Source organism: Mercurialis annua, linkage group LG7 (assembly GCF_937616625.2).
Source record: "Mercurialis annua linkage group LG7, ddMerAnnu1.2, whole genome shotgun sequence".
NCBI classification, from domain to species: Eukaryota; Viridiplantae; Streptophyta; class Magnoliopsida; order Malpighiales; family Euphorbiaceae; genus Mercurialis; species Mercurialis annua.
Window position 1 is genome coordinate 1092217 of NC_065576.1, and position 103496 is coordinate 1195712.

At 32.8% G+C, this 103496-nt stretch overlaps 13 protein-coding genes across 17 annotated transcripts; 5 read left to right on the forward strand and 8 right to left on the reverse strand.

Moving 5' to 3' along the window:
• The first annotated feature begins 17368 nt into the window (after positions 1-17368).
• LOC126655531 (protein trichome birefringence-like 39) lies at positions 17369-22456 on the forward strand. The gene is made up of 5 exons (XM_050349754.2): positions 17369-17784; positions 17974-18145; positions 20681-20856; positions 21031-21189; positions 21839-22456. The coding sequence occupies exons 1-5, from the start codon at positions 17507-17509 to the stop codon at positions 22125-22127; spliced, it is 1074 nt and encodes a 357-aa protein (XP_050205711.1). The 5' UTR covers positions 17369-17506; the 3' UTR covers positions 22128-22456.
• Positions 22457-23118: 662 nt separating this feature from the next.
• Positions 23119-26223, forward strand: LOC126655527 (seed biotin-containing protein SBP65). Of its 2 annotated transcripts, none has more exons than XM_050349750.2 (2): positions 23119-25142; positions 25526-25944. In XM_050349750.2, the coding sequence occupies exons 1-2, from the start codon at positions 23685-23687 to the stop codon at positions 25559-25561; spliced, it is 1494 nt and encodes a 497-aa protein (XP_050205707.1). In that variant the 5' UTR covers positions 23119-23684; the 3' UTR covers positions 25562-25944. The 2 variants fall into 2 exon arrangements, with proteins under 2 accessions (XP_050205707.1, XP_050205705.1); XM_050349748.2 differs by having other exon boundaries at positions 23121-25142; positions 25824-26223.
• Positions 26224-26865: 642 nt separating this feature from the next.
• LOC126655528 (phospholipase A1-IIgamma-like) lies at positions 26866-28500 on the forward strand. Its single transcript, XM_050349751.2, has 2 exons — positions 26866-27494; positions 27664-28500. Exons 1-2 carry the CDS (start codon positions 26904-26906, stop codon positions 28270-28272), a joined length of 1200 nt encoding a protein of 399 aa, XP_050205708.1. The 5' UTR covers positions 26866-26903; the 3' UTR covers positions 28273-28500.
• Positions 28501-29192: 692 nt separating this feature from the next.
• Positions 29193-30711, forward strand: LOC126655529 (phospholipase A1-IIgamma-like). The gene is made up of 2 exons (XM_050349752.1): positions 29193-29831; positions 29953-30711. Exons 1-2 carry the CDS (start codon positions 29244-29246, stop codon positions 30556-30558), a joined length of 1194 nt encoding a protein of 397 aa, XP_050205709.1. The 5' UTR covers positions 29193-29243; the 3' UTR covers positions 30559-30711.
• LOC126655532 (signaling peptide TAXIMIN 1) lies at positions 30662-31573 on the reverse strand. Its single transcript, XM_050349755.2, has 2 exons — positions 31255-31573; positions 30662-30997 (listed from the first exon to the last, which is right to left on the reverse strand). Exons 1-2 carry the CDS (start codon positions 31359-31361, stop codon positions 30874-30876), a joined length of 231 nt encoding a protein of 76 aa, XP_050205712.1. The 5' UTR covers positions 31362-31573; the 3' UTR covers positions 30662-30873.
• Positions 31574-33744: 2171 nt separating this feature from the next.
• On the reverse strand, positions 33745-36665 carry LOC126655530 (uncharacterized). 3 transcript variants are annotated; one of them, XR_007633044.2, is made up of 9 exons: positions 36213-36665; positions 35560-35801; positions 35380-35476; positions 34941-35124; positions 34738-34819; positions 34554-34623; positions 34348-34470; positions 34152-34245; positions 33745-34025 (listed from the first exon to the last, which is right to left on the reverse strand). XR_007633044.2 is itself a non-coding variant. In XM_050349753.2 (8 exons), the coding sequence occupies exons 1-7, from the start codon at positions 36654-36656 to the stop codon at positions 34399-34401; spliced, it is 1191 nt and encodes a 396-aa protein (XP_050205710.1). In that variant the 5' UTR covers positions 36657-36665; the 3' UTR covers positions 33745-34245; positions 34353-34398. The 3 variants fall into 3 exon arrangements, 1 of the variants encoding a protein (XP_050205710.1); XR_007633043.2 differs by having other exon boundaries at positions 33745-34245; XM_050349753.2 differs by having other exon boundaries at positions 33745-34245; positions 34353-34470.
• A 1628-nt stretch (positions 36666-38293) lies between these two features.
• LOC126655526 (transcription factor GTE4) lies at positions 38294-43571 on the reverse strand. Of its 2 annotated transcripts, none has more exons than XM_050349746.2 (5): positions 41158-43571; positions 41022-41064; positions 40817-40933; positions 40630-40700; positions 38294-38718 (listed from the first exon to the last, which is right to left on the reverse strand). In XM_050349746.2, the coding sequence occupies exons 1-4, from the start codon at positions 43117-43119 to the stop codon at positions 40651-40653; spliced, it is 2172 nt and encodes a 723-aa protein (XP_050205703.1). In that variant the 5' UTR covers positions 43120-43571; the 3' UTR covers positions 38294-38718; positions 40630-40650. The 2 variants fall into 2 exon arrangements, with proteins under 2 accessions (XP_050205703.1, XP_050205704.1); XM_050349747.2 differs by having other exon boundaries at positions 40817-40930; positions 41158-43570.
• A 13309-nt stretch (positions 43572-56880) lies between these two features.
• LOC126655512 (F-box/kelch-repeat protein At3g23880-like) lies at positions 56881-58137 on the reverse strand. Its single transcript, XM_050349727.1, has 2 exons — positions 57095-58137; positions 56881-56965 (listed from the first exon to the last, which is right to left on the reverse strand). Exons 1-2 carry the CDS (start codon positions 58135-58137, stop codon positions 56881-56883), a joined length of 1128 nt encoding a protein of 375 aa, XP_050205684.1.
• A 524-nt stretch (positions 58138-58661) lies between these two features.
• Positions 58662-61051, reverse strand: LOC126655513 (F-box/kelch-repeat protein At3g06240-like). Its single transcript, XM_050349728.2, has 2 exons — positions 59903-61051; positions 58662-58679 (listed from the first exon to the last, which is right to left on the reverse strand). The coding sequence occupies exons 1-2, from the start codon at positions 61034-61036 to the stop codon at positions 58662-58664; spliced, it is 1152 nt and encodes a 383-aa protein (XP_050205685.1). The 5' UTR covers positions 61037-61051.
• An 8639-nt stretch (positions 61052-69690) lies between these two features.
• On the reverse strand, positions 69691-74259 carry LOC126654718 (pentatricopeptide repeat-containing protein At3g58590). The gene is made up of 2 exons (XM_050348670.2): positions 71616-74259; positions 69691-69984 (listed from the first exon to the last, which is right to left on the reverse strand). Exon 1 carries the CDS (start codon positions 74216-74218, stop codon positions 72005-72007), a length of 2214 nt encoding a protein of 737 aa, XP_050204627.1. The 5' UTR covers positions 74219-74259; the 3' UTR covers positions 69691-69984; positions 71616-72004.
• A 3660-nt stretch (positions 74260-77919) lies between these two features.
• On the reverse strand, positions 77920-78414 carry LOC126654677 (CLAVATA3/ESR (CLE)-related protein 4-like). Its single transcript, XM_050348615.1, has one exon. The coding sequence runs from the start codon at positions 78350-78352 to the stop codon at positions 78113-78115; it is 240 nt and encodes a 79-aa protein (XP_050204572.1). The 5' UTR covers positions 78353-78414; the 3' UTR covers positions 77920-78112.
• Positions 78415-85155: 6741 nt separating this feature from the next.
• Positions 85156-86384, reverse strand: LOC126655516 (uncharacterized). Its single transcript, XM_050349732.1, has 2 exons — positions 85220-86384; positions 85156-85160 (listed from the first exon to the last, which is right to left on the reverse strand). The coding sequence occupies exons 1-2, from the start codon at positions 86382-86384 to the stop codon at positions 85156-85158; spliced, it is 1170 nt and encodes a 389-aa protein (XP_050205689.1).
• A 2775-nt stretch (positions 86385-89159) lies between these two features.
• On the forward strand, positions 89160-92194 carry LOC126655520 (uncharacterized). Its single transcript, XM_050349740.1, has 3 exons — positions 89160-91008; positions 91096-91640; positions 91718-92194. Exons 1-3 carry the CDS (start codon positions 90114-90116, stop codon positions 92192-92194), a joined length of 1917 nt encoding a protein of 638 aa, XP_050205697.1. The 5' UTR covers positions 89160-90113.
• Positions 92195-103496: the final 11302 nt, after the last annotated feature.

The following is a 103496-nucleotide window of genomic DNA, read 5'->3' on the forward strand; positions in this document are numbered from 1 at the left end:
ATCAAATTTAAAACCTTCGAAAATGCGTGATGAAAGTCTACACATCCAAGCAAGGCCTCTCTTGCACTTGATTTATTAGAGTCAATTCTTAATATATACTCCCACCATTAATTGTTTAGTTGTAGTTTTAAGGTAAATTATAGTAATATTGAAAAACTTAATTCTTCAAAAAAAAATCAAATATTAAATATTGTTATAACATTATTTATTAAAGCTCATTAGTTAAGAATTTATTTTTATAAATTCACTTAGCTATTTAATAAAATATTTAAATACAAGGATAAATTTAAAATTTTATTGATAAAAGTCATTTAAATATCCTAAATATCATCTAATTGTAGATAAATGTAATTTTCTAAAACAACTACTGAAAAAACAGTGGAGGGAGTCTATATTAACATTTTTCGGCAAACATTTTTCGGCAAACATTGTGGAGGGAATCTATATTAACATTTCTAAGTTTTTCAAAAATTATTGTGTCAAACTCTCAAAAATTTATGTCAATTAAGTATTTCAAGAGACTTTTCCGTCACTAGTGTACTAAAAAGACAAAAATAGATTATACATTTATTCAAATTTCATTGTCATAAAAGTTTAGATTCCAAAATTGTATATTCATAAAAGTTCAGACGTAATTAGTAGTATAAATTTTTCTTTCCCAAATGTTGTTTCCATTTTCTAAATAATTGAGAAAAATATTCCTTAAATTTATCAGAGAAATGAATAACGATGGTGATGTTGACTAGAAAATTAAATTATGTTATTTATTTGTCATATTATCTGGAATTAAACTATTAAGTATTAACCACGTACTTTGATCCGATCGCCCTTATATCAGTCTCCATGTGCAAATAAAATCAATAGCAAAACTAAAATTAAAAGCTTAAATCTCAATACTAACATAAATTATAAACACTTGCTTTTTTTTTTTTTCCAAAGGTAAATCATTGATGAAGATTAAAATTACAAAACAAGGATGAAAGTCATATCACAAGAATTTTTTATATGATCTTTCAAGGTTTGAATAAACCAAATAAAGGCAAACAATCCATGATACAAGCAAAGATAAAAAGAGATCTAGCCATGGATCCCGTAAACTTAACACAACGATGAACAAATCCGTTGAGCGGGGACTTCGATCTCCTTCTTCCGATCAATGAGACGGAAGAAACGCTTGATCCGTTGAATCCTATTATCTCCAATCAACATCTTCATCTAGATCTACAAAATTAGAAGCCACAAACCTTCCGATCTTTAGATCTACAAGAACTTGAATATGAAGAATGAACAAACACTAAGGATTCTTAATAGATCTAAACATTTAATCAAAAGAGGAGTAAAAACTTTACAAGCTTTATTAGACTTAAAAAAAGACCAAAACAACATAAACAACATAAAAAAACTTTATTCAAATCAAACTAAAGATTCTAATCTTATTAATTAATATGGGCGGAGAGAAGATGATTTTCCGGCTATAGCCGGAAAATCACCTTCTCCCACCCTTAAAATGTTGAAGATGAAGAAATTTTTTGTAGAGAGAAGGGAGAGCAATTTTTAGAGAGAATTTTTTTTTTTTTTTTTATTCTAGCTAAATGCATAAACACTTGCTTTCACAATCCAATATTAGGCAGGTTACTTGAACAAGACCTAACACCATTAGATTTAAATAAAAAAACTAGTTTCAATAAGAACCAACAGATGCAAATCAGAATCTAGACTCGATCAAAAATTGAAAGTTACTACTAGTACAAATAAAGTTCAAATTCACCGATGGGCTAGTTTTTGCAACGTCTTTAATAGATCGTTGATAAGCGACGGATATATCCACCGGGAATCCATCGTTAAATAGTATTGTTATATTCAAGGCTGGAACCAGAACTCTAATTTAAAAGGATCAAATTTTTTACGTCCGGCTGTTTTGAAAAATAAAACGACATTAAACACGGTATGAGTGCAGTAATTTGCACTTACGTAATATAGGTATACATACAGGGGCGGAACCACGTTCAGGCTCGGGTAGGCTCGAGCCCGGGCTGCCGTCAGAATTTCAAAGGTCCGAGGTGTGAGCAATGACGGTCGGTATGGAGTTACAGCAGTTCAGCCATGGCTGCTGGCTGAACAGAGCCTGTCTTTGAAGAAGATGGAGAAGGAAGACGAATTTTTTTTTGTTTTTTTAGTTAAAAAGGGCAAATTTGGCCCTTCTCTTTCTACTTAAAGTGTATTTGGTCCCTAGCTATTAGTACTATTAGGAGCAGATCAAACGGTTACGATTAAAAATTTCAAAATAAAGCTGCATGTTGTCAGACCTCATTTTTTACACTCCAAAATTATTGAACTGACTAATATACCCCTCACTATTATTGATACTAATTGAATTTTAAATCAAAATATAAACTAATTATGTAGAAACAATTTCCAGTTTAATTATATATAGATAAACTATCTTATATTCCTAGAATTTTAGCAGTGTTTTTATCACGACCCAAATTATTGAGCCGAGACCGGCGCTAGGGAATGGGAGTGGTAGCTCCGAAACCCGTAGCAAGCCTAAAACCACTCTAACTTTTTCGCGGAAACGCAAACACACCTATCCTATAAACATGTAATAAGAAAGACACGTTTACAATCACAACGTACATCATATATAGACACATCATCGATACAATCACAGTGGGCCTTTCACTTCCGTAACTTGTACGTACTAGCCCATCTATCGATCAATACAAAGACTGACAACCAAAAGATGTCACATCAAACAAACATTAAATATGTACACAACCTATAAGACCTGACTATTCTATGCTAAGACTCGTCATACGTATACTACTGCAGCACCAAGGGGACTCGTACTCAGCACACCAAAGACGGTCTGTCTGATCCGACTCTAAACACCTGAAAACATCAATGTGAGGGGTCAGTATTTGGGGAAATACTGAGTGAGAAAACACATTACTAGGGTATTGTAGAAAATAACATCGCATTTAAAACAAAACACATATATACAAACATATTATACTTCAAGCATTTGATCCGATCGAAACCCTAATATCTTAGTATGCATATTGAACATTATCACAACATCTAACGATCGATCGATATGAGTCCGGGATAGTTCAACCAGCCGACTCGCAGATACAGGCCCCGGGATAGTTCAACCAGATAGGCTCTGTATCGCATGTACAAACAAGTATGATAGACGACCCATGAAATCTCTATCTATGACTTACCCGGACGCTGGTGATCACACAGCCTATTGACACCCAATAGGTAGCTTGTTTCCCCCGGATCATATACTAGTTTTCACAATCTATATATATTCGATAATACGATGCACAAATTCATTTCTATCGATAAAATACTATAGCATGCGATGTAGTTTAATATTATATTTATAATATAAAAACTATCTATTGCGTAATAATACTCAAAGTAAAGTTTAACTCACAACGATCGCTATTCCTTATATCCAAACGTAAGCTCTAGGAGACTGGTCCGTCAATCCTCGTCGAGCTTCTTGGTTCGTCATACTCGTAGATCGATAGTCCGTCACATCTATCACAGGATTCTATCGTTAAAATATATACTTAGAGAATCTTGTTCTTAAAAACTGCACTAGGTACCTAACACGACAAAAGCACGAAATATAATCGTCGTGTTCTAAACGTATCTTTCTCTATAGATCTCTATTCATATCTCTATTACTCATCATGTTAATGTTCATTGCTATAATGTCTTATTAATATTCATTTTAAGACATTTGTCAGAGTTCTACGCCCATATCATGCCATCAGAGGCCAATTTTCGCTCCCGGAAGTCCCCCGGAGGTCACGATCGAAGTAGGGCACGTCGTGCTAGCTTGGCACCTCGTGCCCTTCATTTTTCATGAAGGGCACGACGTGCCCTTCACTGGTGCACGTCGTGCACCCTTGTGGTGCACGTCGTGCACCCTTCTGGTGCACGTCGCGCACCAGCACGACGTGCTGAAGTGCAGCACGTCGTGCGCACTTTGGGGGCAGCGTTTTTTGATGCTTCTGGACCATTTCCGAAGCTCCAAATACCCCAAAACTTATACCAATTCATATCCAATTCATTTAAACATGTTATAAACACTTTAATCACTCCGGAATCAACCATAAACGCCTCAAAACGTCGAATTCCATATAATTACGATATACACGGAAAAACAGCCCCATATTCTTCATTTTTCGTGGTAAAAACGTGTAACTAACCTTGTTTTGATGCTTGGGATAGGTAGAGGCTTGAATTCCGAAGAGATCGACGCGAAAATCGTCCGAAACGGACGCCGGACGGAGAAACGGCGGAGTGACGATGTTTTGATCGGTAAGAACGAATGATTTCTGGATCCTTCTTCTGATCCTTAATCATAATCATTTTCTTATATATATATAACATGGCTAAAGGTTAGCTTTGATCTTTCTTTTCTTCCTTTATTACAATTTATCCTTTGAACTTTTCTTTTGTTCAATTTAGTCCTTCGCTTAATCAATTTACCTTTTAACCAATTTGTATACGTATTATTTATATCTAATAAACAATACTACTCCAAATATAATTATTCTCGTCGATAATCTTCCAATTACTATTCTCGAGGCTAAATTGGCTAATTTGTACTTTGATCCTTGAATTCTTCAAAATTGACAATTTAGCCCAAAATGAATCCGCGTCCAAATTTTAAAAGGTCTCCGATTGACCTGAAACTTTTACCACCAATACTATAAAACATTTCGCGGACCTTGGCGAAATAATTCCAATTTCGGACTTAACTGGTTAAATTACCACTTTAGTCCCTGAACTCTAGTTTGTAACTTTTCTTGATATTTTTCCTTATTTTCTTATTCTAATCCTCAAACATATACGTCTTACTCCATATTATCCTTTTCTTTAATATCCCATATCTTTATCTTTGCAACTCCGGTCCTTCTCTGCCGGACACGTTGCACTAAACGGCACCTGAACTTACGGGGTATTACATTCTTCCCCCCTTATAAAAATTCGTCCTCGAATTTTCATACAACCTTTTAATTTATCTTAAATCGTTAACATCTTTAGCTCCAAAATGTATAATCGTATCGTCATTCCATCATTGACGATTTTCTAATATCACGCAATATTCACATCATCTTATCATAAGGGTAATCTTCTATCTTCAAAGCATAACTATAAGTTGATTCCTATACTCGACTATCCCATTTTCATACTTATATCATACAGTATGAACGTCCTAGTTCACCGTTCAATCATTTTCATTCCGTTATTCACGCACATCTATTATTCACTTCTCGTATATAAACTTCATCTTTCATATCCACTTCTTCTCTTATATCCTTGTTTAAGATCTTTGACATCCCGTCAAAGAGATACTTACTTTCTAACTTACCACTAATCGGATACATATCACTGTCCAACGTATTCACGGTCTTAGCTATATTCTAGCACGTTGTTTCGAAACTAAGTTCATATCCTAGAAGCATAACGTCTATGTTTTCGCAACTATACGTATTCATTCGCTTCTTGGTCTTGATCGCAGCTTGCTCGCGAGCACTTCACTTCCGTTACAGAGTTCTGGTCTAGGTATACTTACATGAAAACAAAACTCTTTCAAAACTCTTTCGATAAAACGATTCATCTTGAACTTTAAATCAAATTTCATTTTCATTTTAACAAAATTGTGCACTAGGGTGATGACGTCTCTCATCCCCAAAGAGTTGCCACATCTCACCTTTTCGTCCGAACATAATGCATATGATGCATGTCCTATCGATGTATGTACAGATATATGTAGTGATGCACTTCTATCAATGTCGTGGCACTTATCGATGACTGTCGCGGGTCTAGGCACAATTATGTTTTCCAAATTGTTTAAACAAACAACTTTCAAAAAGTTTTAAACTTCGAGTTTTGTAAGTTCTCTAGACATTTAAACTCTGTACACGGTAGGTTCTTCCACTTCTGTAACTTCATACTCCTTCCTCTTGCACATCTCGACATTTCGATAATTCGATTTCGATACCATCTATACATCGTATACGTATTTCGCAAAGAAACAAACAAAGGTTTCACAATCCATCGATCATACTTGTCATAATGAAACAAACAAGAATTTCACAATCCATCGATCATACTTATCATAATGAAACCTACAAAAATTCTCAATCAATCAAAATGTACGATCAATCAATTCGATCCTAAAACAAATAATACAAACGACTTAGATCAGACATGGCTCAATTCTATAGCTGCAGTAGTTCCTAGCTTAGTCTAATGACCTAATACCTAGGAACAAACAAACATCAATCACAGACTCGCAGTGGTATCATGGACTAACTGCACTCAAATCATATATTAGCAGAGGTAACTGGACCAACTGCTCTGATACCAACTTTATCACGACCCAAATTATTGAGCCGAGACCGGCGCTAGGGAATGGGAGTGGTAGCTCCGAAACCCGTAGCAAGCCTAAAACCACTCTAACTTTTTCGCGGAAACGCAAACACACCTATCCTATAAACATGTAATAAGAAAGACACGTTTACAATCACAACGTACATCATATATAGACACATCATCGATACAATCACAGTGGGCCTTTCACTTCCGTAACTTGTACGTACTAGCCCATCTATCGATCAATACAAAGACTGACAACCAAAAGATGTCACATCAAACAAACATTAAATATGTACACAACCTATAAGACCTGACTATTCTATGCTAAGACTCGTCATACGTATACTACTGCAGCACCAAGGGGACTCGTACTCAGCACACCAAAGACGGTCTGTCTGATCCGACTCTAAACACCTGAAAACATCAATGTGAGGGGTCAGTATTTGGGGAAATACTGAGTGAGAAAACACATTACTAGGGTATTGTAGAAAATAACATCGCATTTAAAACAAAACACATATATACAAACATATTATACTTCAAGCATTTGATCCGATCGAAACCCTAATATCTTAGTATGCATATTGAACATTATCACAACATCTAACGATCGATCGATATGAGTCCGGGATAGTTCAACCAGCCGACTCGCAGATACAGGCCCCGGGATAGTTCAACCAGATAGGCTCTGTATCGCATGTACAAACAAGTATGATAGACGACCCATGAAATCTCTATCTATGACTTACCCGGACGCTGGTGATCACACAGCCTATTGACACCCAATAGGTAGCTTGTTTCCCCCGGATCATATACTAGTTTTCACAATCTATATATATTCGATAATACGATGCACAAATTCATTTCTATCGATAAAATACTATAGCATGCGATGTAGTTTAATATTATATTTATAATATAAAAACTATCTATTGCGTAATAATACTCAAAGTAAAGTTTAACTCACAACGATCGCTATTCCTTATATCCAAACGTAAGCTCTAGGAGACTGGTCCGTCAATCCTCGTCGAGCTTCTTGGTTCGTCATACTCGTAGATCGATAGTCCGTCACATCTATCACAGGATTCTATCGTTAAAATATATACTTAGAGAATCTTGTTCTTAAAAACTGCACTAGGTACCTAACACGACAAAAGCACGAAATATAATCGTCGTGTTCTAAACGTATCTTTCTCTATAGATCTCTATTCATATCTCTATTACTCATCATGTTAATGTTCATTGCTATAATGTCTTATTAATATTCATTTTAAGACATTTGTCAGAGTTCTACGCCCATATCATGCCATCAGAGGCCAATTTTCGCTCCCGGAAGTCCCCCGGAGGTCACGATCGAAGTAGGGCACGTCGTGCTAGCTTGGCACCTCGTGCCCTTCATTTTTCATGAAGGGCACGACGTGCCCTTCACTGGTGCACGTCGTGCACCCTTGTGGTGCACGTCGTGCACCCTTCTGGTGCACGTCGCGCACCAGCACGACGTGCTGAAGTGCAGCACGTCGTGCGCACTTTGGGGGCAGCGTTTTTTGATGCTTCTGGACCATTTCCGAAGCTCCAAATACCCCAAAACTTATACCAATTCATATCCAATTCATTTAAACATGTTATAAACACTTTAATCACTCCGGAATCAACCATAAACGCCTCAAAACGTCGAATTCCATATAATTACGATATACACGGAAAAACAGCCCCATATTCTTCATTTTTCGTGGTAAAAACGTGTAACTAACCTTGTTTTGATGCTTGGGATAGGTAGAGGCTTGAATTCCGAAGAGATCGACGCGAAAATCGTCCGAAACGGACGCCGGACGGAGAAACGGCGGAGTGACGATGTTTTGATCGGTAAGAACGAATGATTTCTGGATCCTTCTTCTGATCCTTAATCATAATCATTTTCTTATATATATATAACATGGCTAAAGGTTAGCTTTGATCTTTCTTTTCTTCCTTTATTACAATTTATCCTTTGAACTTTTCTTTTGTTCAATTTAGTCCTTCGCTTAATCAATTTACCTTTTAACCAATTTGTATACGTATTATTTATATCTAATAAACAATACTACTCCAAATATAATTATTCTCGTCGATAATCTTCCAATTACTATTCTCGAGGCTAAATTGGCTAATTTGTACTTTGATCCTTGAATTCTTCAAAATTGACAATTTAGCCCAAAATGAATCCGCGTCCAAATTTTAAAAGGTCTCCGATTGACCTGAAACTTTTACCACCAATACTATAAAACATTTCGCGGACCTTGGCGAAATAATTCCAATTTCGGACTTAACTGGTTAAATTACCACTTTAGTCCCTGAACTCTAGTTTGTAACTTTTCTTGATATTTTTCCTTATTTTCTTATTCTAATCCTCAAACATATACGTCTTACTCCATATTATCCTTTTCTTTAATATCCCATATCTTTATCTTTGCAACTCCGGTCCTTCTCTGCCGGACACGTTGCACTAAACGGCACCTGAACTTACGGGGTATTACAGTTTTTTATGGATTCAAATTTTCAAATCCAGTATTCAAATACCCGGCCAACAATTCTCAAATTTAATTATTAATTCTCTATGAATTTTTTGTCTATTTTTTTTTTTAAAATTCTGGATTATGAATAAATTTATTATAATAATACTAAAAAATGTCAACTCTAATTAGATAATTCGGGCAAATTTCGCAATCAAATTAATTAGGTGTCATTTAGCCCGGGCTAAAAATATTTTCTGGTTCCGCCACTGTATATATAGATAAAATAATTGTAAAACGTATACAATTAGGCATGATTTGTGGGAAATGAGTGCATGAAAGCTTTCAAAAGTTATATATTTGTGTAGCTGTTTAATTATGTTTATTTCCCAACCTTTTTGACTAATTATAGATTTAAAATGTTTGCCAGCCATATAAATCTACCTAAGATCTTATAATAATAAAACTCGGGTAATTGATCCTGAAGATCACTGAACTTTCGAATTTTTTCATTTCAATCATTAAACTATTTTTTTTTTTCATTTCAATCACTGAACTTTCATTTTTTTTTATTTTGGCATTTCAGGCCAAAAATGCTTAGGTGGCAGTCGGAAGTTGACATGTGACATCTGGATTTTACAAGTTTTACTTTGACAATTTATCACACATACATAATTTCACTTTGAAAATGACTTTTTGGATCAAATAATGCATATATGGAAACTTTTCAGGTTAAAAAAAATTAATTCCGGCTGCCACCTAAGCATTTTTGGCCGGAAAATACCAAAATGAAAAAAAATGAAAGTTCAGTGATCAAAATGAAAAAAAAAATAGTTTAGTGACTGAAATGAAAAAATTCGAAAGTTCAGTGATCTTCAGGATTAATTACCCGAAAAACCCACATGCCTAATCTTATCTTAAAAATAGCATAATGTTTTTTTAGACAAGTTAATGGTTAGTATTAAAATTCATTTTTTTTTAAATAGACCTATTTTACTTGTTAGCGGGAATTAACGGGACTTATTTGTGGTTAATACTGTTGCGGAAGCTTAATCGATTACGCTAGCGAATCACGTATTGTGCTAAATAATTATACCGGAAAATTCCCAGGAAAGAATGGTGGGTCACGGGCGGACCACTTAAGTACCAAACTCCTTAGACAGAATTTCACACGATATAAATAACTTCACAATATATAACTCCAACTAGTCTGAGCGTTAGCTAATAAATAAACAATAAAGAGAACACCAACCTTTTAACGAGGTTCAGCCAGAAATGACCGGCTTACATCCTCGGGCACTGCCCAAAATACTCCACTAATTGTTTGTAACAGAATACAAACTAGAGAGAGAACCAACTAAGCCTTAGGAGTTAATAAGGCTTGTTGTGGGATAAGTTTCAATGGGTAGAGAAGACTCTCTTTTATAGGCTAAGGAAGTCCTCACCCTTCCACTCCTAAGCAATGTGGGATTTCTACATATGTATATAGCTCAACAATCATAAGTCCCTTTTCTAAACAATGTGGGACAAGTTTTAAATGAGCCATATCCAACAAATACAATCCTTTTTTAAATCAGTCCACTGGCTGCTGAGGCCAGTGTCGAACTCAAGAACTTAGAAAGATGTCTTAGGAACTTTGCCAACCACGCCAAAGCTCCCAGACTATTTAAAATGCATTTGAAAAACTTTAGTCCTTGGAAATACATGTCACTGACGCATAATTTATTTTGATCTGTCACAATATATATACTTTGGGTTGGAATTTTCTCAAGTTTATTTTGAACTTGAGGGGGTCATGTTCACGATTTATACCGTTCATTGTAAAATAAACGGTGTACATTAATTTGATTAAAATTTTACTTTTTTGATCTACACTGTTAAACTTCAATTTACAATAAACGGTATAAATCGTGAATATAATCCCTTCAAGTTCATTTGGACTTGATCACAATCCATATACTTTTACTTATTGTATATAAAAAAGAATAATAGCTATGCGTAAAACGTCTTTTTAGATTAAATAAGGTCATAAGTTTAAACCGTACACACAGCTGTTTAAAATTGCGAATTAAATTTTTATCTTTTGCAAGAGACCTATCCGGCTCGAATAAAAATCAATTTTAGATGTAAAAAGTTTTAAAATGTCATTTTATTATTAAAACTCTTTCAGAACATCGCATGTCCTATATTTAAAAAGAAATAATAAATATTCATTACAATAATATCAATAATTATTCTACATATTTATTATGTCACATCACATACGAGTACAATAAACTAATAAAATATATAAATTCGGATTAAAACAGATAAAACCCATAAGAGTGATAAATAAAACCAATTCATTTTCTCATAAAAAAAATTGGGTGAATTTATGAATGTTTCTATTCCATATAACAGTTACGCCATATTATTATTATAATAAGACAATGAATGTTTGATATAGAAAAAGTTTTAAATTCATTAGTTTATTATACAAATTGACATGGGTTTTACAATTATTAATCTAATTGGATGAATTTTCGTATTAACTATTTGATGGAGACAAATGGTAAGCGATGGATGACAGATGAAAGCATTGAAAATTGAATGTAGATATCCAAAACTTGTGGGACTTATTGTTCAGATTGAACTGCATGGTATATATTAAGACGACACAACTGGGTCACCCATCCATTTTCAACTTCCTTCACCCTTCTTTACACGTGTATCCCCAAATATTCACTAATCTATTACTATGTATTTTTCTCCACCCTATTGAAATAAAATATTATTCAGTAGGTCTTCGATTTGATTTATATTAAAATTTAATTATACTTTCTATTTTAAATTCAATGTAATTCAATTTTTAATAGTGTCACAAATTAAATTTACTAATTTTAGTTAATTATTCAGTTTTGTTCAATTTTTATAAATTCTTATTCTTGTATTATTTGAAAGTAATATAGAGATTTTTGTATTAATTCAGAATAAAAATAGTTATAACGTAAGATGAAGGATAAATCTGTAGATCTGACGAAAAATGGTCTATACTATAAACATAAGCGACTTAATTATTGATCTGCCTTACATCTATAAAAAGGTGAATCACATAACTGCGCTTGAATTGAATACAAAACTTGATTCTTTAAGAAATCTACATTCGGTAAACTTGAATCGTCGCAAAAATTGCTAATGCCAATATAAATCTACAACAACAAAGTTGAAACTATAAGAAGAAGCTTGAATAAAAAAATGCATAAAATAAGATTTATCAAAAATCAGAACAGGTGATCGCTCAGAATAATAAGATCCTGATCGAATTTGAAAAAATATCAACAAAGCAAAATTATTGTCATATAGACAATAAAACATCATCAAACATATCAAAAACAAACATAAACTCCATAACGTAATGTTTTATTGAAAGCAAAAGGATAAATGGAAATATTAACTAATTAAAACGGCAATTTTCGATTGAAAGCCAAAGATCGTTGTTCTCATCTTCAAGATATATGTGAAAAAAGAAACAAAGAATACTGAAATATGAGAGATCACAGCTTGCAGCATCCATCTATTGTCATTTTTAAATAGAGCAAATTATTCTAAGACCTCTCACGTTTATCACAATTCACAATTTGATACCTTTTATTTGAAAATCAAACGATTTGTTACTTCAGTTTTCTGTTAGTTTCGTTAATAATTTGAAATTTACTTTCAAACGATTTGGTACATCAGTTTCAATTATATAAACGATTTGGTACCTTTACTTCAATTATATAAACAAGTTGGTACATCAGTTATGTTTTTTCATAAATCGAACTTCTCTGTTAACAAAAATGAAAAACAAAAAGTGAAAACTGATAAATTAGCAAAAAGATAAAATACCAAATTATCAAAAAATGGAGAAATATGGTAGATAACAAAAATTGCAGAGATAAGTTATAGATAGAATAACAAAATAGCAAAAGGACAAAATAGCACAACAATATCATATTAAATCCTTTTAAAAGAAACCAACACTTTGAAAAGGTGTAGATTAATTAATATGATTGTCCGCACTGGATTTTGCTCCCTTCTCCCTCAATATGTCACGTGTAGTCTTTAGGTAAGACATGGTGCTGATGAAAAGTAATAAAAAAAGTTGGTAAGAATGTAAACATAATTGTAAACATTTTTTTCATATTTACAATTTTTTTTAGTTTTGTTACATAATTCATATATATATATTTGATACACCTCCGATAATAACATTTAAAGATGGTAAAATTTAGTTAAAAATTAATATTTTTGTTGGAAATAACCCTTGATTTGCTAGTTAATATGAATTTAAATTTTTAATGAATTGAGTTCAATTTTTTTTTATCTTTTAATGTTTAGATAGTGCATTTTCGGATATGTTATTGTTGGTAATGTTATTTTATAGTGCTTATTGAATTCTAACCGACTATATTTAATGGTAATTCGAATATATTTTTAATATATCTCTGATACACAATTTATACATGATAAATACATATTTAATACATTAATTACATTAACTGACAAATTCGATTGGTTTGTTTTTATATTGGAAAAAGCTTATAAACATATATAATAACACTAATTAAAATGAATTTTTTAGTGTTTATTGAATTATAATCGACTATATTTAATTATAATTCAAATATATTTTTAATACATATCTGATACACAATTTATACATGATAGATACATATTTGATACATTAATTGAATTAACTGACTAATCGATTGGTTCGTTTTTATATTTAAAAAAGCTTATAAACATATATGTAATAATACTAATTAAAATGAACCAATTAGTTCATTTTAATTAGTATTATTATATTTATTGTTTATATATATTTGGTCGGTTTGTTTTCATGATTTGACCAAGTAGAAGTGCAAAATATTCGATAAATATTTGATACATCTCTCATATATATTTGATGCATCTCAGATATATGTGTGATACATTTTCGATACATAAATTATACGTGATATTTATAAAAAAAGATATTAAACTTGATAGATATATTTTTTAATGTACTTGATAGATATATTTTTTAATGTACTTAATAGATACATCGTTGATACATAATTTATACACGATAGATATATTTGTTAATGTATTTAAATAGATACATGATAGATATATTTTTACTAAATTTATAAATGGTATTTTTTAAATGTACTTATAGATATATCGCTGATACATATTTTATGCACGATAAATATATTTTTAAAATATATTAACTAGATACATTGTTAATACAAATTTTAATTATATTATTTTATATTTTTAAAATTTTAAAATTTAGTTAATTTTTTAAATATATTTATATATATTTTTAAATATATTTACATTTTTAATATTAAAATTAGTATCAATATTTATATATAATAAATAAATTTTAGTATAATTTAATACAAAGTTTTAATATTCAAATAAATATTTATTAGAATAAGAAGAATACTTTTTAAAGTAAAGAATCATGCATCAATCAAGAAATCATGCATCAGTTACTAATTCTAATGCATGAGTAAGCAGGGCTGACCCATGCGTCAGCCCTGCATGGTCTGACGCGCGTCAGGTCAGTCACACATCAGACCTGACGCGCGTCAGTTTATAAAAATAATATTTTTTATAAAAAAATTAAATATATACGTGTCATTAATGGGTAGGCTATTTATTAATTGTAGAGAAAAAGGAGGAAATTTCCACTAGTACACGTGTCTCTATTCTAATGGAATGGTGCTAATGAAAACTATTTGTGTTTATTGGTAAAAATGAAAAATAGGTGATATAAGTGGTAATGTATGTAAATGCATGTCAATTTTATGGTATTTTTGTGATTTACTCAAGTTAAAGGGCTAAAAAAAAATTAATTTAAGGACCCAATAATTAAAAATTGTATAGTTTGGAAAATTAGAAATGCGTTGTTTCTAATTTATATGGTCAATTCTAATACGCATAAAAAATATATATCTTGCATGTGAATATATATATATTTTTTTTGCTATATGGTCAATTCTACATGTTTTCTTTAAATTGGAAATTATGTAATTACTAAAAAGTTAATATTTCTTGTATCTATATTTGGCAGAATGTGCAAATGGAAAGAGAGAGAGATAATTTGTATGTCAAAAATACTTGGCTGGATTTATTAACTTTAACATATATTGGAAATTTTAGAACACTATTGATCTATTTCCTCTTTCTATATTATCCCTTCAAATAAAATTTTATCATATTTTTATTTTGCAACTCCAGTTTATCATAAAAAGAACAAAAAAAATAAATTTATAATTTTAAATTAAAGAAATTTATAATCCTATCATTTTTGAATCAGTTTAAACTTTAATATGACGTTAGTCTTAATGGTCAAACATATAAAATTAATAAGTTGTGAGTGTTTTTTTTTTCAAAATTACGAATTTAAATTCTTTTAATCTTGTAGCCAATCAAAAAGGATTAAATGAATTTTAATTGAACAAAATCTTAAACCTAACAAAAAAAAGAATAATAAGAAATTGAAATATTGAGTTGGACATGATGAACTATGAGAGATGTACATTATTAGCAATATATTGCATAGGTGCCAAAAATGAGCATGGGCAGAAGATTCTTGAGCCATACAGTTTAATGGAACTTGAAGAATTTCTAACAAGAATTTAATTTCTTCTTATTTTTGTATTTTTGCCCAATAATAGCACTTTAAATAGTATGTTATTTAACAACTGGTTTGCCTACCAATGGTCCAATACATAAACTATAGCTACCTAATAAAAGAACCCATGAAGGGTGTTCAAAATGGGGTAAAAATAAGACAGTTCTGCCATTATTTTGAAGCTATTACAACCGTTTATAACAACTCCATTTATCCTGCTTGTTAGGAGTGTAAAAAACCAATTGTTTAACATTAATTGATCAATATATTTCATTGAATTTAATTTAAAAATATTTAATTAGTTTGATTAGTTCGGGTATGATTAAGCATTCTGAAAATTTAGTAAATCAAATTACCGGAAATAATTGAATATTTTCCATATTTTTATCGGCCAATATTAACCGAATTAACTGATTTAATTATTCTTCTTAGAATTATGGTTAGTTTGGTTTGATTAAAATTACTAATTAATTTGGTTAATTAAATATATAGAGTAATTCAATTAGGGCTGATTCGATTATTTTTAATCGAACCGATTATTCGTTCACCCCTATTATCCGCATAATTTAGTGGTAAACATTATATTTTCATATAAAAATTTAAATTTTTAGTTCTTCCTCTTTTATTTTAATAAAAAGAACACATACCAATAAAGGAGTAGTGAATCAGTAACTCTTTTTTAAGGCCACCAAAAGGCACATAATTCGATTTTCTTCAAAGGAGGAGGGTCTTTTATTATGCAGTTCATGCAGACTTAGACATTCGTCTCCTTTTTTTTATAACAAAAAAAAAATACTAACATATAAAGCAATTTTGAATATAATACAAATTAAGACTTTCCATTTCGTCTCAAATTTACACAAGTATTACAAAAATTTAGTTATTTAAATAAAATAAATTTTACTTAGAAAATAAATATCAAATTTACTCTAATTTAATGGAGTTATAATTTTATACATTTTTTTAGTATTGTGTTTTCTTTTTAATATATTTCATTATAATTAATAAAGATATACTACATAATAATTAATCATATAAATAATAATTGAATTCATATTTTAGAACAATTATCAATCAATTTGGGAAGGAAGGTATTCATCAACAAGGAAATAAAAGTGATAAAATAAAATTAAAGATAAAAAGTTTTTTCTTTTTCTTTTAAAATGGAAAGATAGAAAGTTACCGATCAATTATACCAAACATAAAGCTTGAAAGCATAGTAAAACTGTAAAAGTGTAAAACTTTATTATTAATGTCGAAAATATTTGATTTATTTATGGTGGGGAAAATGTTTCCATATAATTTCAGAATCATGCACAAACTCATCATGATTCCTTAATTTTCAAAGAAGTGAATTGAGATTAGGAATCATCACCACATGCCACAATTAAAGGACACAAAATATATATTACTATAATAAAGGGAAAAGGATTATTTATACCACTAACTTTTGATTTCATAATCAAATAAACCTTTAACATCCGAAAAAGTTTAAGTATGCTCCTAACATCCAAAAAAATTTAAATATTCCCCCTAATTTCTTAAAAAGTCGCTCTTCAACTTTGACAACTAAGCTCCCAATTTAGACAACTAAACCCCCAACATCTCATTTATGCGTCAAAATCGGAGTCTGATAGTTCACTTTTTAAAACATGAAGGATGTAACTGAACCTTTCCGAACATCTGAAAGCTTGCTTGATCCTGCTGTCTAATTTTAGGAGCATAAAAATATTTTTTTTCCCTATAATAAATAAAAATGATTTCCTTTTGTCTTAAATCCAAATTCAAAAGATCTCTCATTTTCATGTCAGAAAAATAAATAAATTAGCACACTACTCTGTTTCCACATTCCATGTGAAGCCCCTCATCTTCTCTCCCTAACATTATTATATAAACACTAATTGCAGACAAAACTTTCTGATTCAAAAAATAAAAAAACTCTAGTTGGAAACCCAAGATCATGGGTTTCTACTATTTCTTGTTTCTTCTCTCCATATTTTTTTCATCTTCTTCTTCTTATGCTACAATTGATCATAATAATAGTTCACGAAAATTATTACTAGGAGTTAGTAAATGTAATTTATTTAGAGGCAAATGGATTTTTGATTCTTCTTACCCTCTATATGATTCTTCAACTTGTCCTTTCATAGACAAACAATTCAACTGCCAAGCTAACGGCCGTCCGGATCGCTACTATCTTAAGTATCGATGGCAGCCGTTTTCTTGCAACTTACCGAGGTACGTACATTTTCTTATTACGTAAGTTTGAGTTCACTACCATGCTTGATAACAAACTGTCAAGATTGTGAGTTCACATCCTCCCATAAGCGCTCTCCCTTTCCTAATTATAAAAAAATAATTAAGTTCACTTCTGACAAAACGCCGCGTTTTCAGCACGACTTAACCATAATTTACGAATGTCATTAGGTTTAATGGATTATATTTCTTGGAGAAATGGAGAGGGAAGAAGATTATGTTCGTAGGTGACTCACTGAGTTTAAATCAGTGGACTTCTTTGACATGTTTGCTTCATTCTTGGGTGCCTAATTCAAGATATTCACTCGTGAGAAATAATGGGTTATCTTCGGTCACTTTTGAGGTAAATTTTCTTGGTTGAAATTTTAATTTTCTAGCGTACCAAACAGTATTTAATCATTGCTTGGTTGTGGTGCATGCACGTCTTGTCCTTTTCTTTTAATTTTTGGTTTGGTAAAATGGGGGATGGTAAAGTTTTTATTGAGGGAATTAAATTGTGGTCTGTTTTTTTGAATTTTGTATGGGAAGTTGTTGATCTAATTTTTTTGTACCGTTTTGTGAGCTTCAAAGTTTGAAGTTTTTTATGAGCATTTAAAAAGTAGAGCGTGATTGGTGGTGGGTTGGCTTTTTGGTGTTTGCCGGAGACTTTTTCTAGTTTTTTGTAAAAATATTATTTTTTGTGGTAATTGTGTTGATTTTAATACAAAGTCGGGAATTTTTATCTAGACCGGATTTATGATGAACCGCTATCGCATAAATGAAATTCAAAAATATTGATAGGCGAAAATTTATGAGAGAAGTTCATAACGACCGTCAATGCACAATATAATTTTTTTTTGGCTTAATTGTTAAAAGTCACGAATTTTAGCATGTCTAGTAATTTTAATACGAACTTTTAATTTTTACAATTTTAAATATGAACTATCATTTTCTTTTTTTTGTAATTTAAAGTACTGAATATTTTTTTATTAAAAAAAGGTTGATGTGGACATCGGAATGTTCCGGCGTCCACATCAACTTTTTAACGAAAAATTGATTGGTTTAAATTTTAAATATTGAAAAGTTGGTGTCTAACTTGCTAAAATTAAAAGTTCGGAGTAAAATTGTGAATCACATTAAAGCGTATGATTTTTTAAAGCAATTAAATCTAAATTTATTATGTTAGTAGTGTTGATTTTTTCGAAATATATTTATATATATTAATTATTTTATTTTTGTATTCCACACTAAATTATAAAATTGGCTCCATTTAAAAATAGTTTTAGACTCTTCCCAAAATTTAGTTGTATCTACTGATTCTTTTCTTTACAGGAACAGATTTCTTGAAATTTTGCCTTTAATCATGATTCTGTTAGATCACACCGAAAGTAGCAAAGGTTTTTTTAACATTAAAATTTGTAGCATTTTTCTAAGAAATACAGTACTTTTCTGGAGTTTTGACAGTGTCCTTTTTTATTTAAAATTAAACAAAAATTCAATCATTAATCAATTCTTTTTCAGTTAGATGTGTAAATTGTAATGATTTTGTTTGTTAGAGTTCATGATTTGTTCATAAAATTGTTGGTATCATACACAGGGGTGTGCATGAGTTCCTTCTATCACTTAACCTAATTAAATAAATTAGTTTTTTTTAAATTTAATTGTTACTAAAAAAAATAATACTAACCGGATGTAATCGAACCAAAATAATTGTTTGGCTGTGTCGATTGTTATAATTAATTAATAGCCAAAACTCAAAAGTATTTTGTGTTAATTGTTCATTACGTACAAATTTATGGAGCAATTGATATTGAAATCGAACTGAAATAAATTAACAAATTGTTTCGAATTTATTAATCATTAACCGAATCAAATCAAATATCTTTTTCTAAAAAAAAGCATCAACCATATCCAAATTAAATTAATCAAAATCTGTGAATTTTTACACTATACACGCTTAATCATATTTTATCAAATCCAATAATTGTAATAAATTATTTTAATAATTAATGGAGAGTATTCTCTCACATATTTGTCAAACATCCCACGAGTCATATACCAAAGTAATTATCATATGTTTTGTTTATTTTAGGACGCACTTAGAGAACGGACCACATTATCGAGAAATATATAGTTCTTTGCTTCTACGGCAAATTTTCTTTAGAGTAAAAATTCAACTTAGCATATATTAAACTTATTATATTGGACCACCTATTAAATGTTGATAATAAATGAGTGACTATACGATTTGTTAATAAATGGTGATAATTAAATTAAACTATAGATCTCTAATGTCATTTTCCTAACTTTTGGGAACAGAATGCATATATAGCAGCTAGCTAGCTAAAATTTAATTATGATCACTTTCTTTTGTCAATGTCATAACAACATTATTTTTGACATATTAGGTCTATTGCTAAAAATGTTACAACTCATTCTAGTTTCATAGATGAAGATTTTAATTGAAAGATCATTTAAATAAATATATTTTGATAGAAAATTATGGTTTGGTTTCGATCGGTATGTGACATTCAAAATTCTTATACTTAAGGCGACTATTTTTTTTGTTAAAACAATGATATTGGGAGATAATGCAGAAAAAATACAATTATTTTATTTTTTCTGCGGACTCGAATGACATGTAGTTTGCTTTTTTAATTTGATTTTTTTAAAAAAATCAAAATAAACGACAAAATAGATAACTCTTAACCACCCTAGAATATATAGAACAATTCAAACAACTATGTCATATCTAAAAAGTTTTGGCCGGTGGAGGGGGCGGCCATCCCACCCGTGCCCCTCCATCTGCTCCTGATCTCGGCACATAATTTAATTTGTAGCTATATTATCATTTTATATAGGTTTTGTATTCGAATTTTACCGATTTATACATTTGCAGGACTATGGAGTATCAATTCTATTGTATAGAACACCATTTCTAGTAGATGTTATTAATGGAAAAAATGGAAGAATTTTGAAGCTGGATTCAATCTATAGCGGCAGAACTTGGGTAGGGATGGACATGCTGATCTTTAACTCGTGGCATTGGTGGACTCACACCGGGAGAACCCAACCGTACGATCATCCATCTCTCTTATTTCGGAATTTTTATTTAGACCCGGTTTATAGTCCGATTGAATTCATAAAAGATTCGGTCTAAATAAGTATTTTTATTCTTATACCTATTAAATAAAATAAAATTGAGTGGTAAATTTGATGAGGGTATTGATGTGTAATTTTCCAATGCAGATGGGATTATATGCAAGAAGGGAATAAATCTTACAAAGATATGAACCGTCTGGTTGCATATTATAAAGGGTTAACCACTTGGGCTAGATGGGTCAACCGTAATGTTGATCCTTCCAAAACTAAAGTCTTCTTCCAAGGCATTTCTCCCACTCATTATGAGTAAGCAAATCTTTTTATTTCTCCCACTTCTCTATTTAATTTTTATTTTATAATAGGTGTGCAAAAATCAAACTAAACAATTTAATTCGATTAGGTTTAGTATTTTGAAAATATAAATTGTAAAACAAATTATAAAATTTAGCGTGTTTTGCAATTACATTATTACATACAACAGTCTCGAATACAAACTATTGATTTTAACAATTTAAAAAACTAAACAATTTTATAATAAATAATGTTTTGTGGACGTACACCGAAATATATACTGTTACGGTGTACACATTAATTATTTTTTATCAAAAATTTACTCGGTGTTTCAAACTTTTAAAAAATAAATAGTTCGTGTTTGACATGACTAAAATTTAACTTCTTGGAATTATAAAACAAGTTAAATCTCACAATTTAACTTGTATTTAACCTAAACTGCAATTATTTTTAGTTTGGTTTAATTTTAGACATAAAACTATCTCAGTTCAATTAGCGCAAACCGAATCCAAAAATTAATCAAATAAACCAAATCGACTGGTTCAATTTGAAAAGTTATACATTCTATAAATTCAATTTTGGTGTGATTTAAAACCAAATACACACTCCTAATTTTATATCTAGAACATAGTTTTTATATTATTTTTTGTTGTAAAATATTTAGGGGCAAGGATTGGAACGAGCCAACAAGGTCATGCAGTGTAGAGACAGAACCATTCTTTGGACTAAGGTACCCAGCAGGAACCCCAATGGCTTGGGTCGTGGTTAACAAAGTAGTGAGCCGAATCAAAAAACCGGTTTATTTACTAGACATAACCACACTGTCTCAGTATAGAAAAGATGCTCACCCATCAGGGTATGGTAAGGATCGTACCACAGATTGTAGCCATTGGTGTCTTCCTGGGTTACCTGATACTTGGAACCAGCTTTTATATGCAACTCTCTTTAATTAGTTGAAAATTATGTAGCACGGAAACGGAAATGGTGGAATAGAAAATACGGAGTAGGAAACGGGGAAATGGCATTTTTTTTAAATTATGTTACAAGTATTGGATTTTTAGAATTTTAGAAGTGTCTTTCGAATCGGAAATAAAATGTCGAAATATAGGATTTGAGTTATTTTAATGTAATACAGGTCGATGATAATCTTGTCAAGCTAGGTGATTGTTTTTTAGAAATGTCATTGTTTTGATGATATATAAGGAGTGTGGATGATGTTGATTTTAATGTAAATTTTCAAATTATTTGATGGTATGAAAATTACCGTCTAAATTGAAGCTCACTCAATTTGTAGATTGTTAATTTATGCAAATAACAGTACATGAAATTTGTGAAAGTTCTATAATTGTTGAGTTAATGTCTTTTTTTTTTTATATAACATATTTCTCCAAATTTGATCTAATGAATTAGTATCAACATTGAATTAAGGTAAAAAAAAGATTCTATATTATAAAAATTATTGTTTCTTCTAACATTTAATTATTAGATAAACCTCTTTATAAGGGTTTGTTACATAAAATTAAAACACAAGAAAAATAACAATATTTTAAAATGTACTAGAAAAACAGAAATTTTGACCAAATCAAGGGTGACAATTAATTTTTGATAATTATAGAATTATTGGATTTTTTTCTTTTGGTACGGAGGTTTGCTGAACGATTCTCAATTATGAGTCGACATTTTTAAACTTCACATTTAAATTAATTCCACTAGAGTAGTATAGATTTTTTACAAAAGGCAGATTCAGTTTCTAAATTTTAAATGGCTGTATATATAAATACGGTATAAACCTGCCATCTTTCTTAAATTAACATAGTGCCTTATCAACCCACTTTCTTCTTGTTGTTAGAATTATTTAAAGTTTACAAATTTGATGCTTTGTAGTATTACAATCACTAGGTATAGAAGGCACCAAAGCAGACCATATGCTAGATTGTAAATCCAAAACATCTACACTGGATATGTTCATGAGCCTGACCCAAACCATATAATCTTGGGCCCGGGCGATGAGTTTGTTTCTTGACCCAACCATACGACCCGAATCCGAATTCCAGAGGATTAATGTCTAAGTTATCCAAAGGTCCAAACCGACCCGACCCGATAACTTTCCTACTTATTTCTATCCAATAGTTATCTTCTCATTTTACATCTATCCATTAAAGCATTACTTCACACGTGGCTGGACCTCCTTTATCCACATGTACACGTAATAAACAAGTCTCCACCAATTGCCTAATCTCAACCGTCGGATGTAGTATGAAAATAGATCAATGAGGCTTAATAGCTGACTCACTTCTCTAGTTTTCCAAACTACAACACGTGGCATAAAGCAGCTAAACATGTCCGCTCCACTGCATGCACACACGTCGATTTTCCATGCTTGAACCGCCATTGGCCTCCTCCTTTAAACCTTGCAGAACAAGCAACAAGAAAAATCAAGAAACTCACAAATCTTGAAACATTTCATCAAAGCAAAAACACCAAGAAAATCAAGAAATCAGAGTCTCGAAATGTCGTCCGATCAAGCGAGAAGAGAGAGCACAAAAAATGAGAGAGAGATTCATTTAGAGGGAGATACAGTGCCGAAAATAACTCTTCATTTTGAGTCTTTAGCGACTGAAAAACCAACAGGAACCGCTCAGGGAAGTGATCGGAGTACTACTGCGGCTGCGGCTGATCGGCCGGAGGAGTTCGAGTCGCTTGCTGATAAGGTGAAAGGCAGCAAAGGAGGTGCTACAATGGAGGAGAAGGGGTCTGATAATCAGCTCTCTTTGGAGGAGATTTCGAAGCTTAGAGGAACAGCACAGCAGAATTCAATGGAGGCTATACAAGGTGCACGAGAGAGATATGACCAAGCTAAGGAAAAGGCAAGCCAAGGTTTAGGTTCTGCAGCTGAAACTGTGAAAGAAAAAGGTCAGCAAGCTAAGGATACTGCTATGGAAAAAGGTGCACGAGCCAAGGATAGTGTAGCTGAAGGAGCTCAAAGAACAACCCAACAGATTGCAGAAAAAGGATCTCAGGCTAAAGATACTGTGATGGAAAAAGGTGCACGAGCCAAGGATACTGTAGCCGCGGGAGCTCAAAGAACAACCCAACAGATAGCTGAAAAAGGATCCCAGGCTAAAGATACCCTTATGGATAAGGGTGCACGAGCCAAGGATACTGTAGCCGAAGGTGCTCAAAGAACAACCCAACAGATTGCTGAAAAAGGATCTCAGGCTAGAGATACCCTTATGGATAAGGGTGCACAAGCTAAAGACACTGTTCTTGAAGGTGCTCAGAAGACTATGCGATACGCTGCGGATAAGGGTTCTGAGGCTAAAGAATCTGTAGCTGAAGGAGCTGGAAGAACATATCAGACAGTTTCTGATAAGGGATCACAAGCAAAGGACACTGTTCTTGAAGGCTCTCGTAATGCTACACAATTACTTGCAGAGAAAGGAACAATGGCAAAAGATTCTGTTCTAGAAAAAGGCGCACAGGCCAAAGATTCTGTTCTTGAAGGAGCTCAAAAAACTAAACAATATGTTGCAGACAAGAGCCGAGAGGCTAAAGATACCGCGGTTGAAAAGGGTCAGCAAACAAAGGATACTGTGGTGGATTCAACCAAGAGTGCTAAAGATTATGTGGTGGAGAAGGCGGTGGCAGCTAAAGATGTGACGGTGGAAAAAACTAAGGGGGCTGCGCATTATGCTGGGGAAGTGGCGGTTGATGTGAAGGATAAAACCACTGTTGCTGGTTGGACTGCCGCGCATTATACGACTGAGAAGGCCCTCGAAGGGACTAAGGCCGCTGCTGGGGCGGTTCAGGTGGTGACAGAGAAAGCTGCAGAGCTTGCTGTAAAGCCTTTCAGTGCTGCTAAGCAGGTTGCTGTGTCTACTGGTGAGGGTGTGAAGGATTATACTGCAAGGAAGAAAGAGGAAGCTGAGAGAGGAATTGAAGCCAGGAGATCTGCTACTGAGAAAGAGGTATATATCTACTTTTATTGATGTTTTGAATTACAAGTTCAGTGCCTAATTGCATTTTGGATTAGATAACAATGTCATTATGTGCTACTAAGTACTGACCTATTTATAGCGTTTCGAGTTATAAATATAGAGCTTCCGAAAGTAACGAGCCGACACAGGCCTTGAGAAGTTTGCCTGCAGTATGGTAACAGAATAATCTGTTTTTGATAATTGCACAACTAGATACCAACTTGGACTGAAAATCAAATTACCGTTTTTGTTGTTTCACGCTATTACATTAATTGTTCGGATGATTAAGCTAGATAGGAGTAGAATATAAGGTGGATATTGGGGGTTTTAAAGGTGATAAAATTTTGCATTGACTAGATGGTAGTATCATGCAGGTCCTTCAATCTACAAGGAATACTGATGAACAATGATGGAGAAATTGATAGCTCCAACTCTCAATGGCTAGCTTCCATTAAGATTCTAAGTTTTAAGTTCTTGAACTTACAATTTGATCTTTTCTAATTAGACATGTAAAATAAAAGCTGTGCTGTTATCTAAATGTTGAACCCTTGTCAATGAACATTTTGATACTATCATACATGGATCATATTGCAATGTTTAGTTTTATGTGCACTTGAAAACTTGATATGAAATTAGTACTTCATAATTTGAGGATAATGAGAGGGTTTCCAGGGTGGAGATTTCAAAGAAGAATCACAGATTCATGCAACAGGAGAAGAACGAGAATGGATCGAAACAGCAGTCAAATCCGAAAAGATCTTTCCCGAATCCACAGAAGAACAAGATGAAGAACACCAGCAACTGCAGCAACAAAAGGGAGGCAGGGGCAGCCTGTTTGGTGCCATCGGCGAAACTATAGCCGAGATTGCGCAGACAACTAAAGATCTTGTTATGGGGCAGCAGGAGGAAGCTAAAGAACATGAATTCAGCAAGCAAGAAGAACATGAAAGCAGCAAATAAAAGAAAATAGCATAGTTTAAGATTATAATAAGTTAAATAAAGATTTTGGTTTGTGTTATGGCTGTGTGTAGTGAGCTTGATGTGAATATAGATCATGACATTTATGTTGCTGGTTTTGCTTGGTAAATCATTTCTAAGTCTTAATAAATATGAACTTTAGTGTATCTTTGAGTGTTTTTCATACTATGCACGGAAATTCGACGAGTTCTATGTTCATTTCGTCCAAGTATTCATTCAGTTTTACGTGTATTTCGTTTCAGCGTTTTATTTTCGTTTGTATAGCTTGTACACTTCATTCAATTTCTGCTTTGGAAGTTCAACATTTCGAACACACAACTTTAAAATAACATTGTCTCGCCGTGTGTCCGTCTTCAATCCGTGTTGTGTTCGTGCTGCACAGATTATTAATATTGTTTATTCGTCGTGTGTCTGTCTTCGAGTGTTCCGTTTATCCTTATTGTGTTTGTGCTACACAAATTTTCATTTTCAAACTGTTTTTTGTTGAAATTTTGTGCTCTTGGTAAGCATATTTAAGAGACTGCTTTCAGATTATCAGTAGTTTCCGAATGAAAAGCAGTAATGAGTGAAGAGGTTCCATTTTGAAACAGCCTAACTCGGACATTTCTTTTTCATTGTCTAATATATGGCTCCAACTGCCACGGATAATATGGGAGGCTCAAAATGCATGATGACCTAACAAGGCAGAATAACTCTACTAACTGAATGATTCTATTTAAGCAAATTAACAAGCGTTAATCAAACACAAAAAAGGATTAGGATTTACCTGAAGAAATGAGTACGGGAAACATAGCTCGGAGATGGAGGGAACTGAGCGGCCAAAACCACTGGAACGGTCTGCTCGGCCCTCTGGACATGGATCTCCGCCGATACCTCCTTCACTACGGACAAATGGCACAAGCAACATATGACAGTTTCATTGCTGAGAAAATGTCGCAATTTGCCGGAAACAGCAGATACTCGATGAAGAATCTGTTTTCCAGCGTAGGACTTACCATCAACAACATTTTTAAGTATAAACCTGTCAAGTACTTGTATGCAACTTCCAGTGCAGAAGTTCCTCAAAGTTTCATTATGAATCCATCAACATCGCAGCAGGGCGCGACTAAGGAATCGAATTGGATCGGGTACATAGCTGTAGCTGAAGACGAGGCAAAGAAGGAACTGGGGAGGAGAGACATCGTGGTTGCATGGCGAGGTACGATACAGCCACTTGAATGGATTGAAGATTTTAATGCTCCTTTGATTCCTGCTACTGATATTCTTGGAAGAAACAAGAATGCTCGAGTTCATCGAGGATTTCATTCGGTTTATACTTCTACCAATCCTGCTTCTGCAAACAGTAAGACAAGTGCCAGGGAGCAGGTAATGCAGGCTCAACCACTAGTAAATGTGCAAAAACTGAAAAATCGAACTGAATTAAGACAATAAATTTGATTTTAAAAAAATTGGCTCTAATTGTCACGGATATTAAGGGAGGCTCAAAATGCAAATATATGAGAGATTAACCTGATTTTTTTTTTCATGGTATCAGGTATTTGAAGCAGTGAAGCAGCTGGTGAATCAATACCAGAATGAAGAAATCAGCATAACCGTAATCGGCCACAGCTTAGGTGCAGCACTTGCAACTATGAGTTCTGCTGACATTGTCACCAATGGACTGAACCGAAGCGATAGCAACGCCACCAAAAGTTGTCCTGTCACAGCCTTCGCCTATGCCTGCCCACGCACGGGGGATCAAGGCTTCCGACATGCCTTAGATGATATGCAAGATCTTCGTATTCTTCGTATCAAAAATGCTCCTGATATAGTACCGCAAGTTCCACCCGTAACAGTAGGTTACCGAGATATCGGGGAGGAACTACTCATCGACACTCGAATGTCTCCGTACTTGCAGCCACCGGGAGGGTTCCTAAGTTGGCATATGTTAGAGACATATCTGCATGGAATTGCTGGAACACAAGGGAACAATCCTTTTAATTTAGCTGTTAATCGCGACATTTCATTGGTGAACAAGAGCTCGAATCTGTTGAAGCCCGAACACAATGTGCCCGGATATTGGTGGAGTACTGCAAACCACGGTATGTCTCAACAGCCCGATGGTGCATGGAAGCTTGATCCCAGTCAGGATAGTGAAGACTAAGACGCATATTATATGTGCTAGAAAAAGCTGCAAATTGAGTATAGACTTTAATTACTAAATGTATTAGAAAAATAAAATACAGTAACGTGAGATTCAATCTCATGTATAATCTACAAGTTCTGCATTAATACAAGTTATGTTATCTGATGTAAGTCAAAAAGAAATCCGTTTGAAGTTGTAATTGCATTTGATTTCAGACAGAAAAAGAAGTTGAAATTGCATTTTTGAGCTTGCTTCTTTTTCTAATTAAAATATACAATATTTTGAAGTAGTAGGGTTATTTTTTTTTTTTTGCCAAAGGAAAAGTAGTAGGGTTATAAATACAAATAAAATTACAAATTCATAGCGTGTTTTGCAATTTCAACGGAAGTTTTCCAAAAACTGATTAAAAAATTGATCAATTACCGCTAATATGACGCCAGAATTCATCTTGCGTACCTTCAATTTTTTTGGATATAACGTTCTGTACTAAAACCGACCAATCGAATTTTCAATCGGTGATCCAAATTGAAGTTACAAAAGGTAAGAATCGGTTTTAAATTATAAAACATGCTATAACTTCAATTTTTTTGGATATAACGTTCTGTACTAAAACCGACCGATCGAATTTTCAATCGGTGATCCAAATTGAAGTTACAAAAGGTAAGAATCGGTTTTAAATTATAAAACATGCTATAGTTTATGATTTTATTTCATTTAAGCCCTTCTAATATAATGCAAGAAATAGACATTTGCAACATTTTGACTACTCGCATATAAAATTGAGTTGCAATTTTTTAATTTAGTAATTGCAAGACTCTTGGGATGAACGCAAAGAAGATGGCTATAAAAGCAGTATTTCAATCATACCAACTCAATTTCCACGAATAGTAACAGAGGCTTAAAATGCATGCACCAATTTATTCTATTTAAACTAACAAGAAATTATATGTAATCTCAACATAAACACCAAACACATGCTTACCTGAGAAATGAGTGCAGGAAACATAGCTAAAAGATGGAAGGAGCTAAGCGGCCAACAAAAGTGGAAGGGCCTCCTCGACCCTCTAGACATCGATCTCCGTCGATATCTCATTCACTACGGTGAAATGGCTCAAGCTACCTACGACACTTTCAATTCGGAGAGGAAGTCGAAATTTGCAGGGGACAGTAGATATTCAATGAAGCATCTATTTTCTAAGGTTGGTCTAATCTCCAATAACCCGTTTCAGTATCAACCAGTCAAGTACTTGTATGCCACCTCTAAAATCGGTGTCCCGGAAAGCTTCATCTTGAAGCCATTATCAAAGGAAGCCTGGAATGGGGAATCAAATTGGATCGGATACATAGCAGTGGCTACCGATAGCGGAAAAGCGGTATTGGGTAGGAGGGATATAGTGCTCGCGTGGCGAGGAACAGTCCAGCCTATTGAATGGGTTAAAGATTTTGATTTTCCTTTGAAATCAGCTTCTGAAATTCTAGGAGAAGATAGGAATGCTCATGTTCATGAAGGATTTCTATCGATTTACACATCAGATAACCCTCATTCACAATATAACAAAACTAGTGTAAGAGAGCAGGTAAATTCCGTCACATATGCGTCACAAAACTTTATGACGGAGTTCCATCTTAAATTTTAACAGTCACAAATTGACAGTCTTTTATAGTGTAAACTAAACCTGATTCTTTCTTTGCTATCAGATGCATGATGGGCTGAAACAGGTGCTAGATCAATACAAGAATGAGGATGTCAGCTTGACCATAACCGGGCACAGTTTAGGTGCAGCACTAACCACTCTCAGTGCAGCTGATATAGTAGCTAATGGACTCAACAGGAGTAAGACCAGAGCCACCAAGGTTTGTCCTGTCACAGCCTTCGCCTTTGCCTGCCCACGTACCGGGGATTGGGGCTTCAGGCAAACGTGTAACTCCTTGGACAATCTTAGCATTCTACGTGTACAAAATACGCCTGATATAGTACCCAATGTTCCTCCACTAACAGCAGGCTATGTAGACGTTGGAGAATTGCTTGAATTTGACACCATAAGATCTATGTACTTGAAGCCTACAGGAGAGTTCATAAGGTGGCATAATTTAGAGACATATTTGCACGGAGTTGCCGGAACACAAGGCATTAACCCTTTTCATTTAGATGTTAAACGAGACATCGCACTGGTGAACAAAGAATTAGATTTCGTGAAGACAGAGTATTTGGTGCCTGCGAGGTGGTGGCTGGAGAAAAACAAAGGGATGGTTCAACAAAAAGACGGTACTTGGATACTTGATGACCATGAGGACGATCCTTAAGAGAGCTATTATGCTAAACAGAAGCAGTAACTTAATTATACGTATGTAAACTACGATTCCAAAAATCGCTAAACTAATAAAAGTTTATGCATGTAGCATACTATGCACAAAACAAACTATGATCTTTTCATAACAAAAAAAATTAGAAGCAAATCATCTTTGTACAATAACATTTCTAGAACTCAAGATTCAGACAAAACCTATATCTAAAACCAATCATATCATTATCACAAAAAGAAAAAACAATCAGAAATCTGTAATCAGAAATACCAATTTACACATGAAAATCAGTAGGTTTGTTTAGCATGATTGTGATCAACAAGGTATCTGAGCAGTGAACCACTCCATTACATGAATAGGTGCCTTGATCAACTCTAAAGCCAGTTCCACTAATATTGTCACACACAGACAACAAGGACAGATACACGTCAGCGTCAACCTGCAAAATTCCAAATGTTTTATTACAGTATTAGAGTTAACCCAGATCAAAAACATAAACTTTTATAAAAAAACTAGAGTCAACCCAGATCACAAATTGTGTCAACATTTATAAAGAACAAACACCCAGAAACTAAAATTCACTAAAAATTCAAAAAGATTTGATAAAGATTCAGTCTTTACACTACCCAGAAGCTAAAATGTGAAGAAATTAAAGAACTTTCGAATACCCAGAAGTTGAAAAGTAAAGAAAATTACCCGACGATCCAAACAACGACGCCGACAATGGAGATAATTAGGGCAAGAAAGGCAAATGGAAGGCCTAAAAGAAACCCTAAAGGCCTGCAATCACCGTCACAGCACATGATTCTTGTCTCGCAAAGTACTGGTTTCGAATATTTTCAGTGTATTTGATGGAAAAGATTTGAAAATGAAGAATAATTGATTTCTTTAAGTTATAATTTGATGGGGAAAATGGACGCGTAATGTATTAATGAGTTGGTTTTGGTTTGTTGCGTTAAAGTAAAGACCAGACACATAAGAAATTAGATAAATTTTGCTGTGTTGAAAATATGGAAGTTTCTAAGACAGATAACATGATTCACTACGTTTACTTTTTGCTCTTGATCATAATGATTGGTGGTTAAAGGTGCTGATAAGTCCTTAAAACGTTTTTGCTAGGTATTAAACCACATGAACTTCAATACAAATGATCTATTCATACCAATTATTTTAAGGCCTAATTACTTAAAAACCACCCACCTTATAACTTTTTTTCATTTATACCATGACCTAGGAAAATTTTCAATTGTACCCTATTTTTGATTTTTATATTTCATCTCTACCTAATGAGTTAAATTGACCTATTTTGTTTTGAAAAAGAGTTTAAATTAGTCCTTCATTTTTAACTTATGTTCTAATAAAACGTTAATGTTAATCATTTATGTATCTTGTTTTTAATATTTTAATCCTTAAATTAATTAAATTATCAAATTTTTTAATTTTGGGGTACAAATAAAACATAATAATCGAAAATAGGGTACAATTAAAAATTTTCCTAAGTCATGGTATAAATTAAAAAAATTACAAGGTGGATGGTTTTTAAGTAATTAAGCTTTATTTTAATGATCTTACGACAATAATATTTGGCACTTGTACATTAATATTTTACATTATTAATTTTTTTAGTAGTAATAAATTATTTGCTTTATTTATAATTGTAATTAAATCTTTTATAATTTTTTAATTGTTCACATTGATATTGATAATAATAATTATATGTTGAAATTTAACTAGAGTTTTAACTCATCTTTAACTAGCTCAAATAAAGTGGTTATATGTACTTTTTTTCTAATTTAAAGACTGATTTAGACCGTATTGCACTTGAAGAGCTTAAATTTTCTTTTTAGAGAAGTTCAAGACATTGTCGACAATCTTGCTATAATTGTATGTATTTTAGCATATTTTATACTCCCCGTCTCATTTTATTTGTTATTTTTTATACTTTCACATGTATTAAGAACACATTATATACGTCACTCTTACCTTAAAAATATAATATTATCAACTACATCGTTAATTTTATCCATTAACTTAATATTTCAGTGTCGACATATGTTTTCAACGGAAAAAATTCAATGTTTAGAAGTGCAAAAAATTGATGGTTTCTGTTTTTTATTGCTAAAATTAAAAATTCATATTAAAATTAGAAAATATATTATAATTTATAATTTATTTTGCAATTATCCAATAATAATAGAGGTGCCAAAGAAAATAATTCTTTACAGATTAGATGAAATTATTATGTGCGTCACTGAAAAGAAAAGAAGAAAAGGAAGTTTTGGTATCTGTAGTTTTCAGATTTACTTAACAAGGCAAAAGAATGGCAAGCAAGTAACATCTGGATACACGCAAAATCATTTTCAATTTGACAAATCAATCTCTAAAATGAAAACATATTATTATTATCTAAAAAATGTTATGTTACCAATTACATAACAATTTTCTTTTGAGCTGAGATTAAAGGGTCAACTTGATCCTTAAATTTAAGACTCGAGATCAAATATAACTCACTTTTAGTCATCTGATTAATTCATGACAATATTTTTTATTTTTAAATTAATTAAGCAATAAATTATGCAATATGAACAAATTTAGGGACCGGAATGATTCATTTTTATGCTTAATTGATGTATAAATAGAGAGTATTATCCTTAATTGGTATAAAAACAGAATGTTGTTCGTAATTGCCCAAAATAATTCAGAGTGAGTTGTTTAATCCGAGTCACAAATTCAGGGATAAAAATGACCCTTTACTCTATTATAATTTGGGAAAGCAAAACCTTTTAAATTAAGATTACGTTCCACATGCTAATAGGTAAGGCCAAGGATAGAGACTTGCACTTTGTACAAGTAATTATGTTGTATTACAAGAAAATCATGTGAAAGTCACTCATTGATATCATTAGGCAAAAAGCATATTTAGATTCCTTCACTTGTCCACTTTCTTACACTAAATCCTTGTATTATTTATTTATCGACATTAAATTCATACACTTAAATTCTTATAGATATTTGATCCTTCCATCACGGAAATGAAGTACGTACACTTCACGCACTATTAGTGCAACCGGAGTAAATTTTATTTGTCTTCATACTTTAATTGTATTAAAACTTAGTCCCTACATTAAGTCTCTAAACTGACTTTTTTAGTACCATTAACCCTTTTTGTCATGGAAAGAGCCAATATTTACAATACTAAAAGTATAAAAACTCAATATTGACAAGTAGAAGTGTAGGGATCCGATATCAAAAGTAGGACAAATGCAAGGACCTAATATGCCTCATCATTCTTCATCAAAAGAAAACAGGAAGTCTACTCATTCACCTCACATACAAAAATAGAGTGGTTGCTACACATCTCCTTTGAGTCCAAGAGTCAGCTGCTCGAATCCATTTAACTCCAACTCATGAACTTGGCGGTTTAAAACTATGCGATAGCACTCCATTTACTGATTCAGCAGCTCTATCTAGGATTTTTCATTTTATCGTGTTCACGGAAGTTGATTGAAAGTTAAAGAGATGCATGTACAAGAAGTCACCAGATATCGTCAATCCTCAAGATAAAGTGATGAAGCAATGTTGCAGTTTCATACCTCTTATTATGCCAACTGTTCGTTGAGATGTATACGAAACCAAGTTTTCCAGGTCACCTGTTCCGCCCCCAATATCAGCACAGATTCATATTTACTGATCAAAAGAAAAAGAAAATGGTTAAGAACTACAGTCTCGGATGTAACTCAGACAAAATCACAAATTTGACAAATGGAAATTGAATGGCAACTTTTGTACCAGACCATCTGCTTATCTGTCGAGTTTAAGCTGTCAGATTTTAAGTAAGCATCAACCCGGGGGCTTAATCAAACTTGCATTTTCACACTCCATGGCGATGATAGAAGCAAGTCGATCATAAACCTGTAGGAAAAATACATCATCTACTAAACAATTTGCATATACTTTAAGTTCGTGTGTGTATGACATAGTTCTCAATCACATACCACAGAGAGCTGCTCATTTGTGCCTTGTTTTTCATTCTCGACTTTATTATTTGTAAATGAGGTGTCGTACCTACTCAGCAAATGGTAAAATAAACTCATAAGAAAATTTATTCTCGCTACATGCGACTTATTCTGTTTAAGTCAAGAGGAACAAAGTTGAGAATATGAAGATCATGGCACAAACCAGTCACGGGGAATCCCTGCTTCTTCTCTTGCTGAATGATTGAAAGGCCCTTTCACCTCCACATTGTACTCTCTCAATATGTCTACAAATATATGCCAAGGAAGTTTTAAAATTTGCGAAATAGATATTCTGACCCTCTATGAGACTAAAACTATGTGTCACGCAGGTGGATATATAATCAAACCTGAGAAGGGCTGATATACCTTTAAAAGTGGAACAAGGAGGACGGCCCAATTTCTGGCAGACAGATACGAACCAATAGACACCAACAGCTACATGTGCAACTTCTTCGTCAGCAATTCGAGCCACAATTTTAGATGTCCTGGAGTCTCCAAAACCAATCAATTTTTGCACAAGCCTTGGCCCAGCATCTAGTCCTCTAGCCTCCTATAGAGATACAGATTAAAAGACTGCTCAAAATTTCCTCAACAACTGTCCAACGGGAAATAAATCCCAAAAAAGAAAGTTGCTCTTATTATTTCCTCATTAAGACTCTATTATCAAATTCAAATATAAATCCAGTGACTGTAGTATAACCCGATTTGAAAATCTCAAACATGTGTTCCATAGTCTCTCTACAAGCATATTTCAAGCACTTAAACACCAATAGTTAAGAGAACAAACATCTCTACCTATATATACCTGGACTAGCGGAATAACTGCCAATCGTGCAGCAACATTGTCAGACGATTTTTCACATTCCCTCCATAGCAAATTATGAGCAGGCATATCTCCGTACCTAATAGGCATGGAAAATTTAATCAAGATATATAGACACCATTGATCCGCTATTCTGATACCCAAAGCAATAATTCTCCTTACTTGAAACCTAGCTCAGCAAGTCTTTGAGAGCACCAAGCAAAATGGCGGCTCTCATCATCAGCAACATGAGCAAAGTCAGCAAAGAATCCTTCTCCCAAAATCCCACAAAAAGGCGAAAACCGAACAATTGTGTCCCATGCCAAATCAATTGCATTAAGCTCCACATGAGCAAGATTGTGGAGCATATAAGCATTGAGAGGTAAACCAGAATCTTTGGGATTCGGAATTTCCTTTGGAGACACCTAAAATGTCACCATTACAGCCAACATATAAAGGCATGAATATCTAATCACCACATAAATTACCAAGATAATCTCTAACATATCATTCGAATAACCTAACGCGACACACTAAAAAACCATAACTCAAACCAACGTTTTCCATTTCAGAAATGCGTCGCATACAACTTCATTTTAACATAAGAAACTTTAAAATGAATTCGTTTCGCCGTGTCAGTGTCCCAGTGTTCTATTTCTCCGTATCTGTGTCCGTACTACCTAGTTTGCAAGCACTGCAATTCTAAATGCAATCAAATAGAAATGTATAGAACTAAACATGGCATCTTTAACTAACACAACTCACTAAAAACTTAAAACTCAGACAAAAAACCGAATTTTCGAAATACCCATGAAACCAACAACAAAATGACTAACCAATTGGGGTTTAGGGGGACGAGCGGGTCTAGAAGGAGGAACACAAGACCCAATGGGAAGCTTGTGGTTGCGCCATGTGGAGAAAGCAAGATGAGAAAGCTTGGATTTTTGCAGGGGATCACTAGTAGAGAGAACAAGAGCGCCGAGTTCAGCAAGAGAGGAAGCGGAACCCAGTTCTAGTTCATTGTCGCCGCTGTGAATTGGTGGCGGCGGTGGTGGTTGTGGGCCATTAGGTCCCCAGAAACGGTTTTTATTGAGTGGACCGTCTCGCCAGAATTGCAGACCGGACCATGGTGTAATCGGAGACGAAGAAGGAGCTGAAGAAGAGAAGTGCTTAGCTTTGAGGGGAAAACGTGGTATAGATTGAAAAAGCATGGATTTTAGTTTGATAGCATACATTTGCTTTCGGTTTGGTTTACTATTACAATTTATATCTTCGCGCATTTTTTTCGATTTAAGTAAATCTATATCTATACTATATATAAAAGCACGGATGGGGGGGACAGACAAATTTACCGAATAATCCTTTTCAGTTTAGTATTAAATAAAGGTTTTATAGTCATTACCTAATTAGTTATTTAATTAATCACTATTGTAATTAAAGTCCTAATTAGAATAGGTAGCTAACTTATCTCCAATTTAGTTTTAATATGTAAAAAATAACTAAATTGTCTCCAAATTAGTAGGAATACCTATCTTTTAGTTTGATTAAACTACAAAATTAAAATATTGTATTTGGTCAGTATATTATTATTTAAATTTCTATCTTATTATTATTTTTAAAGATATTATTAATAAAATAAAATTAATTATTTAATTATGGTTATTATAAAACCAAAAGAAGAATAAATTCAGTATGGAACAAATTTGATAACCGAATATATTATATTTACTTTTACAAAAATTCTTAATTAATTTAATATTAATTATAAATAAAAAATTAATATAATTATAATAAATTTACTATTATGTTCATTGACGAGTTACGTTACGAGCCACGTGCATAGCACGTAATGCGAAACTAGTCTAAAAAAACATCTCATCTTACATCTTAATTTTTTTAAAACTTTTTATCTGTTTTCTTATCCGAAACTCAATTATAAAATCTCCTTTCTCCCACTTCACGTCTCGAAATGCACCGTTCTTATAAAAAGAGAGATACTTTTGCATTTTCTTAACCCACAACAAAATGAATGGAAAGAGGAAAGCTTCCTTTTAAAGTTTTACTACAATTATTTAAAATGCATTTGGATAATATTCTTTTTCGATTGGATATGGCGTTAACTATTTCCTTAGCCCGCCAATTAGTTAATAATAGGCATATTTTAATTAACGGTTGTATAGTATACCAAGTTATCGCTGCAAACCGCACGATTTTATTGCAGTTAGAGATGAGATTTATGTTTTATGCATAGTATTCTTTATAGCGTGAATGACTAAAATAATATCGTATAAATCACTGAGCAATATAATATGCCACAAAATAAAAAGGTTAGATATATAGTGCCACGTTTTTAAATAGTGTTTATCTCATGCAACAGTTTGATAAAAAAGTTTCATCTCTTACGAGAAATCTTAAGAGTTCCGGATAGTAAAGCACCAGTCCTTAGAGGACGAAGATAGTAGGGGGCATTCCCATTCTAAGAAAGATTACCTAGGGGCAGGAGCGGTTCAAGCCTATGTGACCGAGCCCGGGCATTCACCCAATGCTTACTTTTAGGCATAGCATTCGCCTCTTTCAGCGAGTCAGAATCGCTGATCCTTCAATAGTAAGACAAGATCGCAAGGGAATCACTAGTTCCACGCATTCTACTTAGGCAACCCGAATCCGCGTATACCTACTCTAGCAAGAGAGCAAACTACCAACGGATTCTTCCCCTTCTATAGAGCTTACACAAACAATTTACGAACTTCAACATTGAGTTAAACTCTAATCAGCCTCGATGTTATGATTACGAATTGAAGTACAAAAACTATAGTGACAGAAACAAAAGATGAGGAATCGAATTACCGATGAAAATTACCCAACAATGCTACTAAATCAGCTCAAAGGGGGCACAATTGGAGCAAAATATTTGAGATGAAGCAAGATGTTACGTATCACTTGATTGAAGGACTTGAATTACAGATTAATCTGTAGTGAATAAATTCTGAATCTGCAAGGAGAAGAGCAACAACAAAGTTATCATCAGAGAAACTAACTAAGCTGAGAGTAGCAGTAGTTAGCCATGTACACGTGCTACACAAAACAAACCATCTGCTCTGTTTCTAATCACATTCCTACCCAAATATTATACAAATTTCTGACTAAACAATTTTGTAGATTCAAGTAACTGTTCCCGAATTTTGTGGAGATACACAACCCCACTCTACAATCGCATGCTAATAGTTGACATCATTGTAGCCGTCATAGTCTCCACTGTACACCAAAAGCCAATTCCTTGGGAAAATCATCAGGACTTGATATCCATCAGATGACCATCTTCTACTCTAATTTTGCTGGGAACTGAAACACAACAATGGTAATGGCGTTAGGAGCAAGTTCTAGTACAAACAAATTTCAGATCAGTAAATTATCGGCTTGTAGAGCAGATATATTAGCATAATTTGAAAATATTATGCAGACAGGTAAAAGCTGTACAAAGTAATTAAATTTCATACTTTTCCCTAGCGTCAGCTAATTATCACAAGGCATACCGAGAAAGAAGAAGGCAAGCGGGCACAAATTCCAAAAAATTAATCAAAATACAGATCGCAGAAAACATAAATTTGACGCATCCTTACTCCAATTTAACAGATTTTATAAATTCAACACCCCCATCACCAATCAAACCCCAAAACACCATGAAAAAATTAATGGGGAAACCACTTTTTCCCATACTCAATGTACCCGCCACGAATTCTAACCAAATCCAATAGTTTTAATATTTAGCAGATTTTATAAATTCAATACCCCCACCACCAATCAACCTCAAAACACCATGAAAAAATTAATGGGGATCATTTTCCCCATACTCAATGTACCCGCCACGAATTCTAACCAAATCCAATAGTTTTAATACTAGCATATGAATTTGGCATCCATTCCACAGATTCTGAGGACTGTTACATGTTCTACCTGAACTATCAACTATACTCTCTTCACCTGGGCCATCTCGTACCATTTATTATTACTTACTGAGGTTCCTTCAGAAAAGAGGACAAATAAATTCTTATATGCACCTACTAAGGAATAGCATACTGACAAACTTATAATTTTTTTTTTTGTCAAAGATGGTAATCGACTCTTCGAGTCTCAATTGTTAGTTGTTAGTTACCGAGGTGTGGTTCGAACCCACAACCTCTCGATGCACTTAGAGATGCCTTTAACATTCAAGCTAGGCCAACGTTGGCACAAACTTATAAATTGAAAGTTGCCATTAAGGGCTTTAACATACATCCAGTACTCATCCTAGCACACAACCACTAACAGTAATGATATCAATCAGAAACTGGAGACCACAAGTAAGAAGTTACCTACCCAGCCCAGAAACCTCAAAAACTTCTAGAAATGAACAAATAACCAAGAACAAGCTTCAGATGTATTCAGAAACATTTCATTCAAGAAAAACAAAAGAACTGCTAAGTAAGAACACTAAAAGTACCCGCCACGTTCTTGTCTAATATTACCAATTGCAGAATAAACCCATAAAATCAATAATGAATTTACAAACAATGCTAAGGATGCATATAATCTATCTATTTTATAGGAAAAAATATCAAGCAACGCAACATGAAAAATAATATACTGAAACATATTCAAGAGCATTTTCCAAAATGACATTAGGAAATGAAAATGACAAGACCGGTTCAAGGCAATTTAAAAAAAAAGGCCCCGTAAAAATAGACAACAGTTAACCACAATCAAAATGAGAACATAATCACTATAATCCCATTTTATTAAATTTTTCATTAAGCAGGCTGATTGTTTTCTCCCCTCATCATTCAGAAAATAGGTATCCCATGCCCAATTGTAGTTACATCAAAGTTGATAGCCATGTTGCAGCAAACTCAAACATGGTTGCTAGAGAACCAAAGACCATACTTCTATTCACATAATCATGTGATTGCTTACGGAAGAAATCCTATTATGAATAACTACATAAAATAAACTTGAGTTGTGCTATACCCTATATGAATGAAAAATTCAAAAAAATGCATTTTCAACCAATTGAACATTTTTCAACTCCGTGATAGATGATAAGAAAAATTATTATATTGCAGATATTCAAGTACGGGTGCTGAATAATTATTTACACCAGAGTCTTTACCAAAAAAAGGATTTAATTTTTTTAAGACATATTGCTAACAAGAAAAGAAGGGACTGCCACAGAATTGAATACTCTAAAATATTGAGAAATTCCAGAAGAGGGCCTACCATAACTAATCATCTCCTTGGTTAATGCCCTACATCAGATTCAGATGCCGAGGAGCTGTCACTATCAGAATCTGCAGTAAAAATACAAAAAGATAAAAGGCTAGACTTTAGTAAAGAGTTGATACATTACAGCACAAATTATACTTGCATTCAAACATAACAAATTTTATAAAAAATATTGCCATACCACTTGAAGAAGATCCAGAATCACTGCTAGAGCTGCTTGAACTAGATGACCTAGTTCCATTATCTCCATGGTTCTCCACTTGGACAGGAGATGAAGTGGACACATTCCTTTCAACTACTAGGATAGTAGAAAATGATAATCAAGTAATCAGTAAAGATCAAACATGCAAAGGTCAAAATTCCATCAATTATCCAACTATTTATACCTGTTTTAGTTTCTTGTGGCGCCACAACTGCTGCAGCTGGTGCCTGCCAAATAGAAATCAACGATTCATTGTTCTGTCAGTTAAGCAATGATCAAAGAGAACAATCAAACAGTAGAAAAATGATTGAAGTACTTACATTCTTCTCAACTTCTGATCTGACTTGATTGGCAAGTTCAGCTTTTCTCTTGTGCTTGCTTAAACTCTTCTTAAAATTGGTTACAAATCGATCCAGTTCCCAAAGAGTCTCTACATCCACACTGTCAATATCCACTTCAATCTCATCACCTTGTTGGTTGAGCGATGAATTCCTCTTGTTTATAATTTGGACAATATTATCCATCTTCTCTGCAGGTAAGCTCTGGAGGTTTGTGCTAAGCTTCTGTTTCTCCTCATAAGTCATCTCCCTCTTGTGTAAATCTTTTGCCTTGGGCTTTTTTGGAGCAGGGGTCCTCCCTGAAGGAGTTGTACTAATAGGTTTTGGTCTAGGATCCATAGGCGGCCGCGGCATTGACTCAGTTCTTTCCAAAATCCTCCTCACATCAAGAGGAGGGGGTGGCAGCGTATGAGCCTTCCTTGATGTTGGAGTATGCATACCCAGATCATAACTAATACCAAACCTCCTCTCACGATCATAATCTGATTTTATAACACACCATCTTTCTTCGAATGTTGTTAGTAGAATCTCTGCCATAACATGAGCATCTTGCCCCTTTGGATTATACCTCATTGCGTTATTAAATGTTAGTCTTACATCCTCAGCAAATTCTTCAGGAGATTTGTACCAGTTCTTGCTCAGCTTCGTCTTCACAGTACCCAAATCCATAGGATACTTAATAATGAGATGGTAGTCATGCAAACCAAGTCCCTTCGTATCAACAGGACTATTAAAAATCCAACCGTGCTTATGCTTCATCAATTTGTCAAGCAAAGCACTACAATTCTTGAAAACCTTTCCAAGACCGAATCCCACATGCGCTCCCCCTTGCTTTTTTCCATTTGATTTAGACTTCTTGTTACTCTCAGCTGGTGGAAACTTGTCTTTTGCCAACAAAAACTCTGAATTTCTGTAAAACTGATTTGCCTTTGGTGTCCTTTTCTCTTTCTCTACATTCTCAACAGCACCATGGCTATTCTCCAAAACTGATATACTAAGCTGATTCAAAGGCCTCGACTGCCTAGGAGTAGGCGTAACAATGGGAGTAGTAACCTCCCTAGGAACCCCCATTGAACTAACCCTCTTTAATCCATTATACAGCCCATCATTCACAGAAACTCGTGAATTACTTAACCCACCAGCAACACCAAGCTGCACTTGTTTAGCCTCGATCCTCTTCACCAAACCCCTCACCATATCCAGTTCACTCTCCAATTTCCTCCTTAGCTCTCTCATCTCCTGCTTAGACTTCGATGCCAAATTTATCTTCAATCTATCATCTTGCCCTTGATTCTTCGCCCTACTTTCTAATCCTCGTTCCACCTCCCCATTCCCAGGAGCACTTGCCTCCCGGCCATTAGGAGCAACATCTGCTGCACTTGACTCCCTATTAAGACTTGAAGAATCGTCCGAAATAACTTCCACTCGCAAAACAGGCCGCTGCTTTGCCAAATTTGTCTCTTCCAAAGCAGAAGTTTGCAACTTCGGAACTTCAATCGAGTCGCCCCCATTGTTCCCCTCGTCTTTATTTATCTCATCCTTCTCAGCCTCCCCGTTATTCTTGTTATTGTCCTCCGTGACAGCTGCATTTTCGACGGTAGTAATTGTCGTATTGGCGATACTTACATTCGCAGTGTCGTTGTTGTTATCAGTGTCTGTGGCAGCAGTAGCCGTAGAAGTGGCAAGAATTCCGACAGTCTTAGTAGTAGCAGCAGCAGGAATTGTGGCAGTACTCGTCGTGGCGGTGGTAGTGCTATTCGTGGCAGCTGTAGCCGAGCCGAAGTTGTTAATTTTACGGCCTCTAAAAGCTTTTCTTGTATAAACTTTATGCTCTGTATATCTCTGTTTCTCTCTAACAACAGCAACACCAGCGCCAGCGCCACCTCCATCACCGTTATTATTAACATCACCACCTCCTTCACCATCTATAGTCGCCGAAGCCATACATGTAAAAACTCCCAAACCCCTAATTTTTCTTCAATATCGGAGAAATAACCCTAACCAAAAAAAACTAGGGTTTTTCACCTCCAACACAAACAAACCCCCAATTCTCCTCCGATTTCACGATTCAACCATAGAAAACCCACAAAAACACATAATAAAAAAAAACCTAACCCTAACCCTAATCAAAAAAACTCGTAAGTTTTCTGCATCTACCGCTCTAAATCTATACAAACAACAAATGAAAAAAAAAACAACTATCTATCTTACTTGAGAACAAAATCAGTGAATTTTAGGGTTAGGGTTTCGAATTTTTTTGTTTTGGTTTAATTTTCTCTGTCGAATCGAATCGATGAGATCTCCTTTTTCGCGCTTTCTCTCTCTAAAAAAAACTTTCTCTCTCCAGATTTTTTACTTTCTCTCTCTAAACTAGCCTCACCTCCAACTATACCCCCCTTATCTTACAGGTGTACGGTTGCCATGCATTCGTGTATAAAGGGAGTCGTGTTTGCGAAGTATCATCACTAATATCAGCAGCCTTGGACTCACGCTCGAATATGCGCGTGTATAGGACTGACCAATTGATGAGGGGTTTGTTTGGAGCGTGGTGGTCACGGGTGAGAGAGGACGGGATGGGATTTAGTGGCGCGGAGTTTTGATTGTGGGATTTTGAAAAGTTTACCAAAATGGATGAGAGGCGCGTGGAGAGTACTCTCCGGTTGATGGGTCGTGTTCCTGGCTGTTTGTCGCCGGAGAGGGTTAATACGCGCCGATATTGTGGTTGATAATTAGGAGGGGTTTAGACCTTTTGAGCTGTTCGAAAATATTGGTGATGTGGTAAGTTCAGGCCCATAAGGCCGTGCCAACAAGTCAACCTTACTCATCACAAATCAATTCACCCCCTCAACTTGACATGAATATCAAAACAATTATTTTAAAAAATTTAAAGTTAAATAGATTCACATCTATATCAAAATACATCAAATCAGCCTCTTTTTTATTTTTACCCATTTTCAACCTACATTTGAGACACATTCTTCTTATAAAAAATCTGAAATAATTCTTACTATTTTAAAAAATTATAAATTAATAGGTAAATTTTAAAAAGAAAAATTGGAGGAGGAGCAACTACAGATGTTTCTAATACAAAAATATGAGTTGCGGATTAATTTAATCCAAAATTTTTTAAAATGACCTTTTTGATGTTTCGTGCCAAATTGAAGGGGTGAATTAACCATTTGTTCAATTCATCACCATTCAAAAAAAAAAAAAACTTTCATTTTATGCCATTTAGATATTATTTTTTTTTTGAAATATGCCATTTAGATATTTTAAATTTACAATTTAATTCTTAAAATTATAAGTAGACTCCAATTTAAAAGAAAGGTTAGCAATTAAGTGTGTAAAATTAAGATTTTACCTCTAAATTTTCTTATAAAATCAAGATTAACTTTTAAAGTTATTAATTGAGTACTAAATTTCATAGCTTAAATAACTTAAATAACTCTAATTGATATAATCTCAAGACAATATCATACAATTTTATAAAATAAAACAAATTAACAAAATACAAAAAACTTAAATTGAGATGGAAATCACTAAATCTTTAAGCATTAGTAAGAAATAGAATTGGTTGTATAATTTTAATAGGAATACATTAAATTTAATGAGTAATTAAGTTTTCAATTTTATAATTTAGTTGGTTTTATGGTAGATGAAGAATATAATATAAATAAAATTGAAATGGAGGATTCTAAAATGACATCGTTTTGTTTGTAAAGAGTAAAAAAACTAATTCTAAACTTTCTTCTCCTTATTCGTTGTTCTACTACTTTCTCCTTTGGCTTTAATGGCAGTCGACTACAACAATTGAAAGGTCAGTGGTTGGGAGAATCATTCCTAGAGAACATTCTTAGGTCAAGTAAGGCGATTGCCGCGGCTCGCCCCAGTGTACCTCCGCCACTAGAGAGCCTCAATAAATTTACATTAGTACTAGGCAAGCATAATAATGACAACAACAATCTTAATGAGTACCACCGATAAACTTTGTATCAGCATTAATGAGTACCACCGGTTACTTGGAGGCATTAAAACATGCGCCGCCAAAAATTAAAATACTATTAAAAACAAATAAAAAAATGGCATTCATTGAGCACAGAAAAACAAAAAAGAACTAGAAAAATAGAGTAATTGATTTATCTCTAGTAAAAATTATAAAGCGCAATTTACAAATTGATCGGAGACCTTAACTGTTCAAGAAACTAATTCTTCAAGAAATTAAGCTAACACCTAACCTAAGCATTTGCATAAAAGAGATGAAAAAGAGCGTCAATTAACTGACAGAAATAACTGACAAGCATAACTATTGCGACGGCGAGCTTAACCCAGTTCTCAAATTTGGAAGTAAATCTGTAAATAGCAGGGATCACTCCTCATTTATCTTCAATCTTGGAGGACAACATTTCCGCAATTACTTTTTTCATCTCACTCCTGGTTAGCGGTTTCTCGGTGGTTTCTCTCTCCAACTGCTCTGTCAAATATGTACCAGCATTATCTAATACTGACGATCTGATATATGTTTTTGAAAATCGTACTACTACGACACATTAAAAATATATATAAATACACAAAAATTATATATATTTCGTGCCATAGTATATTGAAAATATATTTATTGTATATGTATCAACTCTAATTTACTTTAAAATATTGGAATTGTATAATTGTACATCGGCTTAATACATAATTTGACCCCTAAACTATACCATTTTATTCTCTGCGACCTCTAAACTAATTTCGTTTTCTTTTGGACCTCTTAACTCTTTTTTTTGTTCTATTTAACCCCTCACACGGAATGTGCAAACCACGCGCGATGACGTGGATAAAATTGCTGACATGGCTTTTCTGACATGGGGTTAAATAGAATAAAAAAAATAGTTAAAAGGTTCAATGGAACACTAAAATAGTTTAGAGGTTATAGGGAATAAAAGGGTAAGGTTTATGGGTCAAAAAATATATTAAGCCTAAATATATTTTTTAATTTAAAATAAAAAGTGATATACTTTACATATTATTTGAAAAAATCATCTAAGGCTTTAAAAGTCATGAAATTTAGCGTGTTTTCCAATTTTAACACAAATTTTAAAAATTCAGAATTGATTTGAAAGTTTGAAATTGCAAAAAAATTAAAAGTTGGCGTATTAAAATTGGAAATTCGTGAAACACACTAAAAATTATAATATTTTAAAAAATTTAGTCTTTTTTTAATATTATCACAGTATAGTAAATTTATATATTTTATAATATCGTTAAAAACAGACAAACTTCATTTATCATTATTGAAATGTAAACAAATATTTACATGTCCAAGAAGTTATATTATGTAATTATTTGACTAAACTTCAATATTATTTTATTTTTCTAGAAGATTAAATGGATAAAAATTAAATAATTATATTTTGGAGAAGGTTAAATGGGTAAAAATTAAAAGTTTGAAGGTGTAATAGAAAAATAAAATAAATTCAGGGGTCAAATAGAACAAAATAGTGTAGTTCGTGTGTTCAATAGAACAATTTATGCTTTTTAATTATCCTTCACGCGCTTCAAAGCGTTTGAAAACACGCGCTTTTGCCACGTTGGAGGAAAAAAGTCAGATCGGCAAAAAAGTTGCAGTTGAAGGGTTAAATAGAACAAAAAATAAAGTTAACAGGTCCAATAGAATATCAAATTAGTTTAAGAGTTTCAGAGAATAAAAGTGTATAGTTTAGGGATCAAATGATGTATTAAGCCATTGTACATCTATGTATGCTTTTTATTGGAAAATTTATCTTTAAAATTATATCACACGATACTATATACTGAACCTATAAACATATATTTTGATGAATAAACATATTATATCAAAAATATATATAGTTTGTTGTTGCATATCAAAACTATATTCATTGTACATAATCAATTTATTTATAAATTATATTAGAAATGTATTACAGTATATTTATACTATATATAAAAGTATAGATGGGGGAAAAGGGGGGAGACACGCACATTTATGTTAATATCCTTTTTCACTTATAAAATTTAATTATTAATTCAAAAATATTAAGATAATCATTAAAATTAGCTAGAGTACTACCTAAAATAACTATTATGTTAAAATAAATTAGAATACTAACCAAAATAAACTAATATATTGAGATAATTGTATAGAGTACTGATTAAAATAGAATACTTTGACTATTTAATGATTACTATTTTAATTATTTTTTAATTGTATAAAATTTTAAATAAGATAAACTATTTCAATGAACTACTAATTTAATTTTTACTTTATATTTTCTTTTAAAATTATCTATAATTATAAAAATTTGAGTACCAATTAATTCTTTTTAAACAATTCAAATAGTCATCCAAAGTATTTAATAAGATAAACTATTACAAATTAACTATTATTTTAAATTTTATTTGATAATTTGACGAGTCACACTTCGAGTCACGTGTGAAATATGCTAAGCGACACTAGTCTATGTAAACTAGGAAATGTTCATCCGACAAAAATAAACTCCACATTCTTGCACGAAGATACTATTAATTCACTACCACCAAAATACCGTTTTCCCGGCAAATTAATAGAGATGGTTTTAGAATAGTGCCATTGACTTATAAAACGCATGAGTTAACGATGTTATTTCAAGACGGTTTTAAATTTCGTAGGTACATTGAGACGGTTTAAACGTCTCTATGTATATTAAGGGTGAAAAAGGAAATTTTCAATTCTCTTTCACGATGCTCTCACTTTTATCGCATTTTATCATTTTCTCAACGATTGAAATGCTTCGTCTTCGATCCTCTTTGCTCTTTTTCAGCCATACTGTAATACCCAAAAGATTTAAGTATTTAATTGGGCCACGTGTCCCGCTTTGAGTCGCCGGAGTGGCGATACCGGAAAGTTTTCCGAGAAAATTAAGATAAATAGATTTTATTAGGTCGGTTTCGAGAAGTTAACAACGAGGTAGTTGGAATTGGAATTAAAAGGAGAAAGGTCGAGAAAAGTCACGAAACAAAGTTCAGGGACTAAAGTTGTAATTTAGCCACTACGTCTCGAAAATGGAAAATTGTAGGTTTTGACGGAAAAATATTAATATCGGGATTCATATTATTTATTGGATATAAATAATACGTATAAGGTATGATTAAAGTATTAATTGATTCGGTTATGAACTAAATTGAACAGAAGAAAAGTTTAAAGGATACTTTGTAACAAAAAAAGAAAGGAGGGATCAAAGTAGAACTTTTACCAACATATGTATACAAACCACATTTGAAAGAAAGAAGAATCAGGAAAGAAGAAGAGAGCTCCAGAAGCTTCATTTCGTCGATTACGATCGTTTCGCCGCCGTTTCTCCATTCGACGTCTAATTCAAGCAATTCTCTCGGCAATCTCTTCAGAATTGAAAACTCTATCAATCTCAAGCTTCGTTTTAAGGTAAGATTTTGGATTTTGGTGTTGAGTTAAGTGAATAAGGGTTGTTTTAGTATAAGTATTATATATATATTGAATTTGTCGATATTAGCCTGAATTCAACGTTTTTGGGGAAATGAAATTATGGGTTTTGCGTAGAAAGGGGTCGTTAGCATGTCGGGATGGGTGGAAACCCCGGAAATCAAATTTTCGGGGTTGTGCACGTGGTGCACGTATGAGCGAGCACTGAAGGCACTAGATGTGGGCTAGTACGAGCATACCACCACATCGACCTTATTATAGAGTGGATAGCGGTCACTGTGAGTTGCACTTTACTTTCGTGTATTATATATATATTTAATATTATATTTTATTTATACATGTATTGTTTGTACGCATCACATTATATATGATTTGAGTAAATATTATATGTTTCTATCAAGTTTATATACGAGGAACTAGTATGCGATCCCAAGAAACTAGCTACTTATGAGTGTCAATGGGCTGTGTGATCACCAGTATCGAGTCAGTCTAGTATGTTTGCATATGAGAGATGATTTGATATGAATTTGATATGAATATGATATGAACATTATGAATATGAATTTCTAAGTTGGACAATGAACTCGATACGAGTGAGCACTTAGTTGTAGTGTAACCTGGAGTCCCTGTATCTAGTGGGTTGGACCCACAACTTTGGGATTAAAAGATTAATAAATTCGATACAAGTGAGCACTCGGTTACGGTATAGCCTGGAATCCCTGTATCTAGTGAGTTGGACTCACACTTTGGGATTATACAGTTGTTCGCGAGTATGAATTGAGCATTCGTAAGTTGTGTCGCATGCTAGGATATTAGTTTCGAACGGATCAAATACTTGTTTAATATGTATTATTTTATATTATTGTTTTCTTGAAATGCAATGCTATTTTTTATAATAATACTGTTAGGAAACTGCAATCTCACTCAGTATTTTTCCAAATACTGACTGCCACGACCCAAAATATTGAGCCGCAGTCGGCGCTAGGGAACGGGAGTGGTAGTTCCGGAACCCGTAACACGCCTTATACCACTAATAATTTTCGCAAATAATAAATAAATAACATTAAACAACGGAAGCAAATATACATATATAACACATAAACAAATATTTACACTAACTGTTCAAAAACCTCGCGGGCTCTAGTTACCATACCTTATACGAACTGGCCTCGTGTCATTATATACATCAGTTAGTGAAACTTATCACCGGCATCTGGGGCCGTGAATAAAACATAAAACACATAGCATGTCAAAACGTATAAACAAGACAACAAATAATATGTACAATCAAAATGTACTGCTGTCTAGGCTACGACTCTGTCAACTCTGGACCACTACTGCAGCACTCACAGAAGTCAAAAACTATACATACACAGCTGACTTCTGGACTTCAAAATTGGCTTCTAGCTAAGTCCACACGCTAAGCACCTGAAGACATCAAAGGTGAGGGGTCAATATTTTGGGAAAATACTGAGTGAGTTTGCATTTACTAACGGTATTATTATAAAAACATATCATCGCATTTCAATGAAACAATAATATAAAAGTAAAACATATAAACATGTATTTGATCCGTACGAAACTAAGATCCTAGCATACGACACAATTTTCGAATAATCAATCATACTGATCCAGATAGTCCGACCCGGGAGTGCTCACACTCTACCTCGTCGATCGCGACCTATCTCTCAGTCCCAAAGCGTGAGTCCAACCCACTAGATACGGGGCTCAGGTTACACCATAGCCGAGTTCTCACTCATATCGAATTTATTATCCAACTTCAAAATTCGTATTCGTATTCATAATCATGTCATATCATGTCATGCATGTATCAATCATGTATTATATGCAAACACACTAGACTGACTCGATACTGGTGATCACACAGCCTATTGACACCCAATAGGTAGCTAGTTTCTTCGGATAGCATACTAGTTCTCGTATATAAACTTGATATAAACATATAACATTTATCAAATCATATATTATGCGATGCATATAAACAATATACATATCTATATAAAATAACTTTAATATATATGATAACTTGTGAAACGACGGCTGTTCTCTAATCCGGTGGTGGCTTCATGATCGTACCTGAAAGGCACAATACAACCGTTAGAGGGGTGCCGGAAGGAGATTCTGGAAAACCACTCCGACGGTCTGATTGTTCTTTTTTGAGATTGTTCATCTGTGTTGTTATCAATATATATAATACACGAAAGTAAAGTACAACTCATAGTGACCGCTATCCACTCAATGAGGTGATCTATGTAATGATATGCTCGCACTAGACCTCGTCTGGTGCCCTCACTGCTCACTAACGCGTCTGACACATTTATAAGTCAAATACGTGTTTAGTACATAAACGTGAACCTTATAAATCTAAACCCTATGTTATCATTCTTTCACTTTGTAAAATGATTTATATGTCGTTAAGCGTTAATCAATTCCATATACGTTTAACACCCTTCGAGGTATATTACTAATCGTTTATACTTTGGTTAAAACGTCAACTTGAAATCCTAATTCATATCGTTAAGTTTGTCGCTCGTTTCATATGTTTTCAGAGTCCATATAATATTTCTGGGTTGAGCTAGGTCGTGTCGGACCTCGACACGACCAACGGGGGTCGGGGACGGCTAGGCACATCGTGCCTAGCTTCTCTCACGTCGTGAGAGAGGGTCTCGCATCGCGAGACCTTGTCTCACGTCATGAGAGAGGGTCTCGCGTCGCGAGACGTGTCTCACGACGTGAGGCACCCGTTTTCAGCCCTCAAACGTCGATTTTTACACCGTAATCCGTCCAAAACCATCCCGACATGCTTATATACGCATAAACCTTAAAACCCAACTTCGAAACGTTCAAAAACAACGATTTTAACATCTTTTACGTGAATTCGATTCGAACCTAAACGGCACAACATCAAACAGCCACCTATTATCCATTTCTCACCATAAAAACGTTCAACTTGCCTTGTTTTAATGCTCGGGGAAAATGGAGGACTGAATTCCGAAGAGATCGACACCAAGAACGCGTGATTCCGACGAGAAACAGCGAAACCGTGTTGATCGCAAGATGATCGTCAAAACCCTCTCCTGAAGCTTCCTCACTTCTCTGTTCTTATCATTCATATCATCTTCTTATATATATGTTGTCTAAAGGTTTGTTTTAATCCCTCATTTCTTAAACTTAAACCATTTCTCTTTTAAACTTCTATTTTAACGTATCTCTTAATTAATTGGTATCTTAATCTTTTTGTTTACGTATTATTTGTATCTAATAAACAATACGAACTCCAATATTAATATTTTCCTGTCAAAACCAATAAATTCCCATTTTCCAAACATAGTAGCTAAATTACCATTTTAGTCCCTACACTTTATTTTGGGACTTTTCTTGACATTTTTCCTTTTAATTCTAGTTCTAACTTTATAACTGAATTATAATATTAAATTCCTCGCAATAATCTTTTTAAAACCGACCTACTAAAATTTTACTTATTTTAGTTTCTCAGAAAACTTTCTGATATCGCCACTCCGGCGACTCGAAACTGGACACGTGGTCCAATTAGCTAATTAAATATTCTGGAGTATTACACTGACCCCTCACTTTTAATGTCTTTCAGGTGCTTAGCGTCTGGTCCTAGTTAGAAGCCAGTTTTGGAATCCGGAAGTCAACTACGTATATAGTTCTTTGACTTCCGTAGTGCTGCAGTGGTAGTCCTGTGTCGACAGAGTCGTAGCCTAGACATCAGTACATTTTGCTTATATGTTTTACTTGCTGTCTTTGTTGATATTTTTGTAGGCTATGTAAGATATGTTTCACGGCACCAGATGCCAGTGATATGTTTAATACACTAACTTATGTATATGGTACCGCGAGGCCAGTTCGTACAGGGTACGGTAACTAGAGCCCGCGAGGTTTCCGAACAGTTAGTGTAAATATTTGATTATATGTTATATATGTATATTAGCTTCCGTATGTGAATGTATTGTATTATATTTGCGAAAAATTGATAGTGGCTTTAGGCTTGCTACGGGTTCCGGAGCTATCACTCCTGTTCTCTAGCGTCGGTCTCGACTCAATATTTTGGGTCGTGACACATACATGATACAACGATTCATGGATGATTCAACGATTCATGGATGATTCTTTTTCTATACACGATCTTCTTCTTTACTGATTTTTTTCGTCGATTCAGAAATCCATATACTGGCTTGGGAATCAATTATGAGGTTAGTAGCGAGATTAAAATTGATTTTGATTTTGTTTTAGGTTTTAATCCATTGATTTGATTTTATTTTAGGTTTTAATCTATTGATTTTGGTTTAGGTTTAGGTTTTGGCCTACTTTCCTCTTCCATTTGCAGATCTTATTTTACCTCTTCAATTTTAGGGCACTGTCTTATTTTCAGTTACATTTTTTAATTGGAAGCTTTCTTAATCCTAATTTGACTCTTTTGTTTTGATTGAATTGTACTTTGGGATTTGAGTGCAGGGCTCGAGCTTAAAAAAGCTGGGCAGTTAGTTACAAAATTAGCAAACAGAGTGGGGTTATCTGTTAATGATATGGAAAAAAAACTAAAATTGAAGAGGTAATTCGACTACATTGTTAAATTTTGAAGTTCATGAACTGACAAAAATTTCATTATTTGAGGTTGTAAGTAAGATTATATGGTTGTTTAATGTAATGTATATTAAGGCACTAAGCTTTAAAGTTAAGGTTGTTTAGACATGGCTTAATACATAGTTTGACCCCTGTACTTGTACCCTTTTACCCATCTAACCCCTAAATTTAACGTCTCACCTATCGAACCTCTGAAATTGTTAAATAATCCGATTTAACCCATGAACTTGATAAATATGTAAGTATTGAACTCTTCGTGTCCACTTGTCACTTGAAACGTTCTAGAAGAAATTGTGTACGGAGGGGTTAAATGTTTACGTATTTATCAAGTTCGGGGGTCAAATCGGGTTATTTAACAAGTTCAGGGGTTCGATAGGTGAGACGTTAAGTTTAGAGGTTAGATGGGTAAAAGGATACAAGTTCAGGGGTCAAACTATGTATTCAGCCTTTAGACATAGTTTACATAATGTTACCTCTGATGGCTATGCAATGTGCTGCTATGCTTAGAGAGGCTGTTACATAGAACCATACATACTGACCATGTTCAGGAGACTAAACAAGTTCTTGATTCTGGTGGTTTTCAGAACCCAGGAATTTTCTAGTTTTTTCATGAATATTGAGATTCTGCATGTGCTACCTTATTTGCTTGTAACAGTTTCTCAATTTGTAAATTATCAGGTTATTTTCTTTTTCTAGTTTGTTGCCTAATATGCATTTGCTTAAATACGTAGTTTTGTGTATTTTCTTTTTGACTTTTCAAATCATTTTTGTTGATAATCTATTTGAGAAAATATAAAACAATTGATGCTTCAATGCAACAAATCAATAAATTGATAGTAACTACATTGCTTAGATAGTCAATAACAAAAAGTAAGATTTTGTGCACTCTAGTTTTCTTGTAAATTAAAGATCACGGTCTTAGCATCTGTTCTTTTCTTTGTCTGTATGTAATACCCTATATGAATTAATTATTTAATTGAACCACGTCTCAAGATTTGAGTTACTGTAGTGACGGTATCAGAGAGGTTCCCAAGAAATTAAGGTAAATAGAACTTTAGGAGGTCAGTTTCGGAAAGATTACTACGAGAAATGTAATATTATATTTCAGTTCTAAAGTTGAATTGGAATTAAAAGGGAAAAATGTCAAGAAAAGTCATGAAATAAAGTATAGGTACTAAATTGATAATTTACCCAATTAACCCTCGAGAATCAAAATTATAAGGTTTGATAGAAAATGTAAATTTTCGGATCACATTATTTATTGGATATAAATAATATGTATTCGAAGTAGATAAAAGATTAATTGATTCAATTATGGACTATCATTAAATAATTAACTTAATTTTATTAATATCTTTAAAAATAATAAGATGTAAATTTAAATAATATGATATTGATCAAATATAATATTTTAATTTTATAGTTCAATCAAATTAAAAGATAGGTATTTCTACTAATTTGGAGACAATTTAGTTATTTTTTACATACTAAAAATTAAATTGGAGATAATTTAGCTACTTATTCTAATTAGAATTTTAATTACAATAGTGATTAATTAAATAACTAATTAGTTAATGACTATAAAACCTTTATTTAGTAGTAAACTGAAAATGATTATTCAGTAAATTTGTTTGCCCCCCCATCCGTACTTTTATATATAGTACTAGTTTTTCGCCACGCGCTACGCACGTGAGCAATATTTATATGACCCGTTATTTAAATTAAATATTTATTAAAAATAATAAATACATATTTTATTTTAAATATATATGACCCGTTATATATTTATAAACAATTAAAGTATTAAATAAATATTCTAATTTTTTAAAAATTATATTATTGCTTTAATTTTGATTGAAATTTTATATAACCCGTTATATATTTTTTATAATAATTAAAATATTAAATTAAATAATTTGATTTTTGATCAATTACACATAAATAATATTTATATGGCCATTATATATTAAATATCATATTTTACTTTTTGATAAACAATTTCAATACCCAAACTTTTTGTTTTCAACTCATTTCCTTTGCATTTGCATTTAACAGCATAGAGACTTAAAATCAGTCAAATAAGCAAGAAACGACACTAACCGAATTCATCTTCTTCTGTATTTAGATAAACTTACAAAATAACTTACGTTAATGCTTAACATTATCACTCAAAACAAATCAATTCATAAGTTAATTAGCAGATGTAGAATCAAACTCTTGACCTATTTGTATGATCCTTTTATTTTATTTTATTATTATATTGATACTATATTTTTATTTTATTTATTCTCTATTACAATTAGACTTCTATTAGATGTTAATTTTTGTTTAATTTAACTTTTCCTACTATTCGTACAATGCACTTATATCGGATATTATAGCACGTGAATGATTACTCATTATACATAAATATTATATTTTAAATTTATTAAATAAATTTCTCTAAATTTTAATAAATTGATTTCATTAAAAATTAAAATTATAACATGTGAATGATTTTATTTGACCTGTTATATTCATTATATATTTTGTCTCTTAATGTTATATTATAAAATTAAGTTATATTTATTATGCTAACTAAATTATAAAAATAATTAAACTATTATTTAATTTTTAATTAATAATTAATTTAGTAAAAATTATATTATCTTTAGTATAAGTATTAGACTCCTATTTAATTAAACTTCTTACTCTTTTATTTGCTACATTTGTACATCAATTAAATTAATAAAGATTATTATGGTAATATACTACAAAAAAATATATAAATACAATAGTCTAATTAGTAAGGTCATCATGGAATAACCTATTAACAAATTTGGAAACAATTTTAAAATATATAAAAATGATAGCATCTCTCTTTGTTTAAATAATGTAAAAAGAATTAATTTACTGAGAGATTGTATTTAATTAATACACATGTGTTAGCAATCATCATGAAATAACCATCTGAAGTGCTTTAGTGTATATTTCAAATTTCCAATTTTCATTATGTATAAAGTATGGATTAGTTCTCATCAAAAAAAAAAGTATGGATTAGTTTTATTTTTACCGTGTCTTAGTTGTTCAAACTATAAACGGTGAACTTAATAGAGAATTTTGCCTAAACTCTAATCGGTGCACCATGCACTTTTTAAACTTTCGATTTTACTGAAACTCTATTTCAATCTTGTTAATCTGTTAATTTTATTCCTATGCAACTTTAAACTCTATTTCCACAATGTTGTTCGGACTAATTTTTATTTTATTTTTTTATATTTATTTTTAATTTTACCTTTTTAACATTAATTATACCTTTAATGAAACCTATTATCGTAATTTTGCCTATCCCTCCCTCTTCCCACATATAAGATAGTTATAGATTATAGATTATAGATAGATAGATAGATCGATAGATAATAGTATTTGACTGATCTCGAAGGGAATTTGAAGGAGGCTGGAATATTTCTAGGTATACAATCACTACTCACAGATCCACACGCCACCGGACTAACGAAAACCGCCCCTCCGTCTATGTAAATCCTGCATTAGCTAGCTCCAAAAACTTCTGCTTCTGCTTATGCACTGCTCGTATTGGTCATCCTTCTATAGTTTTATATAACCAACTCACTCCCTGGATTTGATTTTTTCTCTTAGCCATTCATAAAGATTATGTGTGTTCCAAACAAAATCCCAATACCGAGTCTTGCAATGTCAATATCAATGATCACAGTAGTACTGAATGTAAAAAACACAGAAAACAGTAAAATTTTATATAATTAATTGGGAGATACAAGAGTTTGGTTAAATGCAGCTGCCGTGTAATCATAATTTTGCCCTGACTGCGAAACAAACTTATAATATTGCCTTGTAACGTCGAAAATAGCTATCGCCGTTGTATTTAGATTCATTACAACTTGATTATTCTCGAGAACTCCAAATGGCATCAAGTAACGGCGACAATTGTCAATATTAGGAAAAGAATTTTTTAACTTAATCCAAGATTTCTTAATCCCATATTTCCTCATTTTCCACACATTTATATCGAAATCTGATTCTGTTATGCCGATACAAAGACACCCATCTAAAGAAGATATAAAGCAAAAATCATATGTATTTTTAGGGAGAGGAACTTCTTTGAAAATCTCATCTACCGAATCGAAACATAATATCACACTTTGGCCATTGGCCATCCTTTTCACATGCCAATGTAGAATTCCGTTTGGCAGAGTAATAACTGGTGTGTTATTATGTAATTTGAACTTGTAAGGGAAATCATAATTTCTTGTCTTCCAAGAAGATTTCTTCAGGTCATAAATTTGAAGATCAATTGAATTTTTATGCAACTTACTGGCCTCTGCTACCACAATTTTGTAATTGTGGTTCAAGCTATCGTAGCCGAGTCCAGCCTTATACATTTCCGGGGACCAATACCCATCTTTTCGGTCGATTTTTCTATGCTGTCTAAGAGTTGGATTCCACAAAATAAAACTTTCCGAGTGACTCGAAAGACTTATTAGTAATAAGCCATTGCAGCAACCAAACAGCTTAGGATAATCATAATGATCAAAGACCGGCTTGCCATAAATATTTTGAATCTCTACGAGCTCATGATCACCAACAATGCCGCAATTGCTCATAATGCGAAGAGTAAGGGATGGATGCAAGGTGTGTTTGTTCCCCGCTTGGATAGTTCCGTACTTCTGACCGGTCCGTTTTACGTGGTACTGAAGATGCCTACGGCAAAATTCTGGAGCCGAAATCAAAGAAGACCAATCGCTATGCACCGCTTTAAAGCGAACTAATGATTTAACAGGTAGTTTACATAGAATGTCGACTAGTAAATCGTCCGGTATATGTTTTTTCTTCGGCTTGCGCTTGAACAATTTGCGTAAAAGAGATACTATCATATCAAGCAATATGTAATAGATCTGCATAACGTTTTAGGAGGAACGCTTGGAAGGATTCGAACCTACGGGCTCTTTATATAAAAAAGAGAGTTTGAATTTTGGTTGGATTAAGAAATTTGAATTGGATTAGGATTGTTAGGATCGAATCAAATAACTAATTCTAAATAGGTAGTGGAATTCAACCCAACATAAAATTGTCTAATCTAATATATGACTACTTACCGGAACAATGTACCTAAATTTACAAGCAACCAAGCCATATAAATGCAATGCAATTACAATTTTTTTTATTTGGTCTGGTTAATCTCACATATAATATTTTACTAAGAATTTAACTTTTATAGCAAAAAGAAGTTTAATTAGAATAAAGTTAGTTAGGAATTTAAATAAAAATATATCTATGTAATTGCTTAAATAGTACTGTTCCACACATTTAATAGAAACAAAATAAATCTCCTTGTGCCTATAGAAAGTCATCCATTTAGATGTTTATTTTTCATTCATGATGAAATCATTTTAAGTTGTCAGTCATGGACTTCAACCTGTTCCACAGAAAAATTTAGAATTTAGGAGTAATATGAGCCACATAGTATGAAAAAAAAATTATTATTTTAAATCAGCTTAATCACCAAAAAATGCCAAACCTATACGTTTTGTGTCAATTATAGCCAAACCTTTAAAAATCACCAGATTTAACCAAACCTTATATGTTCTGTTTCTTTTTTAGCCATTTTGAATCGAACCGGTTTTTCTGACACCGTGGCGTCCACGTCACCGAAACTAAGCAATTGGCTGGCATGTCAGCTGAAATATTTAAATAAGGTTTGGCTATAACTGACACAAAGTGCATAGGATTGGTATTTTTTGATGAATAAAACTAATTTTAAAATTAAATAATTAAATGATTAATTATATTATAATAAAATTCATATATATTTAAAAAATAATATTTTTATTTAACGCTAATTAAAATTAATTTAACATATTTGAGGGATATATAATTAATTTAAATTCTAATAAAAATAAAAAATGTTATATTCATCTTAATTTTTTTTTTTAGATTTCAGGCGTCGGTTCTTTGACACCGCCGCCGTTTGAGACCCAATTGTTCGTCTTCCGACGAACAATCTGAGAGTAATATACACAACAAACATACGACAGTGTTCATAATTCAACTATACACACATAATTCATAAAAATAATTACTGAATAGACTGTTTATTTAAAGGACGAGTTTAATTATTTTCTCTTTTTTTTCTTTATTAGTATTAAATAGGAAATATTAATTATTTTTAAATATATATAAATTTCATAAATGATATAATCAATTTACTAATTATTAAATTTAAAAATTGGCTTGAATTTAAAATTAGGTTTATTCACCCAAAAAATACCAAACCTATATTTTTTGTGTCAATTATAGCCAAACCTTATTTAAATATTTCAGGTGCCATGCCAGCCGATTGCTTAGTTGGCGGTGACGTGGATGACACGGTGTCAAAAAAACCGGTTCGATTCAAAAATGGCTAAAAAAGAAACAGAACATATAAGGTTTGTCTAAATTTGGTGATTTTTAAAGGTTTGGCTATAATTGACACAAAACGTATAGGTTTGGCATTTTTTGGTGATTAAGCTTTTTAAATCCAACTATCCGATGAATTATTTACAATAACAAAATTCTAAATTCTAAAATCTAAAATCTAAATATAGATATCAAAATCAATAAACCAGACAATATAATCTAATATTGTAAATTAGGAGATACAAAAGTTTCGATAAATGCAGCTACTGTAAAATAAGGTCTATGCCCCGACCCCATAATAAACTTATTTTGTTGTGTAATAACATTGAATATCGCAATGATTACCCTATCAAAATTTGCTACAACTAGATCCTTTTGAAGAAATCCAAGTGGCATCAAGTAATTTTCACCTCCAATTTCAGTATGCAAAGAAAATTTTAACTTAAACCAAGATTTCTTGATTCCATAATCTCTCATCTTCCACACATATATTGGATGCCAAAAATATTTTCTTATGCCTATACAAAGACACCCGTCTAGAGCAGACATACATGTAAAATCAAGTATATTCTCGGGTAGATCGATTTCTTCGAATTTCTCCTCGGCCAAATCGAAAGATATAACCACACCTTGACCATTGTTTATCCTTTTGACATGCCAATGCGGGATTCCATTTACGAGACTAGCAGCTGGTGTGGTAAATGATATGAACTTGTATGGGAAATTATCACATTTTATTGTCTTCCATGAACTCTCCTTCAGGTTATAAATTTGAACTTGGATTGAATTATTTTGCAGATTAGAGAATTCCGCCACCACAATTTTGTAATCGTCATTCAAGCTGTTGTACCCGAGTCCAGCCATACACATATCCGACCTGTTGGTAATCTGCCTGTCGATTATTCTATGCTCTCTAATCGTTGGGTTCCACAATATAAATGAGCTTAAGTAGGGTGAAAGACTTATTAGCAATAAACCATTGCAGGAACCAAGTAGTTGAGGACGCAAATAATATCCGTAGCTCACTTCACCGTAAATTCTTTGGATCTCTACGAGTTGATGATCATCAATGTGGATATTGCTCATGATGCGAAGAGAAAGAGACGGGTATAAGGTATGTGTGTGTCCCACTTGGATGGTTCCGTATGTCTGATCAAGGCGTTTAACGTGATGTTGAAGATGTCGACGACGGAGCTCTTCACTCGAAATCAACGAATACCAGGCTCGATTCACCGGTTTAAAACGAAGCAATGACGGAGCAGGTACTCTTGACAGAATGTTGAGTAGTATTCCATGTGGTATATGTGGCGTACTGGTACTGCTATTTTGTTTCTGCTCCTTGGGTTTGAACAATTTGTATAATAAAGAAATTATCATGTTTAGGTAAGCAAACTGCATATTTAGTCATGCTAATGCTGGTGCACAGTTTAATTATATAAAGGAGGAAGTGGAATTTTGGTTGGATTAGGAAATTTAGTATGAGTTGGATTAAGATAATTATAATTTAATCAAATAACTAATTCCAAATAGGTATTTGAACTAAACCAATATTACTCAGAAAATTGTCCAAGAAACGACGCCGTTAGGTTGTAGAATTTAAAATGAGTTGTTCATAAGTCATTAGCGTAAAACGTTTTCATATGCAAATGACATCATGCTTGTTTTTTAATGATAAAATAACATTAAATACCTGCATTTTGCAAAATAATACACCAAAAGTTGGTTTAAAATCACCCACTTTCCCTAGGGCCTTCGATCACCATCATCCCTAACTTTCATATGAATCACCCACCTCCCTAATTTTAGATTTTGCGATCACAAAATTGGTTTTTAACTAAAATACCACTACGTGTAATTAAAAAAATTACAATTCGATCTGTCCAACAAAATTAAATTTAAAACCACGTATAATCAAATCTAAAATTATCTAACTAAACCTGCCGCCACTCATCCACCGGAAACCACCTCCACGAGCTCGTCTTCTCAGATCTGTTCTACTTGTCGTCTAACACTGAGAAAACGAGCAGCTCTTTGCTTGAGGAGCTATTGTTCCTCAAGCGAAGAGTAGATTCCGAGAAGCAGATTTACTCCTTGGAAGAGGAGGAGCACTCTGTCAGAAATTAGGCGATGGGTGGGTGGCGACGGATAACTGATGCAGTTTCTAGTGGGTGTGTGGCAGCAGGTTTGGTTAGATAATTTTAGATTTGGTTATAGATGCTTTTAGATTTGATTTTATTAGGTTGGATCGATTTCTTTAATACGCATTTGTGGGTATTTTAGTTATTTTTGGTATAAAATGAGTTTTATGATCGTCAAATAGAAAATAAGGGGATTTCTAGACCAAAAATGAAATTTAGGGACGCTCATGATTGAAAGACATAAAGTTAGGAACCGTGGGTGATTTTAAACCACCAAATTTAGGGATGTAAATAAGTTAGGCTACTCGTGTATTACACATGAGTTATCCCAATTCGGTTAAAAAATTAAAATCGGCTCGAGTTTAAATTATAAAGGCTTGTGAGAATTGTAAGACTAAATAAAGACTAAATAAGCCTTTTGCACACATAAAATAGTAATTTATATATTCCATATTTTTAAAATGTAAAGAACCAAGAAAAATTATAATTTGCTAAATTGCTTATGATTAATCTATATATTTATATAGTTGAGAGACCAAAAAAGCACTTTCATGAATTTCCAATTTAGATAAAACACTTATGTATTATTCAAAAGTTATTATTAATAAATTATTTTTATTAGTGTTCCAACTTGAATAAACACTTGTGATAGGCATTTTCATGAAATTGAAATTTAAATAAAATACTTATGAAAAAATTTGAAAATAATTATTAATAGGTAAGTTATATTAGTTGTTTAAATTAAATAAATCATTTATTTATCATTAAAAAATTATTAAGTTTAATGGTGTAAAAATCACGAACTTTAGCATGTTTTGTAGATTTAACATAAAATTTTAATTTTGGCAAATTAATACATCAATTTTTGATTTTTTAAAATTTTAGCACCGAACAATTTTCGGTCTGAAAAATACTGATGTGGACGCCAGAACAGTAATTATTCTGGTGTACACATCAACATATGTTTCTCTATTTTTCTGAAGGAAAATGAATCGGCGTTAAACTTGTAAAAAATTAAAAGTTGGTGTATTAATATAGCAAAATTAAAAATTCGTGTTAAATTTACAAAACACGCTAAACTTTGTGACCTTTTTACGCTATTAACCTAAATTTTAATATATTAGATTTTATCCATTATTTGTATGAATTTATTTTTAAAATATAATTATTAATTTTTTTTAACAGAGGTAGATTAATTAAGAAAAGTATTACAAAGTACAAGAAAAAAGAACAAAACCGTATAGCTTGAAGCAAAGACTCCCTCAAAATCAAACTAAAGGATACCATGTTTCACTTCTTGTACCCAGTTGTGTGCTTCCGAATTTTGGGTACGAGGGATATATTGGACTGAAGTTGTAATGAAGGAATTTTGTAGATGCCAAATGTCTTCATAAATATCCTGTAAGGCCGCATTAGAACACTGCTTCGAGTTGATGATGTTGGATACTTGAAGAGCATCACCTTCAAAAATAACTTTCTTCCAATGTTGTGAAATGGCCCAATTCATCGCCTCCCGAAGTGCTAGCATTTCCAAAATCCCCGGATCCCAGATAAATCTGAACTGCGCCGAAAATTTTCCTCTTTGAATGGAATGGTCATCTTTAGCTATTATTCCAACAAATCCTCGTTGCTTCTAGTTGTCAACCGCTGCATCATAGTTTAACTTCATGAAGCCTGAAGGTATGATATTGGCAGTAGACTGTGGTGACTGGAAGGTTGGATTCCGACGAGGTACACTGTGATGGTTAATCTGGGACTGCTCGAATTCATTTGCGTCTGTTATGATGTATCGTATTGTGTCTTCAATTGTTGGTTCTTCTTCCCTAAAGATGAGAGTGTTTCTTGCATTCCAAATGTGCCACAAGGTGAAGCAGTACAAAGAGATATCTTGAGAGCTTGAGCCAATCTCTTTTAATTGTGATATCAGTAAACGACTAGTTATAGATAATATCACTGATCAATGCGTTAATATTATATATTAGTAATCAAAGTTATTTACCGCTTAATTAGATATATTAAATTTTAATTATTTACTTCTAATCATTTTGATTATAAGTTCTGATCAGTATTTATTTACTGCTCAATTAGTAAATTAGAGAGTACTTTATAGCAACTTGTATAAGCTGGTTTTACAGGAGGCTCAAGTTTAAAAAAAAATCAAACTCAACTTCATGAGAAATTGTTAGGTAAACCGAGTCTATTACGTCATCCGTATACTAAACCATTCATAATGCAACACCTCATTAAAATGATAGTAATATGGTAATAATTGTGCAATAAATGCTATCAAATCTTAATGGTGATATTAAGAAAACAAAGAGCACGATGAACAATAGACAAATACTGATAAAAAAAATGTATTATACTGATGAGTACAAAACAAAGGCAGTCTTTACATGATTTTGAGCATGAAATTTTCATTTTGAAAAAAAAACAAAACTTAGCCAATTATCACAATATAATCTGATAAAAGAACTAATGATGATGAGGATCTGGTCCTCCTGGAGAAACTCGATCGCTGGAAACATGATAAGAAGTAGACAACTTCTGATACTTCTTATATTTTGAGAGATCAAACCCTAATTCATGCAAAAGAAATCTGCTGCTATCTCCATTAATTCCTTGCATGGCACGTTTCCCTTTGAGAATACGTGCTTGACAATCCAGCAAAAGAACTGAAAACACCATCATGAAAACTAAGATCTTAAACTTGGCCATGAACAAGAATTGTACTAGTAGTTTTAGAGCTTGCATGTAAATTAGGGTTTGTAAAACCCTATTTATATACAGAAGAAAAATTCTAAAAATTCTAAAAAAAACTTTGGAATATAGAGAGACAAAAGATAGTGGGCTAGAACATGTAATAGACCGACAAAAGAAGATTGTCTTTTTTTTCTTTTTTCTAATTTTTTTTAATAATCTGTTGATCGATAACTGGTGCTATATATGTGATCTCCATTAATAAGCTGTCTGGTTCTCCCAGAAAAGGTTGAGAATAAGAGGGTAGTCTAGTCATCTATGAATTTATATTTGCTCTTATCACCACACATGGATTTGCATTTTTAAATTGTAAATTAAATTAACAAGATATTACATTAGTAAAAGACAAGAAACTAGCTTTGTACAGTAATTAAAAATGATTTTTGTTTTGTTTGTAAGTATTAGTTAATTAATTTATTCATTTGATATAAAAATATATGACCAAAAAGTAAAATTCTCACATGGGATTAAAGTTATGATGAGTCTTAATCCATATGGTAGCATATAAAATAAGATATCTTAGTTGTTATACAGCGTAGTGTATCCAACATATAACTATACTGTTATTATATGCTATTACAGTTATCATAAGGTGATAACCATTGTTCATTTAATTATGACCGATAACATGTTTGGTTTGAATCAAAATTTCGTCTTTGGATCAAATTTATTGTCTCAGAGTTTGTTAGTTGACTGGCGGAATGCTTTAATTAATGACTTATAACAGTTGGCTAAGACTAGAGAAGAATTTGCTCTTTGTATTTTTATCCTTTAGAATATATGGAAAGCATTCAACGACGTGGTATTTAATCAAATTCACTTATCGGCGTCATTGCAACAACATGATTAATTAGAGGTTCGCAGAAAAAACATATCTTAGATACCATGCCGAGTAATCTTTTGGCTGCACAAACTGTCCCATCTATATACGTGGTTACCACCGTCGAAGTTTTTATAAAGTTAATTTTGATGCTATTGATATGAATTTCATTAGTTTTGCAGTCAATAATTTTGCAGGTAACATTATTTTGACTGGACGTTTTTTTAGCATAGTGGTACCGATTGTAATAGAAACATGGTACTTTGGACATCGATAAAGGAAGTGTTACTAACAGATTATAAAGATCTAGCTAATTTTAATCTTTGAAGTAGATTTCCATATTCTGATAAATGCTACTAATTTCTCCTTATAGATGTCAAAGTACTATTAGAAGATATTTTCAATCTAGTTTCCAGTTTTCGGAAATTAAATTTTAATACGTGAGCCGTAAATGTAATTAGATGGCCTATTTGTTGGATAAAAAAGCCCTCGTCGATAACTGCTTTTTCAATACTCGACATTCTGTTGAGGAGTCTTCTTTCTATTCAACATTTATTTGAGTTGAATTTGAAACTGACTCACTCAAATGAATTGAGAAGTCATTTATCTATATATTTTTCACATTTTATTAAATAAAATTTAGCTTTTAATAAAGAAAAAAAAAGAAATAAACTCTACATGAAAAAAAACAGAAACAACTTTTCTCCTAATGGAAATCCTACTATGAATCTACAATGTTGATTGATTTATTTGGGACTCCTCGAGATTTGACTTACAAATGGATAGTGTTCCCTTCGATTAAATTTTTATTTCCTCTCTCAAATCTCCAAAACAGAAAATCTGAATATATTTTTCTTAATTACTATGTAAAAGTAAGTGTTTGATGTTTATATCAAGTGAACATACATATAATAAGTTGACAAGTAAATATTACTATTTACATGAAAATGACAACTAGTGAGCATTGTGGTAAGGTATCGTTTTCATGAAGAGTTTTATTGATGGCTTACCAGTTACCATTTAAAGGTATTCCATCTTTCCGACATATTTTATTTTAAACTTTTTTTCATTTCAATCCTACACATTTTTTAAAATCAGATATTTTTTGCTCGAAAAAAAAATCCTTCATATTTAACATATAAACTAACTAGGCCATTAATGATTTAAAAAAGAACGAATAATAATAATGTTAAATTTTACAATTCAAATTTACAATTTTCATCTCTCTTTGTTGGATAAAAAAATTGAAATGTAATATTTAATTAATTAAATATATACATTTCATTTTTAGTTTTTAAATAGGGTTTGAAAGGAATTGAAAAAAAAAAGAACTAATAAATTTTATTAGTTCAAAATCAAAGGACGTCCGAACTCATTTTTTTCATTAAGCACCTAATTGACTATATATCAAATAGCAAATACATATTTTATTTTATTTTCGAGTGACAAAAATCCAATTTAAAATATTTGAAATATAATTAAAAATAAAAATTGAAGATTTTAAAAATTTGAGTTATAATAAAAAAAGTCAAATAGGTGGAATAATTTTAGATGGTTAAGCCATATAAATTAATCAAAAATTAAAATAGTTATATCATTTTAATGAATGTAAAGAAAGGGGGTAAAAATATTAGGAGTTATCAAATTTTGGTTTTCTTTTAAAAGTAAGTTTTTTAGTGTTCAACTCACTCCCGAACGGAAGCCCAAGATCATAGTCAAATTCCGGGATATGGATTGCTTGCAACCCCACATACCTGGCCAGCAGTTCAGTCCCAACATTCCATTTATCAGATAGGAAGTAGCTGAGGTTTGAACTTGAGACCATCGGTGCCAGATGGCTGAATCTTAGACTCTTATACCAAACCTGTGTGGATTTTAAAAATGGTTTCCGCAAGACACTTTAAATCTGACCTAATAAGTTGATGTGTAACCAGAATACGAGTGTGACATGACAAGTGAGAGACGTAAACATATTACTATTAAGAGGTGATCAGTGGCGAAGCCACCTTGTGGGGAAGGTGGTCAATTGACCATCTCTTCCCCAAAAAATACTTAATTAGTACTTATAATTAGTTTAAATTATATTTATAATTCTTTTTTTTTTTGTAAATTAACCACCTTAATTAAATATTTCATACTAAATTATAAAATTTACCTCTTTTTTATATAATTTCTGGCTTCGCCTCTGGAGGTGATGCTATCCTGATTTCGCATAAACTTTTATTAAAATTTCAATCGATAATCAACAAGTTAAAATTCAGTAATTTTAAAGATACAAATTTATCTCAAATATTCTATTTAAAATTACACTAAAATTCAATAACTCCCCAAGTTTTAACCTTAAAAAAAGGCGTGGCTGGCTCCACGTAAGGCTATGTGTATATAGCTTGTAAAATGATTTTGCCCTAGCTAGTGATATTCATGTGGTGTAAAGAAAACTCAAAAGATTCTTATTTGCATATAATATGCATTCAAGACCAATAGTTCCATCAGAACATGATGATGATTACAGTTTCGTTGTGGATTACATGTGAGATTGCATTTATTATGCTGCTCAGACCAAATCTGATACGAGGTTAAATGTATAACTTATTCATAATCCATTGCTTGATATTTTTGTTTTGCATATGTATGCAACCTATAGTTATAGTTCTACATTACATATATAGTTTTCAAAATGTTATAGTTCTATTCGACCAACTAATTAACTAGTGAGAATTGTCAGTTCATTGAGCTTTCATTTGAATTATTATTTTGTTGTTGCATGTATCATGTATTGATATATGCAAGGAAATTTGTTTTTAGTATGATTTTTCATTTTCATATTGTACGTTAGCAAATTTTTATAATGAATTTGTGACAAATAATACCTTCATATTACATTGTAAGTTTGTAACAGCATCCTTTTTAATCACAGATGCATCATATATTCGAAAATCTATCACAAATTCGTCATTAAATTGATGACGATATATATCTATCATGAGTATCTATCACAATTACGTTATGATAGTTAGATTATGCTTAAGGGCGGAGCGAGGGGGCGATCGACTTATCTCTATCATTCGGTCCCGTATTCTATAATTTCAGGGGTAAAGACATGTCGTTTGACCCTTCAGTAATGAACAAGAGAGAAAAAAACGGCAAATCTTTTGGCAATTAACATCAACCAGTGGCAACCCCAAATTTTTCTAAAATACGGGCACACTGTGTTAAAAATTTATAAGGTGAAAAAAATTGGCAAAATATAAATTTTATGGAAGATATATATACTACAAATATTAAGGTGGTAAAATTATTTTATTCAATTTTGCAATTTTTTTAAGACTTAGTACAATTTTATGGTTAACAATTATCCATTATACGCTCTTTCTAAATTCGTTCCTGACAACAATATTTATATTTATTTTGCATAGCATAACCGCCCCTTTTAATTTTCACCCTTCCTTCTACGAAAAACAATAGTAATTCGATTCGTTTTCCCAAAAATGAAACCAAAAACCTATATTCAATTTAAAAAGAAATCCTAATTATTCCCAATTTATTCTACTCAAATTTCAAACTATTATAAATTTCATCTCAATTTAAGTACGCTTTTTTTCTTTTTTTGTATTTTTCTATGTTAACTAAATTAATTTATAGAATTGTGTTATAATTATATTAAATCATGTATTTTAGTTATCAATATTGCTATAGCATTTTTTAGTGAAATATTGGATTTTAGAAATCAGGCACTCAACTAGGTTGACATTCTCTTAGCGTTTGCACCACGCTTCTAAAAATCCGAAAATAAAATAAATTAAAAACGTCATACAAATATTGATATAGCATTAATTGATAAGTGGTGGATTTAATAAAATTACAGTAAACAAATATGTTACTATTATTTTATTTATTTAATATTAATTAGTATTTTAAATTTGATGAATTGTTTCTATTATTTAATAATTTTAAACTTAGTATATTAAATTTAATTTTTCTGAATGTACTTTAAATAAGTGAAATAATGATCTAAATAAATTAATGAATTTATTTTTTTGTATTAGAAAATTGATGCGATGCTAAAAAATTTAAACAATTTTTTAAATTATCAATATTGTTGAAACTGAAGCTTGGCAAGTAAATAGACAGCCAGGGCTCATGGAAATTTCCTTTCAGTATGAGTATCAGTCTATTTCCATTATCTTTATGCCCATAAAATATATGTGAAACTCAATCTTTAAAAAAGAGAGTATTCATAGTGCATGAAAAGAAAAGAACAGTACACATTTAAACTTTAATCTGAACCTTAAATTTCAATTTAATTAAGCAGAAGCACAAAAATCAGAGTGAACTCTTGACAACGTGTTGCATGGAATATATAATAAGACAATAGCACAAAACCAGCAAAAATTTCTGCACTTAAAAGTGCACACAAATATGATCATTAACAATATTAAGGAATTCGTGGAGAATGAGAATGATGTTCAGGATCTGGTCCACCGGGTGACAATCTATCGGCAGCTCCATTTAGCATAGATATCCTTCTATGATACTCCAGTTTCGACTCTGTATACCCCATCTCACGTAAAAGAAGCCGGCTGTTGAGCTCGACTCGTGCCTCAGACCTAGTCATAAGTATCACGAACAAAATCATGAACATAACTAAAACATGTTTTGCTGCTGAACTGGCCATTTAATGCTAAGTTTGTAAGTATCAATTGCTTTCGACAGTAAATATAACAGAAAGCTTCGACTACTAAAGCATAGAAAGTTTGAACTTAAATCAACATACGAAGACGATCTACAAGGCAAAATCTGCAAGTTAGAACGGTTAATAGATAGTTAGGAGACTTGAATAAAAGATGAATCAGATAGCTAAGAGAATGCAGATATTTATAGGCTTAAATACATAGATGAAACAATATAGTATTAGTGGAGATAAAATAAAGTCACTAACTATAGTTTTTTATTTATAAAACTTGTACAAACTTCACCAATTATATATTAAATATCGATAATGGTATAAAAGGACAGTAAATACCAAGGTTTATGCATAAAGTACCAACCATTGATCTGATTATGTAAAAAAGAATTTATAAATATGATCTGATTTCGACCGTTGATCCACCCTAGTTTACTTTCAGGTATTGCCATTAATCCTACTTAACAAAACTTATAATCTCTAGCACATATCACATGTAAGATCAACAAACTTTGTAATAATAAGAACAACTCAAAAAGATTTAAAAACAATTTGTTTTCTGGAATTATGCTGTCATTTTGTTTTCTCTAGCAAGTCGCCACATATAGAAGAATTTGGCTCATGGACATAAACTATTTCTAGTGTCCCTTTCAGAATGGTCAGGGGACAACATTCATATAAATAGTTTATAGTTTCTTATCATTATATACAGACTTTTCATGCCAGCAAAGGTGGAGAATCTCAAGCAAATCCATAATAGACAGACAAAAGTATCGGCAGAGATACAAAATATGGTAGTTAACGGTTAGATATGATTAAAAACTAGTATTTGAAGCAAAAACTGAACGTGAAAGCACAATTAATGTATACGCTATAGATCCAGCCTAATCTTATCCACGTCATTAGATTAACTTTATGTGCTAAAGCAGATAATCTAAAGGTTTGTCTATGTTTATTATAGGTACTCTACCACAAAAAGCAGATAGAAAAAAATTAAGATTATTCTATTCTATTCTGTTTTATGTCTCATCTTGGTCTTCACCATCTTTTCTTTTCCTGCACAACTAACATCCATGGAATACTGAGATTTCAAGCAGTTCTTTAGGTTCATTTTCTCGACATGTTTCTACGCAGAGAAATAAACGTAAATGTTATCAATCAAGTTTAAGAGCTTAACTTGATTAATAAAGTTTTACCAAGCGATATCACTTCTATTTTTCAATAGGCTTATGAAGTTGGAAAGGTGTTTTAAAGATTTGATCTTGTTTATATTAGCTTCAATAGAAGTAGAAAGCTTAGTTAGATTCCAGTAAGGTCACAAGATAATATCACCCGTCCAACGCATGGCCATGGTTGCTCCTAGTTAATATATAATTACAAAATATAATAATAAGTTCACCATAACCTGGTTTCTTCCTATAGAACTAACAATAAACATTTTACGGGGGAAGAAACTGTAAACTTATTATTGCAAGAAGAATATTGTTCAAATCAGCTTGGTATCACTATCAGGAGAGCAAATAAAAGAGACAGAGAGAGATTGCCTCCATGTACCTTGAGCATAGGGGGCATAGGGAAGCCTTTAGTATAAACTGAACGAAAGAGAAGATAGCCCAATTAAGGTTTCTGTCCGGGTACTAACGGTGAATAATGAATTTGGCGTACACGTGTATAATGGCGCTGATCTTGATGCTGTCAGCAGCATATGAGGCTTGACCAAATCAGATGAATAACAATAAACATGTTTGCATCCTAAAATCAAGCAGAGCGCAGTGCTGATTGACCTGCTTGACCATCATGGGAGCTTAAATAGACAACTGGCTTTAGAACAAGAACTTCATTGTTAAATCGCCATACGACGAATACCATTAAACAGTATTCAGTTTTCATCTGTTACTGATTCATCATCTTCCACGTCAACAATCACCTGAAAAACTTTAAGTTTACATTCCCACTACTTGATCCTCTTTGTTTCTATATCTCTGGCATCCTTCAAGGAGAGTACGCCATATGAGGGCATTTGGTGGGAAAGGCATGCTGGAAATTACTTTTTCTGCTTCCTTAACATATCCATATCTAACCAATAAATCAACAAGACTGTGATAATGATCCAATTGTGGTGCAATACCATAACTTTTCATTTTCTCAAACAAGTCCATCCCTTCTCTCACTAGAGCACCATGTCTGCATGCTGTAAGCACTGCAATGAAAGCAACCTTATCTGGTCTAATCCCCAGATTTTCCATGTTTTTGAACTTTTCCAATGCTTCATGGGCATAGCCATTTATTCCAAGGGATGAAATTAGGGCTGTCCATGTGATAAGATTTTTATCTGTAACACTATCAAAAACTTTTAATGAACTTCCAGGGCACCCACATTTTCCATACATGTCTATCAATATGTTGGACACAAATGTATCACAGGACTTGAAATTGTTCTTTATGAGGAAACCGTGAATACAACTACCTAAAGCAAGATCAGCAATTTGACTACATGAACTTAGAATACTGATATAAGTGTAGTTATCTGGACGGATTTGAGCCACAAGCATGTATTTGAAAAGTTCAAAAACCTGTTCATAATTAACATTGCGAGCACAAGCAGCGATGGCAATGTTCCAAGAAACACTATCCGGCTCTTCAAGTTCAGAAAGTAATTTTAACGTCTTGTAGTACTGTCCAGATCTATTATAAATTCCTGCAATAGTATTTGAATGAACATTAGATAGTGGTATTTCAGAAGCTGCAATGAAGACCAGTGCATCAGAGACTAGGCCATTCCTTCCATAAGAGGAAATAAGGGAGCTTTCAACATATTCATTGTTTTCATATCCCATTCTTATAATCAGACAATGAAGCTGCAGTAAACCTAATGCAGATGATGATTTAAGAAGAGCTGAAAATGAGAACTCGTTAGGCCGGTATCCAGATTGAATCATTTCCATCAACAAAGAAATAGCAACAGAAGAGCATTTATCTGCATAACCCAGAATTAAAGAATTCCAAGAAACAACATTCTTCTCATGAATACTGACAAAACAACACCTAGCATCATCCAATTTATCACATTTTGCATAATAGTCTATCAAGGCACTACCCAAGTACACATCATTATCGAGACCATTCATTACTACTTTAGCATGGACGAATTCTCCATACATACGAATCTGTAAATTGGCACAAGAGCTAATGAGACTCACGAATGTTGTTTGATTAGGCAAGATTCCATCTTTCGACATTTTATAAAAAAATTCTAAAGCTTTAACAGGTCTCTCACTTTTTGCCAAAGCACCAATCATCGTATTCCATGTTACAATATCCCGACAATCTTCAGCCTCCTGAAACATTTTCTCTGCTTGGTATAATCCTGCACATTTTCCATACACGCCGATAAGAGAATTCACTACTGAAACCGTATAGCTAAACCCACTCTTGATCACTAAATTATGCACTTGTTCTACAAATACCAAATCTTCCTCGCACACAAGTCCAGATAAAACACCAATAAAAGAGCCTTCCGACAAACAATTCACTTCCCCAACAAGCTCACAAAACAAAAGCATACAATCTTTAACATAGCCATGATGTCCAAACAAAGATATCATAGAATTCAATGTCACTAAGCTCTTAACAGGCATACCCTCAAAAACATCGAAAGCCTCACGTAACCATCCCCGTCTTCCGAATACACCGATCAAAGCAGTACCCACATAAGCATCGCTATCCAACAGTCCATACTTGATAGCCAATGCCATTAATTGAACCCCAATTGAAATATCCATTCTTGGACATGACAACAATCCAGCCAAAGCGAAGTTATTGAGGCAAAACCCACAACCTCTCATACGAAAGAAAACACCCAAAGCTTCTTCTAGACAGCCATTCTTACAATAAGAGCTGATGATTGAGTTATACGATACGATGGTTCTTTCCGGCATTTTGTCGAACACCTTACGTGCAAGGCGTAATTCATTGAGAGATGTGTATAAGGAGATGATGTTGTTGGGAAGATAAGTGGGTTGAGTTGGGTTTGGGCCGAGTGTGATAGAGAGTGCATGGAGAGGTTTAGTTGTGCTAAGGGAAGGAGTTCTTGTGCAGATTTGGAGAAGGTGAAGGATGCGGTTATGGTGTTTGATGAAATGTCCATGGAAGATCATGTAGCGCGGGAAATAAATGAAGAAAATATATTCATACTCGAGCTTTATTATACGTCAAGTGACCTTTGAAACGACATCGTTCAATAGTGGTCAAATTACTGAAAGGTCCCAAATGGTTTTGGTATGTTTTATTTAGATGCAAAAAAGATGAGAAATTTGCACAAAACACTCCCCTTTTAAATTTATTTGTTCTCAATATCTTATTTTTAAAAATTTACTTTTTAGAGAAAGTTATGATCGTTGAAATTAATGATGTTTTGACCTGGTTTTCAAACGTTTTTAATTAATTTTAATAATCATTTGAAACTGTTTTTTGAAACTATTTTATACTGTTCGAAACCTTTGTAAACGGTTTGAAACTATTTTATACTGTGCGAAACTATTATTTTTAGATTGTTTGAAGTGTTTTTTAGAAACTGTTTTATACTGTTTGAGATCTTTGTAAACGGTTTGAAATGGTTTTATACTGTTCGAAACTGTTATTTTTAAACTGTTTGAAAGTGTTTTTTAGAAACTGTTTTAGACTGTTTGAAACCTTTGTAAACGATTTGAAACTGTTTTATACTGTTCGAAATCTTCGTAAACGGTTTGAAACTGTTTTTTGAAACTGTTATTTTTAGACTGTTTGAAAGTGTTTTTAAGAACTGCTTTAGACTGTTTGAGACCTTTGTAAACGGTTTAAAACTGAATTTGAAACTGCATTTGAAACCGTTTGAAACCATTTTTAATAGATTTTTAATGAGAACAAATAAATTAATTTACATTTTTCTTTATTTTTAGAGAAAGTTATGATCGTTGGATTTGAATTCGAAGTGAAATTTGAAGCGATTTGATTACGAATTAAAAATTTGAGCGGATCGAAACTAAATTTGAAATTCGCTATAATTTTTTAAGAAGTAATGATAAAATTAGAGAAATCAGTTTGTTAAATTGTTATATGCTAAAGATTTTGAATTAAATTGATGAATTGTTAGTTGTTTTACTTTGAATGAGGTGAAGAAGAAAAAGAAAAATAAGAAGAAGAAGGAAGAAGAAGAAGACGAAAAAGAAAAAGAGAAAAGCTAACATATAAAAATGGAGTAAAAAAATAAATAGAAGAGTAAAAAAATAAATAGTTAACACGCTAAGATAAGCAAATCAAGTTAGAATTTTTGATTTAAGAAATGCTAATATTGTTATAATTTAGGTATTCTCCTAATTTTTCCAAAAAAGATTCATTTTTCCCCATGGGCTTGGATTAAAGATTAAATAAGGATAAACTCATAATTTTAAACAAAAACATCCTTAAAATAAATATTTTAGACAAAAACACCCTTAAAATAGGCATTTTAGCTCGCTTTTCTGGTTTTACTCCAAGTGTTCAAATAATTTGTTGTCACCTCAGCTCCAATTTCTCCAATCATTTTATGTCAGATCAGTTAAGGGGGTACTATGAGCCAAATTTTTCAAATTGTAAGTGTTTTTATTCAAAACAATAAATGTTTTTCTGATTGATATTTTATATCAAGTTGAGTGGGTAAAATGAACATTTGTTGGTTTTAGATGTGCCGTAAGGTTTCAAATTCTTCGATATAATGACACTATACTTTAACAACCCTTTCAATTCTACCATATAAATTGATCTTCCCGCAGCCTGCATAATTTGATGAAATGGCATTCAAATTAGCGTTAAGCTAGCTTTTTTTGTTTGATTCACTTCTATAGTACTCCGTACTGGAAAACAAACTTATAATGCTGCTTAATAGTGTCGAAAATAGCTATCCCCATTGTATCCAAATTCATTGCAACTCGATCATTCTCGACAAATCCAAATGGCATCAAGTAACCGCGGCATCTCTACTTAGTAGGAAAAGAAATGTTTAATTTAATCCAAGATTTCTTAATTCCGTATTTTCATTTTCCACACATTTATCGAACCGTAATCTGATTGTCTTATGCCAATATAAAGACACCTGATAGAAAACAAAAATCATTAAATATTTTCAGGAGGTGGAATTTCTTTGAAAGTCTCTTCCACCAAATTAAAACATAATATAGCGTGATGTTGAAGATGTCGACGACAAAACTCATCGCTCGAAATCAACGAATACCAATCGCGATTCACTGATTTAAAAACGAAGCAATGCCGGAACAGGTACTCTTGAATATTTTGCATAATGAATCATGTTCTGCAATTCAACTCTATAAGATATTATAAAGGTGCCGTTTATATAAAGGATAAGGTTGAATTTTGGTTGGATTAGGATACTTAAAATTGAATCTAATAACTAATTTTAAATAGTATTGGAATTGAAGCCAAATTAGTCTGAAAATTGTCCAATCTACGAGTCCCAAGTTATTTTATCAATTGGTTTAGTCAAATTACTAAACAAGTCCCAAACTATTTTAGTATGTTTCATATGTTTCATAAGGCTTCTAATTTTTTCATTAAATTAAATTCCGATTAATCTTCGGGCATCCGGCAGAATTAGATGATAGGAAGAGATAGGAGGACATATTTAAAACGTTACTAATTGACCGAACCAAATGATTGAATTTACATAAGATGGAATATCCACTTGTTACCAAAGATAGTATAAATTAATATTAAAATTTAATTGGCTTAAATGCTCCAAAAATCACGAACTATCGCGTGTTTTTGATAATTACATGTACTTTTAATTTTAGTATAAAAATACATGAACTATCCGATGTTTGCAATAATAACACGAGCACCATTCCCGGCATAAAACAGCACCGTTTTTGACCTAAAACGACACCATTTTTATTAAAACGACATTGTTTTTTAAGAAAAAAAATGCAAATTTGGTCTAATATGTAAAAATTTGATACTTTATGTATTTTTTTGTCAAAATTAAAAGTTCGTGTTAAATACAAAAAACACGTGAAAATTGGTGATTTTTTTTGTGCATTTAAGCTTTTAATTAAATCACATGATTCATGTTGTTCCATGATGAAAAAATTGAAAAGGCTGCTCTATTTTACCATCTTTGTTTGTTTATTAATTCATTAGGGTGCCACTATATGTATTCTGTTGACTTATTTTGGATATAATATAAATTATAATTAATAGTATAGTGCTAAGTTCATATCCTTGGAAAATTATTACTTTCTCAAGCTAACATTAGTTTTCCAATAACCATGAAACATATAGACATTGACATTTTAAAAACATAATTCTCCACTATTAACATGCCAATACTTCTCAATTCTCATTTACGGTTGACTTTAAATAAAATATTGAAATGGAAATTAGAAAATGGAAAATGATATCATAAAAATTATAAATATAAACTTTTAACTTAGAAGCATTTAAAAAAATGAAACCGAAACGTAAAATTTCATAAATTTTGATACAGTATAACTTGTCATACATACAATTACTCTTTTTTTATCGTGGTCATACATACAATTACAATGGACGCTTTCGGAGGTTATTTTATTTTTTGCGACTACCGAGTTATAAACTTAATTACTATACATTGTGTATTATTGTTTCACTTATCATATTTTGATAATTCAATTTTCATTTTATTTGAAAAGGAGGTTACAATCAAATTCTAATCAATAATTTATTGCTTATGTGACAATGGAAAAGTCGGGTGCCACATAATAATTCACCAAAATTCATTGAGTAACCTCATATTATCAATTAGAAAAACAAAGTTGATAGAAATATCAAAATGTAAGAAACTAAACAATAGTAACCAAAGCGTAAAGTGTCTATAATTTAGCAACCGTAAATTCTTTTAACCCGACGTCTCTCAGCAAAAAAAGGAATTTAAGAAAGGTTAAAACTAGCATCAAAAATTACAATTGCTACATTGACTCAATGCCATAAACAAAAAGAAAACCTTACTTTAAGGCTTCAATGGCGGAAATTACATTAAATTTCTAGTGATGTTTAGGGTCAGGACCCCCTGGACTTCGTCTCTTGGAGTCGCTATAATATTGATCATCTCCCACTCTTACCTCTTGAAATGTTTTTGCAATTTCTTGCAACTCCTCAGTCATTTTTCTCAAGTTTTTCTTCTCTTGATGGTGGTAATTATTTGGCTCAAGAATTCTACAATGTGATTTAGAAAATGTAAGCAATAGCAAAATCATGCATGCACAAAGCTTCAAACATGCCATATTTTCTTCTTTTTAGCTTCTTCTAGGGTTTTATATCTCTAGCTTAGCTATTTGATGGAGCTCTCAATATTAGTATAGTGTAGTATTTCATTTCTATAGGACCTTTATTTATAGTTGATTCATACTACTCTATGGATATTTATATTGATAAACAAATTAAAGTGGGTCTAGCTATATATATTCTTCTTGTTTTGTGGTTAATTACTTCAGCCAATACTAATTAAGCTATGAGCTGTCTGATTCACTAGCTAGTGTGACACTATGGTTTCAAATTATGAAATACATATAGAAACCCCATAAGACGCTATTGTAAAAAAATTTAATAATGATATTGTCCTAACTAATTCGGACTGAATCGGATAGGATTTTGTAGGATGAAAAAGACGCTCCTAGAAAGCTTTTAGAGTCGCTTCATACCCATTGCCGGAAATCGATACTTCTGATTAAAAGAGAAGAAGCCCTTACCACCTGAAAAAGTAAGAACACCGCGCGTCTTTGAACCGATAACCATCTTTTAATTAATTTAGCCTTTTCCGTCCATCGGAACTAACAAGGAGTAGTACATGAATATTCACATGTTGCACTCCATCATATTATATAATTTTTAATGGATTGAATATGTCCTTGACTAAAAATAAGTGAGTGTCTAATCATCAGTTTGCATATTATGTTTTGTCCTAGAGCTTAAAGTCTAAATCAATGGCCTTGCAATGGAGAATAGATTATATATTTCTAATTAGCTCTTTCAAACTTTTTAGGTCATGAAAGAGTTTTTTTTTTATAAAAAGAAAATCTCATAAGAACTATTTATTAATACATAGTATAAACATTCATGTCAATGTTTGATGATGTCAAAAACCTTTTGAGTTCACGGTCTTGTTTGTATTAGGTTTTTTACTATAGAAAATCCATTTTTCCTTTTTATTATTCTATATATGCATCATCTAGAGTTGAATTTTGGTGAGTGAGGCAGCCATTTACTAGCAAGTAAATGCTAGTAATGTTGCAAAATAAGGGCATGCACAAACACACAAAAATGGGGGATATTAAACTCGTTAGGTCATTGAGTTATGCCACTATTATATAGAAGATATTTAGATTTAAATCATTATAAAACGGATATTAATTCATCGAATTATTTTTTAAAAAGATCACCGTCTAAGAAACATATCATAAAATTTATTACAAATTACAAAAAGGGTACTGAGTTATACCCTTTGTTAAAAAAAATATTGGGTTACATATCTTTTTGTAACTCCGGCATGTTACGTAGGACAAAACGCAAAATGTTTAGTGCGTCTTGCCTCGGGTGACATCCCATGAAATTATTTGATAAATTAGTAATAGTCTTTTAAAGGTATAAATTTTAATACCCTTTTTGTAATAGTAGTATAACTCAATAACCTAGCAAGTTTAATATTAAAAAATGGACAATTACATTCATAGCTAATCAAGACATTCCGATTAGTAAACAAAAACCGATAAATTTGTTCATCGGCAACAACTTTTCCAACGGATATGAATGTATCACCAAAATCTGTCAAAAATACGGGGGGAGTGTGGCACTAAGAAGGAGTCATTTTTTCGCAATGGAACGTAGATGAATGTTTGTCGATAATTAGTGCTGCTTTTCTGCAACATATTGATCATGAATTATTGATAGATATTTTAAAATTCAGATACTTAATTGACCAGCTTACTTCTATTTGGTCACTATTAATTATATTGATAAAATTATGGACTAATAAAATATGATTAGTTAATCCTGAAAGTTCCTAAAGTATCATATTTTTCTCATTTTGCCATTTTGGTTATCATATACTTTGAACTTTTAAATTTATTTATCACACGTTAATTTTCTTTTTTTTTTTCAATTTGATTATTAGACTTTACTTTTTTCAACGGGAGGTTTTCTTCGGTAAAAAATGCATTTGTGGCCGCCAAATTTTACTTTATATAATTTGATTTAAAAACTTCCCGCAAAATTGAAATTATAATAAATGACTTTATGAATATACAACGAAAGACGATTGCTTTGTGATAAAATCTAGTTGATCCGTTGAAATAAAACTAAAATTTAGTAATCAAAACAAAACAAATTAAAGTTTAATCACCAAAATGAAATTAAGCATACCTTAAGGATCAATTATCCGGACTTATATTAATTTATGAACCATAAAAAAATGGCACCTTGACTCAAGTATTTATCTATTCAGTTTTATTAATTATTTATGCTATTAAATTATTTTATTACTGTCATAAATTTTATAAAATTTCAAATCTGAATTAATTTATTATAAAAATAATTTCAAATATTAAATTATATATCTATTTTAATTAGTTATTCTTTTTATATTTTTCTTTTGGTTGGATAATGACTCAAAATGGAAAATTATTGACCAAACTGTTAAGGTGTTTTATTCATGATGTATCTATCAATTTCATCATAGTATTAAGAATATTTATTCATTTTATTTTAAGCAAATTACTCAAAGATTTCTCACGTTTATTATAATTTACAGTTTATTATCCCTTATTTGAAAATCAAACAATATGGTATCTCAGTTTTAATTTTATAAATTATAAGGCCTTCTTTTAGTTCCGTTAATAATTTGAAATTTACTTTCAAATGATTTGGTACCTCAATCTCAATTATATAAATGATTTGATATCTCAGTTTCAATTATGTAAACGATTTGGTACCTCATTTTCAAACGATTTGTACTTCACATTTCATTCCGTTAAAAATTGTGTACTTATATTTAATAAAAGGGTCTTCTAGTTTATAAAATAATTAAAACTGAATTACCAAACTGTTTTAATTTCAAATAATGGATATCAAAATGTGAATTATGACGAACGTGAGAGTTTTAGAATAATTTGCTCTTTTATCTATTTAGTATAGTATCTTTCAAAAAAAACGATAAAACAAAATTTATGAAAATTGTTCGTGCATCTTTCGGCTCTAGCAACCATTCTCGAGCTAGCTGCTTTTGTTCAAATATTTATTTTGGATTTTATATTGGTTTTTTCTTTTATTTAATCTCTAATAGCAAAAAAATTTGATTATTGTCTACAATGTTAATCAAAAAATCTATCTAGTATAATAGAATTAAGAGAAAATTACTCTGAAACATCCATATATATTATAATTCATATTTTGGTCCTCTTGATTTCTCTTTTATTTTTGTTTCTGTCAACGATTTAGTTCTTCTGTCCATTTTTAGTATTCGCCAACCGAGTTAAAGAACTAAACAAAATATCAGAATATTGAGTAAAATCAGAAATATTTTCATTAATCATCAAGAAGAAAATACAGAAGCTTATATAGAAGCTTTGATAACTGAGCTGCTATAACGGCTCTTTTCCTAACTGACTCCTTAACTAATTCTGTTTTCCATAACAGAAACTTAAATGGCTAAATACATATTTAACTACTTCTATTTATTACACTTTTACATTGAAGCCTTTATACTTTAATATCCCCCCTCAAGCTGGACTGTAGACATTGTGAAGGCCCAGCTTGTGTAAAAAAGCAAGAAAAGTTGTTGAAGGCAATGGCTTTGTAAAAAAGTCTGCAAGTTGCTGAGCTGATGCTATAGGAAACAAATGAATTAAACCATCTTGAAGCTTCTGTCTCACAATATGACAGTCAATATCTATGTGTTTAGTCCTTTCATGAAAGACTGGGTTATGAGCAAGGTAGCAGGCTGACTGATTATCACAATACACCAAAGCAGAAGAAGGATTGTCAACAGCAAGATCTTTTAAAAGATAATTCAACCATTGTATCTCACAAGTAACATTGGCTAATGCCCTGTACTCAGCTTCTGAGCTGGATTTGGAGACTGTTGCCTGCTTTTTAGTTTTCCATGAAACTAAAGCATCACCAATAAAAACACAAAATCCTGTTATTGACTTTCTTGTGTCAGGACAGGACCCCCAATCAGAATCTGAAAAAGCTCTTATCTTCAGTTTATTAGAAGCTGGAAAGAAGACACCCTGTCCAGGAGACTTTTTTAAATACCTCAAGACTTTTGATATTGCTGCATAGTGTTTCTGAGTTGGAGAAGCTAAATGCTGAGATAACTGTTGTACTGCAAAGACTATATCTGGTCTTGTACTGCATAGATAAACCAGTTTTCCCACCAATCTTCTGTATGCAGTAACATCTTCATAAGGAGGACTGTCTTCTTTTGTTAGCTTTGTATCAGAAGCCATTGGTGTAGTTGTAGGTTTTGAGCCAAGAAAACCAGTCTCAGTCAATAAATCAATTATATACTTCTTTTGGCATAAATTAATCCCCAGTTTTGACCTTGCAACTTCAAGTCCTAAGAAAAACTTCAAATCTCCTAGGTCTTTAATCTTGAACTCTGCATCTAAGTAGGCTTTGACTGCATTGATCTGTTGTAAATCATTACCAGCCAAAATGACATCATCCACATACACTAAAAGTGCTGTGAATGACTCATTCTGTTTCCTTGTAAACAAAGAATAATCTGATGAAGCCTGTATGTATCCTTGAGATAATAAAACATTAGTAAGTTTAACATTCCACTGTCTGCTTGCTTGCTTAAGTCCATATAGAGACTTTGTAAGTCTGCAGACAGTGTTTGGTAAACAGGACATGCCAGGTGGTACCTGCATATAAACCTCCTCATGGAGCTCACCATGTAAAAAAGCATTGTTTATATCTAATTGCTGTATAAACCAATTGTTTGAAGCTGCTATAGTTAATAATACTCTAATGGTTGTCATTTTAGCTACAGGTGAAAAAGTATCTAAATAATCTACACCATTCTGTTGAGTATAACCTTTTGCTACTAACCTTGCCTTATGTCTTTCTATTGTGCCATCACTCTTATATTTTGTTTTAAACACCAATTTACATCCAATTGGAACTTTTCCAGGTGGTAATTCAGTTAAATACCAAGTTTTATTAACCTGTAAAGCATCTAATTCTTTTTGCATAGCTTCTCTCCAACATTCTGTCTTAATTGCCTCATTATAAGTCTTTGGCTCCTTATTTATATCTATTTGAACTGAAAAAAATTCTATGTGCCTGACTTAAATGATTATAAGAAAATACTTTAGACAAAACATGAGGAGAAGATATAACTCTATGTCTTGAGACACTATTAGATTTTGGTAAGTGACACACATAATCCTTTAAAAAGGCTGGTGTGACACTAGCTCTAGAAGATCTCCTTACTGCAACATCCTGTGATATTCTAGATTCAATACTAGGCTGTGTTATATCTGGAACAGAATCTACAATCTCTCTTTCTATATTATTCCTCACATAATCAACATCACCACTAAAAGAATCTATGATATTAGGCAAAACAGAAGATGAATGAATTTCAGTAGCTATCTCAGAATTTTCATATGGAAATATATGTTCATAAAACCTCACATTCCTTGAAATAAAAACCTGTTTTGCTTTAATATCAAACAACCTGAAACCTTTTGTATTAGCAGGATATCCTAAAAAAACACACTGAGTTGCTCTAGGAGTAAATTTATGTCTATTATGAGGCAATGTTGATGCATATGCTAAACAGCCAAACACTTTTAAGTTATCAAACACAGGCAATTTATCAAACAAAATCTCATAAGGTGTTTTATTGTCAATCACAGGTGAAGGAATCTGATTGATCAAATATACAGCATGCATGACACAATCAGACCAAAAACAGACAGGAATAGAAGATTGAAACTTCAAAGCCCTAGCAACATTAAGAATATGTTGATGTTTTCTTTCTACTATGGAATTTTGCTCAGGTGTATATACACATGTAGTTTGATGCACAATACCCTTTGATCCATAAAATGATGGCATAAGAAATTCTAAACCATTGTCAGACCTTACACATTTTATCCTTTTATTAAACTGAGTTTCAGTATATGCACAGAAATCTTGTAAAACAGACCTAGCTTCAGATTTATTTTTCAATAGAAATAACCAAGTAAACCTACTCTTATCATCAACAATAGACAAAAAATATCTATGACCATAATAAGAATTAAACCTGGCTGGTCCCCAAATATCCACATGCACTATATCAAAACAATTATCAACACTAGATTTACTTAATGTAAAAGGTAACTTTCTTTGTTTTGCTAAGTGACATGTTTTACAATGAACATCAGTAGGAATTTTTATTGAAGAATCAATATTTTGCAAACATTGTAACCTGGAATGTGATAAATGTCCTAATCTAAAATGCCACAAAGAATTTACATCCACTAAATTCACAGAACAAGAATTTACAGAAGAAACAACTTTAGAATCAGAAAACTGTGTTTTATCAAGATGATAAAGTCCTTGAATTTGCTTAGCTAATCCAATCATCCTCCATCTGACAACATCCTGTATTATACACATATCTTTGTGAAGAATCAAACAATAATCATACTGTTTTGTTAATCTACTTGTAGAAATAAGATTAAAAGAAAAAGCAGGAACAAATAATACATTATGCAACACAAAGTCATTACTAAACTTAACTATGCCTATATGTGTTACTGGAATTCTAGAAGAATTAGGCAAAGTAACAAATATATCAGAAACTAATCTATATGATGAAAAAGATTCTAATGAACAAACAATATGATCTGTAGCACCAGAATCAACAATCCAAGTAGAATTTACATGTCTAACCTTATTTAGACAACCAACAAAACTATTAAAATAAGAATTAGACAAGAAATGTGTACCTGTCTCATTAGAATCAGCAATAAAATTTGTGGCAACATTATTGACCCTTGGAGAAGAAGCATTAACATTGGTGGAATTGTTGTTATTCTGAAGTAAACTCATTAACTGATTGTACTGCTCCTGAGTAATAGGTGGAACTGAAGTACTAGTATGCTGATTATTAACCACATTTTTGCTCTCAACTGCAGATTCATGAACAACATAAGACATATCTTGATTCTGATCATAAGACATATCTTGATCTTGTCCATAAGCATAATCTTGATCATCCACCATTATTACTTCTCCAACTTGATTTACATATGACTGAGTCCTAGATTTTGACTTATAACCAGGGGGATACCCATGCTTTTTGAAATAAATGTCCACTGAATGACCAGAAAAACCACAATAGCTACAAATAGGCTTACCATTATTTGGAGCACTATAAAACCTCCTCTGTCCCCCCTGTGGCCTAAACACATTTCCAGAACCAAAATTACCTACAGGTGGTTTATACACAAAAGACCTATTCTCCATTGATGCCCTATATCCAGATGATCTATTATCCAATGGTGGTCTGTACATAGAATTACTAGATTGAGCTGCAAAAACTGATGGTTCTACAGTCTGACCAACACCAATATTTAAACCAATCTGTCTCTCATTTTGCAAAGCCAAAGAAAAAACTTTATTTATTTTTGGCAAAGGATCCATCATCAATATCTGTTGTTTAATAACAGAATAACTCTCATTAAGTCCTTTCAAAAATCTAATGACATAATCTCCTTCTTGAAAATCTTTAACTTTCTTTAAAGCATTACATTGACATTGAGGGATACAAGAACAAACTGGAACTGCCCTAAAATTAAGATATTCATCCCATAAAATTTTTAACTGAGTGAAATAATCTGTAACAGACAAATTATTTTGCTTAAAAGCATAAATCTCCTCTTGCAGATCTGAAATTCTCAATGCATCTCCTTGAGAAAATCTATCATACAGATCTTTCCATACATCAACAGCACTATCAATCCATAAAATGCTTTGAGCTATTGAAGGTGATAAAGAATGTAAAAGCCAAGAAAGTACCATGGTATTACATCGCTCCCATACTGGATACATTTGATCTTCTCTGGATGGTACTGATATACTTCCATCAACAAACTTTAGCTTATTCTTTGATAATAAGCACATTCTCATTGAACGAGACCAAGAATGGAAATTTTGTCCATTAAGTGGAGGATTAACAAGAATCAAAGAAGGATTCTCATTTGGATGCAAGTAATAAGGACTTGCAGGATTGTCAAATCCTAAAGCTGAATTTGCCATTGTTATGAACAGAAAAACAGAAATAGAAATTAGGGTTTCTTGAAATTTAAATCAAAAAATGAATCAGAATTGAAACTTTAAGAAGAAATTGAAAGAAAGAAGACTTATAAGTATGAATTAATTGATGAATTGATTAAGAAAGATAAAGAAATCGAAGAACTATAAAACTGAGAATCTGTAATCTTGAAGAACGAAGAACTTGAAAATTTGACTTATTTCAGAGTAAGAAGCTCTGATACCATATCAGAATATTGAGTAAAATCAGAAATATTTTCATTAATCATCAAGAAGAAAATACAGAAGCTTATATAGAAGCTTTGATAACTGAGCTGCTATAACGGCTCTTTTCCTAACTGAGTCCTTAACTAATTCTGTTTTCCATAACAGAAACTTAAATGGCTAAATACATATTTAACTACTTCTATTTATTACACTTTTACATTGAAGCCTTTATACTTTAATACAAAAAAAATAGTTTTAAAAAACAATTTGGTCCCCTACTTTTATTTTTATCTTTAATTTCGTCCCTCAAATTTGAAATTAATTTATTTAGAAGTTCTTTAATTTGGTTGACTAACACCAAAAATAGAATAAGATACTAAATTTTTGACAGAATCAAAGCTAGAGATCAAATCGTTTAATTTTCAAAAAAAAATCAAAATATAAATTATAAAAAATATAAGGGATTTTTAATTAATTTGCTCTAAGATTAAACATATAGATGGTGATGTAACTAAAGAATAAAAAGTTCCAATGAGTTTTACCTTAAGTGGCAGGGCGAGAAAATCTTCCAATTCTTTTAGATTGAGGCTTTCTAAGAGCCCCCCCTCTCCCCGCTCGGTTGTAAGTTGTAACTTGTACAATCTATATATAAGTATAAAAGTGAACCCAAGGGTTCAATTTACTAAAAAACTCTTATATTTATAACATAATTTCCATAATAGTTATAATAGAATAGGTATCTATATATCTATATATAAGTATAAAAGTGAACCCAAGGGTTCAATTTACTAAAAAATCCTTATATTTATAACATAATTTTCATAATAGTTATAATAGAATAGGTATTCATAATGTCTACTTTTGTAAACTACTCTTATATATGTTATAAATGTCATTTAGTTTCCATTTTAATAACGAAAAGACCACACTTTTGTCATCATACTGATAATTCAGTTTTGATAAAAGGGCTTTTCTTTCTATCTATTTCCGAACAAAAGCATCATAGATATATATTGATCTTATGTACTATTAAGGCTATTCACGTAAAATTTCTTTTGCTGTTTCATAAGCATCCATATTTTTTATTAGAATTACTGAACAACCATTATTAAGCTTGGAAATTCTGTAGTGGGTTTTATAGGGATTAGACTGTGCATGTTAAAGTCATGTTAATCTTATACGCTAAACACATAAATTTAGTTAGTTAGATTGAAATTGGCGGTTGTGAGTTAAAAACGTGTCAATTTATTTATGACATGAAATAAATAGATCGTATTATAAATCAATATGTGGATCTGTTTAATCCGTTTATAAATTATACTATAATAATATAGAAATAAAGGGACTAATAATTTTAAAAATATAAAAATAAAACTATTAAATAATAGTAAATTTGATTACATTAATATATAAGTAAAATTATATTAAGACTTTATAATTTGAGATTGAAATTATATTTTACATGTTTTAAATATATTTATAAGTTAAATGGGCCGTGTTAGTCGTGTGTGTTACCTGTATTACTTATATGGTGCCGTGTAGTGGGTCGATATGATACGAACTTGACCTAACCCATATCGAAACCCCTATTCTAGACTAGATGCGAGGTTTATGCAACAAGAAAAACGAAGTAATATATGTGTTAGTATTTTAAAAATCGGACCGGCCGGTTGAAACGGTTAAACCGGGATGGCCAGTGGTCCGGTTTAAAATTGTAAAAAATCAAATTTGACTGTTGAATCGGGTTGGATTGAATCAGATCAAATCGAACTGGTAAAAAACTGGGGGTTGAACCGGTGAACCTGAATTATTTTTAAAATTTATTAAACCGGTTGAACCAAGAACCAATGGCCTCAGCGGTTTGGCCACCGATTCGATTTTTAAAACGCTGATATGTGTGTGTGTGTAAAAATTACTTATGTAGTTAGTTTATCATTTATATATAGAATAATCGGACATATTTAATTATTTAAATAAAAACATTTGATCTAAAGTTTAAATAATTTGTTTAATTAAAAATAATTAACTAAATATTTTTTAATTTCAAATTATTTTCTTACAATATAAATGTTGTGTATGAATACTTTAGTTTTGAACATAGATATATTGTCAAATTTAGCGAGACATTAAACGGATAATTAGTCATGTATCATTTAAAAACAATGAAAATTCTTTAATTCTTATAATTAATGATATTATTGTAAAAAAATTAAATATTCCAAAAATTAAATTATGATTTTTGCTTTAAATTAAAAATTGTTAAGACTGAAGCGAAGCGAGGGTATAATACTAGTTGATAATTAAAAAAGGAATAAAAGGAGTATGAAAGTATGAAAACTGTACAGTGATTTAAAAATGCTTAAAATAATAGGAAATTTATCGAAAACATAGAATATGAGCAAAGGCGGGACTACTAGGCTAGGATAGACTCTATTTCCGGCTGGGATCCAATATTTCTAAGCAAAATATAGGTCATGTTTTTACAAAGAAAGGTAAGTTTAGAGGCCTAATACTTTTAAAATCCCGATTTTATAATCATTTTTTGATTATATCATTACTGATGGAGTCTGCCTTCTGAACCGGTGAGCGAACCTGCAAAACAGGGTAGAAGCTAACCGGACGGTGGTTGTCCGATTAACTCTCCGATGCTAAAGTCAGTTTAGAGCTTTGAGCAGCGTTTTGAGTATATGAATGTAATTGTCATTCTAGGCATACCTCGTGCTCCTTTTATAGTAGTCGAATATACCTAGTAGAGTTGTATTAGGTAGGTGAATCCTACTTTGTAGGGATTCGGCCGTATCTTAAGGATTCTCCTGATTTGTCGAGATCTACCTTAATCTGATAAGAGTCCTATTTAGGAACGTCTTCCTAAATAGTCTTATCTTCCTAAAGTAGAGCTTATCCTTCCATATGTAGTGTTTGTGTCCAAATAGGACAAGGTTTCCATATTTAGTCGTTTATCCGAATCCCGGACCTGACGCGCTCTTGGCGGATCATGTGGGATTCGGTCTTTATTAGTGTATTACCGAATCTTAGAGATTCGGTATCTCCTTCATATCTTTCCGTCTTCAGGGGGAGTCCGGTGTCGCCTGAGAGTGGATCTCCTGCAACTCGGCTCCATTATACTTACAGTAGGATTCGGTATCCATCATTAGCCCCCCCGCAAGTGAGCTGAAGTAGTTTGGCATTTATGCCTTAGTGGATTTTAGCTCTTTTGGAGCTGAGTTCTTTTATGCGGGCGAGTCGCTTTGCATTCCGGGCGAGTCGTTTCATATGTTTGTGGGTGACGTTTCTTCTTTAGTAAGATTCTGTGTTGCCACGTGTCGGCATTTAATGATTTAAACGGTTAATGATTCAAAAGCGTTTTGTATTTAATCTCTTCGCATTTCTTCTTTTCCCTCTTACTTTGCTTTTCGAATTTACTCTCATTTCTTGTAGCTATTTCCTTTTCGTTCTTCGTTTGATTGTTTGATTCTTCGTGACTTGTTTTCTCCAGATTTTTCAGGTATGTTTTCTTTCGTCGTTTGGATGTTAATATGGCTTTCTTCTTTGTATATTCTCCATGCTTTATATTCTGGAAATTTCTTCTGTACTTGTTGTTCTTTGATGTGTTCTTCAACGTGTTCTTCAATATATTTTTTGTTTGATCCTTATTTTGTGTTTATGTTTGTGATTCCCTGTTCTAGGATGCCTCTTAGTCGAGTGGAAGATGCTTGCGCTGCTATGGCTTTTACCCGATCGAAGCTTCGTAGGGATGAAGTCTTAGATATCTATTTTAAGTATAGTTTTCCTTTTGATTATAGGGTAATATTACCCGGTGCCGATATGGCTGCGTCTGACTCTCCCGGATCTTCTTGTAGGGCGGTTCTTTTTGAAGAGCAATTTGCTGCTGGTCTTAGGTTTCCTTTGGATCCCTTTTTAGTAGAAGTGTGTAGGGATTTAAAGGTTGCTCTAGGGCAACTTTACCCTGGTACGATTAGAGTAGTGCTCGCCTTTTCGGAGGCATGTAGGCTCCGGGGCTGTGCCCCTTCTCTCAAAGTGTTATATCATTTTGTAGACTTTAGGAAGTGTGATGGTTGCTTCGTTTTCGCCCTTGGTAGAGAAGGGCGATCTCGTATTTATCTTCCTTGCCTAACCAGTCGCTGGCGAAGGCGCTTCTTTATTGTCTATCATAAATTTGCTTTTCTTCATTTTTCGGATGGTTTTTCTTCTCATCCAGTTCGGAGCTATTCTTCTCCTTTAAGTTTATCCGAGTCAAAGCTTGCTTTTGACATATCTTCCTGTAGTATTGTGTCGCGTCCCATTTTAGATGTCTTGGTTAATAGTCATCTTCGGAGTCGATGGTTTCCTTTGGAGGATCCTCCTCGAGGCTTGGCGGATCTTTGCTACTCTTTTGTTCAAGGTATATTAATTTGCTTAAGTTCTTTTTAATGTTTCTTTTGTAGGATGTCTTCTTCTTCTGACGATTTCCTTTCCGGATTTCAAGTAGATTTGGACGTTCCGATGGGTGGTCCTGACGTTCCTATCGCCGACGTTATTCCTGGCGACATTGTCGTGGATGGGGCTCCTGTTGATATCCCCCTAGCTCTCGCCGAGGTAGCATTGCCTGAGGTTATTGTTATAAATGATGATGATGGTGATGACTCGGCTGTTCCAGTCGGCGACGAGGCGATTCCGTCACTACTCCCCCCTCTAGCATCATCTATCGTTTCGGGGGGAGTTGGGGGTGTGGCCTCAGAGGGGCCTGTTGTTGCTGATTCGGGGGAGATTTCTCTAGGTCGAGACCCGGATTCTCCGTCTAGAAAAAGACGTCGAGTTGTCGATGATTCTCCTACGAGGGAGAGTTTTCCTGGAAGCTCTTCTTCTGCTCCAGACTTGGTTCAATGGGTCGAAGGTCAGGATCCTGCCAGTTTGCTGAATCCGAGAGTGCTAGCGGAATATATCCGGACTTTGGCGATTCCTGATGATGTCACGTGGTTCTGTGGTAGGCCGGGTCAGGAGCTTTCCGATCTGGCTTGTTTTCATGGTTTCTCTGTAAGTGCTTTCTTTCTTGAGTATAATATGTTTTTTGTATTCAGTTGCTTTCTTATTTGTTTATTTCTGGTGTGTAGGCCCTTCAATCTGTTCTGGTATTGAACGACCGCCGACAGTGTGCCGAGGAGGAGGTCGAGCGTCTGTCTGCTCTTTTGGCGACTTCCGAGTCTGAAAGGGCGAAATTGAAGGCCTCTTTGGAAGAGCATGATTCCCTTCTGGCGCAGCTCAAGGCGCAGGATGCGATTAATGATCGCCAAGTGAAAGTGATTGAGAAAAAGACCGATGACTTGACTCAAGAGATCGAGGAGCTCATTCGGATCAATTCCCTTGTTGGTGGGGAGAGGGATAGTCTTAGAACGGAGGTTGAAGGTCTTCACATCCGTCTGCTAGATACGAAGGCTTTTTACTCTGCTCTGATAAGCGAGTATCGCCTTGCGATTGGGAAGAAGCTTCTGGAGCAGAATCCCAATATTGATCTTTCTGGGGTTAACGGGTTGGATCCCCAGGCCATCGCCCGTGATCTCCTCGTCAAGATTTCTAAAGACCGTGTTTAGTATATTTGCTGATGTATTAATTTTGCTTTTTGTAATTCGCAATTTATGAATATATTTTCTTCGTTTTTCTTCGAAATGTGCTTTTGCCTTATCTTTATGTACTTGTCTTGCCTCGAGGGTTACTCTAAACCCTGTTCTTGGCGTTGCTTTTTGTAGAGTTAATCTAAACTCTTTTTATTTTTGTTTTTGTTTCGAGTTAATCTAAACTCTTTTTTGGCGATTCGCCTTTTCTGAGTTAATCTAAACTCATTTTTAGCCTTTCGTGGCGATCTGCCTGGTTCGGCTATTTTGCTTTGAGTTAATTTAAACTCGTTTTCTTGGTTTTTAGCCTTTCGTGGCGATTTGCCTGGTTCGGCGATTTTGCTTTGAGTTAATTTAAACTCATTTTCTTGGCTTTTAGCTTTTCTTGAGTTTGATCTTTAATTTATTTTTTCTTCTTTCGTCTTTGATTTAATCATTCGTGGCTGTTCTTGATTTTTATTTCTTTATTGGTTCGTCTGGCTAATCAGATGGTAGCGAAATTGAATTTTTATTGATAAAAAGATGGCATACAAAGCATTAAAGATAGATTTGACGCCATCTGGTAAGACGGAGAGTCGTTACCGATGATGGGTCGTTTTTCATTCCTATTCTTCCTTCTTTTCGGTCTTGTTTTCTTGGAGATCCACCACTGACTCATCATAGCACTTCTTGGCTATTCCTTGGTCTCCTCTCAGCGTCACTACTCCCTTTTCAGTCGGTACCTTCATTGCCAGTGCTCTGATGCTGGTTACCGCTGCCGAGTCATGGAGGAAAGGTCTTCCTAGGATGGCATTATATGTCAATTCCATGTCCACTATGTTAAATAGTGACATGATTTTCTTGTTCATTCCTCTTTCTGGGCCGATTATTACTTCCAAGGTGACTGCTCCCAGCGGGGTGATGGAGGGTCCACCGAGTCCTGATAGCGGAATTGGGACTCGTCGTAACCTTGACGCTGTTCCTCCCAACATTTTGTATGCTGCATTTGTCATGAGGTTTACTGCACTTCCTTCGTCGATAAGGATCCGCTCCATGTTCCAATTTTCAATGATAGTAGTTACTACCAAAGCATCGTTGTGAGGTGCTTTGACGTGTTCATAGTCTTCTACATCGAAGATCACTGGCGGCATGTGAGTTTCTCGTATGTTCATTACTTCCTTCCTCTGCTTCCTCCTGATCGTGGAGCTACTATGCCCTCCACCATTAATCATGTGTATGGTTCCCAGAATTTTGGATGGGCGCTCGTCTTCCTTTTCTTTTGGCTTGTCTTCTCTGTTTCTTTTTTCTCCCTTGTCATTGCTCTTCTCTTTTCGGGCCACAAATTTCCTCAGTTCGCCTGTGTCGATCATTCTTTCGATCTCGACCTTTAAGTCCCTGCAGCTATCCGTTTCGTGTCCGTAATCGTCGTGAAATTTGCAGTACTTTCTGGTGTCTCTTGCTTCTGCTTTCATTTTGGGTGGCCATACCACGTTTTTGATGTTTTCTTTGATCCACATGAGGACATTAGTTCGGCTGGTGTTTAATGGAGTGAAGTTATTCTCATCATCTCTGGGATCGTATCTCGATTCATATCTTGTCTGGGGGGCGAATCGTCTGCTTTCTTCGGGTCTTCCTCTCCTGTCATCAGGTTTGGACTTGGTTTTTTCTCTGGATCTTTCTTTTGATTCTTTTCCTTTTGCTTCCTTTCCGCGAATCGCCCTTCGCCCTTCGTCTAACTCGAAGTATTTCTGAGCTATGCCCATTAAGTTCGAGAAAGTTGTGGGTTTATTGACTAGCAGCTTGTCCACCAGCTTTCCGAATCGCGTCCCGTCTCGCAATGCTTCTGTCGCCATGTCGACGTTCAGGTTGTCTATCTTCATAGCTTGCTTGTTGAATCGTTCGATGTAGCTTCGCAGGGTTTCTCCTTCTTCTTGGATACAGGCTCTTAGGATACTGGTAGTGGTTTTAGCTGGGATGTTTGTGAGATATCTGTTGAGGAATTCTGTTGAAAGCGAAGCGAAGCTTTTGATGGAGCCTGGTTTTAATTTGTTATACCATCTCTGGGCTGTGCCCGTGAGCGTGGTAGGGAAAACCCTGCAGAGGATGGCGTCTGATACGCTGAGTAGCCCCATGGTTGCTGTGAACCTAGAGGTATGGTCTCGGGGGTCTCCTTCCCCATTGAAAATTGGCAAGGTCGGCAGCTTCATGCTGTACGGGATGGTTTCCTCCATGATCTCGGGCGAGAGGGGTGATCCTTTCAACCTGAGGTCCTCTATATCCAATTCTTCAGATTTTAGTTTTTTGAGCGCTTTGGCGATCTTCTCTTCTAAATCTTCTTCCACCACATATGTGGCTTTGCTTTTTTGGGGTGTCTCTGACGATTCGCCCTCTCCTTCTTGGTGTTTTTTCTTATTTTGTTCTTTCCCTGCATCTCTTTCTTGTCGCTTACTCCTTGGTGGGGCATCTTCTTTTTCCTTCTCCCTTCGTTCGTCTCGTTTCGTATTCAGACCGCTTCGGGCGTCCTCCTGGTTGTGCTCATTTCTGGGTGCCTCTGGTGATTCCTCGTTAGATTTTTCTCTGTCAGGACTTTCTTCTTCGCTGGTTTCCTTTTCTCGCTGGTTTCTTGCTTCGTTCCTCTCTTCGTTTCCTCTGGTCCGAGGTTCCTTGCTTTTGTTGTTTTCTGCCCTTGTCTCCCGTCGGCCTGGGTTTGCATTTCCTGTTCTTTCTCTTCTTCTGGGAGCTGTAGGGCTGAAGTTTTCCCTTAGCATTCTCATAGTTTCTTCGTGCCTGTCGTTTGTTCTTTTGGCCTCATTAGCCAATCTGTCAAGATTTGCCTGCACAGATTCTAGTATCTTTTTCAGCATTTCGCTGTGTGGATCTTGTGTCGCTGCATTTGGTGCTTGTTCTTCAGTGCTTAGGTTGAAAGCAATTGGGATGCTTCCTCTTATTGGATTAGTTTGGTACTGGGGTGTTGAGAAAGAGAGCCCTCCGGTGTTGCTTTTTTCCCCGGAGTTGAGAAGCCCATCTTCCGTCACGTTGATTATCTCCGGAGTGCTTTTTGGGTCCATTGGTTGTTTGTCTTTCAGGTTTACTCTTTCAGAAGTCATCTTCTTCAATGAGATTTGTTTTTGAGTTCAGAAAAGCTCCTTCTTTTGAAGTTTAGTCAAGCTTTTCCCACAGACGGCGCCAATTGATGGAGTCTGCCTTCTGAACCGGTGAGCGAACCTGCAAAACAGGGTAGAAGCTAACCGGACGGTGGTTGTCCGATTAACTCTCCGATGCTAAAGTCAGTTTAGAGCTTTGAGCAGCGTTTTGAGTATATGAATGTAATTGTCATTCTAGGCATACCTCGTGCTCCTTTTATAGAAGTCGAATATACCTAGTAGAGTTGTATTAGGTAGGTGAATCCTACTTTGTAGGGATTCGGCCGTATCTTAAGGATTCTCCTGATTTGTCGAGATCTACCTTAATCTGATAAGAGTCCTATTTAGGAACGTCTTCCTAAATAGTCTTATCTTCCTAAAGTAGAGCTTATCCTTCCATATGTAGTGTTTGTGTCCAAATAGGACAAGGTTTCCATATTTAGTCGTTTATCCGAATCCCGGACCTGACGCGCTCTTGGCGGATCATGTGGGATTCGGTCTTTATTAGTGTATTACCGAATCTTAGAGATTCGGTATCTCCTTCATATCTTTCCGTCTTCAGGGGGAGTCCGGTGTCGCCTGAGAGTGGATCTCCTGCAACTCGGCTCCATTATACTTACAGTAGGATTCGGTATCCATCAATTACGTTGAAAACTTTTCAGTTTTATCCTATTTCGCATTTTACCGTTTTAATTGTACCTTAAAATATAAAATTGACATCTTTATTTGGAAAAATTTAAAAACATTCTCCATATATAGCATATACTAATTGTACATGTTTAAAATTTATTTAAATTTAGTTAAATTAATTATTAATTTTAATTTGATTATATTTTTTAGTTAGTTTTTAAAAATAATTTTTTTTTTGTACTTCTTTAAATGAAAATGAATTTAATTTTATCTTTAAACATGATTAATTGAATTATTTCATCATTTACGTAAAAAAATTGACAAAAATTAAAAAATTAGAGTTAAAACAAAAAAATGCGAAATACAGTAAAATTGACAAATTTTCAACGTCAAGATATGATTAAAAAGGGTTATAAAGTTGAGTTTCAAGACATTAGGGCATATATTTATGATTATCGACATTAAATTTGAATTGTTGGAGTCTTTTAAATAAATAAAAAGTTCAGCCGAGCTGAAAAATTATTCTTTAACTGTGTCAGAGAAATAAATTCACTCTTCCTTTTATTTTTAATAATTGAAGAAGGAGGGGTTTTTTGTAAGAAAATATAAACTCACAACATAACGTTTGCTTTCGGTATTTATACTGTTTGAGGTATAACTCATTCCGTTTTATAACTCATTGGTCACTCTATCTCTTAGTTGCACCGCTGTATAGAGATGATTATACGTATAGGCTGAGGTATGAAATTGGTCGTTATAACTTTCTTATTAGGATATTAATTTAATTCAGTTGCTGACTTAATGCAATGTGACAATTAGATATTAATATTCCTCAACATACGTATAGGCTGAGGTATGAAACTGGTCTTTATAACTTTCTAATTACTAGGAATTCATTAAAAAAAAGTTCTTATTAGGATATTAATTTAATTCTGTATTAATTGCTGACAATCATGTTACTTATGTCCGGGATTATTGGTTAAGTATGCAAATGCTCAACTCGGAGCCATTCTCAAACAAAGCCGTTAGCCCATCCTGATCGAAATTAGTCGGAAATACAAGTTTTAATTTTGAAAAAAATTCGGTTTTACTTATGTTCGGCTTAATATGATGAAATTATCGATTAAATTTCGTCATTTATAATCTATTTCATCAGACTAATATGTCACTACAAATGCTGGTAGATAACTTTTTTTTTTTCAAAAGGTAGCTTACATAGCAAGGAGCTAATAAGCCGAGATATTTAAAACATTATAGTTTCTAAACTTAGTTTTTTCCAACTAAACCAGACGATGAGCTTTCTTGTTATTCGTCTTGCTCATATGACCTTCGATTAGGCATTACCATTTATTTATTAATTAAGAATTACAATAATATATATAGATAACTTTCAATTAGACATTACCAACAAGTTATAAATCAAATCGTATAAGCGCTGACAGTAAATTTTTAGGTCGTGGGTTAGATTCCTCTCACAAACGCTTTTTTTTTTTCAATTATCAAAAAAGAAAAAAAGAGAATTATAATATTTGATGAATGTGACTTTTCGATCTATCTAAGAATCATATTCTTAAACAAATCTTGAAGAATCAAGCACTCATGAAAAGCAGCATATTATGGATATATAGATAGAAAAATAGTCAAGATATAAAAAATGAATTAATCGTGATCCAATCTCATTTTAGCAATTATCAATTTTGCCGTAATTGGACTAAACTAAACCGTACCATTTAATAAAATACAAGCACAAAATTAAAATTAAGAGTAAGATATAATTTAATAATACGAGCAAAATAGTTCTGAATTATGTATGGGTAAGTATATTAAAGAATAGAAAGCTTTTCACGAGTGATTAAATTAAATTGATTATATTTACAAAGTGTGGTACCAGATAAGCAATATTTTTATAATTTCTCTTTTTAGCTTAAAAAAATAATTTAGACAGTCACTTACTTATATGTAATTATGGATGAAGAGTAGATCACCAAACTAATAGCTGCTTTGTCCTTTCAATTCTTGGAACGTTGCTTTAATTTAATTTTGGGAAAAGGGTCAAATATACTCTTGTAGTATATAGCATGACACAACTTAATCTTTATTGAATTTTCAATTTCAATTAATCACTGAAATTATATAAACGCTGGAAAGTAAATTGTTACGTCGTGGATTGAAACTCTCTCGCAAGCGGTTCACTTTTCAGTTATTGAAACTCTCTCGCAAGCGGTTCACTTTTAAGTCTTTAAACTATATTTGTTTTTTTTTTCATTTGGTCCTTAAACTATTTTTTATCCTTATTTGGTCCTTCAACTTAGTGAAAAATCATTTTTGAGTCCTTAATTGACAAAAACGACATCGTTCAGCGTAACAAATTGCATTTTTGAAAATAACAAAACAACGTCGTTGTATATCATTGTCTATATAAAATGCCGATATGGTGAATATGCGTAGACAAACATGCCCGTAAGGTGTGCTATGATAGGGGCATATTTACCTCTTTTTCTTATTAAATTCACTGAAATGGTAGATAGCATAGCACAACTCAACCTTTATTCAAATTCGATTTTAAACTCTTTAATTTAGTTTATTTTTCTATTATCAGTTTTAATTTTTAATTTATTTAAAAGATTTCAACAATTTAAAGTTATTAATACTTATAGATAATACAATAAAATTTTGCCTGCGATTTTTATTTTATAATGCCAATAGTTGTACGGCTAAATTTTGACTTTCATATTTAATGTAGCACCAAGCACTACACATAAATTATCAATATTTTTGTGGTGTGGCGAAAATGAAGAAAAGGTTGAACATAAATAAGGAAGGTGCATATATATTCTCACTCAGCAAGAATCTTGAATCCAATATTTTTTGTGTACTTTTATCTCTTTTATAAATAATAGATGCGGGAAAAAACCCTACCCGCCTTTTCTTTTCTTTTCTCTCTAACAAACCCTAGCCGCCTAAAGCTTTTTTTTTTGTTTTTTCTTCGGCAGCCGTCAATGGCTTAATTTTTCTATTGACGGTAGCCACCCTTTTTGTTTATATTATTTTAATTTCATAGAATATAATAAATAGCCAGTTCTTTTTCATTTTTGTGACGAATTAAAATTTATCACTAAGCGCAATTCAATTATCAAGAAGTAATGATATATTGAAGATCTTTTAATAACAAAATGTTATCAAAATGGATTCATCTATGAGTTATACTAGTTTTATTTATTTGTTATTGTTTGTCTCTTTATGAATGTTTTACTTTGTCCTTTCTTTATGAAAGGTTTGTTGTCCTTTCTCTGTGTAAGGTTTGCTGTCTCCTTTTTAAAAAGAGTTGTTGTCTGTTTTTTAAAAGGAATTATATCAAGTGTTGATTGAATCAGATGCTGTGAGTTTGCGGGTGTTAGGAGAAGTTTGAACGAAGAGTGATTGAAGACTGCACTTAATTCACGAAACAGTTAGTAATTTATTTTTATTTTCGTAAGTAAGGTCTGCGAATCAGACAGCATGTTGTATGTTCCATGTCAGATCATCGGGTTTAGTTTTTAAATTATCCCGAATTTCTTACAAATGTAACTGTTTCATATTTAATTTAATGACATCCGATGAATTCAAAAAAAAATAGATGTGTTCACCTTTTGGTTTTCACTCCTATATAAAATGGGGATTAACTGTAAATTTAAATTATAAATTTTAATGTATTTAATTTGAATAATCTCAATATTGAATATTGTTTTATATGTATTTTATGAATCAATTTGAATCACTGTTTAATAAAAATATAGGAAGTGGATCATATCAAGTCCAAAATTCTCTCTATTTTCTTCAAGTCTTATTGTAATATTGATATCGACTGTTGAATTTTTGGTACCAATTGTCGTGACCGGTTCGTGACTGGATTGGTATGCGCAGCGGAATCGAAACCATTCGGTAGGTATTTAATTATGGATTTGATCAACAAATAATAATATAGCTAAATAATAAATAACACAAGAGATTTACGTGAGTCTGCATTAAAGCGTACATCCACGGACGAAAGAATCGAGTCACCCACTAATCATCAAAAGGAGTACAAAATTGGTGGAAAATCACCAAATAGAGAACATCTCTAGTAAATATGTCCTTAAAAAAACCTCAAAGTGTTTCTCTCTGTACAAGAAGTAACTCAAAAGGGTAATAATTAACTTATATTCCTTACATCACACACACTCTCTTTTCCCCTTATTTACATCAATGTCTGCATTGTGTGTTTGGTTTTGATGTATTCTAAAAGGTGAATAAGGTAGATTATATATAGGGAATAAATAATCTATATGATATTAGGAGTATTAATCCTAATTGGATTTATACATCTGTTGGTAAAAAACCAACTCGTAGTAAATCCGGAAGTCGGATGTCGATCCCACGAAGACTAAAGGTTTAAAGTGAGTGAAATCGCTTATGAAATTCAATTCAGAAAGCACAAATAAAGATTGGTTTTAGGTGACAATTCTAACAACTAAGAATCAACTAAACGCTAAAATGCAATAACTCAAAAAGCACTAATTATCAACGATTTAAAATCAATAAAGGGGAACGTCAAGGGATTGGCAATCACACCTAGGTCATGCATTCATGGTTGGTCAAATCGGAAGTATTTCAAGGGCCGAGTGAAGTTTAAAGCGTCATTCCCGCTCTCTCGAGCCTCAAGGAACAACAAAACCGCTACCTAATCACCTAATCAATACCAAGCTCACTCTCGTGTTACAAGGCATAACCAAACAATTAACTAGCGATTAATCAATCAACTCTAGGGCCACCTAAGTTCAAACCCACTCTCGTGGCGCTCTAAAACCTAGGTTTTCAATCCTATTAGTCAATCTAATCAACCACCTCTCGGTGCATTAATCAAACTCTAAACATGATTAGGGTAGCTAATCCTAAACAAGCAATAAGCAATAGGAGTAAAACATGAGTAAACAACATTAAGAACCAACCAATCATACAACCCTAGGCTATCATACCAACCCCCTAACAAGGGGCTTAGCCACTCATGGCTAAGTTCTCAATACAAGCACTAATCAAACAACTAAACATTAAAAAGTAGAGAAAGGTTACCTTAAGTAAAATGGAAGAACAATAACTCATACAAGATAATGAAGATTCCACAATAAATAAAGTTGCATTAATTAATAAGAGATCTTGTTCAATCAAACATTCAAAAGCTTCAACTTCACCAACAATGGTGGAAAAGATGGAGCACACAACTCTAAAGAGATTCTAAGCTATTTTTAGGAGGCAACACAAAAAGAATAAAGTAATGAATGTTGCATACCCTAATTTTGAATCATAAAGTAGTACTTATAGTGTTCTCAAAAAGGAAATAAAAACATCCTACAAAAGAGTGTTGGGCCAAAAGAGGAAGTTTGCATAAGCCTTGTCCTTTTCTTCAGATTTTCGATTCTAACTTTAAGCCTTTGCACTAATCGTGCAACCCAACTTACTCATGGGTGCACGAATCGTGCACAACCTTCTGGGGAACTTCTGCTTCTCATTCTTTCATGCACGGATCGAGCAAGGCTTTGCACGGATCGTGCAACTCACAGACTTCATGACCACAAACTTCAAAACTTCATAACTCGGTGTAGAAATGTCCAAATGAGTTGGTTCTTGAACCATTGGAAAGTTTAGGATGTCTACTTTAACTCTTATGAAGAACACAAACTCATTAGAGACCTCGAACCGATCCAAATTTGTCAAATAGTGCATAGGGGTCAGCTTTTCAGAATTGCAAATGAGCTTTCGCCTCTCTTTCGTCGACTTTTCCATTTTTTGCACCAAAATGCTTCCGCAATGCTCCCAAGTATCTGAAATACTAAAACATGCAATAAGACATTCGGAATACCATAAAAACATGACAAAACATAATAAAAGCATGCGGAAACGACACTCTAAATAGGAGTAAAATACTCCTATCAACATCCTAATTAGCTAATGATTACAAAGTTATCCTTCTGTCATATGCTTCATTAATTAGAATCCTAATACAAATTAGAATTAGAATTCTATGCATATTCCGACAAGTTTATTTAAATGTTTGACACTTAAGTAAAATGATAAAATAAATAAAATTAAATGTTATTTGTTTAAGTGTTAAAAATCTAAGTGGATTTTACAAAAATGGAGAAAATTTAAACCTTGAGGAAAACCATTCGCAAAAAATATATGGTGAATGAATCAATTGTTAACGACATGGAATATCTTTAAATATATAGACATTAAATGAACCTATCAGTTATGGACAAATGGAATATGAATATTGTACATGTACACCACAAAATAGGGCATTAGCACGGACACGGACACAGATATAGAAAAACGGGATACTCAGACATGGAAAAACAGTATTATATTAAGATTTTATGTAAAAAATTAAATTTTATGTCTGAAATATTTCCGGAACGGTACACGTTAATTACAGGATAGGCAAAAAGCTCATTTTACCCCTAAGATCAGATCGAAAGAATTAATAAGACCCGAAAATCGAAGTTGGCTCAATTATCACCCTGAGATTGTCCAAAGTGGTTCATATCGCACCAAACCCTAACTCTGTTAGTTTTTTCTGTCTACACCCTTAGGGAAAAAAAAATTAAAACATCCTTAATACTTAAAATATTTACCAATTTTATATTTATGATTTTTTTACCATTTTCACCCTCTTTTTCATTTAAATATATCTAATTAAATAATATTTAAAATTAAAATATTTATTAAAATAATCAAAACTCAACTAAACACTTCAAAACCTAATTAAACACGTTAAAATCGAATTAAACAAATTGAAATTCAATTAAACCAATCAAAATTCAATTTAAACTTAATTGAATCTAATGAAATCAACTAGAATAAAAATAAAAAAAATCAATTAGCACCACCAATTTTTTCTCCAAATCTACCTTCAAGTTTCTTCTTCCCAAGTGGGAAGAACAAATCTGTTCCAACTTGGGAAGAAGAACAGTGGGGCGGAGGTCCGTAGATGGAGGTGGTAAAATATATCTTTTTTTATTTAATTTTTATTTAATTTTTGGTCGGAAATTTTTTTGCCGAAGGTCGTAGAGGTAGTATTCGGCGGATGTGTAGCGGCAAGCGAGTGAACTAGATTTAATTAGGTTTAAATTGAATTTTGATTAATTTATTTTGAAGCGTTTAATTAGGTTTCGAAGTGATTAATTGAGTTTTGATTGTTTAATAAATATTTTAATTTTAAATATTATTTAATTTGATATATTTAAATGAAAAAGAGGGTGAAATGATTATTGGTAAAAATACGCAAGCGTACGTATGCCAACTTGTAATACAGACTGCGAAGTCCAGATATCGTACCCACAGAAAAAGCTTCTAAAGACAACCAGTTAGGAGACTCAATTTGAATAGCCAAAAAGATATTTGAATGTTGTTATTAAACTAAATAAACTGAAATAACAATTATTGATAAAATTAACTAAAACAGTAATGAAAATAAAGTTTTAACAATGATGGGAAGAACAGGGATTATTAAC

Coding starts and splice junctions, on each gene's coding strand:
- LOC126655531 (XM_050349754.2), top strand. CDS start 17,507: ATGGGTTTCTACTATTTCTTGTTTCTTCTCTCCATATTTTTTTCATCT. Junction 17,785..17,973: donor TTTTCTTGCAACTTACCGAG/GTACGTACATTT, acceptor GAATGTCATTAG/GTTTAATGGATTATATTTCT. Junction 18,146..20,680: donor TATCTTCGGTCACTTTTGAG/GTAAATTTTCTT, acceptor ATACATTTGCAG/GACTATGGAGTATCAATTCT.
- LOC126655527 (XM_050349748.2), top strand. CDS start 23,685: ATGTCGTCCGATCAAGCGAGAAGAGAGAGCACAAAAAATGAGAGAGAG. Junction 25,143..25,823: donor GATCTGCTACTGAGAAAGAG/GTATATATCTAC, acceptor GAGGGTTTCCAG/GGTGGAGATTTCAAAGAAGA.
- LOC126655528 (XM_050349751.2), top strand. CDS start 26,904: ATGAGTACGGGAAACATAGCTCGGAGATGGAGGGAACTGAGCGGCCAA. Junction 27,495..27,663: donor AGACAAGTGCCAGGGAGCAG/GTAATGCAGGCT, acceptor TCATGGTATCAG/GTATTTGAAGCAGTGAAGCA.
- LOC126655529 (XM_050349752.1), top strand. CDS start 29,244: ATGAGTGCAGGAAACATAGCTAAAAGATGGAAGGAGCTAAGCGGCCAA. Junction 29,832..29,952: donor AAACTAGTGTAAGAGAGCAG/GTAAATTCCGTC, acceptor CTTTGCTATCAG/ATGCATGATGGGCTGAAACA.
- LOC126655532 (XM_050349755.2), bottom strand. CDS start 31,361: ATGTGCTGTGACGGTGATTGCAGGCCTTTAGGGTTTCTTTTAGGCCTT. Junction 30,998..31,254: donor GTCGTTGTTTGGATCGTCGG/GTAATTTTCTTT, acceptor GGAATTTTGCAG/GTTGACGCTGACGTGTATCT.
- LOC126655530 (XM_050349753.2), bottom strand. CDS start 36,656: ATGCGCGAAGATATAAATTGTAATAGTAAACCAAACCGAAAGCAAATG. Junction 34,820..34,940: donor TCCTTGTTCCACTTTTAAAG/GTATATCAGCCC, acceptor ATATATTTGTAG/ACATATTGAGAGAGTACAAT. Junction 34,624..34,737: donor GCAGGGATTCCCCGTGACTG/GTTTGTGCCATG, acceptor TTTGCTGAGTAG/GTACGACACCTCATTTACAA.
- LOC126655526 (XM_050349746.2), bottom strand. CDS start 43,119: ATGGCTTCGGCGACTATAGATGGTGAAGGAGGTGGTGATGTTAATAAT. Junction 41,065..41,157: donor GATCAGAAGTTGAGAAGAAT/GTAAGTACTTCA, acceptor TCTATTTGGCAG/GCACCAGCTGCAGCAGTTGT. Junction 40,934..41,021: donor GCCACAAGAAACTAAAACAG/GTATAAATAGTT, acceptor CTACTATCCTAG/TAGTTGAAAGGAATGTGTCC.
- LOC126655512 (XM_050349727.1), bottom strand. CDS start 58,137: ATGATAGTATCTCTTTTACGCAAATTGTTCAAGCGCAAGCCGAAGAAA. Junction 56,966..57,094: donor GCTATTTTCGACGTTACAAG/GCAATATTATAA, acceptor TTTTACATTCAG/TACTACTGTGATCATTGATA.
- LOC126655513 (XM_050349728.2), bottom strand. CDS start 61,036: ATGATAATTTCTTTATTATACAAATTGTTCAAACCCAAGGAGCAGAAA.
- LOC126654718 (XM_050348670.2), bottom strand. CDS start 74,218: ATGATCTTCCATGGACATTTCATCAAACACCATAACCGCATCCTTCAC.
- LOC126654677 (XM_050348615.1), bottom strand. CDS start 78,352: ATGGCATGTTTGAAGCTTTGTGCATGCATGATTTTGCTATTGCTTACA.
- LOC126655516 (XM_050349732.1), bottom strand. CDS start 86,384: ATGGCAAATTCAGCTTTAGGATTTGACAATCCTGCAAGTCCTTATTAC.
- LOC126655520 (XM_050349740.1), top strand. CDS start 90,114: ATGTTTTCTTTCGTCGTTTGGATGTTAATATGGCTTTCTTCTTTGTAT. Junction 91,009..91,095: donor TTGCTACTCTTTTGTTCAAG/GTATATTAATTT, acceptor GATTTCAAGTAG/ATTTGGACGTTCCGATGGGT. Junction 91,641..91,717: donor CTTGTTTTCATGGTTTCTCT/GTAAGTGCTTTC, acceptor TCTGGTGTGTAG/GCCCTTCAATCTGTTCTGGT.